Here is a 144179-nt window from a genome sequence, read left to right on the forward strand (position 1 = left end):
GGGACTCTGCAGTTGCTATGGGCATTTGGAGGTCTTCTGTCCAAAAGTATTCAGCTCTGAAAAGTCTGGAATATTTCATCAGGGAAACAGCCATAAGTATGATAGGAGCCTTCTGAAGACAAAGGGAATAACAGACTGGAGAGTGGAATAAGGGAATTATGAATATGAGTCATTTCTCCAGTTGCAGAAATGCAATTGAAATTATATAAGTATTTCCAAACTTTGGATATTAAATTTATATGTATGCTTATATACATGTGTTTATATGTTGATATATAAATATATGAATGTTTACAAGAGTATACACACACATATATATTTGTTTTCTTATGCACTATTCTCTTATGTAACACAAATTACATCAAATTTAAATGTCTTTAAATGTTACTAACTTAGGGAGTCGGTGCCAGGGCTCACTTGGTTAATCCTCCGCCTGCGGTGCTGGCATCCCATATGGGCACCAGGTTCCAGTCCTGGTTGCTCCTCTTCCAGTCCAGCTCTCTGCAGTGGCCCGGGAGGGCAGTGGAGGATGGTCCAATTCCTTGGGCTCCTGCACCTGCATGGGAGACCAAGCAGAAGCACCTGGCTCCTGGTTTCGGATCAGTGCAGCACCAGCCATAGCAGCCATTTGAGGAGTAAACCAACAGAAGGAAGACCTTTCTCTCGCTCGCTCTCTCTCTCTCTCTCTCTCTCTCTCTCTAACTCTACCTGTCAAATAATAATAAAAAAGTTACTAACTTAAAACAACTATACATATTTATATTGCACCATGTTTTTTCCTAAAGTATCAACCTCTTCAAATATTTGTGATTTCTTATGAGCAAAACATGTAGACTCTATTTTTTAAGAAAAAATAGATGGTCCATTATCATCACCATAGTCACCCTACTCTATCATTCAAAGGAACACCAGAACTTCTTCCTCTTACATATAGCTGTTTCTTAAGATGTATTTATTTATTTGAAAGGCAAAGTTACAGATATAGAGGGAGAGAAAGAGAGAGAGAGGTCTTCCATTTCCTGGTTCACTCCCCAAATGGTAGCAACAGCAGGGGGTTGGAGCTTCCTTTAGGTATCCCAAGTGGTCATCTGCTGCTGCTTTCCCAGGCACATTAGCATGTGGAGCATGCAGGACATGAACCTGCACTCATATGGGATGCTAGTGCTGCAACTGGTGGCTTTACCTGCTACCCTACAGTGCTGGCCCACCTAGTACCTGTTAAACAACTTTTCCCAAACAATTTCTCATTCCTACTCTTCCCTGTTTCTGTTAGCCACCATCATACTCTGAGCATCTATGAGAAGCACTTTGTTAGAGTCCACATATGACTGAGACTATGTCACTCATATCTTTTTGGGTTTGGCATATTTTTCATATGATAAGGAGTCTCACATCCATCCATATTGTTGTAAATGAACGTGTCCTCCATTTCCATCAAATAGCTTTCCTTTGTGTGCATGCACATTTTCTTTTTCCATTCATCATTTTGTAGACACTTAGTTTTTTTTCCATTTCTTGAATATAAAGATGGTATGCCAAATTAATTTTCTTTAGATATATATACCCAGGAGTGGGACTGCTAGATTGTATAATCTTTCTATTGCAGGGGTAGTAAGGGGTATAAAGGAGCAAAAAGAAATTATAAATTATAAAAATCAATTTCTAAGTCATAAAATATGACTATATTGGATGATTATATACAGAGATAATCAATAAAAACAAATACAACTGGTAAAAGAAATTACTATTAATACCAATCATATACATATATATATATATTCATAGTCTTAATCACTAAGTACAAGCAAGAAACAAAGAAAATATTAAAGCACAGTAGTCAGACTAGAAAAAAATTTGCAAGAGAAATGGGAAAAAAAGGATTAAATTATGTGATATCTTTATACATTCTTTAAATTCATAATAAAAAAGAACACAGAGGACTCAACATAAAAATGTGTTCCACATATGAATAAGAATGGCTCTGAGCCAATAAACAGCCATTAAATTGTAACTGACCTGAAGGAGGTTCCTGCAACACCCAATAGGGTCTTTTCCAGAAAGAGGTGGGAGGGAGTCCAGCAGTTTGCAGGACCAGGGAGGAGAAACTCCCTCCCACTACAGGGAGGCTGGAGCCAAAGAGGACGCAGTTTTGGAAATGAACCTGACTCCTCTTATTTTTTCCATCTGGCACGACCTGAACTCGTGTGTCAGCACTGTGAAGGATTCTGATTGGCTGCGTCTTTTAGACGTTGTGCACACACACGGAAATGCAAGCTGTTTAGTCAGATGCGGTGGCGTAAATGCTACGTAATCCCGCAGGATCTTGATGCCACAGTAGTCTTCCAGTTCTGAGGTGGAGGGAGGTTCTAGGAGTGGGCTTTGTTGTTGGGAATCTCTAAAGGCAGTCAGCGTTTGCTGCTCTCTCTCCGCTGTTTTCTGACCATCTTCCATTGAAGAACGCCACCCACCTCGGACACTGGAAATGGTGAGTGTGTGGGGCGGGGCTTGAGGAGAGGGGAAGGCAGACTTCGTGGAAGTTGTCAGAAAAGGCTGACAGGTTGCCGGCTTCACAGAGGTCATCTCTAGTCCGTAGGCCCCATCTCGCTGCTGGAATGACACTTCCCTTGGCCCTCTCTGGTCTGCAGTGTGGGGACTTCAGGTGTCCTGTCCGTTTCTTGCTCACAGCCTAGGGGCCATCTCTGGGCAGCTGCTGGTAGCATTCCCCTGCCTTCCCCATTTATGCAGTGGGGACGGGGTGGTCATTATGGGGAATGTGGGCTGTGTGGAGGGTTCATGCAGTGAGGAGCTGTTGTTTAAGGGGTCCTCAGTTGCTTTTTTTACTCCAGGGGTGACACGAATCCACAAGTTTTCTGAATATGTCGGAAGCAGGTCTTAATTCACGGACCCTGATCTGTCAGCATAGCCCATTCTGGAGGTCTGACCTAATTTTCTGTTGAAAATAACAGTGTCATAGACAGTAAGTTAAAAACAAAGTAGTTTTATTTCACTCAGTGTTTTGGTTCAGGTTTTAGGGGGACAGGAGCACACTGTAATTTGTACTCAGGTGTCATCTTTGCCCTTACACGTTCCCTTGATAGGCTGTTGGCTGTCTTTGACCTTTCAAAATAGAAAGTTTAGCTCATTACATTTAGAGGTGTTTTAAAAACTATTTCTGTTCCATGACAACCTTCCCAACCCCAAAAATATAAGCCTAGATTTCTAAGTTTTAATTTTTATTTTGATATAGGGTGATTTTTCAAGGTTATTGGGATAAAATTGACAAAATTTGTGTATATTCAAGGCCTGCAATCTGATGTTATTTGAGGTGTTTTTAAGTCCATGGGAAATTCACTTTATCATTTAATCTAGTTTTTCACTAAATTTTTGGAATCCCCTTTTACATATGTATTATGAGATGATTAAGACAAACTAACATATCCATATCACCTTGCATAGTCTTTAAAATAATACTTAAGATCTTAATAAGTTGTGAGTGTTGAATAGTGTATTGATATTATTTCTGTCCTGTATATTAGGTCTCAAGGAGTTAATTTATCTCCTAACATCTTCACACTTCCTCCACTCTAAGCCCCTAGAAACCACTATTCTGTTCTGTGATTAAGTTTGATTTTCTTCAATTCCACAAATTCAGGAGATTATGTGGTATTTATCTTTCTGTGTCATACTTCATGCAGCCTGATGTCCACATTAATTTATTTGGATCTATGTTGTGATAAAATGCTAGAATTTCTCTTTTATTGTTGGATGTGATTCGATTGTGTGCATGCGTATCATGTTTTTCTCTATTCATCTATTGACCATGTTATTTCCATTTCTTGTTCTTGTGAATAATGCTCATATGAACATGGATGTGCCAGTGTACCTTTGAGATAGTGATTTTATTTCCTTTGGATACACATCCAGTAGTGGGATTACTTTGTCATATGTTCCGTTTTTAATTTTATTTGGGATACTTCCATAGTGTTTTTCTTTTTTTTCTTTCTTTTTCTTTTTTTTTTTTTTTGACAGAGTGGACAGTGAGAGAGAGAGACAGAGAGAAAGGTCTTCCTTTGCCGTTGGTTCACCTTCCAATGGCCACCACAGTCAGCATGCTGCGGCCAGCGCACCATGCTGATCTGAAGGCAGGAGCCAGGTGCTTATCCTGGTCTCCCATGGGGTGCAGGGCCCAAGCACTTGGGCCATCCTCCACTGCACTCCCAGGCCACAGCAGAGAGCTGGCCTGCAAGAGGGGCAATGGGGACAGAATCCGGAGCCCCAACCGGGACTAGAACCCCATGTGCCGGCGCCGCTAGGCAGAGGATTAGCCTGTTGAGCTGCGGCGCCGGCCCCATAGTGTTTTTCATAGTGAATTTACCAATTTATATTCCCTCAGACAATTTATGTGTTATTTTTTCTAAAGATCTGATTCAGTACTTGATATATTTTTAGTTTTTGATAATAGCCATTCTACATATGTGAGGTGATAATATTGTGGTATTGGTTAGCAGTGTGGCCCCTTTTAAAATACCTGTTGGGTGCTTTCATATCTTGATTGGAAAAACTATCTGATTCTTTGTCCAATTTTATTTATAGTTATGAGTGTATTTCTTCGTATTACTCCCTTAATGATACTATGTTTGCCAACTTTTTCTCCCCTTCTTTGTTTTCTCTGTTTAGATTTCCTTTTAGTACACAGATTTTTTTTTTTTGTCTTTTAGTATTTTGCAGTCTTACTTCCTTTTGTCACCTGTGCATTTGATGTCATATCTGAATCATTGTTGAGGTACGATATATCCAAAGCTGTTTTAGGCATTTGTGATGGGAATATTCTCAGTGGAAGGGAATATTCTCTTTCCCTGTCTGTGTGTATGTGTGTTTGTCTTTTTTTCTTTCAAACTAATTAATTAAGAAGCTTGTAAAAACTTCTTGGAGTGCTTGGTACCAAATCAGAGTTAGATTATAGGATTAAGGTCTTAGTATTACATAGAATAGTGGGGTGACCATAGTTTACAGTAATACATTCATTATTTTATGAGCAAATAGAAGGAAGATATTCCAAGGCTCTGATTATGAGGTGTAATGTCATAGAAGGGAAAATGTATCTTGATTTGATCATTACACATTTTATATGTGATTAAAATTTCACACTGTTACCTGTAGATATGTATAATTATTGTCAACAAAATATGAACCCAGAACAGCATCTTACTGGGTGTATAATATTAAGGGATGTCAAAATATTTAAATTAGTGTCATAACTACTATTAGTATCTTTGGAAATATTTTATTAAGACAAAGATAATCTGAAAATAACTGAATTGGTATTTTCCCAGGAAAAGTGGAGCAATTAGGAGGCAGTATTTTAGCATAAATTTGTAATTAATAATCTTTTGAATTGTTTTGCATAAGCAAAATGAAGTGGTTCTCTAAGTGTGTATGGTATTAATTTGAATTAGGACAATATCAAACAAGAAATAATGAACTAAATAGCAGATTAATTTTGGTGAAAAATTCCTTGAAACATGCATATTATTTCATTCTAAACATTGTCTATGAATTGTAAGGCTCCTCATATTTATGGTTTTAAGTAGTTTTGAACCAAAGTGAGTATATTAATTTCATGTTCCACAAAATAGGTGAAACTCTCCCATATTTGTTGGTATTCAGTTTCTTCTGTGAAGCCCAAACTTAAGAGTTTATCTGCTCAGTCCTAACTGTCCCTTGATTTAGGTGAATGTTCTTTGCTTTTGTACTGTACTGGCAGTATACATAATCATAACCATATTATAATATTAACATGTTTTCATTAATCCCGCAATTCTTTATATTACTTACAGTAAAATTTCATTTACCATCAGCCCCAGACAGGCACTAATCTAAAATCTATCTCCAGAGATTGGCCTTTTATGGACATATCCTATAATTGAAATTGTACAATGTTGCAGTATGTGGGGTTTTGCTTCTAATTTCTTCTCTTGAGTTTTTACTTTTGTAGTCGGTAATTTGTTAATTAATTTTTATTGCCAAATAGTGTACCATTATAAAAGACATATTACACATTGTTATTCTTACATTCAGTATTTGAGTTGATTTCACATTTGGCTTTCATAAATATTGCTGCAGTGAGCAGACGTGAGCAAGTGGATATTTTATCTTTTGGCATACAGGAGAGAAACTGCTGAGTTAAGAAATAATCCTATGTAGAACTTGCTAAGAAACTGCAAATTATTTTTCACAATGGTTGCACTATTTTACTGAAAGTGTATGAGGGTTCCATGTTGTCCATCTGTCTCAGTCAGCATTTATCTATGGCTGAATCAGAATCATCCTACTGAATATTAAGTGATATCTTTAGGTTTTGTTTGCATTTACCCAATGACTAATAGTAATCATATCTTTTTGCATTATTAAATGTCTTATTGAAGTAACTGATTTTAAAAATGATATGTTCCTATATTTTTTATTTTTCCATTACAAAATTCAGTGTTTTTATTCTTAAATTTCTTAGTGGTATTTTCACTTTGATGCTATCTTGAATGTTAATTATATTTTCATAATGTTCATTGCTACTATACAGAAGTGTAATTGATATTTGTATCTTTATCCTATATTCTGCTACATTGTGAATTCTTGTTTTTTTTTTTTTTGTGAATTCCTCAGGATATGTTTCAATTACAATATTAGCTTTATTTCAAATAAAAACACTTTGTTCTTCAAAATTTAAAAAAATTAAAGACTTTTTAAAATTTATTTGAAAGGCAGAGTTACAGAGAGAGCGAGAGAGCGAGCGAGTGAGAGAGAAACTTTGCATGCATTGGTTCAATGCCCAAATGGCCTCAATGGCTGGGGCTATGCCAGGCTAAAGCCAGGAATCAGGAGCTTGGAGCTGCTTAGGTTTTTCAAGTGTATCTGTTTTTATGCTAATACTACAGTTTTTGATTACTTTTGCTTTTCAATTAAGGGAATGTGAAACATCCCACTTTGATCTTATTTTTAATAATAATTTGGATATTTGGTTCTTTGACATGCCATAGAGTTTTCTGTATATTATATTTTATTTTCTACAAAAATAACTATTGGAGTGTTATAAAGAATCATTTCAATCTCTAAATCACTTAGGATCATATTGATTTATTGTATATACTTTATAATCCATGAACACAGTATTTATTTCCATTTATTTGTATGAGCATTGATTCCTTTCAGTAATCCTTTATTGTTCTCAGATTTGAGATATTTTATTCTCTTGGTTACATTTTTTTCTAAGTGCTTTATTCTTTTTGTTTCTATTTAAAATCCAATTATTCTATAAAATTTTTCATAAGGTGAACCAATTTCATGTGTTTCATATATACAGACTTAGGGGCATGATACTTCTCACCCTACCACTCACCTATCCATAGTCCCAACATTTTACCCTCTATCCTTTTTTATGTTCCTTTTAACTTTTACAATAACATACTTTCAGTTTATGTTATAATCACAAGTTTAATCACAAGTTTCCACCAAGTAAAAATTCAACAATTGATAAATAGAAAAAAAACCATAAAAATACTATTCCTCAAGAATATAGACAAGGGCTGTAACAATAATCAAATCTCAAAATGTCTGTTTTATTCATATACATTTTATTTTTGTACTCTGTATATTAGTTACCAGAAATCAGGGAAAACAAAGGTATGTGTCTTTTTTGGGAGTAGCTTATTTCATTGAGTATAATGATTTGTAGTTCCATGCATTTTATTGCCAAAGATAGGATTTCATTTTTTTTTAAGGTCCAGTACTGTTCAACAGTGTATATATAACTTATTTTCTTTATCACATGATCAGTTGATTGACATCTAGTTTGATTCCACATATTAGCTTTTGTAAAGAGAGCTGCAATAAACATGTGGATACAGATAACACTTTCATGTGCTGATTTCGTTTTCCTTGCTTAAATTTCCAGGAGTGGATATCTGTGTCATAAGGTAGATATATTGTCAGATTGCTGAGGAATCTACATATTGTCTCCAATAATGGTTGTGCTACTTTACATTCCCATAAATAGTGTATTATTGTATATTTTCCTCTACATACTCGTCAGCACTTACCTTTTCTTGATTTTTGTATGATATAGTCTCAAACTATGATGAGGCAAATCCTCATTGTTCTTTTTTTTTAAATATTTATTTATTTGAAAGGCAGAATTACAGAGAGGCAGAGGCAGAGGCAGAGAGAGAGAGAGAGAGAGAAAGTCAGTCTTCCATTCACTAGTTCACTTTCCAGAGAGAGAGAGAAAGAAAGAAGTCTTCATCTACTAGTTCACTTTCCAGATGGCCACAATGGCCAGAGCTGCACCAATCTGAAACCATGATCCAGGAGCTTCTTCCAGGTCTCCCACATGGGTGAAGGGGCTCAAGGACTTGGGCTATCTTCTGATGCTTCCCCAGGCCATAACAGACAGCTGGATCAGAAGTGGAGCTCCTGAGACTCGAACTGGTGCCCATATAGGATGCTAGCACTGCAAGTGGCAGCTCTACCTACTATGCCACAGCACTGGCTCCCTATTGTAGTTATTTTTAAAGATTTATTTTAAAGTCAGAATTACATTGAAGGAAGAGCGGAAGCAGAGGGAGAGTCTTCCATCTATTTGTTCACTCCCCAAATAGTTCCAATGGTCAGGACTGGGACAGGTCAAAGGCAGGAGCCAGGGGCTTCATGTGGACCTTCCACATAATATAGAGGTTCAAGGACATAAGAGAGCTTCCATTGCTTTCCCAGGTACATTAGCAGGGAGCTGGATCAGAAGTGCACCAATGGGGACTCAAAGTGGTGACCATAGGGATGCTCACTTTGCAGGCAGTGGTTTTACACACTATGTTACAGTGCTACCCTTTCATTGTGGTTTTTATTTGCATTTCCCTGATGGCTAGTGATCCTGAGCATTTTTTCATCATTGGCCATTTTGTCCTTGGAAAAGTAACTGTTTATGTCCTTTGGCCATTTCTTATCTGGATTTTTTGTTTTGTTGTTGAGTTTCTTGGGTTCTTAATAAATTCTGGATATTGGTCTTTTATTGCATAATTTCAAAAATTTTTTCCCATTCTGTCAGTTGTCTTTCATGTTTTTGAGTGTTTCCTTTGCAGTGCAGAAACTTCCTAGCTTAACATAATCTCATTTTTCTATATTTTTGCTTTTACTGACTGTGCTTCTGAGGCTTTTTTCATGAAGTTTTTGCTTATGCCAATGCATTGAAGAGTTTCACCAATATTTTCCTCTAGTAATGTGGTGGTATCAGGTCCTAGATTTAGGTCTTTGGTCCATTTTGAGTTAATTTTTGTATAAGGTGTAAGGTAGGGTCTTGTTTCACACTTCTATATGTGTAGATCTAATGTTTTCAGCACCATTTGGTGAAGAGACTGTCTTTTCTCCAGGGGCTAATTTTAGCTCATTTGTGAAAGATTAGTTGGTTGTAGATGTGTGGGTTAGTTTCTTGTATTTTGATTCTTTTTCATTTGTCAACATTTCTATTTTTGTTCTAGTACCAGGCTGTTTTGGTTATAACTACCCTGTATATTCTGTATTGAAATCTGGTATTTTGATGCCACCAGTCTTGTTTTAGTTGTTTAGGCTATCCAGGTCTCTGTTGTTTAAATATGAATTTTAGCATCATTCTTCTACATATGAGAAGAATGACATTGTACTGAGCTTGTAAGTTGCAATGGATATAGTGGACATTTGATATTAATTATTCCAATCCATGAGCATGGAAGAGTGTTCCATTTTTGTGGCATCTTCTATTTCTTTCTTTATTGATTTGTAATTTTGATTGTAGAGATCTTTCCTATATTTGATTAAATTTATTCCAGAGTATTTAAGTTTGTTGGAACTACTGTGAATAGTAATGATCTTACAAGTTTTCCTCAGCCATGGCATTGTGTATACAAGGGATATTGATTTTGTGCATTGGTTTTATATTCTGCAACACTGTCAAACTCTGTGATGAGTTCCAGTAGTCTCCTGGTGGAGTCATTTGGTTTAATATATATATATATATATATATATATATAAAATTCTATATATATATATATATAAAATTCTATATATATATATAATTATGCCATCTTGCAAACAGTGACAATTTGACTTCCTCCTTTCCCTTTGATTTCTTTTTTTTTTTTTTTTGCCTTATGCCTCTGGCTAAAACATTCAGAACTATATGAAATAGCAATGGTGAGAGTGAACATCCTTGTCAGATTCTGGATCTTGGTGGAAATGCTTCCAGCTTTTCCCCATTCAGTATGAGGCTTGCTGTGTGTTTGTCATATATTGCCTTGATGGCGGTAAGAAATAAGGGTTTTTATCATGAGATGATGTTGTCTTTCATCAAATGACTTTCTACATCTATTGACATAATCATATGGTTTTATTCTACTTGTTTGTTAATGTGATGTGTCATTTATATTGATATCCATATGTTGAACCTTTTCTGTGTACTGGTGATAAATCCCACTTGTTCCAGGTGAACAATATTTCTGAAGTTTTGTTTGATTCAATTATGTGATATTTTGTTGAATATTTTTGCTCTGTTCATCATGGATAAATGTCGGTGATTATCATTCTTTGTTGTATCTTTTTCTGGCTTTTGGAATTAAGGTGATGCTGTCCTCATATAAGCAATTTGGGAGGATTTTCTCCCTGTTAATTGTTTTGAATACTTTGAGAAGAATTGAGATTAGGGAATTAGTTCCTCTTTAAAAGTGTGTTAGGATTCAGCAGTGAAGCCATCTGGTCTTGGGCTTTTCTTTGTTGGGAAGGTCTTTGTTCTGTCTTGATCGGCATCTTGGTTATTGATCTGTTTTGTTTTCTGTGGCTTGAGGAATAAATTTTAATAGATTGCATGGGTTCTTTGTTATTTATTCAAACTACATCTTGTTTATTATTCTGTTTAGGTTTTCTATGCCTTCAGGAATGAAGTATGCAAACTAGAACTCCTGTTAAAGTAGCTATTCTCAGAAAAAAATAAATGTTTGTGAGGATGTGAAGAAAAAGGAGCCCTTGTACATTGTTAGTGAGAATGAAAGTTAGTACAGCCATTTTTCAGATCAGAGTGCATGTTCCCCACAAAATTAGTAATAGATATTATCTATGACCCATTTATCCCACACCTAGTCATATGTTTCATTGAAGTGAAATAAGCAGCTGAAAGATATACCTGAGCTCCAATTTCCAACATAACTCACAATAGGTAAGGAATTAACCTAGGTGTCTATTGATGCATGAATGGTTGAAGAAAATGCAATAAATAAAATCCATTGATATCCTTTGCCCATTTCTCAATTCTTTTATTTCATTGTTGGTTTCTTGAGCTCCTTATATACTATGGATATTAATCTTTTATCAAATGCATAGTTTGCAAAGATTGTCTTCCATTCTGTCATTTCTGTCTTCACTCTGTGCTTTGTAGTGCAGAAACATCTTAAATTTGATAGAATCCCATTTCTCTTTTTAGCTTTCTTAACTGTGCTTCTGAGGCATTATACAAAGAGTCATTGCCTAAGCCAGTGTCCTGCAATATTTCTATTATGCTTTCCTTTAGTAGTTTGATAGTTTCAGATCTTAAAGTTAGATCCTTTATTCATTTCTAGTCAATATTTTGTATAGAATATAAGTATGAATCTAGTTTCAAATTTCTGCATGCAGAAATCCAATTTTCCCAGTAACTTTTCGAGGAATTTTTAGCAATTTGTCCAATATTAAATGGTTATAGATGTGCAGAGTTATTTCTGGTGTTTCTATTCTGTTCTATTGGGTTGCATGTCTATTTTTATGCCAGTGCCATGCTGTTTTGATTACAATATCCCTGTAATGTGTCTTGGAATCTGATATTGTGATGCTTTTGTCATTGTTATTATTGGTTACATTGTTATTATTGGTTAATACTACTTTTGCCATTCAGTGTCTCTTGTATTTCCATCTAAATTTTAGGATTGTTTATGTCTGTGAAGAATAGACCTAAAGTGTTGATGGGGATTGCAATGAATCTGTGAATTTTGGTGATGGTATATACATTTGGGGGTATTAATTCCTCCAGTAGTTGAAACATGGATTTTTTTTGTTTCTTTTTTTATATCTTCTGTTTCTTTCACTAATGTTTTAGAATCTTCATTGTAGAGATCTTTCACATTCCTTATTAAATTTATCACTATTTTGATAGTTTTTGTGAGTGAGTTTTTTTTTTTTTTTTTGACAGGCAGAGTGGATAGTGAGAGAGAGAGACAGAGAGAAAGGTCTTCCTTTTTGCCATTGGTTCACCCTCCAATGGCCGCCGTGGCTGGCCCATCATGCTAATCTGAAGAAGCCTGGAGCCAGGTGCTTCTCCTGGTCTCCCATGCGGGTGCAGGGCCCAAGCACTTGGGCCATCCTCCACTGCCTTCCCGGGCCACAGCAGAGAGCTGGCCTGGAAGAGGGGCAACCAGGACAGAATCTGGTGCCCTGACTGGGACTAGAACCCGGTGTGCCGGTGCCACAAGGTGGAGGATTAGCCTAGTGAGCCATGGCACTGGCCAGTGAGGTGGTTTTTGTAAGTCCTTTTCAGGTAGTTGTTGGCATGTATGAATGATATTATTTTTTGTGTTGATTTTGCATCCTGAAGCTGCTGAATTCTCTTATAATTCTGATAGTCTCTTATGGGGGATCTTTTTGTTTCCTAATATAATATTCACATGCCATGATACTTGTATTTCTGACTTTCCATTTGCATGACTTTAATTTCTTTTTCTTGCCTTAGCACTCTAAATAAAACTTTCATAACTATTGAACAAAAGTGGTAACAGTGGAAAACCTTGTCTGGTGCCAGATGTCAGTCAAAATACTTTCAGCTTTTTTATTCCATGATGCTGGCTGTGGGCTTGTCATATACTCCCTCTATTGTTTTGAGGTATGTGCCTTCTGTACCCAATTTTTATGCTTTTTTCTATCAGAAAATTACATTTTATCAACTGTTTTCTCTGTATCTATTGAGAAAATCATATGGATGTAATCATTTTACTGATGTTATGCATCACATTTATTTATCTATGTATGCCAGAACAGCCATGAAATTCCATTTGGTCTGAGTGAATGATATTTTAATGTGTTGTTGAATTCAGTTTGCTTGTATTGTGTCAAGTATTTTTGCATTGACATTCATCAGGAATAATCATTTGTAGTTCTTTTTACTGTTGTATCCTTATTTGGTTTTGTCTTAATGTAAATCCAGTCTCATAGACTAAATTTGGAATGGTTTGCTCTCTATAAATGTATGTGAGTATTTTAAGAAGAATTGATGCTAGCTCGTCCTTAAAAGATTGATAGAGGGGCTGGCACTGTGGCATAGCGGGTAAAGCTGCTGCTTGCAGTGCCAGCATCCCATATGGGCACTGGTTTAAGTCCCAGCTACTCCACTTTGGATCCAGCTCTCTGCTATAGCCTGGAAAAGCAATAGAAGATGGTTCAAATTGTTGGACCCCTGCACCCATGTGGGAGAGCTAGAGGAAACTCTTGCCTCCTGGCTGCCAATTGGTGCAGCTCTGGGCATTTTGGCCATCTGGGGAGTGAACCAGCACATGGATGACCTCTCTCTGTCTCTCTGCCTCTACCTTTCAAATAAATAAATAAACCTTTGAAAAAAAATTTGATATAACTCATTAGTGAAGCCATCAATCACTGAGATTATTTTTGTGGGAAGATTTTACTGGTGACTCCATCTCAGCCTTGTTTATTGGTCTACTTAGATTTTCAATGTGTTCATGTGTCAGTTTTGGTGTATATTTTATAAGGAACTGAAGGAGAGGAGCTACTACTGTAAGTAAAGTTGTGGGGAGGTAGAGAGGCTGATTGCTTGCTTTGATCAATTCACATTGTGTTTATGCATAGAAATATTGCACTGTATCCCATAAAGATTTGTGATTGAATAAAAAAAATGCTTTGCTAAAAAAGTTTTTTTATTGAGGTTTTAATGAGAAGCAATGAAAACACCAGGATAAATACACTATGGAGGTTTAGGAATGGCTCTTTATATTAAGTCTCATGTAAGTCTAGAATATAGAGGCTAGGTGTTCCAGATTTTCTGTCACCTGGCTTTGGAGGACTTTAGCAGAGGAATGGGGGACTGAAATTTGAAAGCCCTATATAGAAGGAAGTGGGTGCTTTGGACTCTGAATTGTTGAGTTTGCCAACAAAGCTGCACTCACAGACCAGTCCATTGCCAACTCAATGAATCAGCTAACCATGAGAACAGCTCCTTCCTGGGAAACATGGTCTCAGATATTAATTTATGTCTTAAGTTTGTCTATTTCATGTAAGTTGTCACTTTTGCAGAAAAGTGTTCATCATATTACCTTATATTATCCCTCTCCCTATCTTTAGGGGTGATATTTGTTTTACTTCCTGACACATTTGAATTATGTCAACCATGTCCTTTCTTCATGTACCGTGTCACTGTTCAGTGATCCAATCTGTTGATGTTCTTACGGGCAGATTTCCATATCTTTAGATTTCTATATCATTTTCTGTTTTCTATTTCATTACTTTCAAAAGTGATTCATATAATTTCCTTTCTCCTATTTACATTGTGTTTAATTTGTTTTCTTTTTTTATATTTTAAGGTTGATGGACACATTTTCAATTTTAAAACATTGATTTTTTTAACAGAAGATCAGTTTAGTATACATTAAGTAAAGATTTCAACAGTTTGCACCCCCATAGAAGAAATTATCAATTCCCAACTTGACTCTCACTGGGATTAAACATGACAATAGGTCTGATCTGATTTCATCATCATTTAAAAAACCATCTATTATTTTTCACTTTATGTTTCTGTGTGGGAGCAAACTGTTGAAATCTTTACTTAATGTATGCTAAACTGATCTTCTGTATATAAAGAGAATTGAAAATGAATCCTCATGTGAATGGAAGGGGAGAGGGAATGGGAAAGGGGAGGGTTGCAGGTGGGAGGGACGTTATGGGGGAGAAGCCATTGTAATCCATAAGCCATACTTTGGAAATTTATATTCATTAAATAAAAGTTAAAAAAAAACATTGATTTTTCAAATGATTGAATTGAAAATTTTATCTTTAGTCAAAGATCCCTTCAACAAAGTGACTATTTTATTGTTTTACCCAGAAACCTTTTATTTAAGGAATAAAAACTTCATTTCATAAATCCAACTTTAGGAACATAGTGATTCTTATTACCCTGCAGGCCCTCCCACCCTTTTTTTTACCTTTCTTTTTCCTCCTTCCTCTCCTATTCCCATTCTTATTGTTTTAATAACATTCATTTTCAATTAACTTAATGCACATAAGATTAACTCTATACTAAGTAAGGAGTTCAATAAATAGTATGAAGAAAAAAATCTTCCTCAACAGTTGAGACAAGGGCTCTTCAAAGTGATCACATCTTAAAGTGTAAATTTCACTTCTAAAGATTAACTTTTAGGTGCTCTACTTGTTACCACAAATCAGGCTTATTTCATTAAGTATAATGTTTTCCAATTTCATTCATTGTTGCAAATGACAGGATTTCATTTTTTTACTGCTCTGTAATACTCTGTGGTGTACATGTTGAATGGGTAAAAGTTCAAAGCATTCCCACTAAGATCTGGAACCAGACAAGGATGCTCACTCTCACCATTGCTATTCAGGATGAGGGTCAAGGTTAGTGTTAAGAGTTCATTCTGGAATTAATGTAAAGATTAGGATTAGTGCAAGGATGAAAGCTAGGAAGAGGGTAAGGATTTGTTTTAGAATAAGAGTTATAGGGGCTGGCATTGTGGCTCATTTGGCTAATCCTCTGCCTATGGTGCTGGCAGCCCATATGAGTGCCGGGTTCTAGTCCTTGTTGCTCCTCTTCCAGTCCAGCTCTCTGCTGTGGCCCAGGAAGATAGTGGAGGATGGCCCAAGTGCTTGGGTGCCTGCACCCACGTGGGAGACCAGGAGGAAGCACCTGGCTCCTGGCTTTGGATCAGCATAGCTCCTGCTGTAGCGACCATTTGGGGCTGAACCACTGGAAGGAAGACCTTTCTCTCTATCTCTCTCTCACTGTCTAACTTTGCCTGTCAAATAAAAAAAAAGAATAAGAGTTATGAATATGGTTATGGTTAGGGATAGGGACAGAGCAGGATCAGGTTAAAATTAGGTTTTGGTCTGTGGTTAAGATAGATGTTAGGCCAGCACCACAGCTCACTAGGCTAATCCTCCACGTTGCAGCACTGGCACACTGGGTTCTAGTCCCGGTTGGGACACCGGATTCTGTCCCAGTTGCCCCTCTTCCAGGCCAGCTCTCTGCTGTGGCCAGGGAGTGCAGTGGAGGATGGCCCAAGTTCTTGGGCCCTGCACCCCATGGGAGACCAGGAGAAGTACCTGGCTCCTGCCATCGGATCAGCACGGTGTGCTGGCTGCAGCATGCTGGCCACGGAGGCAATTGGAGGGTGAACCAACGGTAAAAGGAAGACCTTTCTCTCTGTCTCTCTCTCTCTCTCACTGTCCACTCTGCCTGTCAAAAAAAAGATATAGATGTTAAAGTTATTAACATTTGGATTACATTTAGGATGAGTATTAGTGCTAGGTTTTTAGTTTAGTTTTAGCATTATGGGTTGGATTTATTACTGTGGTAGCCTGGGCCAGGTTTGAATGAGATTTTGGTTTCTAGATAGATCTAGGGTAGGTGCTATGGTTTGGGTTAGGGTTAAACCTAACACTAATGCTAGGGTTTGTTTATATTTAGGGTTAGGGTTATAAGTAGGACTAGATTTATGCATAGTACTGGGGTTAGGGTTAGAGTTTGGTTTAGGTTGAATATGAGGGTTATGGCTAGAGCTAGGTTTTGTCGGAGGCTAGGGATATGACTGTCTTTAGTGTTAGGGTTAGTGTTAGTATCACATTAGGTATAAACTTAGATTTGGGCTTAATGCTATGGCTATGGCTAGACCTAGTACTAGGTTTAGAGTCATTGTGAAAGCTAGGTCTAAGGTTAGGTCTAGGCTTTAGGATGAGGATTATTACTGGAAATAGGGTAGACTTTAGAGTTGTGTATAGGGCTAGGACTGAGGTAAAGCTTAGGGATCAAGATAGGGTTAGCATTACTCCTAGGATTAAATTTACAACTATGGTTAGGACTGGTGATAGTTGTAGGCATCAAGCTAGGGTCAGAGGGCTAGGGTTAGTTTTATTAGCATTATGGGTAGAGGGAAGATAAATACTACTATTGGGTTTAGGATTTGGTTTAGTGTTGGCATTATGGCTAAGGTTAGGATTATGCCTACTATAACCCTATGAGTAGGTTTAGGAGTTGGGTTAAAGCCACTGATAAGGTTAGGTTTATGCTTTGCAACAGGTGTAGCATTGAAATTGAATCCATGATTATAATTAGGGCTAAGGCTACAGTTAGGGTTAGGGTTACTGTTCAAGCTATTGTAAATTCAAAACTAGTGATTAGAGTTAGGGTTGGGGCTAGAAATTAGCACTATGCTATGACTTTGGTGAGGTTCCGGGCTAGAGACAATGTTATGATTATGGTTAGAATTACAGTTAGGGTCATTATTTGAAATGCAATTCAGATTATGTTTTGGGTCAGTGCTAAGGCTGTGGATAGGGGGCTGGCACTATGGTGTAGCAGGTAAAGCCATCACCTGCAGTGCTGGCATCCCATATGGGCACTGGTTCTAGTCCTGGCTGCTCCATTTATGATCCAGCTCTCTGCTCTGGCCTGGGAAAGCAGTAGAAGATGGCCCAAGTACTTAGGCCCCTGCACCCATGTAGGAGAGAGACCTGAAAGAAGCTCTTGGCTCCTGGCTTCAGATTGCCAAATCTCTGGCCATTGCAGCCAATTTGGGAGTGAACCAGTGGATGGAAGACCTCTCTCTTTCTCTCTGCATCTCCTTCTCTCTCTGTGTATCTCTGACTTTCAAATAAGTAAATAAGAATCTTTTCTTTTAAAAAAGGCTGTGGTTAGGGTTTGGGTAAAGGTTAAGTATACATTTAGGGTTAGAGCTAGAGACCTGATTACAGCTAGATTGGGGTTGCAATGGAAATACAATTTGAAATACATTTAGTTTTAGAGTTAGGAATAGGTTAACACTGTGGTAAGTAATAGGATTACAATTGCAGTTAGGTTAAGGTAGGGCTAGTGTTAGATTAATGACTAGTGCTAGGGTTAGGTTAGGGAGTAGGATTAGTTTTATGGATAGTGGGTTGGATAGAGTTCTGTTATATATTATAACCTGTTATTGCTAGGATTTGGCCTACAACTAAGATTATATCTATTGCTATGGTGGTGTTAGAGTTAGTATTAGGTTTGGAGATAGGATTGGAGTTAAGGTTAGAGTTAGGTGGCAACACTGTTGTGTAGCAGGTAAAAGTTTTTGCCTGTAGTGCTGACATCTCATATAGGCACTGTTTTGCATCCCAGCTGCTCCACTTTCTGATCCAGCTCTCTGTTGTGGTCTAGGAAAGCAGTAGAAAATGGTCCAGGTCCTTTGGCCCCTGCACTCATGTCGAAGACCCGGAATTGAAGAAGCTCATACCTCCTGGCTTTAGATCAGCCCAGCTCTGACCATTGCAGCCATTCAGGGAGTGAGCCAGCATATGGAACATTTCTCTCTCTCTCTCCCTGCTCCTGCTTCCCTGTAACTCTGTCTTTCAAATAAATAGATAAAGAAAAATTAGAGTGGGGCTGGCACTATGGCTCACTTGGCTAATCCTCCGCCTGCAGCACTGGCATCCCATATGGGCACCAGGTTCTAGTCCCGGTTGCTCCTCTTCCAGTCTAGCTCTCTGCAGTGGCCTGGGAAGGCAGTGGAGGATGGCCCAAGTTCTTGGGCACCTGTACCCACATGGGAGGCCAGGGAGAAGCACCTGGCTCCTGGCTTCGAATCAGCATAGCTCTGGGCGTAGCAGCCATTTGGGGCATGAACCAATGGAAGGAAGACCTTTTTCTCTCTGTCTGTCAAATAAATTTAAAAAAATATTAGAGTAAATATTTGGGTTAAGACTAGGTTTGGGGCTAGGGATAGGCTTTGGCTTAGTGTTGTTGCTAGTGTTAAAGTTAGGGACATGATTTATGTCAAGGCTAGGCTAATGTCTAGGATAGAACTATTCTTAACAATACCAGTGAAACTTGTGTTACAATTATTTATTGTTAGGGTTTCCACTGCTTCAAACACCATAACTGTTGTGCCTTAAGTACTTTCAAAAAGTAGAGTTAGTTTCTCATTTAGATCAGCAATGCCACAATGAATTTTCTGTTGATTGATTGCTTTAGGTACTGAGGCCTTCACAGGCAACACTGTGCTTAGTATGTAGATGTTTAATGTTTCAAATGTCATGTACATGAGCCACATTACAAAACCTATTGTGCCTGATGTCACTTCAAAGAATATTATTACTCAATAAGAACATTGTTGCTATACTGAGATTTCTGTATATGTTCATGGTTGCTTTAGGTATATAGGCTGCATTTAACAATACATATATCAACAATAAGTATATGAATGTTTCTAAAAATGCTGATTTTGTTGAAGATCTCTCTAGGTCTGGAGTTTATATCTAGTTTATTACAGGATTACAATATTAGTTTTCATTTTGTCTTAACACTAGCTGCGCTGAGTAAGCAATGTGATTCCAGTGCTTCAAATAGCATAAACATAAATTGTAACAGATATAGCTATTGTGCCTGAATTTATTTCAAAGAATAGAATTAACTACTCACATAGATTTTGATTGCTCCATTGATTTCTGTCTGTATTTGCTTTAGTTACACAGACCCTCAAATGCAATAAGTTTATACACTTAACCGTAGAGGAGAATTGAATGCTAATGGAAAGGAGTGTTTTCCCTCAATTTTTTGTCAAGGAGTGGAATTTATGCCAGTGTAGTAGAAGGGTTCATTAATTTACCTTGCCAACTCATGAGAAAGCTCACCATTAAATGTCCTTAGTAAGCACTGTGCTGTCCAGTAAAGAAATGTAATGTGCATGTGTTATACCAGAAAGATATGCTAAGTTTAAAGGTACTACAAAGAATGCAGTTAAATATAATACATTATGCCAGGCTTACAATTTTTGTTTTCCTAAAAATATTAAGTGAATTCCCTACTGTAAGTACATAGGCATCAATAATAAAACACTTCCAATGTTTCAAATGCAGAGTAGTTGAATCATACTTGAAAGAGTAGTGGTACCTGAAGTTACCAGAATTTATGTCTCAATTGGAACCCACTAGCAACACTGAGGTTTCTTTGTGGGTTCTTTGATATCTCTCTCTCTCTCTCTCTCTCTCTCTCTCTCTTTCCTTTCTCTCTCTCTATATTCATAAGTAATAATTGTACAAATGTCAGAATGCAGTTCATGTTGAGTGTTGATTCAAAGGAGTGATTTGCCTGAACTACTCTCAAGAAGTGGAGTGTATACCCTGTTTACACCTTGTTTAATATAAGCTTACAAAGTTTGGTTTCAATGCCAATTTAAGGGAATGCTTGCCTTAACCATATGAACACTTCAAATATGAAAACACAGACACATGTGGAATACTTGAAAGATGTGGTGTGGATGAAATTGGCATAATGAATTTGCAGTGCACATCAGGACACACTTACAAAATCATTTTTCTTGAAAAAGATTAACTGAATTCTCTTCTTTCACTACACAATGGTTAATAAATAATACGTTTTCCATTATTCAAACATTGGTTAAATAAATCATACTTGAAAGTTCTATTGTGCCTTAAGTTATAATAACAACAGGATTAGTTTCTCAATTTGAATACAGTAGATATATTCATTATTTTTGAATATTCATTAATTGGCTTATGAATGAATATAAACTTTAATATGTGACAAGAACACAATCAAAGAATTAAGAGGAAATGAGTATTACTGGAAAACAGTGTTTTGCTTGAAGTTATCTAAAGGAATGAAGATTCTCCCCAGTGTAATACAAGCTGACACCATTATAATACACCATTAGTATTTCACGCTGAAGTAAGGGAATGCTTAACACTGCATGCACTTAGCATTGGGCTTTCCATATGAAAATACACTGTATGTAATACATTAAAGACACATTATATGAACTTGGCACTGGAAGGCAGTTGCAACACACACCCAAGAAAGTTGCCTTTCCTGGATAAGATAACTTTAATCTCTGTTATCTGCACAGGCCTTCATATTCAAAATATTTTAATATGTTTTTAATGATTGACACATAAAGTAGATGAATTGTACATAAAAGAGCTATTGTGCCTGCAGTTATAAAAGAAATAGAGTTGATTTCTCAAATAGAGCATCGTTGCTGCATTGTGTTTTCTCTGTTCCTTGTGTGCTTTACTTACAGATACCTTCATAAGCAAATACACCCACTAATATGAGAATGTAAGCAAAATGAATGTTACTGGAAAAGGCTATAATTCCTTGAATTTACCTGAAGAAAAGGGATTTGTACAGATTTTATTATATGCTTGCTTTATACTTCCAGGAAATCATAATTGAATTCCTGACTCAGCTCTAGTTTGCTTAATAACCACTGTATTTTCAAGAAAGAGAATATCATATACTTGAGCACTACCTGAAGGAACTCTTACATTTGAATCTGGGTCAAGGAATGGATTTGAGATACACATTAGTACAGAATTACAATGCTAATCTTTCTAGGAATGTTAACTACATTCCTTTAATACTATATGTTGTAATCAGCAATCCATTTTTAATTCTTCAAACATGGAAGAATTATACTTCAAAGAACAGCGGTGCTAGAAGGTATCAACAGGACAAGACTTCATGTCTAAACCAGAATATTTGAATATTCTGGTTCTCTCTCTCTCTCTCTCTATCTATCTATCTATCTAGTGTGTGTGTGTATATATGTGTGTGTATATATGTATATATACATACATCTATATATTCAGGATATACAAATTTCATGTTTTTCATATATACAGACTTAGAAACATACTACTTGTCACCCTATGATCTTCTTGCCATGCTTTCACCCTTGTTCTTCATCCCTCTCCTATTACCACTCTTAATATTTACAAAGATCTATTTTCAATTTACTTTATTCTCGTAAGATTAACCCTACACTAAGTAAAGAATTCAACAAAGTATGATGCAAAAAGCACTGTTCCTCAACAGTAGAGACAAAGGATACAAATATTCCTTAAATCTCGAAATGTGCATTTCTCTGTAATACATTACATTTCAGATAGTCAGTTACTACAGATCAGGCAAAACATATGATACCTGTCTTTTCGAGACTGGCTTATTTCACTAAGTATGATGGTTTCCAGTTGCATCCATTTTTTTTTGGTAGCAGGATTTCATTGTTTTTATGGCTGATTAGTAGTCCATAGTCTCTCATATTAATATATATGATATGTATGTATATATATGATTTATATATACATATATTTATATGGTATATATGATATATATCATATAAATTTCATAATATTTCATAATTTCTTTATCCATTCATCAACTGATCAATATCTGAGTTGATTCCATATCTTAGCTATTGTGAATTGCGCTACAATGAACATGCAGGTACAGATAATTCTTTCATATCCTGATTTCATTTTGTTTGGATAATTCCCAAGTGTGGAATTGCCAGGTCATGTGGTAGATCTATTTTCAGATTTCTGAGGTATCTCCATACTGTGTTTTACAATGGCTGCAGTAGTTTACATTCCCACCAATAAGGGATTATTGTACCTTCTCCCCACATTCTCTCCAGCATTTATTGTTAATAGATATATGAGAGTCATTCTTACTGTGGTGAGGTGGAACCTCTTGGTGGCTTTGATTTGCATTTCCTTGTTGGATAGTAATCCTGGGCATTTTTTTTTAAATATATCTGTCGGCCATTTGAATTTCATCTCTTGAAAAATGCCTGTTCAAGGCCGGCGCCGTGGCTCAATAGGCTAATCCTCCACCTTGCGGCGCCGGCACACCGGGTTCTAGTCCCGGTCAGGGCGCCGGATTCTGTCCCGGTTGCCCCTCTTCCAGGCCAGCTCTCTGCTATGGCCAGGGAGTGCAGTGGAGGATGGCCCAGGTGCTTGGGCCCTGCACCCCATGGGAGACCAGGAAAAGCACCTGGATCCTGGCTCCTGCCATCGGATCAGCGCGGTGCGCCGGCTGCAGCGGCGGCCATTGGAGGGTGAACCAACGGCAAAGGAAGACCTTTCTCTCTCTGTCTCTCTCTCACTGTCCACTCTGCCTGTCAAAAAAAAAAAAATAAATAAAAAAAAATAAAAAAAAATAAAAAAAAAAAAAGAAAAATGCCTGTTCAAGTCTTTTGCCCATTCTGTTTTTTTTTTTTAATATTTAATTATTTTTGTTTGAAAGTCATAGTTACACAGAGAGAAAAGGAGAGGCTGAGAGAGAGAGGTCCTCCATCCACTGGTTTATTCCCCAATCAGCCACAACAACTGGAGTTGCACCAATCTAAAGCCAGGAGCTTCCTCCAGGTACCTCATGTGGATTCAGGGGCCCAAGGACTTGGACCATTCTCCACTGCCATCCCAGGCCACAGCAGAGAGCTGGACCAAAAGTGGAGTGGCCAGGACCCAAACTGCACCAACATGGGGTGCTGGCACTGCAGGCAGTGGCCCCACCTGTCATGCCACAGTGCTTGCCCCTGCCCATTTCTTTACTATATAGTTTGTTTTGTTGCTGTTGAGTTTCTTGACTTCTTTATAGATTCTGGATAATAATCTTTTATTAGTTTCATAGTTTGCAATTATTTTCTTCCATTCTGTCAGCTGCATATTCACATTACTAAGTGTTTCTTCTGCAGTTCAGAAGCCTCACAACTTAATGTAATCTCATTTGTCAATATTGGTTTTGATTGTCTGTGCTTCTTGGGTCTTTTCCAAGAAGCCTTTGCTTATGCAAATATCTTGCAGCAGTTCCCCAATGTTCTCCCATAATTTGATGGTTTTGGTTCATATATTTAGGTCTTTGATCCATGTTGGGTTCATTCTGATCTAAGGTATAATGTAGTAGTCTTGTTTCATACTTCTGCATGTGGAGATACAGTTTTCCAGGCACCACTTATTGAAGATACTGTCCTTTCTCCAGGGACTGATTTTAATTCCTTTGTCAAAGGTTAGTTGGCTGTAGATCTTTTAATTGAGTTTCTATTCTGTCCTGTTGTTCTACATGTCTATTTCTTGCAAGTACCAGGCTGTCTAGATTATAAGTGTCTTGTAGTATGTCTTGAAATGTGGTATTGTGATACCTCCAGTTTTGTTTTTGTTATTTTGTGTCTAGTGTTTCCATATAAATTTCAGCTTTTTTTGTCTTAGAATAGTGTCATTGGTATTTTAATTAGGATAACATTGAATCTGCAATTTGATTTGGGTAGTATGAACATTTTGAAGATATGATATTAATTCTGCCAATTCATGAACATGGATGATTTTTTTCTATTTGTTTTGACTGCTGTATCTTTCTTTAGTGCTTTATAATTTTAATCATATAGATCTTTGAATTCCTTGGTTTAATTTATTTTGAGGTATTTAATGTTTTGCAGTTTTTGTGTGTGGAATGGATCTTAGTTCATTTTCAGCCAAAACATTGTCCATGTAAACATAGGCTATTGCTTTTTGTGTGTCAATGTTATATCCTGTCAGTTTACCAAACTCCTTTATGAAGTCCAATAGTCTCATAGTGGAGTCTTTTGGTTTCCCTTAGGTAGCATCATGTCATCTGCAAATAGGGATAGTTTGATTTCCTCCATTCCAATTTGTAACATTTGATTTCTTTTTCTTGCCTAGTGACTCTGGCTAAACTTCTTGACTATAATGAATAGCAGTGGTGAGAGTGGCCATCCTTTTCTGGCTCTGGATCTTTGTTGGAATGCCTCCAACTTTCTGCATTCAATAAGATGCTATCTGTGGGTTTGAAATAAATTGCCGAGATTGATGAGAAATGTTGATTCTATAGCCAGTTTGCTTAAGGTTTTCATCATGAAAGGATGTTTTGTTTTATCAAATGCTTTCTTGCATATATTGAAATAATCATATGATTTTTATTCAGTTTGTTAATCTGATTTATCACATTTTTGATTTTCAAATTTTGAACCATTACTGCATACAGATACTTTCTCAAGGTGAATGCTATTTCTGATGTGTTGTTCTTAGCTGGTATTTTTGCTTCTATGTTCATCAGGGATACCAGACTATAGTTCTCTTTCTCTGTTGTATCTTTTCCTGGTTTAGGAATTAGGGTGATGTTGGCTTCATAGAAATAGTTTGAGATGATTCTCTCCCTTTTAATTGTTTTGAATAACTTGAGAAACTATTGTAATTAGTTCATTAAATGTCTGGTAGAATTCAGTATGGAAGCCATTCTTGGACTTTTCTTTGTTGCGAGAGCCTTTATGACTAATTCAATCTCTGTCTGGATATTGGCTTGTTTAGGTTTCCTAATTCTTCATGACTCAGTTTATTAGATTGTGTGTGTCCAGAAATCTGTTTATCCTAGATTTTCCAATTTGTTGGCATATAGTTCTTTATAAGTGATTCCTGATTATCATTTTTATTTCTGTGATATCTCTTGTTACATTTCCTTTTTCATCTCTTAGTCCAATAGTCTCATAGTGGAGTCTTTTGGTTTCCCTTAGGTAGCATCATGTCATCTGCAAATAGGGATAATTTGATTTGGGTCTATCCCTCCCCCCCGTTTTGGTTAGTTTGCCCAATGATGCATCAACTTTATTTTTTTCAAGTAAATAACTCTTCATTTCATTGTTTTTATACTGCTTTTTGGTTTGAATTTTGATTACTTCTTCTCTAATTTTTATTTTTTCCTCCTATTAATTTTGGGTTTGGTTTGTTGTTATTTTTTTTACATCCTTAGATGCATTGATAGCTTATTTAATTAGTGCCTTCCCAATTTTGAGGTAGGCACCAATTGCTGTAATGTTTCCTCTTAACACTGCTTTTACTTTTACATATTGTTGATATGCTGTATTGCTATCCTCATTTGTTTATAGCATTTTTGTTTCTCTTTTATTTATTTTTTATTTTATATATTTTTAAAAGATTTATTTATTCACTTTTTTGAAAGGAAGAGGTACAGAGCAGCAGAGGCAGAGAGAGAGAGAGAGAGAGAGAGAGAGAGAGAGAGAAGGCTTTCATTCAATGGTTCACTCCCCCAAATGGCCACGATGGCCAGAGTTGGACTGGTGTGAAGCCAGGATCCATCCAGGAGCTTCTTCTGGGTCTTCCACATGGGTGCAGGGTCCCAAGCACTTCAACCATCCTCATTGATCTCCTTGGCTATTGTAGAGAGCTGGATCAGAAGTGGAAAAGCCAGGACTTGAACCAGCACCCACATAGGATGCTGACACTGCACACTATGCCATGGTGATGACCTGCTGTTTCTTTTTTGATTTCTTCTATGATCCACTGTTCTTTCCAGAGCATCTTGTTCAGTCTTCATGTGTTTATGTATGTTCTTGATATTCTTGAGATTTTAATTTCCAGTTTCATTCAGTTGTGGTCAGAAAAGTTTCATGATTTGTTTGATCATTTTGAATTTGCTGAGATTTACTTTATGGCCTAGCATATGATCTATCCTGGAGAAAGTTGCATGCCCTGATGAATAGAAAGTATATTCTGTACTATCTATGAAATTTTCTATAGATACCAGTTAGGTCTTTTGGTCTACAGTGTAGATTAGCTCTGTTGTTTTTGGTGATTTTCTGTCTAGTTGATCTGTACATTGAAGGAGGTGGGGTGTTGAATTTCCTCATTATTATTGTATTGGAGTCCATGTCTCCCTTTAGATCAATTAACATTTGTGGTAAATAGCCAGGTACCCTGTAATTGGGTAGATTTACATTTATTATACTCACATCTTCCTGTTGAATTGATTTCTTAATCATTACATATTGCCTTTGTCTCTTTTACCCATTTTTGTTAAGTCTATTTTAATTGATATTAAGATACCTACAGCTGTTTGTTTCTACTTTCCATTAACATGTGATATCTCTTTCCTTCCTTTCACTTTCAGTTTGCGTGTATCTTTGTGGGGCATGTTTCTTGTAGGCACAAAGCACATGGTTGTGTTAACACAATATGTACATAGTAAGCATTGTGCTTTCAAATACAAAAACACCCTGTACATGTAGAATACCTGAAAGGTATGTTATTGATGTAATTGGCAGAAAAAGAAGATATGCAGTACACAGTAGGACAGACTTAAAACCTTACTTTCCTGGGAAATATTACTTGAACTCTCTGATTTAGCTACAGAGGCCCAATTGAAAATATATTCCTGATGCTTCAAGCATCAATTGTGTATATATATATATATATATATATACACACACACACACACATACACACACACATTACTTTAAAGAGATACTGGGCTTGACATCATAATAAAAAAAGTTCTAGTGTGTCATTGAGACATGTTGCTATATACAGTTTTCCATGTATTTTCATGTGTTGGTTCATATACATAGGCCTTAGTATGCAAAAAGTATACAAACATGGTGTTGCTGCAGAAATGAACTACTGTAAAGGAGTATTTTGCATAAATTCTATATAGGAATGGAATTTCTATATAGTTTAGTATGAATTTATAAAATTAGGTTTCCTTCCAAGGAATGTTTGTATTAAAACTCTGCACTTAGTAAGCATTGTGCTTTCCAATAAAGAAACACACTCTACATATATAATGAAAAATATATTATGTTTCAAGCTGGTACAGATTAGATTAGGCTGACAGTTTTTTCCTAAGAAATATTAATTGAATTTTATACTTTAACAACCAAGGCCATAATAAACAATGCATTCTCAATGTTTCAAATATCATGTTGGTGCCTGAAGTTATTTGAAGGAATTGAACTGGCTTCTCAATTAGAACACATTGGCTGCATTGAGTTTTCTCTGTGTGTACAATTGATTGCTTGATATACATAGGACTTAATACATTATAAGTATACAATATGAGAACGTAGTGGAAGAGTACTGTTTAAAAGGGATATTTTGTTTCAATTTCCCTCAAGAAAGTGAATTTATATCCAACTCAGTATGAGCTTAAGCATTAGGTTTCCTGGAAACTTAAGATGATGTTTCTTTTACACTGTATGCACTTAGTAAGCATTACACTATACATGTGTAATATCTGAAAGATACGATACACCTGAAGTTGGTGCACAGAACACAATTGTAGTACACACTAGGACCGGCTTAAAATGTTGCTTTTCCTGAGAGGATAATAATTTAATAAATGAATTCCTGGCTTTTCCTAATTTGCATAGCAAGCATTTTTATTTCAAGCATGAGAACACACTGTGCATTAGCAACACTCAAAAGAGCTGCTAAATCTGAAGTTCAGAGAAGGAAGGGGATTCAGACTCAAATAAGTCCAGGCAGACAACATGGATTTTCCTCAGACAGTTAAGCATATTGTCTGCAATAACTACAATGCCCTTAAAAAGCAATGCAGCTTCAATGCTTCCAACATAGAAATTATTTGTACTTGAAACAGTAGGTGTGCCTGAAGTACCAGAAGAACTAGAGATAGAGTATCAAATAGAAGCCTCTTGCAGCATTTCATTTTCTAACCCTAACCATTACTCTAAACCTAACTCTAATCCTAAAGGCTATCCTCATTCCAAATTCTAACATTAACCCTAGCCTTATCCCTAACTCAAGTCTCAAAGACAGTGTTATCCATAGTCCAAGTACAAAACCTAGTGCTATCCCTAGCATAAAACTTGTCCATAGCCCTATTAATAGCTTGGAAAATAACCCTAGCCCCTCACCATCAACCTAAACTCAGCCCTAACCACAGTTGTAGCCCTAAGTCTAACCCAGTCACAAACCTAGCCCTAACCTAACTCCAACCATAACCTAGGCAAAGCCTTACTCATAAACCTAACACTAATCCCTTCCCTAACACTAATCTAATCTCTAACTCTAACCCTAACATTAATTGTAACCCTAAGCCTATCTTATCCCTAAATATAACCTAACCTGAAACTTAGGCTGGGCCCCAAACCTACTCAACATTATAACCCTAAATCTACACTCAATTTTAACCCTAGGTTTACCCAAGCCCAGGACCTAACCAAAAAATAACAAAAAACAAACACTGGCAAGAATTTTCTAATGTTTACTCTAGCCCTACCACTAATGCTACCCATTCTCATAAATATAACCATAGCCATAGCTCTACTCTAAACTTAACAATAGACTGGTGATTTCAATAGTTCTAACCATAATTAGAAACAACCCTAATCCAAGCTCTAACTCTAGCCTTGGTCATGGCTCTAATGCTAAATATAGATCTAACACTAAACCTAGTCCTATCCTCATACTAACAGTACTATAAACAAAGCCCTAGACAAAAACCTATCCATAGTTTACACCCTATCCCTAAATGTAATGCTTGCTCTACCACTGATCCTAGTCTATGTCCTCTATGTAATTTAAGCCCTAAATTTAAGCCAACCATAGCCCTAAATGTAGCTATTGACCTAGCACTCAAACTAATCCAAGCCACAATAGAATACTAACCAAATTTAACTCTAACTCTAACCCTAGCCCAGGTCTTAATGTTAACACTAAGACAAAATCCTGATTCTAATCTTTTTTTAATAAGTTGTAAGGGTCCATATTATTAGGTACAGTTATTTGTTCATCAAGGGCTTTTAAAAATTGAAATTGTTCATTTAACAAACATTTATTGAGTAGTTCATATGTTATTTTTTTTATTTTTTTTTATCTTTTATTTAATGAATATAAATTTCCAAAGTACGACTCATGGGTTACAATGGCTTCACCCCCCAAATACCGTCCCTCCCACCCACAACCCTCCCCTTTCCCACTCCCTCTCCCCTTCCATTCACATCAAGATTCATTTTCGATTATCTTAATATACAGAAGATCAGCTTAGTGTACCTTAAGTAAGGATTTCAACAGTTTGCTCCCACACAGAAACATAAAGTGAAAAATAATAGATGATTTTTTTACATGGTAATGAAATCAGATCAGACCTATTGTCATGTTTAATCCCAGTGAGAGTCAAGTTGGGAATTGATAATTTCTTTTCTTTTCTTTTTTTTTTTTACAGAAGATCAGTTTAGTGTACATTAAGTAAAGATTTCAATCGTTTGCACCCCCATAGAAACACAAAGTGAAATATACTGTTTGAGTACTCGTTATAGCATTAAGCCTCAGTGTACAGCACATTAAGGACAGAGATCCTACATGAGGAGTAAGTGCACAGTGACTCCTGTTGTTGACTTTACCAATTGACACTCCTATCTATGGCATCAGTAATCTCCCTATGCTCCAGTCATGAGTTTCCAAGGCTATGGAAGCCCCTTGAGTTCTCCGACTCTTATCTTGTTTAGACAAGGTCATAGTCAAAGTGGAGGTTCTCTCCTCCCTTCAGAGAAAGGCACCTCCCTCTTTGAAGACCTGTTCTTTCCACTGGGATCTCACTCACAGAGATCTTTTTGCCAGAGTGTCTTGGCTTTCCATGCCTGAAATACTCTCATGGGCTTTTCAGCCAGATCCGAGTGCCTTTAGGGCTGATTCTGAGGCCAGAGTGCTATTTAGGACATCTGCCATTCTATGAGTCTGCTGAGTATCTCACTTCCCATGTTGGATCACTCTCCCCTTTATTTATTCTATCAGTTAGTGTTAGCAGATACTAGACTTGTTTATGTGCTCCCTTTGACTCTTAGTCCTTTCATTATGATCAATTGTGAACTGAAATTGATCACTTGGAATAGTGAGGTGGCATTGGCACATGCCACCTTGATGGGATTGAATTGGAATCCCCTGGTATGTTTCCAACTCTACCAATTGGGGCAAGTCAGCCCGAGCATGCCCCAAATTATACATCTCTTCCCTCTCTTATTCCTACTCTTATGTTTAACAGGGATCACATTTCAGTTAAATTTCAACACTTAAGAATAACTGTGTGATAATTACAGAATTAAACCAGTCATATTAAGTAGAACAGACAAAAAAAATACTAAGAGGGATAATGTATTAAGTTGTCCATTAGCAGTCAGGGCTATGCTGATCAAGTCACCATTTCTCATAGAGTCCATTTCACTTCAGGAGGTTTCCTTTTTGGTGTTCAGTCAGTTGTCACCGATCAGGGAGAACATACGGTATTTCTTCTCAAACTATTCAGAACAATCGAAAAAGAGGGAATCCTCCCAAATTCTTTCTATGAAGCCAGCATCACCTTAATCCCTAAGCCAGAGAAAGATGCAGCACTGAAAGAAAATTACAGACCAATATCCCTGATGAACATAGACGCAAAAATCCTCAATAAAATTCTGGCCAATAGAATACAACAACCCATCAGGAAAATCATCCACCCAGACCAAGTGGGATTCATCCCTGGTATGCAGGGATGGTTCAACATTCGCAAATCAATCAATGTGATTCACCACATTAACAGACTGCAGAAGAAAAACCATATGATTATCTCAATTGATGCAGAGAAAGCATTTGATAAAATTCAACACCCTTTCATGATGAAAACTCTAAGCAAATTGGGTATAGAAGGAACATTCCTCAATATAATCAAAGCAATTTATAAAAAACCCACAGCCGACTCCCGGCAAGATGGCGGAATAGGAAGGGAGCACACTGATAGTCTGGGGAGAGATAGTTTAATAAAAGTGGAGATACTGCAGGTTCAAGGAAGAGTAGGGGAGGAAACAGCAGAAGAAACTCTTCCGGAACGCGTGACTCACAGTGGACCTGCGTGGACAGCGTGGGAGCCCACAGTTTGGGACATCAGCGGCAGACTCAACACACCAGCGCTGGAACGCGAGGTGAGCCGAACCTCAATAGCCCGAGACACCGGCAGGCAAGCGGAGAGAGGAGACTAGAGGGAACGACCCCCCGGGGGGGGGAAGTTCACAAGGCTAACTGGAAGAGAGAGAGAGAGAGAGAGAAAAAAAAAAGGGTGACTAGTACGGACACGGGTTTCTCTCTCTCCGCTCACCTCTCAAGGGCGAGCAAGACAAAGAGCAGGCGCCATCTTGGACATACGTCATAAGCAGAGCGACCTCAGGTCTGCACCGGCCCTGAGCCTAGCAGAAAAACCTGACTCTGGGCGGGGCGAATTAACAGGAGATTAGGAGCTAGTAAATTTGTGGTGCTACTGAACTGAGACTGTGAAAAAAGAGACGGTGGGGGAGAGAACTCACGGAATTCACGTGAGCACTCTCCAGAGACACTACAATTCCGTAACTTTGGCAACCCAGTGGGAGGCTGAAGGAGAATTTGAGCCCACTCTGAGGGCCGAACAGATTCCCTGTGGGGATCTTGGGAAAGAGCTTCCGATCTCTGGCTCCTGTGGGTATATCATTTGCCTGCTAACTACCTCCAACTTCATTCAGCTGTGCGGAATTACTTCCCTTTTGAATCAAAAAAAAAAAAAAAAAAAGAAAGAGAGAGAGAGAGATTTACCACGCCTAACCTGGGAGTGTCACCTTTGGCACACCAAACAGAGCTCTCAGGCCACACCCATCTCAAGCCCTAAGGCTCCATCAAAAACAGATAGTCCACTTAATCTAGAGTCATAGTATAACAAGAAAAAGCACCACAGTGAAGAAACCAAATATCTCCAATATGCCAAATAACAAACGCAAAAACCGAGGTAATAAAAACAAGGAAGTCACCATGACGCCCTCAAATGAAAAAGACACCCCAATTCAAGATTATGAAGATGATGACATAGAAGAAATGCAAGAAGCAGATCTCAAAAAATTGATAAGAACATTAAGAAGTTCTCAAAAACAAATTCTTGAACTACACAAATCCTTAATGGACAAGATAGAAAATCTCTCTCGTGAAAATGAAATATTAAGGAGGAATCAAAATGAAACGAAACAACTAGTACAACAGGAAACTGTGATAGTGACTGAAGTGAAGAATTCAATAGATCAAATGAAAAACACAATAGAGAGCCTTACAAACAGAATGGGTGAAGCAGAAGAGAGAATATCGGACTTAGAAGACAGAGAACAGGAAAGGATACAGTCAGACCAAAGAAAAGAAGAGGAAATTAGAAATCTGAAACATATTGTCGGGAATCTTCAGGATACTATTAAAAAACCCAACATTCGGGTTCTAGGAGTTCCTGAAGGCATGGAGAGGGAGAAAGGATTAGAAGGCCTTTGTAGTGAGATATTAGCAGAAAATTTCCCAGGTTTGGAGAAGGACAGAGAAATCCTAGTACAGGAAGCCCACAGAACCCCTAATAAACACGACCAAAAGAGATCCTCACCACGACACGTTGTAATTAAACTCTCCACAGTGAAACATAAAGAAAAGATCCTAAAATGTGCAAGAGAGAAACGTCAGATTACTCTCAGAGGATCTCCAATCAGACTCACAGCTGACTTCTCATCAGAAACTCTAAAAGCTAGGAGGGAATGGCGAGATATAGCCCAGGTACTAAGAGAGAACAACTGCCAGCCCAGAATATTATATCCTGCAAAGCTATAATTTGTGAATGAAGGTGAAATAAAGACTTTTCATTGCAAACAGAAATTGAAAGAATTTGTTGCCACTCGTCCAGCCCTGCAAAAGATGCTTAAAGATGTGTTACACACAGAAACACAGAAACACGGTCATCAATATGAAAGAAGGTAAAGGAAGGAAACCAAGGAAGGAAACCTCACAGCAAAAGATCACAGGGAATTCAAAGCATATATTAGAACTTATCTTTGGCAAATGGCAGGGCAAAGTTACCACTTATCATTAGTCACATTGAACGTGAATGGCCTGAACTGTCCAGTTAAAAGACACCGATTGGCTGATTGGGTTCAGGAACAAAACCCATCTATATGCTGCTTACAAGAAACACATCTTTCCAACAAAGATCCATACAGACTGAAAGTGAAAGGCTGGAAAAAGATATACCATGCCAACAGAAATGAGAAAAGAGCGGGCGTAGCCATCTTGATATCGGACAACATAAACTTTACCACAAAAACTATTAAGAGAGACAAAGAGGGACACTATATCATGATTAAGGGATCAATTCAACAGGAAGATATAACAATTATCAATGTATATGCACCTAACTACAGGGCACCAGTTTATCTAAAAGATTTATTAACGGACTTAAAGGGAGACTTAGACCCCAATACAGTAGTACTGGGGGACTTCAATACTCCACTCTCAGAAATAGACAGATCATCCGGTCAGAAGATCAACAAGGATACAGTAGATTTAAACGACACTATAGCCCAAATGGATCTAACAGATATCTACAGAACTTTCAATCCTACAGCTAAAGATTTTACATTCTTCTCAGCAGTACATGGAACCTTCTCTAGGATTGACCACATACTAGGCCATAAAGCAAGTCTCAGCAAATTCAAAAGAATTAGAATCATACCATGCAGCTTCTCAGACCATAAAGGAATGAAGTTGGAAATTAGTAACTCAGGAATCCCTAGAGCATACGCAAACACATGGAGATTGAACAACATGCTCCTGAATGAACAATGGGTCATAGAAGAAATCAAAAGAGAAATCAAAAACTTTCTGGAAGTAAATGAGGATAACAGCACAACATACCAAAACTTATGGGACACAGCAAAAGCAGTGTTAAGAGGAAAGTTTATATCAATAGGTGCCTACATCAAGAAATTGGAAAGACACCAAATAGACGAGCTTTCAATTCACCTCAAGGATCTAGAAAACCTACAGCAAATCAGACCCAAATCTAGTAGGAGAAGAGAAATCATTAAAATCAGAGAAGAAATCAACAGGATTGAATCAAGAAAAACATTACAAAAAATCAGCCAAACGAAGAGCTGGTTTTTTGAAAAAATAAACAAAATTGACACCCCATTGGCCCAACTAACTAAAAAAAGAAGAGAAAAGACCCAAATCAATAAAATTAGAGATGAAAAAGGAAATGTAACAACAGACACCACAGAAAGAAAAAGAATCATCAGAAATTACTACAAGGACTTGTATGCCAGCAAACAGGGAAACCTATCAGAAATGGATAGATTCCTGGACACATGCAACCTGCCTAAATTGAACCAGGAAGACATCGAAAACCTAAACAGACCCATAACTGAGACAGAAATTGAAACAGTAATAAAGGCCCTCCCAACAAAGAAAAGCCCAGGACCAGATGGATTCACTGCTGAATTCTACCAGACGTTTAAAGAAGAACTAACTCCAATTCTTCTCAAACTATTCAGAACAATCGAAGAAGAGGGAGTCCTCCCAAATTCTTTCTATGAAGCCAGCATCACCTTAATTCCTAAGCCAGAGAAAGATGCAGCACTGAAAGAAAATTACAGACCAATATCCCTGATGAACATAGATGCAAAAATCCTCAATAAAATTCTCGCCAATAGAATGCAACAACACATCAGAAAGATCATCCACCCAGACCAAGTGGGATTTATTCCTGGTATGCAGGGATGGTTTAATGTGCGCAAGACAATCAATGTGATACACCACATTAACAGACTGCAGAAGAAAAACCATATGATTATCTCAATAGATGCCGAGAAAGCATTCGATAAAATACAACACCCGTTCATGATGAAAACTCTAAGCAAACTGGGTTTGGAAGGAACATTCCTCAATACAATCAAAGCAATCTATGAAAAACCCACAGCCAACATCCTATTGAATGGGGAAAAGTTGGAAGCATTTCCACTGAAATCTGGAACCAGACAGGGATGCCCACTCTCACCACTGCTATTCAATATAGTTCTGGAAGTTCTAGCCAGAGCTATTAGGCAAGAAAAAGTAATTAAAGGGATACAAATTGGGAAGGAAGAACTCAAACTATCCCTCTTTGCAGATGACATGATTCTGTATTTAGGGGACCCAAAGAACTCTACTAAGAGACTATTGGAACTCATAGAAGAGTTTGGAAAAGTAGCAGGGTATAAAATCAATGCACAAAAATCAACAGCCTTTGTATACACAGACAATGCCATGGCTGAGGAAGAACTTCTAAGATCAATCCCATTCACAATAGCTACAAAAACAATCAAATACCTTGGAATAAACTTAACCAAAGACGTTAAAGATCTCTACGATGAAAATTACAAAACCTTAAAGAAAGAAATAGAAGAGGATACCAAGAAATGGAAAAATCTTCCATACTCATGGATTGGAAGAATCAATATCATCAAAATGTCCATTCTCCCAAAAGCAATTTACAGATTCAATGCAATACCAATCAAGATACCGAAGACCTTCTTCTCAGATCTGGAAAAAATGGTGCTGAAATTTATATGGAGGCACAAGAGACCTCGAATAGCTAAAGCAATCTTGTACAACAAAAACAAAGCCGGAGGCATCACAATACCAGATTTCAGGACATACTACAGGGCAGTAGTAATTAAAACAGCATGGTACTGGTACAGAAACAGATGGATAGACCAATGGAACAGAATTGAAACACCAGAAACCAACCCAAACATATACAGCCAACTTATATTTGATCAAGGATCTAAAACTAATTCCTGGAGCAAGGACAGTCTATTCAATAAATGGTGCTGGGAAAATTGGATTTCCACGTGCAGAATCATGAAGCAAGACCCCTACCTTACACCTTACACAAAAATCCACTCAACATGGATTAAAGACCTAAATCTACGACCTGACACCATCAAGTTACTAGAGAACATTGGAGAAACCCTTCAAGATATTGGCACAGGCAAAGAATTTCTGGAAAAGACCCGGGAGGCACAGGCAGTCAAAGCCAAAATCAACTATTGGGATTGCCTCAAATTGAGAAGTTTCTGTACTGCAAAAGAAACAGTCAGGAGAGTGAAGAGACAACCGACAGAATGGGAAAAAATATTTGCAAACTATGCAACAGATAAAGGGTTAATAACCAGAATCTACAAAGAGATCAAGAAACTCCACAAAAACAAAACCAACAACCCACTTAAGAGATGGGCCAAGGACCTCAATAGACATTTTTCAAAAGAGGAAATCCAAATGGCCAACAGGCACATGAAAAAATGTTCAAGGTCATTAGCAATCAGGGAAATGCAAATCAAAACCACAATGAGGTTTCACCTCACCCCGGTTAGAATGGCTCACATGCAGAAATCTACCAACAACAGATGCTGGAGAGGATGTGGGGAAAAAGGGACACTAACCCACTGTTGGTGGGAATGCAAGCTGGTCAAGCCACTATGGAAGTCAGTCTGGAGATTCCTCAGAAACCTGAAGATAACCCTACCGTTCGACCCAGCCATCCCACTCCTTGGAATTTACCCAAAGGAATTTAAATTGGCAAACAAAAAAGCGGTCTGCACCCTAATGTTTATTGCAGCTCAATTCACAATAGCTAAGACCTGGAACCAACCTAAATGCCCATCAACGGTAGACTGGATAAAGAAATTATGGGATATGTACTCTTTAGAATACTATACCGCAGTAAGAAACAACGAAATCCAGTCATTTGCAACAAAATGGAGGAATCTGGAACACATCATGCTGACTGAAGTAAGCCAGTCCCAAAGGGACAAATACCATATGTTCTCCCTGATCGGTGACGACTGACTGAACACCAAGAGGGAAACCTGTTGGAGTGAGGTGGACACTATGGGAAATGGTGGCTTGATCAGCATAGCCCTGACTGTTAATGAACAACTTAATACATTATCCCTCTTAGTAGTTTTTTTGTCTGTTCTACTTAATATGACTGGTTTAGATCTGTAATTGATGCACAGTTATTCTTAAGTGTTGAAATTTAACTGAAATGTGATCCCTGTTGAACATGGTGGTGGGAATGGGAGAGGGAAGAGATGTATAATTTGGGACATGCTCAGGCTGACTTGCCCCAAGTGGTGGAGTTGGAAGCATACCAGGGGATTCCAATTCAATCCCATCGAGGTGGCATGTACCAATGCCATCTCACTGTTCCAGGTGATCAGTTTCAGTTCACAGTTGGTCATGGTGAAGGGACTGGGAGTCAAAGGGAACACATAGACAAGTCTAGTACCTGCTAACGCTAACCGATGGAGTAAATAAAGGGGAGAGTGATCCAACATGGGAAGTGAGATACTCAGCAGACTCATAGAATGGCAGATGTCCTAAATAGCACTCTGGCCTCAGAATCAGACCTAAAGGCATTCGGAGCTGGCTGAAAAGCTCATGAGAGTATTTCAGGCATGGAAAGCCAAGACACTCTGGCAAAAGATCTCTGCGAGTGAGATCCCAGTGGAAAGAACAGGTCATCAAAGAAGGAGGTACCTTTCTCTGAAGGGAGGAGAGAACCTCCACTTTGACTATGACCTTGTCTAAACAAGATAAGAGTTGGAGAACTCAGAGGGCTTCCATAGCCTTGGAAACTCATGACTGGAGCACAGGGAGATTACTGATGCCATAGACAGGAGTGTCAATTTGTAAAGTCAACAACAGGAGTCACTGTGCACTTACTCCTCATGTAGGATCTCTATCCTTAATGTGCTGTACATTGAGATTTAATGCTATAACGAGTACTCAAACAGTATATTTCACTTTGTGTTTCTATGGGGGTGCAAACTGTTGAAATCCTTACTTAATGCATACTAAACAGATCCTCTGTAAAAAAAAAAAAAAAAAGGAAAAGAAAAAAAAAAAGAAATTATCAATTCCCAACTTGACTCTCACTGGGATTAAACATGACAATAGGTCTGCTCTGATTTCATCATCATTTAAAAAAATCATCTATTATTTTTCACTTTATGTTTCTGTGTGGGAGCAAACTGTTGAAATCCATACTTAATGTATACTAAGCTGATCTTCTGTATATTAAGATAATCGAAAATGAATCATGATGTGAATGGAAGGGGAGAGGGAGTGGGAAAGGGGAGGGTTGTGGGTGGGAGGGACGGTATGGGGGGGAAGCCATTGTAATCCATAAGTCGTACTTTGGAAAATTATATGCATTAAATAAAAGTTTAAAAAAAAAAAAAAACACAGCCAGCATCCTATTGAATGGGGAAAAGTTGGAAGCATTTCCACTGAAATCTGGCACCAGGCAGGGATGCCCACTCTCACCACTGCTATTTAACATAGTTCTGGAAGTTTTAGCCAGAGCCATCAGACAAGAAAAAGAAATCAAAGGAATACAAATCAAGAAGGAAGAAGTCAAACTATCCCTCTTTGCAGACGATATGATTCTGTACTTAGAGGATCCAAAGAACTCTACTAAGAGACTATTGGAACTCATAGAGGAGTTTGGCAAAGTGGCAGGATTCTAATCTTTAACATAACCCTAACCCTAGTCATAACACTAACCATAAGCCTAAATGTAAACCTAGTACTACCCCAACCCTTACACTAAACCTAACTATAGCCCTAGCCCTAATCCTAACTGTAGCTCTAGACATGAGTCTAGCCCCAAATATCATCAATCTAACCCCAACACAATTTTGACCATAAAACTATAACCCTAACATTAAACCTAACAGAGCTTTGAACCTATCCCTCTGCCTAATCCTAACCCTACCCAAATGCCATGCCTAGTTCAAAAACTAGACCTAACCATAACCCAACCCTAACCCTTACTCTAATCTTAGCACTTAAACCTAACCCTGGCTCTATCCCTATTCTAGCAATAAACCTAAACATAGCTTTAGCAAGAACCTTAGCAATGACAGGAAGAATACTCTTTTTTTAATTTTTTTTTTATTTTGAAAGGCAGAGTGGACAGTGAGAGAGAGAGAGACAGAGAGAAAGGTCTTCCTTTACCATTGGTTCGCCCTGCAGTCAGTGCACTGCGCTGATCCGAAGCCAGGAGCCAGGTGCTTCTCCTGGTCTCCCATGCGGGTGCAGGACCCAAGGACTTGGGCCATCCTCCACTGCACTCCTGGGCCATAGCAGGGAGCTGGCCTGGAAGAGGAGAACCGGAACAGAATCCAGCACCCCGACCGGGACTAGAACCTGGGGTGCTGGCACCGCAGGGAGAGGATTAGCCTATTGAGCCATGGCGCCAGGCAGGAAGACTACTCTTACACCTTCCCTGGCCCTAACATTAAGCTTAACCCTACATAAAATTTTGACCCTAGTACTCTTCCTAATTTTAGTAATAACCCTAACCCTAATTTAAACATTAATTCTAGCAATAACTCTATCCCTAGCACCTAAACCTAAATATAAACATAGCTCTAAACCTCACTGTAATAAACACTATAACCCAAGATCTAGTCTGAGCTTTAACACTAAGCAGAGTCCAGCTATTACTCATAGATTTAGTCATAGTCCTATCACTAACCCAAAATGTAAATGTAACCATATTTTTATGCATGATGATATCCCTAATTAAGTCCATAATAATAAACTTTTCTGTAGCTTTAAACCACATAAAAGCCCTATACTTATGGTTTTTTCTAGCAATAGCCCTAACTGGAACCTAACCTTAGACCAGAACCTTGACCTAGCTCCAAAGTTAACCTTAGCCCTAGCCATCATACAATCTCTAAGCCTAACCCTTGCTGTGTTAGAGCCCAGTCCTTAATGATAGTACCAACACTAAACCTAGAGCTAAATTTAACTATAAACCTAACCCTATTATAGTCCTAAGCATAATCTTTCAGTAATCCATAACTTAAGCCTAAGCTTAGAGCTTGTTCTAATTCTAACATTAGCCTGAATCCCAAACCCTTTAGCCAAACCATAGTCCTAGATGTAACACTAAACATAGATAAATACCTAAAATGAGCCCTGATGCAACCATAACATTATTCCTAACAATAGCTCTAACCCTACCTCTAACTCTGTCTTTATTCATAACTCTAACCCTCACTCTAGAACTAATCCTAATCCTAACCCTAAACCTGATAGTAGCTTTATCCATTCCTTTAAGCATATAAAAAAAAAAAAAAACCTGAATGCTATCCCTATACCTAAATGTTAACCTAGACCTAACTCTAGGCCTAATCCTAACCGTAGGTCAAAATTGAAACCAAAATATAGCCTTAATCAAAATATAGTCCTGGCTCTACAGCTAACATTAGACCCTATCACAGCCCTGGCCCCAACTCTTAAACTAATAATCACCCTAACCTTACACATAATGGTAAAGCTAACCCTAGATGCAGCCCTAATCCTAGTCTTAAACCTAGATTCAACAATAATCATAGCCTTCACACTAACCCTAAAAATAAATCTAGTTATAGTTCTACCCATGTCCTAACACTAATTCTAACTATAACCATAAACATATCCCTAGCCTTAAACCTCACCAAAATTCAATCCATATTGCTAACCCTAGGCCTAACTCCAAGCATAACAATAATACAACACCAGGCCATAGACATAAACCTAAACCTAACACTAGCTCTGAGCCTTGCAAAATATCTAACTTAATAAACATTTACTCTAAATTTTACATAAGTCTTGTCCCAAATGTTAACACTAATTCTAACCCTATTCCTAAGTTTGCTTCTAACTGAAACCTAACCCCAAACCTAAGAGTAATTATAACTCTAATCAGAAACCTAACTGTAAACCTAGCACTAGTTTTGACTCTAATTGTTGCCTAAATCCTGTGATAACACTAACTGTAGCTCTTGCACTACACCTAAACAGATCAAGCCCTAGCACTTGCCCTGATGCAAAGCGTAAGTCTGAACTTAACAGTAATTCAAACCCTAGCTATCTGTAGCCATAACCCTAAAACTAGCCCTAATCTTAACTCTAAACCTGGTCCTCTACTAATCCCAACACTAAACCAAACAGCAGCATTAAACCTACCCCTACATCTACACTTAGCCATTAAGATAATCTCAGCCATAACTCTAACCTAACCTGAGTATAACCCTAGCTCTAACCCAGAACTCAAATGTAGTTATAATTGTAACTCCAGCTCTACCCTTAAACCTAGTCCTAACCTGAGCCCTCTCCTACCTCTAAACACTGCTTGACCTTCAACCTATCTATAACTGTAAACAAAACTCTAGGTACAATTCTACTCCCAACCATAGCCCTAGACCAAACCCTAGCACTAACCCTACACCTTGCTATCACCCTAGCCATAAACCTAATCCTAAGCCTAGCCCCAGCCATTTCACTACACCTAAGTCTAAATATAGACCTACCCAAGATCCTAACTCTAACCCTATAATGTTATTCTAACTCTAACCCTAAACACAGGCTAAGAACAGGCCAGACCAACCTAGCCCAAAACCTCATTCCAGGCCTAGCTCTCACCCTCAATAACTGCAATTGAATCCTAACCCTAGCTCTAGGCATATCCCTATCCCTTACCAATAAATATGTAACCATAAACCTAACTAGACTAGCTTCTGGCCCTAATCTTAACACTGCTACTTCCTCAGATCAAAAAGTAATTCTCACTCTAAAGCTACTTTAGGATCTACCATTAAATGTAACCCTAATCCTAATACTAAACTCTAACACTAGAAATAACCACAACCCTAGTCTTAACTCTATTACAAACTTAAATATAACACTATACCATGCCATATTACTAATCATGGTTATAGCAGTTATTTAAAAATTAACACTAACCCAATTCCTAATGCTAATGCAAAGCATAACTCTAACACTAAGTACAACAATGCCCTACTGCAATCCCCTCCCCCCAATAATCCTAGCCTGAGTCATAATACCAGTGCTAACATTAAACATAATCCTAACCCTAATCATAACAATAACAGTAACCAAAATCCTACCCATACCAAAAAAAAAAATCTATCCCTAAACCCAATCCTATCCATAACATTTACCCTAATCCTACCTCTAGGCCTAACTACTCTAATTGCATGATAGCAGTAAACCTAATCATAAACTTAGTTCAAACATTAGCAATAACAGAAGGACTAACTTTACCCTTCCTTTAGAACTAATTCTAACCCTAATCCTAGCCCTAAATATAAAGCTCTAGCACTAACCATAACTGAAAATCCCACTCTAGGGGCCCACATTGTTGTGTAGCCTCCACCTGTGTTGCTAGTATCCCATATGGGTACCAGTTCTAGTCCTGGCTGCTACTCTTCTGATCCAGCTCTCTGGTATGGTCTGGGAAAGTAGTAAAGATGGCCCAAGTCCTTGGGCTGCTATACTCACATGGGAGACCCACAGGAAGCTCCTAGCTTCTGACTTTGGATCACCTCACCTCAAGGGTTGTGGCCATTTGGGGAATGAACCAGCAGATGGAAGACATTTGTCCCTCCATCTCTGTGTCTGTGACTCTACCTTTCAAATTAATTAATTAATTAATTAAACTTATAAAAAAATTCAACTCTATCCCCAGCAATAAACATAGTACTAAATTTAGGCCTTATCTTAAATCAAAATGTAGTAATAACACAGACCCTAATCATACTCCTAACCCTAAATTACTGACCCATGGTTTAGTCTAAAACCTAAAATAACCCTATGCCTACATCTAACACTAACCTAACCATGGTCCTAACACTAATCCTAATCATAGTTCTAAAATTTCCCCTAATTCTAGCCATAATTTTTTGAAAAAGAACCTAGCTTTAGCTTTATACCTCATCAAGGCCTAGGGTTAATTCTATAGACCTAGGGCTAATTCTACCCAAACCCTGACTCTAACAGCAATGCTAGGCAACTGCCTTGAAATTAGCCTAATCCTAACTGTAGTCCTAATCTGCACACAGTCCTTAAATCTATCATTTACTCTACACTTAACACAAGCCAGGGCCCTAATTCTAGCATTAATCCTAATCTCAGTCCTGTCCAACTGTGGCAGAAAATGTAGGCAAAACACAAACCACAGGGGCTGGCACTGTGGTGCCTCAGGTTAACATCCTGGCCTGAAATGCTGGTATCCATATGGGCACTGGTTTGGGACCCGGCTACTCCTCTTCCAATCCAGCTCTCTGCTATGGCTTGAGAAGGCAGTAGAAGATGGTTCAAGTCCTTTGGCCCCTGTACCTACATGGGACATCTGGAAGAACCTCCTGGATCCTGGCTTCAGATCAGTGCAGCTTTGGCCATTGCGGCCAATTGGGCAGTGAACCATCAGATGGAAGACCTTCTCTCTCTCTCTCTCTCTCTCTCTCTCTCTCTCTGACTCTCCTCTTTCTGTGTAACTATGACTTCCAAATAACTAAATAAATATAAAAAACCCACAAACCACAGTAGTAACCCTAACCAGAAAACTAATCCTAACCTTAGCACGAGTCATCAGCCTAACACTTAACGAAACCATAGCCCAAGCCCTAACCCTAAGTATAGCCCTAACCATAACATGGATGCAAACCGCATCCTAACATTAATAGTAGCTCTAACTCTACACCTTACCCTAAACTTAACCCTAACCCTAGCCTACACGTTAACCTAAGCTTAACCCTAAAACTAACAGTAGTTCCAATCTTTCCTCTATATCTCATCTCAACGACAAATCTAACTCTACCTCTAATTGTAATACTAATGGTAACCCAAGCTCTAGCCTGAAACTTAAAATTAGTCATAGCCCTATCACTAGCTCTAAACTTAATAGGCCTAGGGATAGAAGTAACGCTAAGCTTTACCCAATACTAGCCCAAAACATAGTGTGAATGATAACCTTAGAAGAGCCTTAATCCTATTCATAATTCTAGCTCTAGCTCTTACCCTAATCCTAGACATAGCTTTCAACCTTCTGTGGGAAAAGATACCCACAGAATCAAAGTGAAAGAATGGAAAAGATATTCCATGCTAAGGGAAATCAAAAACAGAAGATGTAACCACCTTATTATTAGAAAGAGATAGAATTTAATGAAAAAACTGCTAAAAGAAAAAAAGTATGTATTGATTAAATGATCAATTGTACAGGAAGATGTGACTATGGAAAATGTATATGCACACAATTCCAGCATGCATGCCTATTTAAAACAAATGTTAATAGTTCTAAAGAGACACATAGGCTCCAATACAATAATAACGAGGGACTTCAACATCTTATTTTCATCAATGTGCCGATCAACTAGAGATAAAATCAACAAATAGTCAACATAATTCATCTATACTATGGGTCAAATGGACATAAATGTATATACAGAATGTTTCACCCACATCTGCAGAACATGTATTCTTTTTGTCAGTGCATGAGAATTTCTTTAGGACAGAACATATACTAGGCCATAAGGCAAGTCTAAGCAAATTCAAAATAATTGAAATCATACTATTTATCTTTTTTTAACACAATGTATTGGAGCTGGAAATCAACAATATAGAAAATATGCAATCATATGGAGACTGAACAACAAGCTTATAATATACAGTGGGGCATAGAAGAAATAAGAGAAAAATATCTTGGAAATGAATGAAGATGACAACACAACATATCAAAACTTATGGGATACAGCAAAAGCCATGTTAAGAAGGATGTTTATAGCAATTATTGACAACATCAAGAAATTTTAAAGGCATCAAATAAATGGTCTAACAATACATGTCAAGGCCCTAGAGATATAATAACAAAACAAATCATAATTAGCAGGAAGAAAAGTAATTAAAATTGGAAATGAAATAAAGTAAAATAAAAAGAAATAAAATTGAAATTGCTCTATGCCAACAAATTGGAAAATCTCAAATAAATGGAAGGTATATATTTTTGGATATGCACAATCTACCAAAATTGATTAATGAAGAGATAGAAAACCTAAACAGACAAGTATCCAAGACAGATTGAATCAGTAATAAAGATTAGCGGCGGCTCACTAGGCTAATCCTCCGCCTTGTGGCGCTGGCACACCGGGTTCTAGTCCCACTCGGGGCTCCAGATTCTGTCCCGGTTGCCCCTCTTCCAGGCCAGCTCTCTGCTGTGGCCCGGGAGTGCAGTGGATGATGGCCCAAGTGCTTGGGCCCTCCACCCCATGGGAGGCCAGGATAAGTACCTGGCTCCTGCCATCGGATCAGCATGGTGCGCTGACCGCAGCGTGCCGGCAACGGCAGCCATTGGAGGGTGAACCAATGGCAAAGGAAGACCTTTCTCTCTCTCTCTCTCTCTCTCTCTCTCTCTCTCACTGTCCACTCTGCCTGTCAAAAAAAAAAGGAGATACTTCTAAGAAAGAAATGCCCAGGGGGCCAGTGCTGTGGTGCAGTGGGTTAATGCCCTGGCCTGAGGTGCCAGCATCCAATAAGGGTGCCAGTTCGAGACCCAGCTACTCCACTTCCAATCTAGCTCTCTGCTGTGGCCTGGGAAGGCAGTGGAAGATGGCCCAGGTCCTTGGGTTCATGCACCCATGTGGGAGGTCTGGAAGAGGCTCCTGGCTCCTGGCTTTGGATCAGTGCAGCACTGGCCATTGTAGCCATCTTGAGAGTAAAGCATTGGATGTAGGATCCCCCCCCCCTGCCTTTCCTCTCTCTAACTCTCAATTTCAAATAAGTAGATAAATCTTTAAAAATTTTTAAAAAAATAAAAAGAAAGAGAAGCCCAGGACTGGATGTTGTCATTGCTGAATTCTACCAAACCTTTAAATAAATGATTTATCCAATTATTCTCAAAGTATTCAAATCAATTTAAGGGGAGGGAAATCTCCCAACTCTTTCCTGGAGGCCAACATTACCTTGATTCCAAAACCATAAATAGATGCAGCGAAGAAAATTATTGACCAGTATCCCTGATGAGCATAGATGCAAACATCCACAACAAAGTACTAACTAACTGAATAAAAACAACCAGAAGATCATTCACCTTGACCAAGTGGGATTTAACCTTTATTTGCAGGGATGGTTCTACATACACTAATAAATGTGATATATCACATTAACAAATTGAAGAATAAGAATCATATGATCATCTCAATAAGGGCAGAAAAATTTTTTGAATAAATATAACATTCTTCCATGATTATAACCTGAAGCAAATTGAATACAGCAGGAACATTCCACAACACAATCAAGGCAATCCATGACAAATGTGCAGCCAGCATCTTATTGGATGAAGAAAAGTTAGAAAAATTTCCACTAACATCCAGAACCATACAACTATATTCACAGTCAATATAGTTCTTGAAGGTTTAGCCAGAGGCATTAGAGAAGAAAAAGAAATCGAGGGAATACAAAATGGAAAGAGGAATTCAAATTATCACTGTCAGTGGATGACATGATCCTATGTATAGGGGAACCAAATTCTCCATGATTCAATATAAAAAAGTCCACTAATAAAAAGAGAGCTTGGTAATGTTGCATGATATAAAATCAACACACAAAAATCAATCACATATATATAGGTTAGTAACATATATATATATATATATATATATATTTATACAAACAATGCCATGACTGAGAAAGAACTTTGTAAAATGAGTCCCAGTCACAATAACTACAAAAATTCAAATACCTTGGTGTAAATGAAACCAAGAATGTGAAAAATATCCACAATGAAAAATTAAAAAAACATTAACAAAAGAAATAACAAATAAAACAAAAGCAAAATATGCTCTATGTTCATGGATTGGGAGAATTAATATCATGAAAATATTCATAGTACTCACTATGATCCCAATCAAAATGCCAGTGACATTCTTCTCTGACCTAGGAAAAAATGTTTCTAGAATTCATATGAAACAGAGAAGACTCCAAATAGCTGAAAAAAATTTTTAAAAGATTTTATTTATTTATTTATTTGAGCAGTAGAGTTACAGACAGAAAGAGAGAGAGACAAAGAGAAAGGTCTTCTTTCATTGGTTCACACCCAAATGGCCACAACAGCCGGAGCTGTGCCAACTGAAGCCAGGAGCCAGGTGCTTCTTCCTGGTCTCCCATGTGAGTGCAGGGGCCCAAGGAGTTGAACCATCTTCTACTGCTTCCCCAGGCCACTGCAGAGAGCTGGATTGGAAGAGGAGCAGCCCGGACTAGAACCGGCACCCATATGGGATGCCAGCACTGCAAGTGGAGGATTAACCTAAAGCGCTACAGTGCCAACCCCTGAAGCAATCCTAAACAGCAAAAACAAACCCAGAGACATCACAATGTCAGAGTATTTCAAGTCATACTACAGGACAGTTATAATCAAAACAGCCTGGTACTGGCACAAAAATAGACATAGAGATCAATGGAACAGAACAGAGACCCCAGAAATCAATCCATGCATCTATAACCAATCTTTGATAAGGGAGTTAAAATCAATCTCTGGAGAAAATATATAATATATTCCCTTCAACAAATGGTGCCAGGAAAATTGGATCTCAACATGAAGAAGTATGAAACAAGACTCCTGACATACATCTTACACAAAATCAACGAAGATGGATCAAGGATCAAATCAATGACCCAATACCTTCAAATTACTAAAGGAAAGTGTTGAGAAAGCTACAAGACAATGGTACAGGCAAATCATTATTGTAAAAGACTCTAGAAGCCCAGGCAATAAACATAAATATAGAGAAAATGGGATTACATCAATCTCAGAATCTTCTGAATTTCAAAGATAACACTCAAGAAAATGAAGAGACAATCCACAGAATGTGAGAAAGTATTTGCAAGCGATGCAACTGATAAAGGAATAATATCCAGGCTATATATTTTTCAAAGATTTATTTTATTTATTTGAAATACAGAGTTACATACAGTAGTAGAGCTGGGATGGGGAGGTCGGTCTTCAATCCACTGGGTCACTCCCCAAATGACCACAATGGCCAGAGCTGAGCTGTTCTGAAGCCAGAAGCCAAGAGTTTCTTCCAGGTCTCCCATGTGGGTGCAGGGGCCCAAGGACCTGGGCCATCTTCCACTGCTTTCCCAGGCCACAGCAGAGAGCTGAATCAGAAGTGGAGCAGCCGGGACTTGAACTGGTGCCCATATGGGATGCCGGTGCTGCAGGCTGGGCTTTAGCCCACTGTGCCACAGTGCTGGCTTCAATGTCCAGGATATATTAAGAACTCAAGAAACTCAACAACCTCAAAAAAGTCAAACAATCCAGTTAATAACTGGATTGGGCAAAGGACATGAACATGAATTTTTCAAATGATGAAATTCAAGTGGCCAACCGACACCTGAAAAGAATCCCAGGGTAATTTGCCATCTTAGGAATGAAAATAAAAGCACAAAGAGATATCACCTTGTAATGGTTATCATACAGAAATAAAAAAAATAAATTCTGAAGAGGATGTGGCCAAAAATGTACCATGATTGACGGTTGCAGGGAATGCCAATTAGTTCAACCATTATGGAGCAGAGTATGTTGATTCCTCAGGAATGTGAAAATAAATCATCCATATGACCCAGCCATCCCACTCCTTGGAATTTACTCAAACAAAATGAAAATGAAAATGACATATGAAAGAATTATTTGTATCTCCATGTTTATGACAGCTCAGCTAACAATAGTTAAGACATGGAATCAATTCAAGTGATGAATGGAAAAATAAAATATGATACACACATGTTATGAAATGCTACTCAGCCATAGAAACAATGAAATCCTGGCTTTTATAACAAAATGGATGCAGATGCAACTGGAAACCACTGTGCTTAGGGAAATTAGCAATCCCAAAAAGGCAAATATCATATTTTTTCCTGATCTTTGCAACTAATATAGAATACAAAAAATATGTAGGAATGAGATGGACACTTTGTGATATAATTACCATTTTTAGGACTTGTTCATACTATTAATGTCGTTAGTCTTCTTACTTTGTATTGTTGAATATTATGGCTAGCCATAAATGAAGCCTGTGAATATAGAATGGTTTAAGATTACGTCTTTGCAAAAGCTGATGTAAGAAGACAGGGGAAGGAGGGAGGAGTTTGATGGAAAACAGAAGGGAGGGCAGTGTGGTATTCTACTTTAACTTTACTTGAACATGGTAAATGTATGACATCTGTTTTCTTAATATCCAGAGAAAACACCATTGAATTGTCACAAGGCTTCAATTTTGATGTCATAAACCAATCATTCTCTGTTCATAATCACTTGGGATATCCCCAGACACCATTGATGGCATAATACTTTGTGGTGTCAATCAATTGTCATGTCATAAAAAATATTATGATGTCATAAACCAACATTTATATATCATGAGCCTACCCTTTTGTTGTATTTTGAGAACATTTGTGTTTTCCTAAACAATTTTTAAATCAACAATCTATTGGAATGTCCTTCATTCGTGTTGTAATGATCAATAACAACATTATAAACCACCACTTTGGTGCCATCAATCATGGTGTTATTAAACTGTTGTGATTTTGTAACCAATTTTGATGTCATAAATATATATTTAGATGTCATAAACATTGTGATGTCATGAACTATCTCTGTGGTGTCATAATCAATTATGATGCCATGAACCTTTGTTGTGGCGTCATGTTCAACTGTGATGTCATAGACCACATTGCAATGACAATAAATCGTGATGATAACAAAAAACATTGTGTTGTCATTAACCACCATTGTGATCTCATAAGACAACCATTAAGATGTCATAACCAAAACATTTTATTATTAGAAGCAGCTATTGAGTCATAAATCCACATCCTGTTACTATAAATCAAATAGTGCTGACATTATCAATTGTGATGATATTAACTACCATTATTATACTAACATTTTATCACTGTGATGTCAGAAACTGACTGCTGTGTTGTCATAGTCAATTATGATGTCCTAAACCACCATTGTATCATTATCATGTCAATTTTGACATCCTAAACCTAATGTGATATTATTGACCACCATTATGATGTTGTAAAGCTACTGTCATGTTATCTCAATCAACTGTGATGTCCAAAACATCCATTGTGATATCATAATGAATTATGATTCCTTAAAAGCAATTGTGATATCATTTTCAATGTGAGTGATAAAATCCATTGTGATGTCAAAGTTTATCATTGTTATATTCTAAATCTGGCATGGTTTTGACTTAATCAATTGTGATGACATAAAACATCATTGTGATAATATAACTGTCATGAATCTTCCATCATTATGACATGAAAACAATTATGATGTCACAATTGTGATATCCGGATAACCACTGTGATGTCTTAATTCTACCGTTTAATGGGCAAAATCAATTGTTAAGTAAAATGAAACCCATTGTAATATTTATAAAGCCGGCATTCTGATATTATGATCTAGTGTTTAAACTGGCATCATGATGTCATAATAAGTGATTGTGATGCTGTAAACCAATATTGTGATGCCATAAACCTACGTTGTGATTTCATACACCAACCATTGTGTTCTCACAATAAATTGTGAATATAAACAATGATTGAGATGCCATAAACCACCATAGTGAGTTACAATTAGTGTGATGTCATATACAAACCTGTTGTTTCTCATAATAAATGTTGATGTACTAAGCCATGGTTTTGATGTCATCAACCTACATTGTACATGACAATAAATTATTATGTAGAAAACCACCTTTGTGATGTCATAATCTGAAATAGTGATGTCATAGTCACTTGTGATATCAATAAGACCATTTTAGTATTACAAACAGAAATTTTAAGATCACAAATCTAGAAATGTGATGTCAACATCAATTGTGAAGTCATAAACTGAATTGTGATGACATGAAGTAACCATTGTTGGGATAGAATCAGTTGTACAGACATATAATTCACTGTGATCTCATAAATCTACCATAGTTATATCACAATCATTTGGAATGTCATAAATAACTGTTGTGGTTTCATAATTAATTATGATGCCATAAAACTTTTTGATGTCATACATAGACCATTGCAATGTGATAAAACAATCTTTGTTTTCATAATTAATTGTGGTGTCATAAACTACAATTGTGATATTTAAGCAATTGTGAAACCTTAAAAATATCATGTCAAACCTTTTGTCATGTCAGTGAGCAATGATATGTTATAATCACCTGTGATGTCACAAAAGATTACAATGCCAAAATCTATTGTGATGCCATAAACTAACACTGTGGTGTCATAATCAATTGTGATTTCAAAAATATCCATTGTGATGTCGTAAGCAACATGAAGTCATGAAATGTTATGTCATGGGGCTGGCGCTGTGGCTCACTTGGTTAATCCTCTGCCTCCAGTGCCAGCATCCCATATGGACACCGGATTCTAGTTCCAGTTGCTCCTCTTCCAGTCCAGCTCTCTGCTGTGGCCCAGGAAGGCAGTGGAGGATGGCCCAAGTGCTTGGGCATCTGAACCCATGTGGGAGCCCAGGAAGAAGCACCTGGTTCCTGGCTTCAGATCGGTGTAGCTCCGGCCATAGCGGCCGTTTGGGGAGTGAACCAATGGAAGGAAGTCCTTTCTCTCTGTCTCTCTAAATGCCTAACTCTGTCAAATAAATAAATTTAAAAAAAAGCAATGCAAAGTCATAAAATGTTATGTCATAAACCTAATATTGTTGTATATCCACCCGTATTTTGTCATATTCAATTTTGATGCCATTAACAAAATTGTGATATTATAAACTACCATTGTGATAACAGAACTTAATTTTTAGCTCCAAAATCCATTTTGATGTCATAAACAATTGGTTTATAACATGTCACCATCATGAAAACAAAAACCTATCTCTATCATGTTATAACCAATTCTGAGGTTATTGGTCTGCATTTGTGACTTCATGATCAATCACATAAAACAGCATCATGATGTCATAATCATGTGTCATGTCATGAAACATTTCTATGACATAAATCTACCATTTGATGTCATAAATCAATCATTTTGTCATCAATTGGCTTTTCATAACTAATATTATGGTGTCAGAAGCCACTACTGTGTTATAATAAATCATGATGTCCTAAAATCACTGTGATATTTTCATGCATTGTCATGTAAAATAAAACATACTGTTGTCATAAACATCAATTATGTGGTCACAAAAACAATTTTGATGCCAGTATCAATTGTAAAATCATGATAAACCAGTGTGATATAAAGCTAATATTGTGGTGTCAAAATCTATTTTAATTTCATAAAAATGTTTAATGTCATTATCAATTTGGATGTGATAAACAACCATTGTGATATTATAAATGTACCAAGTGATATACTCACTACTGATGTCATAAAGCATTATTGTGATGTCATAATCAATTGTGATAACATTCTGATAATCATCCAATTGCAATGTAATGAAATGGTGTTATAAACCAATTTTATGCCATAAACCTTCCATCATGATGTGAAGATCAATTGTGATGAATACAAAATTCACTCTGATATCAAAATCAATTGTGATGTCATGAAAGCACTGTGATATGATAATCAATTGAGAATGCAAAAATCTATGTGACATAATATACTATCATTGTGATGACATAATCAATAGGGTATCAGTAAAAACTATTATGATGTCATAAACAACAACATTGAGAAGACATAAGCCTAAAAGTCCAATATAATAAACACCATGGTGTTTTCATAATCAATTTTGATGTTATGAAAACATTGTTATGTCATATACTAATAAGTGATCACATAAACCTATCACTGTGATATAATAAGCAAACCATGGTCATGATATATTTTTCTGTTGTAAATGTTTAGATGTCATCAAACTATTCTGATGTCATAAAACATCACTGTAATGTCACATCCAAGTGTATATCATAAACCACTATTGTGATATCATAATAAATTTTGAGGTCATAAGTCACTATTATGATGTAATAATCAACTTTGATGCCATATACTATCATTGTTATGCCATAAAACCACACCACAATTATGATGTTGTAAATCAACCATTATGTCAACATAAAGAATTTTGATATCATAAACCACCTTTGTGTGGTCATAAAACAATATGATCATTTCACCATTCTGATATCAAATAGCTACCATCCTGATATACTCCTCTGTGATGTAATAAACTAATCATTATATCATCATTAGGAATGGTAATATCATACACCAACCATTGTATTGTCACAAAAACATAGTGATGTCATAAACCTTTCTCATACTGTAAATATAACTTTATTATGTCAGTATCCCTCTGAGGTCATGAATCAAGCAATTTGCCATCAAAATCAATTTTGATGTCATATCATTATTTTGTTTTTATAATATCATTGTATTGTAGTATTGATTTTTGATAGTATTTGTGATAGTATTGATTTGTGATAAACCATCATCACCATACATTTGTGATAAATATATCATACTAAGAAGGGGCCATCAAAGAAGGAGGTACCTTTCTCTGGAGTGAGGAGAGAACTTCCACTTTGATTATGGCCCTGTCTAAATAATGTCAGTTTGTGGAATCTAAAGGCTTCCATAGCCTTAGCAGATCATGACAAAAGCCTCTGGTGATCACTGATGTCATAAATAAGTGTGTCAATTGTTAAATCAACAATAGGAATCACTGTGCACTTGTTCCCCATATAAGACCTCTGTCCTTAGTGAGTTGTACTATGAAAATTAATGGTAAAACTGGTTTTCAAACAGTACTTTATACTTTGTGTGTCTGTGTGGGTGCAAACTGTTGAAATGTTTACTAAGAGCTGATCTTCTATATATAAAGGTAATTAAAGGGGCCAGCACGGTTGCATAGTGGGTAAAGCTGCCACCTGCAATGCCAGCATCCCACATGGACACCAGTTCAAGTCCCGGCTACTCTACTTCCAATCCAGCTCTCTGGTGTAGCCTGGGAAGGCAGTTAAAGACGCCCCAAGTCCTTGGGCCCCTGCACTCATGTGGGAGACCTGGAAGAGGCTCCTGGATCCTGGATCTAGATTGGTGCAGTTCTGGCCATCATGGTCAATTAGGGAGTGAACCAGTGGGTGGAAAACCTCTATCTCTCCCCCCTTCCCCCATCTTCCTCTCCTCTCTGTGTAACTCTAACTTCCAAGTAAATAAATAAATCTTTAAAAAACAAAGATAATTAAAAATGAATCATAATGGAGAATGGGAGGTGGGAGGGAGTGTGTGGGGGGAAGAACTGCTATAATCCAAAAGCTGTACCTATTAAATTTATATTAAATAAAAGCTTTATTAAAACAAAAATATATCATACTCCCATGGTAAGCTCCTAATGATACCATTGTGCAATCATTAAAATTGTGATGTCATAATACAACCATTGTAATTTCATAATAAATTTTGATGTCATAAATCAAAATTGTAATGCCATTTAATGCATTGTGATGTTGTAACTAATAGGTTTACTTTAAATCACAATTCTGATGTCACATACTACAAATATTGTGCTGCTATAATCAATGTTGATGTCATAAATAACTTTTTTTTAAAAAAATATTTTTTTTAAAGTCAGAGTTACACAGAAAGGGAAGGAGAGGCAGAGTGAGAGAGAGAGAGAGGTCTTCCACCCGCTGATTCATTCCCTCAACTGGCTGCAACAGCCAGAGATGTGCGGATCCGAAGCCACATTGTACAACACATTAAGTACAGAGATCCTACATGAGGAGTAAGTGCACAGTGACTCCTGATGTTGATTTAGCAAATTGACACTCTTGTTTATGGCGTCAGTAATGACCAGAGGCTCTTGTCATGAGTTGCCAAGGCTATGGAAGCATTTTGAATATGCCAACTATGATCTTATTTAGGCAAGGTCATAGTCAAAGTGAAAGTTCTCTCTTCCCTTCAGAGAAAGGAACTTCCTTCTTTGATGCCCGTTCTTTCCACTGGGATCTCACTCACAGAGATTTTTTTTTTTTGCCAGAGTGTCTTGGCTTTCCATGCCTAAAATACTCTCATAGGCTCTTCAGCCAGATCTGAATGCCTTAAGGGCTAATTCTGAGGCAAGAGTCTGTTTAGGCCATCTGCCATTCTATGAGTTTGCTGTGTATCCCGCTTCCCTTGTTGGATCTAAACTCCCTTTCTGATTTAAGCTTACCATTGTGCTATCATAATTAATTGTGATATCATACATCAAAATGTGCTAAAATAATCAAAATTATATTGTCATAATACAACATTGTACTGCCATAATTACATAGTGATGACATTTTGGTATCACAACCTACTATTGTGATGTCACAGTCAAGTGTGTTGTCAAAAACCATCTATTATGCCATCCTAACCAATTGTCCTGTCATAGACCACCATAAAATATTTCAGAAGTGTGATGTCCTAATCAATATATGATATGCCACTATTGTGATATAATAAACTTACTGGTGTGCCATCACAAATAGTTATGATGACATAAAACTACTGTGTGCCATCATAATCAATTTTGATGTCATAAACTGACATTTAATATCATAACATTGAGATATCATAATCTATTTTCTGATAAACCACATTTTTATATCATAAACATACCATTGTGATGTCATTATCAATTGTGATGTCATACATAAACTATGTCATCATAACCAATTTTGATAAACAAACACAACCATTGTATTGTGATAAAAAACATAATATAATCTATGTTCTGTGATAAACTGCCATTCTGATACTATAATGCTATAACTGTGATGTCAAAACTAATTCTGATGTAATATACCAATTGTTAAGATGTCATCATAGGGACTGGCACTGTGGTGTAGCAGGTAAAGCTGCTGCCTGCAGTGCCAGCATCCCATAAGGGCACTGGTTCAAGTCCTAGCTGCTCCACTTTCCATCCAGCTCTCTGCGATGGCCTGGGAAAGCAGTGGAAGTTGCCCCAAGTCCTCAGGCTCCTGCACCCATGTGGGAGACCTGGAAAAATCTCCTAGCTCCTGGCTTCAGATCAGTGCTACTCTGGCCATTGTGGCCAATTGGGAAGTGAACCAAAAGATGGAAGACCTCCCTCTTTCTCTCTCCCTCTCTGCCTCTCCTTCTTTCTCTGTGTAACTATGACTTTCAAATAAATCTATAAATAAATAAACAACCAAACAAAAAAATCTTTAAAAAGAGATGTCATCATAAATGTTGGTGTTATAAGTCATCCAATGTGATATCATAATCAATTGTGATGTCAAAAATTAACTGTTTTGTCATAAAATTGTGATATCATAATAATTGGTATCTGACAGCCATTCTGTAATTATAAATTTACCAATGTGATATCCTATAGTTTGTGATGTCATAAACTAAACAATGTCCCATCATAATCAATTTTAATAAAATAAAACATCATATTGACCTAGAAATCTGTTGTGAAAAGCATTTTGTGGAGCTGGCACTGTGTCGTAGTGGGTAAATTTGCCTCTTGAAGTGTTGGCATTCTGTATGGGTGCCAGTTTGAGTCCTGGTTGCTCCACTTCTGATCCAGCTCTCTGTTATGGCCTGGGAAAGCAGTAAAAGGTGACCCAAGTCCTTGGGCCCTTGCACCTGCATCAGAGACCTGGAAGAAGCTCTTTGTTCCTGGCTTTGAATTGGCCCAGCTCTGGCAGTTGCAGCCATTTGGGGAGTGAACCAGTGGATGGAAGATCCCCTCTGGTAACTCTGCCTTTCAAATAATAAATAAATGAATCTTTTTTTAAAAAAATCAATTGATCAGCCCTTGTCCTGACTGTCAAGGAACAACTTAATACTTTATTCTTTTCAGTATTTTTTTTTGTTTTACTTAATACCATTGGTTGAACTCTTTAATTAACACAAAATTATTCTTAGGTATTTAAATTTAACTGAAAAGTGATTCCTGTTAAATATAAGAGTGGGAACAAGAGGAGGAGATGTACAGTTCAGCACATGCTAAATCGGACTTGCCCCTAATCCTAATGGTAGAGTTAGAAACGTGCAAGGGATTCCAATTCAATCCTATCAAGGTGGCATGTACCAATGCCATGTCACTAGTCAAAATGATCAGTTTCAGTTCATAATTGATCATAATAATAGGATTAAAAGTCAAAGGGACCACATAAACAAGGCTAGTGTCTGCTAACACTGATAGAATTTAAAAGGAGAGAACAATCCAACATGGGATGCGGGATACACAGCAGACTCATAGAATGGCAGATGTCCTAAACAGCACTCTGGCCTCAGAATCAGCCCTTAAGGCATTGAGAGCTAGCTAGAAAGCCGATGAGAGTATTTCAGACATGGAAAGCCAAGGCACTATGGCAAAAGAAATGACCTAAATGAAAGATCTCTGTGAGTGAGATCGCAGAGGAAAGAATGGGCCATCAAAGAAGGAGGTACTTTTCTCTGGAGGGAGGAGAGAACTTCCACTTTGTGCACTTGTCTAAATAAATCAGAGTTGCTGAACTCAAGAGGCTTCCCTAGCCTTGGCAGCTCATGACAAGAGCCTCGGGTGATTACTGACATCATAAATAAGTGTGTCAATTGTTAAATCAACAACAGGAGTCACTGTGCACTTACTCCTCATGTAGGATCTCTGTCCTTAATGTGTTGTACTATGTGAATTAGTGGTATAACTAGTACTCAAACAGTACTTTATACTTTGTGTTTCTGTGTGGGTGAAAATTGTTGAAATCTTTACTTATTATATACTAAGTTGATCTTCTGTATATAAAGATAATTAAAAATGAATCTTGAGGAAGAATGGGATGGGAGAGGGAGTCAGAGATGGGATGGTTTGTGGGTGGGAGGGTGGTTATGGGGGGGAAGCAGCTATAATCCAAAAGTTCACTTTGAAAATTTATATTCATTAAATAAAACTTAATAAAAAGCAATTGGTATGTGATAAATGATTCTGGTATTATAGATGAGCATTGTGCTGTCATAATCAATTGTGATATCATAGTCCTACCATTGTGCCATCATAACCCATCATCATACTCTCATAAAACACACTATGATATCATAATAAATTTTCAAATGATGAACCACCATTCTGATAACATAAGAATTCCCTTTTGCCAATATAATCAATTCTGATGTAAAAGCCTGCTGTTGCTGTAATAAAGTACCATGATGCAATCAGCCAGAGCATTATGACATCAGAATTAATTTTGATGCTGTTAATCACAATTGTTATCATAAGAAATTTTCATGTTATAATCAATTGCTATGTGGTAAACCATGATTCTGATATAAAATACCATTGTGATGTCAATTACTATGCCATTAACCTACCATTGTGCCATCATAAAAATTGTGATGTTATAAACCAATCATCTTGCTACATCTACCAATTTTGATGTCATAAACCACTGTTGTATTTTCATTTAACACATTGGAAGATTATGTTTGTTATGTTAAACCTCATTTCTGTTATCATGATCCTGTCATTGATATCATAATCAATTGTGTTATCATAATGAAAACAATATGCCATCATAAGAAATTGTGATGTCATAGATCAACATTATATTGTCATAATAACATTGTAGTATAATCAAATGATCTGAGTAAAAAACCATTCTGATATCATAAACCTACATTTGTGATATCATCATCAAAAGTGATATAATCTTTTCTGCCTTCATACCAATTTTGATGTCATGTACCACCTTTATTGTCATAAAACATCATGATATAATCTATTGGTTTGTGATAAGCTGTCATTCTGATACCATAATTTTGCATTTGTGATTGTGATGTCAACAAATCTGTTGTCATATCTCATATATTGTGATGTCATAATTAATGAATTCATAAATTTACTACTGTGATATGATACCAATTTTGATATGGTTGTTATGTCATAATAAATTTTGATATTATAAACTTACCATTTTGGTGTCCTAAATGATTGTGATTCAATAATCCACATTGTGAAATCATAGTTAATTTTGATGTTATAATTGATTGACTTCTGATAAACATTCATTCTGATATCATAAACCTACCATTGTGAAGTCCTAATAATTTGTGATGTCATAATCCAAATTTTATGACATCATAATGAATTTTGAAATCATAAACTGCCATTGTATTATCAAAAAACATTATGTTGTCATAACCAGTTGATACATGATCAATTATAGTTCTGATAGTATAAACATACCAATGTGCTATTGTAACAAATTGTGATATCATAAACCTACCATTGTTCTTTCATAAACTTTGGTGTCATCATGATATTGTCATAAGACACATTGTGAAACTGTTATCAATTTTTATGTTATTATCTACCATTCTGATATCAACCTAACATTCTATCATAATCAATTCTGATATTAAAAATGTTTCTGATGCCATAATTAGTTGTGATGTCATAAACATTATACCATATAATCAATTTGAATGTAATAAACCCCTTTATATTGCCATAATAATATAGTATCATACATTCTGATATCAGAAACATACCCTTAATATGTCATTGTCATAACATTGTTATGTCATAATCAATTTTGATGAAATAAAGCTACCATTTTTCTTTTATAAAATTTTTTGTTAAATCATCACACATTGTGTCATAATAAAATTTGATGTCAAAAATACCCTTGCTTTGTCAAAAAAAGTAATGCTGAAATAAAATGTTAAGTGATAAAACACCACTCTGGGGACTGGCGCTATGACACAGTATGTTAATCATCTTCCTGTGGTGCCGGCATCCCATATGGGTGCCCATTAGAATCCTGGCCACTCCTCTTCCAATCCAGCTCTCTGCTATGGCCTGGGAAGGCAGTGGAAGATGGCTCAAGTCCTTGGGCCCCTACACCCACATGGGAGACTGGAAGAAGCTCCTGGCTTCTGGCTTCAGATCGGCTGGAATTGCAGTCATTTGGGGAGTGAACCAGTGGATGGAAGACCTTTCTCTCTGTCTCTCCCTCTCACTGTCTATAACTCTACCTCTCAAATAATTAAAATCTTTAAAAAAGCCCACCATTCTTCTATCATAAAACTGTCTTTGTGAATCAGTTGTGATTTTATCAAGTGTTCCATAATAACTAATTTTGATGGCATATACTTTCTTTGCATTATCATAGAAAAAATTGTGGAGGCAGGCATTGTAGCATAATGGATTAAATTGCCATGTGGCAAGACAACATCTCATATGGGCACTGGTTCAAATCCTGGTTGCCCCAGTTCCAATCTGTCTCCCTGCTAATGAGCTTGGGAAGGCAGCAGAGGACAGTCCAAGTCCTCGGTCCCTGTTCCCATGTGAGAGACCTGGATAAACCTCCTGGCTCCTGTCTTCAAACTCATATAGCTTTGGCCATTTTAGCCACTTGAGGGAATGAATATCCTTCTCTACTTCTGCCTTTCAAAAAATTAAATAAATATTTTTAACTTTTATTTAATGAATATAAATTTCCAAAGTACAGCTTATGGATTACAATGGCTTCACCCCCCCTATAAATTCCCTCCTACCAGCAACCCTCCCCTTTCCCACTCCCTCTCCCCTTCCATTCACATCAAGATTCATTTTCGATTCTCTTTATATACAGAAGATCAGTTTAGCATATATTAAGTAAAGATTTCAACAGTTTGCACCCACATAGAAACACAAAGTGAAAACTACTGTTTGAGTACTAGTTATAGCATTAAATCACAATGTAATACCACACGGCATGGCTGTGCAGAATTCAACATGGGAAGTGAGATATTCAGCAGACTCATAGAATGGCAGATGTCCTAAATAGCACTCTGGCCTCAGAATCAGCCCTAAAGGCATTCGGATCTGGCTGAAAAGCCCATGAGAGTATTTCAGGCATGGAAAGCCAAGACACTCTGGCAAAAAGATCTCTGTGAGTGAGATCCCAGTGGAAAGAACAGGTCTTCAAAGAGGGAGGTGCCTTTCTCTGAAGGGAGGAGAGAACCTCCACTTTGACTATGACCTTGTCTAAACAAGATAAGAATCGGAGAACTCAGAGGGCTTCCATAGCCTTGGAAACTCATGACTGGAGCATAGGGAGATTACTGATGCCATAGACAGGAGTGTCAACTGGTAAAGTCAACAACAGGAGTCACTGTGCACTTACTCCTCATGTAGGATCTCTGTCCTTAATGTGCTGTGCATTGAGATTTAATGATATAACGAGTACTCAAACAATATATTTCACTTTGTGTTTCTATGGGGGTGCAAACTGTTGAAATCTTTACTTAATGCATACTAAACTGATCTCCTGTAAAAAAAAAAAGAAATTATCAATTCCCAACTTGACTCTCACTGGGATTAAACATGACAATAAGTCTGATCTGATTTCATCATCATTTAAAAAAATCATCTATTATTTTTCACTTTATGTTTCTGTGTGGGAGCAAACTGTTGAATTCCTTACTTAATGTATACTAAGCTGATCTTCTGTATATTAAGATATTTGAAAATGAATCTTGATGTGAATGGAAGGGGAGAGGGAGTGGGAAAGGGGAGGGTTGTGGGTGGGAGGGACGGTATGGGGGGGAAGCCATTGTAATACATAAGTCGTACTTTGGGAATTCATATTCTTTAAATAAAAGTTAAAAAAAATCACAATGTACAGCACATTAAGGACAGAGATACTACATGAGGAGTAAGTGCACAGTGACTCCTGTTGTTGACTTAACAAATTGACACTCTTGTTTATGGCATCAGTAATCACCGTAGACAAGAGTGTCAAAATAAATATTTTTTAAAATTGTTATATCAGTCTATTAGTTTGGATAAGCCTCCCTTCTAATATCATAAAGCTACCTTTTTGTTGCCATAATCAAATTGTGATGACATAAAGCTACCTCATGCCATCATAATCAATTTTGATGTCATAAATGACCATTTTATTGTCATAAAACACTGTAATGTGATTCTTCCAACCTTACCCTCCACCCTCCCTCACACCCACATTCCCACACTTCTTCCTCCTCTCTCTCCTATTCTTATTCTTATTTTTTGCAAAGATCTATTTGTTTTTTTAAAATTTTTATTTATTTGAGAGATAGAGTTACAAACAGTTTGTGGGAGAAACAGAGAGAAAGATCTTCTGTCCACTGGTTCACTCCCCAAATGGCTGCAGTGATCAGAGCTGGACCAATCCGAAGCCCCAGGCCATAGCCATAGCAGAGACACTGGATTGGAAAAAGGAGCCGCTGGGACTAGAACTGGTGCCCATAGGGGATGCTGGTGCTGCAGGAGGAGGATTAGCATACTGCACCACAGCACCAGCCCCTCAACTTTATACTCATAAGATTAACCCTACAATATATAAGAGTTCTACAAATAGTATGAAAAAATTATCTCCAAACAATTGTGACAAGAGCTGTTTAAAACCATTGCATCTAAAAGTGGCAACTTCACTTCTATAGATTACCTTTTAGGTACTCTATTAGTTTCCATAGATCAGGGAGAAAATATGGTATTTGTCCTCTTGTGGCTGGCTTATTTCATTAAGTATAATGGTTTCCAGTTTCATCCATTTTGTTGCATTATTTTAAATCACTGTGTAGTATTCCATAGTGTATATAAAAATAATTTATTTATATAGTCTTTAGTTGATGGACACCTGTGTTGATTCCATATCTTAGCTATTATGAACTGAGCTACAATGACCAAAAACTGCCATCACAATCAATGTGGTTGTCATAAACCATGATAGTCTGTGTAGCCATAATCAGTTGTTATGTGATAAAACAACATTATCATATCATAAACCATTGTGCCATCTTTGTCAATTGTGCTGCCATAAAAATAATATCATGCCCTATTGTGCCATCACAATATGTTGTGATGTCATAAACCAAGGAACCATCGTGAAATCATCAATATTGATATCATTAAACACCATTGGATTATAATAAAAATTTTGATGTGAAAATCATTTTGTGATAAACCACCATTCTGATGACATAAAACTACCTCTATGATGTCATAATGTATTGTGTTGTTATAAAAACCATTTTGGCATCATAATCAATTTTGATACCATAACCATCATTGCAATATCAGAGTCAATTGTGGTGCCATAATACCATTGTGATGCCCTATTCAATTGTGATGTCATAGTACATTGTTGTCATAAACTAATGTTGAGATGCCACAAATTATCATTGTCATAAACCAACCATTGTAATATCATAATCAAATTTGAAGTAAAAAAATGATGACATCAATTTTGATGTATTAACCATCATTGTGATACTTTAGCCAATTGTGATGATAGAAAACCATTGTGATACCATAATGTGAAGTCATAAAAACATTTTTGATGTCATAAACTAAGTTAGATGCAATATGCAAAACTTTGTCATATAATAAACCATTTATTATGAACACACAAAAGAACTGACATCATAAACTTATCATTGACATAAACTGAGCACTTTGATGACCTAAACCTTAAACGACACTACAGCCCAAATGGATCTAACAGATATCTATGGAACTTTTCATCCTACACTTAAAGAATTACATTCTTCTCAGCAGTACATGGAACCTTCTCTAGGATTGACCACATACTAGGCCATAAAGCAAGTCTCAGCAAATTCAAAAGAATTAGAATCATACCATGAAGCTTCTCAGACCATAGGGGAATGAAGTTGGAAATTAGCAACTCAGGAATCCCTAGGGCATATGCAAACACATGAAGATTTAACAACATGCTCCTGGATGAACACTGGGTCATAGAACAAATCAAAAGAGAAATCAAAAATCTTCTGGAAGTAAATGAGTATAACAGCACAACATACCAAAACTTATGGGATACAGCAAAAACAGTTAAGAGGAAAGTTTATAGCAATAGGTGCCTACATCAAGAAATTGGAAAGGCACCAAATAGATGAGCTTTCAGTTCATCTCAAGGATCTAGAAAATCTGCAGCAAACCAGACCCAAATCTAGTAGGAGAAGAGAAATAATTAAAATCAGAGAAGAAATCAACAGGATTGAATCCAAAAAACATTACAAAAAATCAGCCAAACAAGGAGCTGGTGTCTTGAAAAAATAAACAAAATTGACACCCCATTGGCCCAACTAACTAAAAAAAGAAGAGAAAAAACCCAAATCAATAAAATCAGAGATGAAAAAGGAAATGTAACAACAGACACCACAGGAATAAAAAGAATCATCAGAAATTACTACAAGGAATTGTATGCCAGCAAACAGGGAAGTCTATCAGAAATGGATAGATTCCTGGACACATGCAACCTACCTAAATTGAACCAGGAAGACATCGAAAACCTAAACAGACCCATAACTGAGACAGAAATTGAAACAGTAATAAAGGCCCTCCCAACAAAGAAACGCCCAGGACCAGATGGATTCACTGCTGAATTCTACCAGACATTTAAAGAAGAACTAACTCAAATTCTTCTCAAACTATTCAAAACAATAGAAAAAAGAGGGAATCCTCCCAAATTCTTTCTACGAAGTCAGCATCACCTTAATTCCTAAGCCTGAAAAAGATGCAGCATTGAAAGAGAATTAGAGACCAATATCCCTAATGAACATAGACGCAAAAATCCTCAATAAAATTCTGGACAATAGAATGCAGCAACACATCAGTAAGATCATCCTCCCAGAGCAATTGTGATTTATCCCTGGTATGCAGGGATGGATCAATGTTCACATTAACAGACTGAAGAAGAAAAACCATATGATTATCTCAATAGACGCCGAGAAAGCATTCGATAAAATACAACACCCTTTCATGATGAAAACTCTAAGCAAACTGGGTTTGGAAGGAACATTCCTCAATACAATCAAAGCAATCTATGAAAAACCCACAGCCAACATCCTATTGAATGGGGAAAAGCTGGAAGCATTTCCACTGAGATCTGGTACCAGACAGGGATGCCCACTCTCACCACTGCTAATCCATATAGTTCTGGAAGTTCTAGCCAGAGCTGTTAGGCAAGAAAAATAAATTAAAGGGATACAAATTGGGAAGGAAGAACTCATACTATCCCTCTTTGCAGATGCTATGATTCTTTATTTAGGGGACCCAAAGAACTCTACTAAGAGACTATTGGGACTCATAGAAGATTTTGGCAAAGTAGCAGGGTATAAAATCAATGCACAAAAATCAACAGCCTTTGTATACAAAGGCAATGCCATGGCTGAGGAAGAACTTCTAAGATCAATCCCATTTACAATAGCTACAAAAACAATCAAATACCTTGGAATAAACTTAACCAAGGATGTTCAAGATCTCTATGATGAAAATTACAAAACCTTAAAGAAAGAAATAGAAGAGGATACCAAGAAATGAAAAATCTTCCATGCTCATGGATTGGAAGATCAATATCATCAAAATGTCCATTCTCCCAAAAGCAATTTATAGATTCAATATGATACCAATCAAAATAACACAGACCTCATTCTCAGATCTGGAAAAAATGATGCTGAAATTCATATGGAGTCACAGGAGACCTAGAATAGTTAAAGCATTCTTGTACAACAAAAACAAAGCCAGAGGCATCACAATACCAGATTTGAGGATATACTACAGGGCAGTTGTTATCAAAACAGCATGGTACTGGTACAGAAACAGATGGATAGACCAATGGAACAGAATAGAAACACCAGAAATCAACCCAAACATCTACAGCCAACTCATATTTGATCAAGGATCCAAAACCAATCCCTGGAGTAAGGACAGTCTATTCAATAAATGGTGCTGGGAAAACTGGATTTCCACGTGCAGAAGCATGAAGCGAGACCCCTTCCTTTCACCTTACACAAAAATCCACTCAACATGGATTAAAGACCTAAATCTATGTCCTGACACCATTAAGTTATTAGAGAACATTTGAAAAACCCTTCAAGATATTGGCACAGGCAAAGAATTTCTGGAAAAGACCCGGGAGGCACAGGCAGTCAAAGCCAAAATCAACTATTGGGATTGCATCAAATTGAGAAGTTTCTGTACAGCAAAAGAAACAGTCAGGAAAGTGAAGAGGCAACTGACAGAATGGGAAAAAATATTTGCAAACTATGCAACAGATAAAGGGTTAATAACCAGAATCTACAAAGAGATCAAGAAACTCCACAAAAACAAAACCAACAACCCACTTAAGAGATGGGCCAAGGACCTCAATAGACATTTTTCAAAAGAGGAAATCCAAATGGCCAACAGGCACATGAAAAAATGTTCAAGATCACTAGCAATCAGGGAAATGAAAGTCAAAACCACAATGAGGTTTCACCTCACCCCGGTTAGAATGGCTCACATGCAGAAATCTACCAACAACAGATGCTGGTGAGGATGTGGGGAAAAAGGGACACTAACCCACTGTTGGTGGGAATGCAAACTGGTAAAGCCACTATGGAAGTCATTCTGGACATTCCTCAGAAATCTGAAGATAACCCTACCATACAACCCAGTAATCCCACTCCTTGGAATTTACCCACAGGAAATGAAATTGGCAAACTAAAAAGCAGTCTGCACCTTAATGTTTATTGCAGCTCAATTCACAATAGCTAAGACCTGGAATCAACCCAAATTCCCATCAACAGTAGACTGGATAAAGAAATAATGGGACATGTACTCTATAGAATACTATACAGCAGTAAAAAAAATCCAGTCGTTTGCAACAAAATGGAGGAATCTGGAAAACATTATGCTGAGTGAATAAGCCAGTCGCAAAGGGAAAAATATCATATGTTCTCCTTGATCAGTGACAACTAATCAATCACCAAAAAGGAAACCTGTTGAAGTGAAAGGGACACTATGAGAAACCGTGACTTGTTAGCCATTGTCATCACTGTTGATGTACAATTTAATACTTTATCCCTTTTAGTATTTTTTGTTCTAGGTAATACTATTGGTTAAACTCTGTAATTAACACATAATTATTCTTAGGTGTTTAAATTTAACTGAAAAGTGATCCCTGTCAAATATAAGAGTGGGAATAAGAGAGGGAGGAGATGTACAATTTGGGACATGTTCAATCAGACTTGCCCCAAATGGTGGAGTTAGAAATGTGCCAGGGGATTCCAATTCAGTCCCATCAAGGTGGCACGTACCAATGCCATCTCACTAGTCCAAGTGATCAGTTTCAGTTCATAATTGATCATAATAATAGGATTAAAAGTCAAAGGGATCACACATACTTGACTAGTGTCTGCTAATACTAGCTGATAGAATCAAAAATGGAGAGAACGATCCAACATGGGAAGTGGGATACACAGCAGACTCATAGAATGGCAGATGTCCTAAACAGCACTCTGGCCTCAGAATAAACACTTAAGGCATTCAGATCTGGCTGAAGAGCCCATGAGAGTATTTTAGGCATGGAAAGCCAAGATGCTCTGGCAAAAAAAAAAAGTTTCCCAAATGAAAGATCTCTGTGAGTGAGATCCCAGTGGAAAGAATGGGGCCATCAAAGAAGGAGATACCTTTCTCTGAAAGGAGGAGAGAATTTCCACTTTGACTATGACCTTGTCTAAATAAGATCAAAGTCAGTGAACTCAAAAGTCTTCCATAGCCTTGGAAACTCATGACAAGAGCCTAGGGAGATTTTGACGCCATAAACAAGAGTGTCAAATTATTAATTCAACAACAGGAGTCACTGTGTACTTACTCCTCAAGTAGGATCTCTGTCCTTAATGTGTTGTTCATTGTGATTTAATGCTATAACTAGTACTGAAACAGTATTTTACACTTTTTGTTTCTGTGTGGGTGCAAACTCATGAAATCTTTATGTAATATATACTAAATCAATCTGCTGTATGTAAAGATAATTGAAAATGAATCTTGCTGTGAATGGAATGGGATAGGGAGTGGGAGATGGGAGGGGTGCGGGTGGGAGGGAAGTTGTGGGGGAGAAAAAGTCATTGTAATCCATAAGCTGGATTGGAAATTTATATTCACTAAATAAAATTTATATTTACTAAATAAAAGTTTAAAAAAAGAAAAAAAATGCATTTTAAGTCCATAAGACCATTGTGATTTAACATACCATTGTGTTATCATAATCAATTGGGTGTTATTCATTGTGACATCATAAAAATCCACATTGCAGTGTTACAGTAAATCATGATGTCATATAAAGGAGTATTGTGATGCCATAATACCATGTGTTGTCATAAAGCCATTTTAATCCATAAACCTGCATTATGATATTGTGATTAACTGTGTTGTCACAAATCAGTTTTGAAGTCATAAAACACAACTGTGATTTTTTTACAGTTAATTGCGGTGTCAACACCATTGTAAAATGAACTAAAATTGTGATGTCATAAAGTATAATGTCAATAGGTCTGATCTGATTTCATCATCATTTAAAAAAAATCATCTATTATTTTTCACTTTATGTTTCTGTGTGGGAGCAAACTGTTGAAATCCTTACTTAAGGTATACTAAGCTGATCTTCTGTATATTAAGATAATCGAAAATGAATCTTGATGTGAATGGAAGGGGAGAGGGAGTGGGAAAGGGGAGGGTTGTGGGTGGGAGGGACGGTATGGGGGGGGAAGCCATTGTAACCCATGAGTCGTACTTTGGAAATTTATATTCATTAAATAAAAGATAAAAAAATTTAAAAAAAATAAAAAATAAAAAATAAAGTATAATGTCAAAGTATATACCTTTATGACATCATGTTCAACTTAGTATCTAAACCGTAATTTTCATGTCATAAACCTACTATTGTGATTTAATTATCAATTGTGATGTCATAGCAACATTTGAAATATAAATTCACCATTGTGGATGTCATAGTCTGCTGTCAAGCCATAAGTTATAATTGTGATATCACCAACTGTGATGTCAGAGACCCATATTGAAATGCATTAAATCAACCAACATTATGTCATAATTCAATGTGATGTCATAATTAAATGTGGGTTCCTAATACCATTATGAAATCATGAATCTATTGTCAAGTCTTAATAAATTATATCATAAGCTAACATTAAAATGTTATATTAAAAGATGATGTCAAAAAACTATTGTGAGCCCAAAATCTATTGTGGTGACAAAACCATTATGATTCTTTAAAGCTATGATTGCCATGGTATAAAAAGGTGTGATGTAAATATAATTATGGTATTAAAATAAACTATGATGTCATAATAATCATTGAGATGTCATATGCCAATAATGTGATGCCTTAAATATATCACCATGATGTTATAAACCAACCTCTGTTGTTGTAGTTATGTGTGAAGCCATCAAAGCATTGCAGTATCAACTATTGAGATACAATAATCAACTAATGGCATAAATCACAATTCTGATTATGTAAAACACAATTGCAGTGTCACAAATTATCCTTTTTGATGTCAGAATAAATTATAACATAATTCACCATTATGATGTCATAATCAATAATGATATTGTAAAAATCACTGATGCCTAAACCAATATTGTGAATCCATAAAACAACCACTGTAATGTCAGCAGCTGTTTCTTCTGATGTCATAATCAACGATGTAGCCAAAAACCACTGATTTCATAAAAATATAACTGTTACATCATAATTGTAATGTTTTAAACCACTATTGTTATGGCATAAGCAATTGTGATATCATGAAAGCCTTGTGATGTCATAATCAATGGAGATGTGATAAAACAAGATTGTTTTACCATAATCCTACCACTGTTACATTATCAATCTAATAACATGAGCCACTATATGTTGTCATAAAACCATTGTGATATAATAAGCAAAGGAAAAATTACAAGAACCAATGTACTATAATGAAAATACCACTGTATTCTCATAATCATTTGTGATGCCATAATGAAAATCTTGATATCATAGTCAACTGTGAAACAGAAAAGCCATTGATGTCATGGTCCAACATTTTAATTGCACAAAAAAAGTGTTGTCATTATTGATCAACTGTAAAGTCATAATGCCATTGCAATATCACAGACCTACTATTATTATGTCATATCAATTATAATGCAATAAACACTATTAGAGTATCATCAATTGTGATTTCATATACAGCATTGTGATTTCACAAGCCCACCACCATGTCATAATCAATGGTGAAGTCATAAAGCATTCTGAATTCATAAATTTATCATTGTGCAATAATCAATTCTGAAGTCATAAACCACCTTTATATTGTATAATCAATAATGTTATAATAAATTTTGATGACAGAAAAAACAATCTGTTATGATGACATAAGTTCAATTGTGATGTCATAAAGCTATGTTGTCATGTCATAATCAATTGTGATGTCATAAAGATGATTTCAGAAACAAATGTGATGCCATAAACCAAGCATGGTGATGTCATATCCAACAACTGTGATATTTTAATGAACTCTGAAATCATAAAATCATTATGACATTAAGAGGAAATACAATCATTATGAAGTTTCAATTGATGTCATGGTATCATTGTAAATTCAAATCTATTTTGATGACATAAAAACCATTATAATCTCATAAACCTATGATTTCTATTCCATAATCAATTGTATTGTAAAAATCATTGAGATATCATAATCAATTGTGAAGTCATGTTAATCATTGTGATGTCCTAATGAATTCAGATTAATAAAATACAATTTGATATAAATACTGTGGTGTTATAACATGAAAACATAAAAATTGTGACTTCATAAATCTATTATTGTAACATCAAAATGTTATTGTGAAAGCAAAATAACGTGATAACCTTAGACACGATTGTTATGTCATAAGCTACCATTGTCATAATCATTGATGTTGTCATTAAATCCCTTCTGAAATTGTAATCAATTTTGATGTAGTAAACCATAATTTTGACATTGCAGTGTTAAAACTGTGATGTCATAATTGTGAAGTTATAGAAAAATTGGAACCTTGTAATCTTTCCACTTTGATGTAATTATACATAAAAGTACCATTGGGCTATCATAATCAAATACAATGTCCTAAAACAACTGTGAATTCAAAATCATTGTGATTAAAATCAACTGTCATTGTCACAATCAATTGTGGAGTCACAGAAACTCACAACATCAAAATCAGTCTGGTTATATAAACCATATTGTGATATCATAAGCCTACCACTCTGTCATAATGAACTATGAACTCACAAAAACTATTGCAATTCAAAATCAATTGTGATTTAATACAACCACAATTGTTCTGTAATGATAAAATGTGAAGTCCTAACTGTACATGTTAAATACATGTTAAAAATCAACTTCAAAGGGATGGTGCTGTGGCATGGCAGGTAAAGCCACCACCTGCAGTGCCAGCATCCCATATGGGCGCTGGTTTGAATCTCAGCTGCTCTACTTTCAGTCCAGCTCTTTGCTATAGCCTGGGTAAGCAGTGGAAAGTGGAAAGTCCTTGGGCTCCTGCATCTGAGTGGATGACCTCAAGGAAGATCCTGGCTCCTGGCTTTGAATCAGCATAGCTCGGGCCATTGCAGCCAGATGGGGAGTGAACCAGTGAATGAAAGACCTCTCTTCTTCTTCTTCTTCTTCTTCTTCTTCTTCTTCTTCTTCTTCTTCTTCTTCTTCTTCCTCCTCCTCCTTCTCCTCCTCCTCCTCCTCCTCCTCCTCTTCTTCTTCTTCTTCTTCTCTCTCTGCCTCTCCTTCTCTGTGCAACTATGACTTTCAAATGAATACATAAATAAATCTATAAAAATCGGGGCATTAGTGGGTAAAGCCACTGCCTGCAGTGCTGGCATCCCATATGGGCACTGGTTCAAGTCCCAGCTTCTCCACTTCTGATCTGGCTTTCTGCTATGGCCTGGGAAAGCAGTAGAAGATGGCCCAAGTCCTTGGGCCCCTGCACCCTCATGAGAGACCCAGGAAAAGCTCCTGGCTCCTGGCTTCAGATCAGTGCAGCTCTGGACATTTCAGCCAATTGGGGAGTGAACCACTGGATGGAAGACCCCTCACTCTTTCTGCCTCTCCTTCTATTTCTGTGAACTCTTCCAAATGAATAAATAAATCTTGAAAAAAACTGATGTGATGTCATATACCAATATTATGGTAACATAAACCGATATTATGATATCACAAACCAACTACTGTGATGTAAAATTTTGATATATCATAAACTTTCATCATGATGTCTCATGGTAATCAATTGCAAGTCATTAAAAATCATGATGTTCATGGTGATGTTAAAATATATTTTGATGTAATAAATAAACCTAACATTCTTTCTATGAAGTCAGCATCACCTTAATTCCTAAGCCAACAAAAGAAGCAGCATTGAAAGAGAACTACAGACCAACATCCCTGATGAACATAGACGCAAAAATCCTCAATAAAATTCTGAACAATAGAATGCAACAACACATCAGAAAGATCATCCACCCAGACCAAGTGGGATTTATCCCTAGTATGCAGGGATGGTTTAATGTGCGCAAGACAATCAATGTGATACACCACATTAACAGACTGCAGAAGAAAAACCATATGATTATCTCAATAGACACCGAGAAAGCATTTGATAAAATGCAACACCCGTTCATGATGAAAACTCTAAGCAAACTGGGTTTGGAAGGAACATTCCTCAATACAATCAAAGCAATCTATGAAAAACCCACAGCCAACATCCTATTGAATGGGGAAAAGCTGGAAGCATTTCCACTGAGATCTGGTACCAGACAGGCATGCCCACTCTCACTACTGCTATTCCATATAGTTCTGGAAGTTCTAGCCAGAGCTGTTAGGCAAGAAAAAGAAATTAAAGGGATACAAATTGGGAAGGAAGAACTCATACTATCCCTCTTTGCAGATGCTATGATTCTTTATTTAGGGGACCCAAAGAACTCTACTAAGAGACTATTGGAACTCATAGAAGATTTTGGCAAAGTAGCAGGGTATAAAATCAATGCACAAAAATCAACAGCCTTTGTATACACAGACAATGCCATGGCTGAGGAAGAACTTCTAAGATCAATACCATTTACAATAGCTACAAAAACAATCAAATACCTTGGAATAAACTTAACCAAGGACGTTAAAGATCTCTACGATGAAAATTACAAAACCTTAAAGAAAGAAATAGAAGAGGATACCAAGAAATGAAAAATCTTCCATGCTCATGGATTGGAAGATCAATATCATCAAAATGTCCATTCTCCCAAAAGCAATTTATAGATTCAATGCAATACCAATCAAGATACCAAAGACCTTCTTCTCAGATCTGGAAAAAATGATGCTGAAATTCACATGGAGACACAGGAGACCTCGAATAGCTAAAGCAATCTTGTACAACAAAAACAAAGCCAGAGGCATCACAATACCAGATTTGAGGACATACTACAGGGCAGTTGTTATCAAAACAGCATGGTACTGGTACAGAAACAGATGGATAGACCAATGGAACAGAATAGAAACACCAGAAATCAACCCAAACAGCTACAGCCAACTCATATTTGATCAAGGATCCAAAACCAATCCCTGGAGTAAGGACAGTCTATTCAATAAATGGTGCTGGGAAAACTGGATTTCCACGTGCAGAATCATGAAGCAAGATCCCTACCTTTCACCTTACACAAAAATTCAATCAACCTGGATTAAAGACTTAAATCTATGACCTGACACCATCAAATTATTAGAGAAAATTGGAAAAACCCTGCAAGATATAGGTACCGGCAATGACTTCTTGGAAAACACCCCAGAAGCACAGGCAGTCAAAGCCAAAATCAACTATTGGGATTGCATCAAATTGAGAAGTTTCTGTACAGCAAAAGAAACAGTCAGGAAAGTGAAGAGGCAACTGACAGAATGGGAAAAAATATTTGCAAACTATGCAACAGATAAAGGGTTAATAACCAGAATCTACAAAGAGATCAAGAAACTCCACAAAAACAAAACCAACAACCCACTTAAGAGATGGGCCAAGGACCTCAATAGACATTTTTCAAAAGAGGAAATCCAAATGGCCAACAGGCACATGAAAAAATGTTCAAGATCACTAGCAATCAGGGAAATGAAAGTCAAAACCACAATGAGGATTCACCTCACCCCGGTTAGAATGGCTCACATGCAGAAATCTACCAACAACAGATGCTGGTGAGGATGTGGGGAAAAAGGGACACTAACCCACTGTTGGTGGGAATGCAAACTGGTAAAGCCACTATGGAAGTCATTCTGGACATTCCTCAGAAATCTGAAGATAACCCTACCGTTCAACCCAGCCATCCCACTCCTTGGAATTTACCCAAAGGAAATGAAATTGGCAAACTAAAAAGCAGTCTGCACCTTAATGTTTATTGCAGCTCAATTCACAATAGCTAAGACCTGGAACCACCCCAAATTCCCATCAACAGTAGACTGGATAAAGAAATAATGGGACATGTACTCCATAGAATACTGTACAGCAGTCAAAAACAATGAAACCCTGTCATTTTCAACAAGATGGAGGAATTTGGAAAACATCATGCTGAGTGAATTGAGCCAGTCCCAAAGGAACAAATATCATATGTTCTCCCTGATCGGCGACTACTAACTGAGCACCAAGGGGGAAACTTGTTGAAATGAAATGGACACTATGAGAAACAGTGACTTGATCAGCTCTTGTCCTGACTGTTGATGTACAATGTAATACTTTATCCATTTTAGTATTTGTTTTGTTCTAGTACCATTGGTTGAACTCTGTAATTAACACACAATTATTTTAGGTGTTTAAATTTTAACTGAAAAGTGGTCCCTGTTAGGAATTTGGAAAACATTATGCTGAGTGTAAGAAGCCAATCCCAAAGGGACAAATACCACTTGTTCTCCTTGATAGGTGACAACTAACTGAGCACCAAAAAGGAAACCTGTTAAAGTGAAATGAACACTAGGAGAAATGGTGACTTGATCAGCCCTCACCCTGACTGTTGATGAGCAACTTGATATGTTATCCCTCTTAGTATTTTTTTTTGTTTCTTCTACTTAATACTTTTGGTTGAATACTGTAATCAATACACAATCCTTCTTAAGTGCTGAAACTTAACTGAAAAGCGATCACTGTTAAATATAAGAGTGGGAATAAGAGAGGGAAGAGATGTGCAATTCGGGACATGCTCAAGCTGACTTACCTCAAACGGTAGAGTTAGAAACATACCAGGGGATTCCAATTCAGTCCCATCAAGGTGGCATGTACCAATGCCATCTCACTAGTCCCAGTGATCAAGTTCTGTTCACAATTGATCATAATGATAGGACTAAGAACCAAAGGGATCACATAAACAAGAATAGTGTCTGCAAATACTAGCTGATAGAATAAAAAAGGGAGAGAATGGTCCAACATGGGAAGTGAGATACACAGCAGACCCATAGAATGGCAAATGTCCTAAACAACACTCTGGCCTCAGAATCAGCCCTTAAGGCATGCGGATCCGGCTGAAATGCCCATGAGAGTATTTCAGGCATGGAAAGCCAAGACACTCTGGGGAAAAAAAAGAAGACCTAAATGAAAGATCTCTGTGAGATCCCAGTGGAAAGAATGGGTCATCAAAGAAGGAGGTACCTTTCTCTGAAGGGAGGAGAGAACTTCCACTTTGACCATGGCCTTGTCTAAATATGATGAGAGTCAGTGAACTCAGGGGGCTTCCATAGCCTTGGCAGCTCGTGACAAGAGCCTAGGGTGATTACTGAGGCCATAAACAAGAGTGTCAATTTGTTAAGTCAACAACAGGAGTCACTGTGCACTTACTCCTCATGTAGGATCTTTGTCCTTAGTGTGCTGTACATTGAGATTTAATGCTCTAACTAGTACTCAAACAGTATTTTTCACTTTATGTTTCTGTGTGGGAGCAAACTGTTGAAATCTTTACTTAATGTATGCTAAACTGATCTGTATATAAAGAGAAATGAAAATGAATCTTGATGTGAATGGAAGGGGAGAGGGAGTGGGAAAGGGGAGGGTTGCGGGTAGAAGGGACGTTATGGGGGGGAAGCCATTGTAATCCATAAGCTGTACTTTGGAAATTTATATTCATTAAATAAAAGTTTGAAAGTAAAATATATATATATATATATATATATATATTCTGATGTAATAAATAAACCTAACATTGTGATGTCATATTCAGTTGTAATGTAATAAAATAATTGTGGTGTCATAAGCTTTCCATTGTTTATTCATAATTATGGTGTCCTAAACCATGATAGTGATGTATAAAACCACTATTGTGATATCATATCAATTCTGATATCATGAACCATCATTGAATTATAATCAAAAAATCTCTGTGGTCATAATATATTGTGATAAACTTTCATTGCAGTGTCATAATACAAACCATGGTAATGTTAAAATCAATTGTGATATTATAAATCTACAGGAAAAATGGTGCTTGAATTCATGTAAACATGAGACCCCAAATATATGAAACAATTTTAAACAACAAGGATAATACCATATTTCAAGACATACCACAGGGTGGTTATATATTATATATAAAAAGCCTGGTACTGGCACAATAAACATATCCTGACTGGCTTTGAGGAGCTTGGACTGGAAGAGCTTCCCATCAAAATACATCCGTGGACAATAGTGCTCCCAGGGGATGGGCTGTCCACACACGTCATTTATGAATAGCGCCATGTCCACCCCACTCACGAAGAGAGCTGACAGTTGAATCCCTTGGGGGTCAAGGTTCCCAATCTTGAGCTCCTGTAGCTGATCTGGCTCATAGAGCTTGGGGAACAGCGACTGGGCCAGGAAGGCGTTTAGTTCCTGATGCTGCAGTATTCAAGCTCCTGGCCACTGCACCATATACTGTAAGACACAGCAGAGCACCATGAGGTGGGTGGGCACTTTGGCAGGGTTCAGCATGGCAGGAGTGTTTGACCGCATGCAGGCAGGAAGGCCCTCATCCTGCAGTTCTTGTCCTCCACTGCCTTGCCCAGCCAAAGCCTCTTCAAGTAGGGCAGGTACATTCCCTGAAGGCCAGGGCTTCCATCAGTTCTGGAGTTTGAGGAGACTTCCCTTTCTAAGCTGCCCATCCCTTAATGATCACCGGCGAGAATTCTGATGGAAGTCTGTTCTTTCTAAAAGCAAGTCTCTCAGTTTTTTTCTGCTTTCTGCCAAGCTTAACAGGACTCTGTAAACATACTGATGAACTGGCCTATAGAGAAGGGTGGCCAGAGGCAGGTCTTTGTTGGCTTCATTTTCAATAGAAACAGCAATTTTGATTTCACCCTTGGTCATGACATGGAAGATGCAGGGGTACATCAGCCCCTTCTTGTGCCTGTGCTCAGCCACTCTTAGCACCTCAGGTGCAATAGGGGCAGGGGAGGGGTAGTGATGTCCATGTGGTTCCTGGTGGGCATCAACAGGAGCCACAGGTTCAGCTGGACTGTGCCCATCTGACTCCCTTTGCATTACACTGTCTGGCTTCCTGAAGAGGCACTGGGTGAACTTTCTGCCTTTGGTCTCCTGCATCCCCCCATGCCTGAGGCTCTGCATGGTTTCCTGTCTTCTCCCAGCCAATCTTATTCCCGCTGATGTGGTTTGTTGCCCCTGCACTGCCCTCATCACTGTCTGAAGACGATGAAGTGGAAGAACTAGGGAAGTAGGTAGAATCCACATGGTTGGAGCTGCCACCCTGGGCTGGATTAATGGGTGAGGAGCGCTCGTACAGCAGCATATGCTTCCCCTCATGCAGAATGTTGCTGTAGCTGTTCTGTTCCACCAGGGCCTTCCCGCTCCTGTCCAGACCATAGGGGTATGATCCCTGGCCCGGGGTGCCCCCTGGGCCAGGCACCTGTGGGGCCATGGGCTTCACTTGCATAGAGGTCTGTGGAATGTTGAGCATCTGAGGGGAACATAGGGCAGCAGCATCACAAGAAATTTTGGATTTGGTCCGTCTAAGTAATGTGGTGGGTGAAATGACACAGGCTTAGTAGTTGCTGAGTAATATCTAATTGCTCTCTTAAATCAAGTAACTTTGTCACCTGCTCTAGACTATTAGTGCTGGAAAACATCTTTAGCTATGGCATCCAGGTCAGAGCTGTCCTGAATGTTGTGGATGTAGTCGGAGACAGCTGTGTTCACTACGTCACAGGGTGGCAAGACCAGCTGCTGGGCCTGGACCTTTAGTGAGGCTAGTGGATGTTCAGGACCTAGCAGATTCCAATGAAATGATGCCAGATCCTCATCAGGTAGAATGTGATTTCCTAGCAGAGAAGCAAAAACACGAAACGGTTTGGATTCAGGTCTAGCTGCTTGGCAATCTCGTACATCAGGTACTGGCTCATGGTAAGGCTCTTTCCCTTGCAGCTCAGTTTGAGAGCATGGGCGCTGAAGTAACAAGGGATGTTGCACAGGGCATAGTGAGAGTCCTATGCCACCAGGCCATGGAAGCCATTCTCTCTGCAGAAGCCAATCACCTCCTGATGGTTATCCTCAATGCTCTGTGCGACCTTGACATGGAAGCGGATGAGCACCAGGCAGATGCAGTGGGCCATGCAGAGGGGCAGCAGGAACCAGACCTTGGGTGGCAGCTTATGATCTGCTGCACCATCTGGCACTCATTGCCCTGCCACTTGACCCACTCCTGCAGCTGCATCTTCTCCAGCATGCCATTGAAGAACACCAGCAGCTCGATGTTGCCCCTAGAGTAGGCCTTGGCCAGCACCTCTAGGTAGCTGAGCATGTGGCTCCACTGGCTGCCGCTAACCCAGTCAGTGTAGAAGCGCTGTATAGGCAATGCAGGCAGTCATTCGCATTCACAGGCAAGCAAAGCAGGGTCTGTGGGGGCTGCTGCCACCCACTGCCCACCAAGCTGCCCTGGGCCAGCTTCTGCAGCTCCACTGGCACCACAGCACTCTGGCAGTGCTTGTCGATGTAGTCCTGGAAGCCCTGAATGCCCATGGCAGCAGGGCCCTGGCACAGTGGTGGCAGCCTCTAGGCCGGGCTGGGGTAGGTTGGGGTGTGCTCATGGCTGCCATGGCAGCCATGTGTTACCGCCTCCCTGGGCCAAGTCTGGGAGGGACCTGTTGCTACCGCTGCTGCCACACTGATAGGCCAGGCAGGCAGGCAGGAGGGGACTATTATAGACTTGATTTTCTGTGCATAAAGGTAATTGAAAGTAGATCTTTGGATAAAATAAAATGGGAGTGAGGGAGAGGGGAAAGGTAGAATGGTAAATATCACTATAGTCTTAAAGCTGAATATATGAAGTACATGAAATCTGTGCCTTTTAGTTTTTTAAAAAGTAAAAAAGTAGAATAAATCAAGCAATCTCAACAATCAGTCTCCAGTTCAAATCATTGGACGAGTGAATTTAATTATAACTCATAGACTCTCAATAAAGCTTTGTTTATTCTTTCTAATTGAGACTGACAGGGGGCAAATTGCTGGAATAATCAAATTAGGATACAAGAGATATTTGTGTCTCTAGAACGACAATGCAATATAAAAGTCATGTTAACATTTCTTTTTTTTTTAAAGAAATTTTTTTATTTTTTATTTTTTTATTTTTTTATTTTTTTATTTTTATTTATTTATTTTTTTGACAGGCAGAGTGGACAGTGAGAGAGAGAGACAGAGAGAAAGGTCTTCCTTTGCCGTTGGTTCACCCTCCAATGGCCGCCGCGGCCAATGTGCTGCGGCCGGCGCACCGCGCTGATCCGATGGCAGGAGCCAGGTACTTCTGGTCTCCCATGGGGTGCAGGGCCCAAGCACTTGGGCCATCCCCCACTACACTCCCTGGCCACAGCAGAGAGCTGGCCTGGAAGAGGAGCAACCGGGACAGAATCTGGCGCCCCGACCGGGACTAGAACCCAGTGTGCCGGCGCCGCAAGGCAGAGGATTAGCCTAGTGAGCCGCGGCGCCGGCCTAAAAGTCATGTTAACATTTCACCATGGATGGACTTACAGTCAAATCACATGCTTTTCTTGCATGAAACAAGAAGGGTTTTGCTGATCATTTATTATTCATTGTGGATACAAATTTAAGGCTGATAATGTGGGACCAACATTGTAGTGCAGTAGATAAAGCCACCACCTGCAATGCCAGCATAAAATATGAGCACCAGTTTGAGTACTGGATGCTTCACTTCTGATCCAGCTCCCTGCAAATGTACCCAGGAAATCAGTGGAAGATAGGCTCCTGCACCCAAGTGAGAGAATCAGAAGAATCCCCTGGCTCTTGGCCTTGGTCTGCCCCAGCCCTGGCTGTTACAGCCATTTGGGGAGTGAACCAGTAGATGGAAGATATTCTCTCTCTCTCTCTCTCTCTCTCTCTCTCTCTCACACACACACACGCACTGCCTTTAAAATAAATAAAAATAGCTTAAAACACTTATGATGCAGAACATTAACTGGGGGGAAATAAGCAAAAATGCACCTAAGTGGTTCCCAGATTATAACTGTAAAATAGACTCATAAAAATCATATGAAAGTACCCTCAAAAATTTGTTGAAAATGGAATTCAAAGATAAGTTCATTTTGGTAAAAATATTTTTAAATATATACATAGTTTTTTTTAAATAATATGCACTTCCATAAACTTTTTACAGACCCTTCATACATAAGAAAAAGAAAAGGAAACAAATATTTATGTAGAATAGTGGGCCTAAAAAACTTGAGTGTAGAGCTGAGGTTTCAACTTCTTTACAGAGGTTTTCAACACTGACAGGAGAAGCCCAAATGGACAATTTTCCTTATTATCTCCTTTCAGTGTCAGGTGAAATTTCCTCATACACACTTTCACTGAGGATGTAGCCATTTGATGGTGTTGGCTTTAGCAGCTGTCTCATTTCCCATTAAAGCCCAGAAGCTACAGGGATGTATTTTACCTCCACATGGCTGGTAAAATCCAGTCCTCTGAGTAATGGAAGACAACAAAGAAAAAGAAGACTGTCTCTCCCTGCAGCTTCCTGTTCTTATTTTTATTTAAAATTTTTATTTATTTATTTTCATTGTATTTGAAAAGCAGATTGACTGAGAGATGAGGGGAGGAGATCATCCATATGCTGGTTCACTTCCCAGGTGCCTGCAACAGCTGGGACTAGACCAGGCTAAAGCCAGGAGCCCCGAACTCAACCCAAGTCACCAAATGGGTGACAGGGACCCAGGTAGTTGAGGCATCAGCTGTTGCTTCCCTGGGTGTGCATTAGCAAGAAGCTAGAATCAGAACCAGAGCTAGTACTCAAAGTCAGGCACTCAGATATAGGATGCAGGTGCCCCAAGTAGCAGCTTACCTGCTTTTCCAAATGCCCTCATTCCTCTTCTCTGACTCCAGAGAAACCCTTTAAACTCAGCAATGCTTTTAAAAGGATATTTAATATACTTAACTCCAATGCACTAAATGAATTGTAATTGAAACTTTTTCAGATTATCTAAATTATTAAATTGCTAGAAAGGTAAGTACTCCCCCCAAAATATTAAATATAAGATTACTTAATAAATATACATGTTAGCTCTTCATTTAAAATAACAGAAATGAATCTGTATAGTTTTATTTGTTCATGTGATGAATATAAATATATCTAAATATCTGTGTGTCAGGGGCTGATGCTATGGTGTAGTAGGCTGGGCCTCAGCCTGCAATACCTGCATCCCATTTGTGCACTGGTTTTTGTCCTGGCCACTCTTCCAATTTAGCTCTTTGCTATGGCCTGGAAAGGCAGCTGAAGATGGTCCAGGTGCTTGGCCCTCTGCACCTGTGTGGGGGACCCGAAAGAAGCCCCCTGGCTCCTGGCTTTAGATCGATCCAGTTCTGACTGTTGCAGCCATTCAGGAAGTGAGCCAGTGGATGCAGTATATCTCTGTCTCTCCATCTCTTTCAAATATATAAATCTTAAAAAAACTTAGAAGTGTGAATACTCAAGCCAAAGCCCAGGATTCTCACTGTAATGTGCGTATGTTTGGTTCTGTATGTGTGCATGTGTCTTTGTAAATGTTTGTGTATGTGTCTGTGCATGTTTATGCATGTGTGTTTGTGTGTATGTTTATTACATATCCACATATAGTTATTGCAATAAAATTTACTGCATAATTCAAAAAATAAATAAATAAAATAGTTGGAAATGGAGGCATTTCCAATGATAGCTTTTCATTCTTCTAAGTATGCAAGATAATATCCTTTTCTAATAATTCATGAATGTATAGACCTGTTCCAAATTAAGAAAGTTAGTACAGTTATACCTCACATATCAACTAAAAGTGCTATACATTATTTTTCTATTTGAATTGATTTTGAAAATGACATTTAAGAGTTTGGTAGAAATAAGAGATCCACAGATGGCATTTAACAACCAGCATTAAACTTACTTATTCACTAACTCCTGCTTTACACAAGTGCAGATCAGATAGTACCAGATAAACAGTAAGTATTTGATACTAGGCATGGTGCTGGTCATGAGTGAGGAGTAAGACTGCTGTTGTTATGCCTTCCAGATGGGCAGTCGATATCAATAAGCACATGAGGGTGTGAGCACAAGTGATAGCTGGTTTGAAAGGTAGAGTTCATATGCAAGGGCACTGAATAATGCGAGAAGCTGTCCTGTATCAAGAGGGTAAAAAAAGACTACAGAAAAGAGTTATGCTCCACTTCAAAATGAATAAGAGTTATTACAGGAAGAAAGGGGTGTAAGTGTGTTCTTCTAAAGGAAACAGAATGGGCAAAAGCTCTGAGGTAGAAGAAATCCATGGTATCATCCTATCAGATATTGTCAGCCAGACTCTAGAGGTTGTTAGGATTTAAATTTTAACTGAAAAGTGATCCCTGTTAGGAATTTGGAAAACATTATGCTGAGTGAAATAAGCCAATCCCAAAGGGACAAATACCACTTGTTCTGCTTGATAGGTGACAACTAACTGAGCACCAAAAAGGAAACCTGTTAAAGTGAAATGAACACTAGGAGAAACGGTGACTTGATCAGCCCTCACCCTGACTGTTGAAGAGCAACTTGATATGTTATCCCTCTTAGTATTTTTTTTGTTTGTTCTACTTAATACTTTTGGTTGAATACTGTAATCAATACACAATTCTTCTTAAGTGCTGAAACTTAACTGAAAAGTGATCACTGTTAAATATAAGAGTGGGAATAAGAGGGAAGAGATGTGCAATTCGGGACATGCTCAAGCTGACTTACCTCAAACGGTAGAGTTAGAAACATACCAGGGGATTCCAATTCAGTCCCATCAAGGTGGCATGTACCAATGCCATCTCACTAGTCCCAGTGATCAAGTTCTGTTCACAATTGATCATAATGATAGGACTAAGAACCAAAGGGATCACATAAACAAGAATAGTGTCTGCAAATACTAGCTGATAGAATAAAAAAGGGAGAGAATGGTCCAACATGGGAAGTGAGATACACAGCAGACCCATAGAATGGCAAATGTCCTAAACAACACTCTGGCCTCAGAATCAGCCCTTAAGGCATGCGGATCCGGCTGAAATGCCCATGAGAGTATTTCAGGCATGGAAAGCCAAGACACTCTGGGGAAAAAAAACCTAAATGAAAGATCTCCACGAGTAAGATCCTAGTGGAAAGAATGGGTCATCAAAGAAGGAGGTACCTTTCTCTGAAGGGAGGAGAGTACTTCCACTTTGACCATGGCCTTGTCTAAAAATGATGAGAGTCAGTGAACCCAGGGGGCTTCCATAGCCTTGGCAGCTCGTGACAAGAGCCTAGGGTGATTACTGATGCCATAAACAAGAGTGTCAATTTCTTAAGTCAACAACAGGAGTCACTGTGCACTTACTCCTCATGTAGGATCTTTGTCCTTAGTGTGCTGTACATTGAGATTTAATGCTCTAACTAGTACTCAAGCAGTATTTTTCACTTTATGTTTCTGTGTGGGAGCAAACTGTTGAAATCTTTACTTAATGTATGCTAAACTGATCTTCTGTATATAAAGAGAATCGAAAATGAATCTTGACATGAATGGAAGGGGAGAGGGAGTGGATAAGGGGAAGGTTGCGGGTTGGAGGGATGTTATGGGGGGGAAGTCATTGTAATCAATATTCTGTACTTTGGAAATTTATATTCATTAAATAAAAGTTAAAAAAAAAAAACAATAAATTGGCGTTTCATGCTTAGAAATCTACAGGCAAAAAAAAAAAAAAAAGGATTCAAATTCTACCTCTACCGGCTGACACTGTGGCTCAATTGGCTAATCCTCTGCCTGCAGTGCTGGCATCCCAGGTTCTAGTCCGGTTGGGGTGCCAGCTACTAGCCCCAGATGCTCCTCTTCCATTCCAGCTCTCTGCTGTGGCCTGGGAGGGCACTGGAGGATGGCCCAAGTGCTTGGGTCCCTGCACCTGCATGGGAGACCAGGAAGAAGCACCCAGCTCCTGGCTTTGGATCGGCACAGCACCGGCAATAGTGGCCATTTGGGGAGTGAACCAATGGAAGGAAGACCTTTCTCTCTGTCTCTCTCTCTCTCACTGTCTAACACTGCCTGTCAAAAAAATGAAATTGTACCTCTACCAACTACAATTTGTGTTACCTTAGGCAAAATATAAAACCATGATAACTGTCCTTCTTCTGTAAAATGAAGACGATTATTGTACTTCATAGGCAGGTTGGATCAAGCAAATTAACATATAGACAGCACATATCTAGTAGTAGTGTTAGTATTATTGTCAGATATTATTTATATATATTATATAATATGATTTGATATTTTATATTACTTGTCTAGATAGAATTAAAACATTGATTATTCTTTCTTCTGTTAAAGGTAAAAAGACTGTGCATTCATTTGTTTTAATTTTTAGATTGAAATTAAAGTTTGTGTATATCATATACATCAACTAATCATACATTCTAACAATACTGTTCAATGACTTTTGGTACATGTATACAGGTGGGTAACCATTGCCACAATCCAGCTTTAGGAAAGTCCCATCACTCCAAAAGTTCTTACAAGCTTTTTTGAAGTCTTTCTCTAATTTTACCAATTTTACCCAGCAGACCCATGTAAGTCATAAACTGCTATCTCTCCATATATATTTGCCTTTTCTATACAAATGGAATTATAGAATATGTAAAAAAAAAGACTTTGGTAGAATGAGGTGTGTGGTTGAAGAAGGCTTGGAGGGGCAATGGTTTTATGCTGTGCAGTGCTCCAATGAAGAGAAAAATCAGTAGAAATTCAATTTATTCTTTCCTCCATTTTGGAATCTCCCAAACCCACATTCAATAAAACCATGAGATTGCAACCATTCTATTATTTTCACAGCAACATGTTGTAAGCAATGACCAGAATCACAAAACCATCTTTGAGAATTGTGGTGTTTACTTTGAAATATGAAAGGAAAATATTCCATAATGCAGTTCCAAGGATACAAAATAACAGTTAATGTCAATTAACTGACATGAAAAACCTAGAACATATTTTAAGTGCAAAAGCCATCATACATTTTAAATAGAAATCTATTATGCTCCTTGCTTCATTCAATAATCCTATAAACTCCTAAAGTACAGGACTGAATTCATAGACTACACTTGTTACACTACAGGCATGGACAGACACACATATTTTCTTTTTTTTTCTTTTTTTTTCTTTTTTTTTATCTTTTATTTAATGAATATAAATTTCCAAAGTACGACTCATGTGTTACAATGGCTTCCCCCCCATACCGTCCCTCCCACCCACAACCCTCCCCTTTCCCACTCCCTCTCCCCTTCCATTCACATCAAGATTCATTTTCGATTATCTTAATATACAGAAGATCAGCTTAGTATACCTTAAGTAAGTATTTCAACAGTTTGCTCCCACACAGAAATATAAAGTGAAAAATAATAGATGATTTTTTTTAAATGATGATGAAATCAGATCAGACCTATTGTCATGTTTAATCCCAGTGAGAGTCAAGTTGGGAATTGATAATTTCTTTCCTTTTTTTTTTTTTTTACAGAAGATCAGTTTAGTGTACATTAAGTAAAGATTTCAGTCGTTTGCACCCCCATAGAAACACAAAGTGAAATATACTGTTTGAGTACTCGTTATAGCATTAAGCCTCAGTGTACAGCACGTTAAGGACAGAGATCCTACATGAGGAGTAAGTGCACAGTGACTCCTGTTGTTGACTTTACCAATTGACACTCCTGTTTATGGCATCAGTAATCTCCCTATGCACCAGTTATGAGTTTCCAAGGCTATGGAAGCCCCTTGAGTTCTCCGACTCTTATCTTGTTTAGACACGGTCATAGTCAAAGTGGAGGTTCTCTCCTCCCTTCAGAGAAAGGCACCTCCCTCTTTGAAGACCTGTTCTTTCCACTGGGATCTCACTCACAGAGATCTTTTTGCCAGAGTGTCTTGGCTTTCCATGCCTGAAATACTCTCATGGGCTTTTCAGCCAGATCCGAGTGCCTTTAGGGCTGATTCTGAGGCCAGAGTGCTATTTAGGACATCCGCCATTCTATGAGTCTGCTGAGTATCTCACTTCCCATGTTGGATCACTCTCCCCTTTATTTATTCTATCGGTTGGAGACACACATATTTTCAATAAATTCTTTCTGAGTTTATGAATGAACTTTACCAAGAAGCTAAGAAAACACAGTTTTCTGATTATATCAAGCATTGAGAAATCTGATTGGGATGATTTGAGTGATGCACCTGGCCTTACATGTCAGTATTACTCTTTCTTGAGAGGTATAGAAATTTTCCATAGCAGCTCTCTAATGAAAATTGCAAGTGAGGTGGAATCCAGTGTTAATTCTAAGAAACAGTAAAACAGCTTTGTAGGATCAACATTAGAATAGAGTCCTATTGCCACAACACGTGTGTCACATTATATTGTGATTACCAAGAAAAACATAGAGAGTATACTCATTCTAAAACTAGTAAGAAAATATGTAAATGAGCTATTTAGCCAGCAAACTTTCCAATAATTCATTTTGCAAAAGTTTCTCCATTCCTTCTGGTTCCCCTCTGCCTCTGGGTTTCTGTTGCCCCATATTCAGTCCATCCCTATCTTGCTTTACATGTGAAAATAGAATGAGGATCTTTCTAATGTAATTGGACCTAGATATTTACATATTAAAATATATTATTCATTAAACAGTTACTGTTTACCTATTTTAAATCATCATTTGAGATATGTGGGATAGATGAATAAAACTGACACAAATCAGTGGATTTGTAAACCTTACATTGTATGAGAACCACAGTTTGTCAGACACTGAATTGTATGAGAACCACAGTTTGTCAGACACTGAACCATTTTGTTTTTATTTATTTAAAAGGCAAAGTAAAAGATAAAGAAGGCGGTAAAGAGAGATGGGGAAGAGTGTGAAGAGGGAGAATAGAGGGAGAAAGCATCCAACCACTGGATCAATCATCAGGTGCCCATCTTTAAGACTGAATCAGTCCAAAGTCAAGAGCCAGGAACTACATCCAAGCCTCCCAGAGGTGTGGCAGGACACAAGCCCTTGGACCATCCTCTACCGCTTTCCCAAGTACATCAATAGCTAGCTGAATGGTGGTTGCTAGCATTCAATGCAGCACTCCAATATGAGATGTGAGCATTCCAAGCTGTAGCTTAACCTGCTGAGATGCAATGCCTACCACACACTGAATTATTTTACACAAGTTACACATCCCTCACAACAAGGAGGCAGGTGCCTTTATCATCCACACTTTATATGAAGTGATAATAAATGTTTAAATGCATGGCTACATGTCCAGTTTTACACACACAGGAATGATTCTAATCCATGCATCTAACTCCAGAGCATACAGACTTAATCATGACAAAACCCCACACTTTATGAAATGCTGGTAGCACACAAATATGTAGAAAGAGAGGCATACTATACAATTATTCCCTAGCATGCTAATTTGTAATTGTCCCAATTATGTTTACTTCCCACAAGAAAGGATGCTTTATGAGCCAAGCAGGCCTTAGAATACAAGAGTTAAGGGAACACCTTACTGTTTGTTGTCCAGCTACTTGGCCTCTTTTGGCCTCAGTTTCCTTATGGATAAAAAAACCCACAATGTCCAACTCACAGAGTAGCAGAGAGAATGAAAAACAAATGTGTGCAGAATGCTTGGCTCACAAGAAGCACAATAAATTGCTGCTGCTATCAGTATTCCTAGACACAGCACTGGCTCCCACAGCATGAAGCCAAAGCTGGGTATTCAGTAAATCACTGAAAAAATATAGGTTTTTGGGTTTTTCTCATATCTTCCAGGTTCCTTGGATATTTCTACTCACTCAACAAACATTTGAGCAGTTTCTATTCCATGTTAGGCTGTTCAAAGGGTTAAACCAAACAGAAAAGTTGTCTACTACTCACTACATAATGCTATGGTTGTCACCCCCTAACTTGCCTTCCTTCCTAATACAAAATTAGAAGGCAGGCACTCTCTCTAGGCAAATTTACCAACATATTAAACATCTAACCTTAATGTCACTACAATTATTTTATCACGTTTTTGCAAATCAATGCAGTCTGAAAATGATTTCTTTTTTTAACCTGCAAAAATAGGCTGGTTGGAATTATGATTGTGAGGCAGGATGTTAAGCTTCCACCTGCGATAAGTTACAAATACAAATTTCAAACCACATGCTTTCACTATGTGATTAACTGAGGCAAATTCTACTACGGCCTTGCTTGAGTGTTGATGGTGCAGAGGGACTTGAGGAAATGCACAGGCTCTTCGTCAGAATACCCCATCTGTACAAAGCATTAGGCTTGGTGGAGAAGATATTCCAGACTGTCCATGCCAACCAAGGATGAGAAAAGGTAAATGAGAAGTGGGGAGAAACAATACCAGGGTTCATGGTAAAAGGAAGAGTCCCGCCTTAATATGTTGACCATGCAGGTATACTAAGGACTTGTCCTCCTTTTCGCCAATGACCCAGCAGGCTGGTTCACCACACTGATGAAGTAATACCTGATTCAGTGTCCAAGAGGTCACAATTATCTAGGCTATGAGCCCAGTAAACAGATGACTGTCACCCACAAAGGTGCCTGTGTGGTGCATGAACTACTGTGCCAAGGGACCTACTATGGAGACTATCTGGGGGGATGAGCCATATCAGTGCCAAGGAGTGTCTGAAGCAACACATGAAGTTTATCTGAAATGAGACAACTTGGGATCCCCCTTCAACACAGCATCTAATAGTGACCACTTTGATGTGGATGGCCAGATGTGGTATCAGCTTGTGGAAAGTGGATGAAGAGGTGTCAGGCAGAACAGCACCTGACGGCACACCTTTAGCTTCATAGTTCTGAGTGACAAGCACAGCAGGAATGTGCTGCTGTGAACACTCCATTGCGTGGATGTACTTGGGTTTTTCTAGAGTGTTGAGGGTCTGCACAGCTTAACTTCAGGGACTATGACCATCAGGGCCAGGAGAGTTGGTTTGGACTGTTGTAGGAGTCCTCAAAATAACAGAGGGGTGAGCATTGGGGAACAGCATGTAAGATGGCTCTTTCGAGACCCACATCCTATATTAGAGTGTGTGGGTTTGAGTCCCACTCCACTTCCAATCCAGCTTCCTACTAAAGTGCATCCTAGGAGGCAGCATATAATAGCTCAGGTACTTGGGTCTGTGCCACCCACACTGAGTTCTGGGATTTTCACTTCATAAAACCTGATGTTTTCACATCACAACCTGGCTGAATTCCAGCTATTGTGAATATCTGGAGAGAACAGTGGATGAGAGATCGCTGTGCCTTTAATGTGAATAAAATTAATTTTCAAAATTTAAATAAACCTCCTGCATCCATGTGGCCAGACTGGGACTATTCCAGTTGGGCCCCTTCCCTGTGGGGATGGCAGCTTCATAGACTAATTGAAAAAAATGCCTGAATACCTCAGTGGGCTCCTTTTCTCAGTTGTGCATCATTGTTTGACATACAAAGTTCATGATGGAGTGTTATTTTCCAGATCACCAACACACATTGCAGCAAAGGAATACCTTATGTTCATCCACTCTGCATGGAGGACCCCATCAGCTCTGCTTCCCAGATTATATGAGTCTCTCATGTGGGTTACAGGAACCCACATACTTCAGCCATCACTCCCTCCAAAAGTGCATATTAGCATAAAGCTGGAATTGAGAGTTGTGACTGTAACCTAGGCATGCCAATATAGGATGTGGACATACTAAGCAGGGTTGTAACACATGCCAAATGTCAATCCCTCAGGGAATTTTTGAAGTGCCTTTGTATATCCAAGGCTTTCAGAGAAAGGAGACAGAGCCTTCTGGGCCCTGCCCCTTTACTACATAGTTTCTGCTTCTCCCCAACATTGCACACTGCTTCATGTGTCTCTCTCTGTGCATGCTCACTTCTGAGGTCTATTCATGCAGACAGGGAATAGCAGCAGAGCACAGAAGAGTGGGTCTGGGAGACAAGGCAGATTAGGGAAAAACTGGACTGTGACAGTTTCTGCCTGGATCCTGCCACTTAGTGTTTAGTGACCACATCTGAAGCAGAGGAAAATTGGACATCTACATGCCAAAAACTGAAATATAATATCTTTATATTACCCAGGCATGAAAGTCAAATCAAAATGAATTGAAGGCTTACATAAAAGGTCTGAGAATATAAAACCCCTTACAAATGGAAGCAAATTCATTGATATTAGTCTCAACAATGATTGTTTGATATGACACTAAGTGCATAGGTGACAAAAGCAAAGACTGAAAAAAATCTAAGAAATATTCTGCATATGATAGGAAAAACAGAACAGATAAAGCAAGGAATGAAGAAAACATTGGACAACCTGAGTTTGAACACAAACAACTCAAAAACAAATATTGTAATAAAAATTGCACAAAGGATTGATCAGTTTTCCATTGAATATATACAAGTAGCCAACAGGTAACTTAAAAGGGGCTCAGAAACAGCTAATGAAGACTACAATGCTAATTAAGACCACAGTGATTATCATCTCATATATGTTAAAATAATTATCCAAAAGTAAAAAGATAACATTGTCCCAGGGTGGAAAAAAGGAATATAAAAATTGTTGCTGAGAAAGTAAATTGTTACATCCAATACAGAAAACATTATGTAGGTCTTCAATCAAAATTAAACAAAGAACATGACAAAGCAATCTCACAACTGTGTGTATATCCAAAGGAAATCAAATCAGTATCTCAAATAGATACCTTTATCTACACATTACTGGCAGCATTACCTACAAGAACAAGATATGGAAACAACCCCACTGTCAACATATGAATAAAGAAAATGTGATAAACACACATACACAGGAATCGCAGACAACCTTAATAAGGAAATTCTTCCATTTTGTCAGGATGTGGATCCAAAAATATGAATGTGGACATTAGGCTATTTGAAATAAGGCACAGAAAGATAAATGCCACACAATATCACTCATATGTGTAATCTAAGAAAGTCGCACTTAATCACAGAATAGAATGGTGGTTGTCATGGGCTGAGAGTGAAGGACATGGGAAAATGTTAGCTGAACACACATTTGCAGCTATGAGATAAATTAACAAAATTAACACCTCAAGACCTTAATATTCAACACAGTAAACAGTTGGTTATGATATCACATACTCACAACTTGCTAATATCTTACATATTCTTTAATAACATAGGGATGTAATGTGATGGATATGTTAGATTGTCTTAATCATTTCATAATGTATATGTACAAGAGGATTCCAGAAAGTTTATGAAAAAATGTAATCAAAAGATAATGTGAATTGTCCATACTTTTTAACGTCCCTCACATAGCAAAATATCAGTTTTCATACCTTGATGATACACAAATTGTGTCAGTCATACTCTGACAATCTTGAAAAAATTAAAACAAGCAAAACTAAACAGGCTCCTATATTAAAATATAAATCCAAAATAACTTGGTAAACTAGACATATCTACAGGATTTGGAAGACTTTCATGCAAGAAAAATCATTTTTAAAACACATAAATTTGAGTGGTCAAAATTTCTATTTTGAAAGTGCACATAGAGTTGGCACCCTGTACAGAGAAAGTGTAAGTGCTAAGACGATGCCCAAATACCAAATTACAGGGTCTTTCTGCTTCTCTAAAACCTGGGTGAAAACCCCAAGCCAAATAAAACTTCTGTCTCTACCTTACTCAGTCTATGTTACTGTGATATTGGAAACATATGAAGGAGTGAGACATCCTAGAAATAGCTGTGTAAAGAGGTCAATGCCCTGGAAAGTACCCTGCAGGCCACATATTGAGAAAACTCGGGGGAACCAGGTGCCTGTGGGGAGGGAAGGAGGAACCGACAGCGCCTGTCCTGCATGAACCGCATACACACAGCCCACATTCTCCCTAGAGACCACCCAGTCCCCACTGCACAATCGGGGGAGACGTGGAGCTACTGCCACACAGCTGGCCTGCTATGACTCTGGGCTGAGGCTGAGAAGTCTCACTCAAGCAGGGAAGGGGCAGGACCTCGGGGGTCCTGGGTGCCGGTAAAGCCCCCAACCCACGGGTCTGAGGGGACCGAGGGGAAGCCCTGTGCCAGCGCCAATATGGAGCCCACAGATGCCGGAGGCCTGTGTCCTCCTGGCCTTCGGCTCCGTTTTCCCCTCTCGGTACAACCAGGTCCACACACTCACCATGTCGCGGTTGTCAGCTTCCTAGGTGCCCAGTGTCCCCGGAGAGTGAAGGTGGAGAGCTGCAGAGGTCGACCTCGCTTGGGAGCCTCCTGGCGGCGGAGCTGTCTCCCAGGAGTTCACTCTGCAGGCAAAACTCTGAGAAGATTGTGACGTCCAGGCCCCGCGTGCTGATGCACTGTGGACGTCACCTTGCCTGATTGGACAGTTTGGCAGCCTTGAGTGCACGGAACGTCACAAAGCACGGAGCCAATCAGCGTCCCCCATAGCAAGGACCCCTAACTTCAAGTTGTCCTGGATGGGAACAGCGAGAGACAGACCTGGGTTCAGGTCTGAAATGGCCGCCCCTGGGCTCTGCCTCCCCGCGGCTGGAGGGCTCTCACCTCCGAGCTCCTGCTACCCACTGGCCTCGCCCTGGGTCCCCGTCCTTCTCCCTGTGGATGCTGCCTGGAGTTGGATGTAACCTGTTGCAGTGAGTTACAGTTCTGTTTATCCACTTTCGGCGCTTTCGTTTTCCTTGTATTTCTGCTCATTCTGTTGGGTCGTTTCTATTACTTTTTAATATTGATTTGAATAACACTTAGATATAACATAATTTAATTTTTTTTATTTTCTTCTATTTTCCACTCTGCCTATTGATCTTTTATATTTTCTAGTTATTTCTTGCTGGCACTTGGTAAGCTAATGGATTTTTAAAACATTGATCTTTCCCACAACATTAAATTCATTTATCAGTTTATTTGTTTTTAGATTTTATGGATTCTCCCTAAATAAATATCTCCAATATATTGGCAATTTATTGTTAGGAAATTGATCTTTACATCTTATTTTATTTCTTTTTGCTCTCCCCCTCGCCCCCAACTACTCCTCCAATAAGAAGTTGGCACTAGTGGAGACTTCCTGGTCTAGGTTTACTTCCAGGGTAAAAGCTGTCAATGATTCTGTATTAATCATGGTTTTCGTTGTAGGATCCTTTTAAAAAATTTTGATCTGAATAAGAAAGCCATTGCTCTTTTTTACTATACTGCAAGCAGTTTTTAAAAATTACATGCTGATTTCTAAATGTTTTTGAACATTAAATTGTCATGTGATTTTCTCCTTGAATTTGTCACCTACCTGGAAAATTTACATGCCTTGTTAAGAAATGTTAACCACCTCTTGTATTTTTTATTATATGTGACTTGTTATTCATTATATTTTCATATGTGCTTTCATTTATTATAAAAATACTAAGGATTTATACATCTGTATATGAAAGAGAGGTTTATACTTAATTTATATTGAAAGTTCTAGTCAACCTGGCATCATTATAAATGTAATGCTGGCTTTCTAAAAGAAATCTGAAAATATGCTTTGCTTATTTATACTTTGGTACATCTGAGAAATATAGGTGTTTTATTTCTTAAATGTTTGAAATATTTTGTGTTTCTATAACTGAAGTTTTGCTTCTCTGTTTTATTGGTTGGTGGCCTTCAAATTGAGATTCAACTTGCTTGTTTTAATTTGGAGTTTTCCTATTTTATACTTCTTATATTGGGTTTTAGGAATTTATATTTGTGTTTGGGAATTTGATTTTCAAAGTATAGTGGATTTTTATCTCTAGTCAAGTTTTTACCCTAAGAGTTTTTTGTTTTTTTTTTTTTGTTTTTTTTTTATCTTTTATTTAATGAATATAAATTTCCAAAGTACGACTCATGTGTTACAATGGCTTCCCCCCCCGTACCGTCCCTCCCACCCACAACCCCCCCCTTCCCACTCCCTCTCCCCCTCCATTCACGTCAAGATTCATTTTCGATTATCTTAATATACAGAAGATCAGCTTAGTATACCTTAAGTAAGTATTTCAACAGTTTGCTCCCACACAGAAACATAAAGTGAAAAATAATAGATGATTTTTTTTAAATGATGATGAAATCAGATCAGACCTATTGTCATGTTTAATCCCAGTGAGAGTCAAGTTGGGAATTGATAATTTTTTTTTTTTTACAGAAGATCAGTTTAGTGTACATTAAGTAAAGATTTCAATCGTTTGCACCCCCATAGAAACACAAAGTGAAATATACTGTTTGAGTACTCGTTATAGCATTAAGCCTCAGTGTACAGCACGTTAAGGACAGAGATCCTACATGAGGAGTAAGTGCACAGTGACTCCTGCCATTGACTTCACAAATTGACACTCCTGTTTATGGCATCAGTAATCTCCCTATGCACCAGTTATGAGTTTCCAAGGCTATGGAAGCCCCCTGAGTTCTCCGACTCTTATCTTGTTTAGACACGGTCATAGTCAAAGTGGAGGTTCTCTCCTCCCTTCAGAGAAAGGCACCTCCCTCTTTGAAGACCTGTTCTTTGCACTGGGATCTCACTCACAGAGATCTTTTTGCCAGAGTGTCTTGGCTTTCCATGCCTGAAATACTCTCATGGGCTTTTCAGCCAGATCCGAGTGCCTTCAGGGCTGATTCTGAGGCCAGAGTGCTATTTAGGACATCTGCCATTCTATGAGTCTGCTGAGCATCTCACTTCCCATGCTGGACCACTCTCCCCTTTATCCATTCTATCGGTTGGTGTCAGCAGATACTAGACTTGCCCATGTGCTCCCCTTGACTCTAAGTCCTTTCATTATGATCAATTGTGAACCGAAATTGATCACCTGGAATAGCGAGATGGCATTGGCACATGCCACCTTGAGGGGATTGAATTGGAATCCCCTGGTATGTTTCCAACTCTACCAATTGGGGCAAGTCAGCCCGAGCATGCCCCAAATTATACATCTCTTCCCTCTCTTATTCCCACTCTTATGTTTAACAGGGATCACATTTCAGTTAAATTTCAACACTTAAGAATAACTGTGTGATAATTACAGAATTAAACCAGTCATATTAAGTAGAACAGACAAAAAAAATACTAAGAGGGATAATGTATTAAGTTGTCCATTAGCAGTCAGGGCTATGCTGATCAAGTCATCATTTCTCATAGAGTCCATTTCACTTCAGGAGGTTTCCTTTTTGGTGTTCAGTCAGTTGTCACCGATCAGGGAGAACATACGGTATTTCTTCTCAAACTATTCAGAACAATCGAAAAAGAGGGAATCCTCCCAAATTCTTTCTATGAAGCCAGCATCACCTTAATCCCTAAGCCAGAGAAAGATGCAGCACTGAAAGAAAATTACAGACCAATATCCCTGATGAACATAGACGCAAAAATCCTCAATAAAATTCTGGCCAATAGAATACAACAACCCATCAGGAAAATCATCCACCCAGACCAAGTGGGATTCATCCCTGGTATGCAGGGATGGTCAACATTCGCAAATCAATCAATGTGATTCACCACATTAACAGACTGCAGAAGAAAAACCATATGATTATCTCAATTGATGCAGAGAAAGCATTTGATAAAATTCAACACCCTTTCATGATGAAAACTCTAAGCAAATTGGGTATAGAAGGAACATTCCTCAATATAATCAAAGCAATTTATAAAAAACCCACAGCCAGCATCCTATTGAATGGGGAAAAGTTGGAAGCATTTCCACTGAAATCTGGCACCAGGCAGGGATGCCCACTCTCACCACTGCTATTTAACATAGTTCTGGAAGTTTTAGCCAGAGCCATCAGACAAGAAAAAGAAATCAAAGGAATACAAATCAAGAAGGAAGAAGTCAAACTATCCCTCTTTGCAGACGATATGATTCTGTACTTAGAGGATCCAAAGAACTCTACTAAGAAACTATTGGAACTCATAGAGAGGTTTGGCAAAGTGGCAGGATATAAAATCAATGCACAAAAATCAACAGCCTTTGTATACACAAGCAATTCCGCGGCTGAGAAAGAACTGCTAAGATCAATCCCATTCACAATAGCTACAAAAACAATCAAATACCTTGGAATAAACTTAACCAAGGACGTTAAAGATCTCTACGATGAAAATTACAAAACCTTAAAGAAAGAAATAGAAGAGGATACCAAAAAATGGAAAAATCTTCCATGCTCATGGATTGGAAGAATCAACATCATCAAAATGTCCATTCTCCCAAAAGCAATTTATAGATTCAATGCAATCCCAATCAAGATACCAAAGACATTCTTCGCAGATCTAGAAAAAATGATGCTGAAATTCATATGGAGGCACAGGAGACCTCGAATAGCTAAAGCAATCTTGTACAACAAAAACAAAGCCGGAGGCATCACAATACCAGACTTCAGGACATACTACAGGGCAGTTGTAATCAAAACAGCATGGTACTGGTACAGAAACAGATGGATAGACCAATGGAACAGAATTGAAACACCAGAAATCAACCCAAACATCTACAGCCAACTTATATTTGATCAAGGATCTAAAACTAATTCCTGGAGCAAGGACAGTCTATTCAATAACTGGTGCTGGGAAAACTGGATTTCCACATGCAGAATCATGAAGCAAGACCCCTACCTTACACCTTACACAAAAATCCACTCAACATGGATTAAAGACCTAAATCTACAACCTGACACCATCAAGTTACTAGAGAACATTGGAGAAACCCTTCAAGATATTGGCACAGGCAAAGAATTTCTGGAAAAGACCCGGGAGGCACAGGCAGTCAAAGCCAAAATCAACTATTGGGATTGCATCAAATTGAGAAGGTTCTGTACTGCAAAAGAAACAGTCAGGAGAGTGAAGAGACAACCGACAGAATGGGAAAAAATATTTGCAAACTATGCAACAGATAAAGGGTTAATAACCAGAATCTACAAAGAGATCAAGAAACTCCACAAAAACAAAACCAACAACCCACTTAAGAGATGGGCCAAGGACTTCAATAGACATTTTTCAAAAGAGGAAATCCAAATGGCCAACAGGCACATGGAAAAATGTTCAAGGTCACTAGCAATCAGGGAAATGCAAATCAAAAGCACAATGAGGTTTCACCTCACCCCAGTTAGAATGGCTCACATACAGAAATCTACCAACAACAGATGCTGGCGAGGATGTGGGGAAAAAGGGACACTAACCCACTGTTGGTGGGAATGCAAACTGGTCAAGCCACTATGGAAATCAGTCTGGAGATTCCTCAGAAACCTGAATATAACCCTACCGTTCGACCCAGCCATCCCACTCCTTGGAATTTACCCAAAGGAGTTTAAATTGATAAACAAAAAAGCGGTCTGCAGCCTAATGTTTATTGCAGCACAATTCACAATAGCCAAGACCTGGAACCAACCTAAATGCCCATCAACGGTAGACTGGATAAAGAAATTATGGGATATGTATTCTTTAGAGTACTATACCGCAGTAAGAAACAATGAAATCCAGTCATTTGCAACAAAATGGAGGAATCTGGAACACATCATGCTGAGTGAAGTAAGCCAGTCCCAAAGGGACAAATATCATATGTTCTCCCTGATCGGTGACAACTGACGGAACACCAAATTGGAAACCTCCTGAAGTGAAGTGGACACTATGAGAAATGGTGACTTGATCAGCATAGCCCTGACTGCTGATGGACAACTTAATACATTATCCCTCATAGTATTTTTTTTTTTTTTGACATGCAGTGTTAGGTGGTGAGAGAGACAGAGAGAAAGGTCTTCCTTCCATTGGTTCAACCCCCAAATGGCCGCTATGGCCAGAGATACACAGTTCCAAAGCCAGGAGCCAGGTGCTTCCTCCTGTTCTTCCTTACGGGTGCAGGACCCCAGGACTTGGGCCATCCTCCCCTGCCTTCCCAGGCTACAGCAGAAAGCTGGACTGGAAGAGGAGCAACCGGGACAGAATCCGGTGCCCCAACCAGGATTAGAACTCTGGGTACTGGCACCACAGGTGGAGGATTAGCCTAGTGAGCTGCGGCACCGGCCTTACCCCTAAAAGTTTTACAATATTTTTTTCTGATCTTGACAAGGCTCTTCTCTCTGTAAACAATTGTTTTAATACATGAAAATGGACACTATTGTTACTTTCCCCTGTGTTTCCTCAATTACTTTTATTCATAGTTTATTAATTTTGTTAAAATTAAAAGGTATATCCTGGGGCTGATGCTATGGCATAGTGGGTAAAGCCACCAATTGCAGTGCTGGCATCCCATATGGGCCACAGTTCAAGTCCCAGGTGCTCCCCTTCATATCTAGCTCTTTGCTATGGCCTGGGAAAGCAGTAGAAGATTGCCCAAGTCCTTGGGCCCCTGCACCCATGTGAGAGACTTAGAAGAAGCTCCTGAATTCAGATAAGGGCAGCTCTTGCTGTTGCAGCCATCTGGAGAGTGAACCAGTAGATGGAAGACCTTTTTCTCTCTCTGCCTCTGCCTCCCTGTAACTCTGCCTTTCAAATATATAAATAAATCTTAAAAAATATTTCCAGAAATGAATGATAAGATCCTCTAGGCACACCAGGGTTAGAACAAAGCATGTGTGAAGCATCCCAGATTGCAGAGATGCATACAAATTGAACTTGGTGAGTCATAACATCGATTGTGTTCACCTTTGAATAAAGGCATCTGTGAATGAAGGTTCACTACAACAATCATACCCAAGACCAAACATTCTCAGCTTTGGTGACTATTAGAATCATCTAGGCAGCTTTTAAAACACATTGATCTCCAGGGTAAACCTGGGACCAATATAATCATAGTCCCTGGAGGTGGGAAACTAGGCATAGTATTTTTAAAATCTGTCCTGTGTGATTCCAATATGTAGTCAGGGTTGAGAGCAGCTGCTGAGGACAGTCACACTGCCTCCTTTCCAGATGCATTTTAGATTTCCTATTATGGACATTCCAGATTTCCAAGATGATATACATTCTCAGATTTAAATCCCTGTGAAGGTCTCACATGTGTCAGTGGAATATCGCTGCTTAAGAGAAATGACAATTCCTTATTCATATTGGTCAGAGTTGGGGGAGAGATGAGGGAGAACAGAAGAGATTGAACAATGAGAAGCAGAACTGAAATGCATTTTTGGCAGCGCATGGTTTGCCACCCTGAGGTTGAGCAGCTTTCCTGCCAGCCTCACTGATGCCCATGAGAATGTGGTGCCAAGGAACTGAATCTCTGTATTTCCAGAGCTGCACATTTCTCTCACCTGCAGATGGCTTGATTGTCCTCTATATTTGAGGGAAAGAGTGAATTACAGAAAATTCAATTGAAACAAGGACTTTTAATTCTTGCAAATCAGAATTCAGGTTGTAAGAACTTGGCCACACAGTTACAGAGCTCAGTAAATAGGCCCATTCAGAGCCAATGTTGGGTGGTAAAATGGAACATGTACTCAACCAGCTGGTATTTCATTCTGTCTCTGTCAGTTTCTTATTCCTTAGCCAGATTATTTAATGAATCCCAGTTTTATTCTGTGAAAAATGGGAGTAACAAAAGCTGTGATTCTTCGGATTTATGTGAGAAATAAAGAAGTTAATCTTTCTAAAGTGCTTGAAAAGAGGCTAGCATGCACTTAGTTCTCAATAAGCTTTAAGAACACATTTAATTCAACTTATGTGGAACATATTATTGAACGTATATATTGAACTACCACCATTGGTGTTGGAATGGAGTGAGGGATGCTGCAAGATAAGAAAGGGTGCAAGTGGCTTCTTCTCTTACATAACTGGAAGTTATCTGGGGGAAGTCAATGCTTAAAAAATAACCAACACTGCTAGTAGATAAGTGGCATTTTAAGGAATGACAGTTTTAACAATTTTTTAAAAAACCCGCTGTACATTGTTTTTTTAAAATAATTTTTAAATTTATTAAATGTGAATAAATTTCATGTATTTCATATATATGTAGATTTAGTTGTATTCTCATCATACCCACACTACCTTTCCTCATCATTCCTTACTTATTCTTTTAATTTTTACAATGATATATACTTCAGTTTATTTTATAATCATAAACTTAACCCTCTACTAAGAAAACAATTCAACAAGTAATAATAAGGAGAAAAAAAACACAAAAACACTGTTCTTCAACAGCAGAGACTTGTGTTGTAAACAATAATCAAATCACAAAATGTCAATTTCACTCATACATTAAATTTCGGTACTCTATTAGTTATTACAAATCAGGAAAAATATTTTTCTTACTGGAACTTGTTTATTTCACTAGGTATAATGTTTTCCAATTTTATCCATTTTGCAGCAAACAGCAGACTTTCAATGTTTTTATAGCTGAATAGTATTCCATAGTGTGCATATGCCACATTTTTTTAACTATTGGTCAATGGACATTTGCCTGGATTTCATTCTTAGCTACAGTGAATTGAACTGGAGTAAACATAGAGGTACCAATAAGTCTTCCATATGCTGATTTCACTTTGTTTGAGTATATTCTAAGAAGTAGGATGGCTGGGTCATATGGTAGACATATTTCCAGATTCCTGAGCTATCTTTCACAGTTGCTGGACCAGTTTACATTTCAAGCAACAATGGATTGGGGAACCTTTTCCCTCACAACCTCACCAACATTTATTGTTTTTTGATATCTTATGAAAGCTGTTCTAATTGGGGTGAGGTGAAATCTCATTGTGCTTGTTGTTTGCGTTTACTTGATGGATAGTTATCTTGAGAATTTTTTCATGTGTCTATTGGTTATTTAGATTTCATCATTTGAAAAATGCCTCATCAAGTCCTTTACTCATTTCTTAACTGGGTTGTTTGTTTTCTTGTTGTTGAGTTCCTTGAGCTCTTTATAGATTCTGGATATTAATCCCTTTTAAGTTGCATAGTTTGCTAATAATTTCTTCCATTCTCTCAGTTGCTTCTTCACATTGCTGAGCATTCCCTTTGCGGTGCAGAAGATTCTTAGCGTGAGGTAATCCCATGTTTCTATTTTTTGCTTTTATTGCCTGTGATTCTGGGGTCTTTTCAAAGAAGTCTTTGCCTATGCCAGTGTGTTGCAGTTTCCCCATTTCCCCTAGTAATCTGATTATATCAGTTTGTATATTTAGATCCATGATCTATTTTGAGCTGATTTTTGTATAAGTTGTTATATAGCCATTTTGTTTCATACTTCTGCATTTGGAGATACAATAATCTTACAACCCTTTGTTGAAGAGACTGTCCTTTCTCCAAGGATTAATGTTAGCTCCTTTGTCAAATATTAGTTGGTTTTAGAAGTGTGGATTTATTTATTGGGTTTCTATTCTGTTCCCTTCATCTTCATGTGTAGTTTTGTGCCCATACCAGGTGGTTTGATTGTAACTGCCCTGTAGGATGTTTTCAAATCTGGTATTGTGCTGGAACTAGCTTTGATTTTCTTGTGTAAAATTGCTGTAGCTATTCAGGGTCTCTTGTCTTCTCTAATAATTTTAGCATTGTTTCTTATTATTTGCATCATTTTGAATATGTAAATTGATATGCATAGTATGAGTACTTTGATTAAATTAATTATTCCTATCCATGAAAATAGAAGATTTTTTTGTGTATTCTTTGATTTCTTGCTTTAATATGTTGTAATTTTCGTTGCAAAGATTTTTGACATCCTTGGTTAAATTTATTCCAAGGTACTTAAATATTTTGTTGCTATTGTGAATGGTACTGACCTTACAAGTCCTTACTTAGCCATGGCATTTTCTGTGAATACAAAGGTATTGATTTTTTGCATGATGATTTTATATCTCAGTATAGAAATAAAGAGCTAAGTTCAAGAGTGCAAAGCCAAAGTGAGTTTATTGTGTAGAAAGCTGTACAGAGTCCTACAAGACAGGAGAGGCCCAGAGTTTGGAGACTATTATCAGTGAGGTGAACCTGTTGTTTATGTCTTCAGTTTTAGTCTTTAATATTCTCCCATGGGACATGTTTTGTTGGGACATGCAGAGATTCCTGTTTTAGAATGATTCTTGGAAAATCTCTATGCCTTCCTCTTAATTTTAATAGGAACTTAAGATATCTCTAAAAATAAAAAGATCCATACAAAATTTTGATGGCATAATCCAAAAATGTAGTGAAGCAATAAATGAGTTCAGTGAAGTTAGAAAATACAAAATCTCAAAAGTACATGCATGGGGGAGCCAGAGCAGAGGGGGGTAGTCTTTGCCTCTGCCTATGGCGCTGCCATCCCATATGGGCACCAGCTTCTGTCTTGCTCCTCTTCCTATGCAAATCTCTGTTATGGCCTGGGAAAGCAGTAGAAGAAGGCCCAAGTGCTTATGCCCCTGCACTCATGTGGGAGACCCAAAATAAGATCCTGACCTCTGGTTTTGGATTACCCCAGATGAGGCTGTTGCTGCCATTTGGGGAGTGAACCAACTGATGGAAACTCTTTCTCCCTGTATCTCCCTTTGTGACTCTGCCTTTCAAAAAATAAAATATTAACAAAAAGTGCATGCAGGTACCCCTAAGTGATGCACAGCAACCCATTAGGTTGTGGAGAGAATTAAATAGAATTTGTGATTTTTTTTTACCTTTAAAGGTACAAGTACAACCTGCTATATATGCTTTTAAGTTAAATGTGTCTGTCTTTTATGTAAGTATGAAAATACTATACACATCTATAGAGCTTTGCATGCATGACAGAGCAAGGCCTTATTGACAAGGGTGTTTAATCTCCACCTGGTATTGGGACAACATCCTCAACCCTGATAATATCCTGGCCTATTTAGCCCTAACATGGTTTGCCTTTATTAATTTTTAAAAATATTTTTATTAATTTGTTAGAGCAGGAGAGAGGAAGGAAGAAAGGAAGCCAGCAAGGGAATTGGGAGACAAACGAAAGAGAAAAGAGAGTGCTCCCACCTATTGGTTCACTTTCAAAATGCCTGCAACAGCCGGGAATGGACCAGGACAAAGCTAGGAGCCTGGAATTCCTTCTGGTTCTCTCAAAAATCTCAATTTGATGGGAGAAGTCTTCATTCATGTCATTCATGGATTTCTTCAATTTTTGAACTTTTTTTCTTATTGCTTCTGAATAATCCTTTAATTAATTTTTTGAGTTCCATTTCAGGCACTTCATAAATCTCTTCATCTTCAAAGTCTAATATTGGAATGTTTTTGTATTCCTTTGGGGAACTCGTGTTGTCTTCCTTATTCTTGTTTCTTGAATTTCTGAGTTTATTTTTAGGCATTTGTGGAGACACTTGTTGGATCTTTCCTCTGATGGCTTTTATTTTTCTGCTATGCCTGTGTGGCTTCTGCTATATTAGTGAATACCCAGATGCTTGAGCTGGCTGTGGCCTGAGGGCTCTAGTCTGTGCTCCAGAGTGGGGTGAGTATCCAGGGTGACACCCATGTTGGATGTGGTATGTTTTCCTTATTGTCAGCAATGGGGAGTGGATGATCACCTATGCTGGCATCATCACACACCTCCCCCTCTTCTAAGGTGATCAGTGCCTGAGTATTAGGCCTCAGTGGATGCATCCTTCCACCATGCTGATTCATGAGCTGCACAAAGGATCTGTGCAGTCCTCAGGATGAGCACGGATCCTCTGGGATATCCCACCCCAATCAGGGAGCTCAGAATGTGTGGATCTGTAAACAATGATTGCCCAGAAACCCAGAAACACCTTGCACCCACTCAGTCACAGAGTTCACACAGTGTCAGCCCATGGGGCAGGCACAGTCATGTTGTGCAGAGGATCCACTCTGCCCCACTAGCCTGGTCCTATTCATGGAGAGGTAGAGATGTTCCCAGAGCCAACTGCATGTGAATATTCTGCCTAGGCAATTTGAGCTTCAGAGCCAGTGATGTGCTGAGAGGCTAGGGGCACCTTGCACTTGTACATGGGAGCCTAGCCCCCTGTCAATCATCCCAACAGACTCAAAGTCTATTGAGAACATGTATTTTTCCCTCCAGTAAAATACTGGATCCCAAACATGCACAATGCATGCTGGACACAGCCTTACTTGTTTCAAAATGATGACTTCTGCCCACCAGATGCTGGGCACATGCAAGAGATTCTGCATCCAGTACTGATGTCAGAATGTCACTGTATCTGCACCCATTGCTGGGAGCTGGCAAAATGACATCTGTCCTTGCCAGTTGCTGGGCAAGTACAGACGAGCTGCTGTAGCTGATATGTACTTATGTACAAAATGACACCCACCCTCTTTCACCTGGTTGCCAGGCACTGTTGTGGGGAGGAAGCAGAGATGAATAGAAAGAATAATGCCCCCTTTTTTTCCTGGGTGAGTGTGCATCCTGTTCCCCTCAGGGCTCCAGGCCAGACACAAAGTGTAGGCCTCTAGGCTCTCACTCTGGCTTTATCACCAGTAGCATGGGGTGCTGCAGTCTGATCTAACCTCACTCTCCAAAGCTGATTCTTTCTCCAACTCTCGGCTTCTGGGGTTGTGTGTTATGTCTGTGATCATTGCTGCACATCTGCACCTTCCACACACAGATCCACAATATCTCCTCCTTCTGCAGAATCTCCACTGCAGTTTTCCCTCCAAATCACCCCTAACAAGGCACATTCTCCCCTTTTTTATTATTTTCTTCTTGCTTAGAGTAGTCTGCCCTTTCTCTATTCTGCCACCTTGGAATCCTTGTCAAAGTAAATTTTGATTTGAGGTGTAAAACTGTTTTAGCTGTTTGTCATGACTATTTTTTGAAATAAAATTTAAAACTTACAAAATTAAATTCTTACAAATAGATGTTGGTAAATATTCTTCCAGGATGAGAAAAAGTGAAATCATGAGATGTAGTTGTTGGAGAGCAGAATAAAAACATATAATAAAGCTCTTTTTGTAAGAAAAAAAGGTATTGATCAAGATATGCAGCATGATGCTAAGAATGGAAAGGTGAATCATGACATGGATATGGTATTATATGCTTTTACAAAATCAAATTTGAAAATCAATTCTCCAAGTTATTAACATTATTTCAGTGTGTATTCCATATTTCAGACTAAAATGCTAATGTGTGTTTGATCACTACAGGTATTCAAAACACTTTCCTTCAATGCACTATATGTATCCAATTAGAACAAACATTCAGCAGCTTTTATTTGATAATGGTGGCAACCCTAATTGCTTGAAATGGCAGCACTTTGGTGCCATGAAATTTAAAAAAAAACATATTTTAGATGTGAATTTTGATACTGGAGATCTGGTGGACAGTGCTGCTGATCTATGCCAGCCTTGCCTAATCTTGCCTGATCTTCTGCAACATCTCAGTCTACTATTATAGGATGGCCTCATGTTTGTATGTCTAGTTGCTCGCCATTGAGTAGGTATTTGGAATGCATGTTAAGTCACCGCTTGGTGTTGCTTCACCTCATACATGAATGCCTGGGTTTACATCCTGATTCTGCTTTTGATTTCTGCTGTTGTACACTCTGGGATGCAGCAATATTGAATTATCATTCAAGCGATTGGATGCCTGCTCCTTTTGTGAGATGCACTGATTGAGTTCCTCTGTGACTTTGATCTGACTTAGCATTTGTTGTGAATATTTGGAGAAATGAACCAGAGGATGGAATATTTCTCTGTATCTGTCTGTTCCTTTCAATCAAATACAAGTTTCAAACAAATGAATTCAAGTTTGTTTGATATTTGTGTATTTGAGGCAATTTGATCATGCTACCCACTGTGAGGCTTGAGAACAAATGGGAAAAATTACTTCAGATTGGAAATTAGCACACATTTATTAGCATTTTATTGAATTCATAACATGTTCTATGTTTAATGGAACCATTAGTTCAAGTGATAAAAACTTATATACCTAAAGTCGTGTCAACACATGTAGTCATTAAACTAGAAAGAATCATAGGTTATTGTGCATCTTATATCTGCTAAAATATAGCTTTTCTTATTTTTTATGATCTTTGAACCATCACTTGTCAAGAACATGACCCTAATTGCTAGGATTTAGCTCCTGTTGATGGTTACCTCTGCTCTATCTTAGTTTCCAGCAATCTTTCTGATTCTTTTCTTTCCTCATTTACAATATTGAGTGGGGACACAGAATCTTAAGACATTGCAAACTTAATGCTCACAGTTTCCCCCATGAGTATACAGTTGTCCTTCAAACTGTCCTAGATGGTTTTAAGGGTTACCACAGTTTGTCCCAAGTAGGAAGTTGCACTGCTCTCCCAGTCAGCTAAACAACTGTAGCTGACATTCTAACTTCCCACAAAACACCTCAGAGCAGGCCTTCCAATTACCAATAGCGTACTGAAGGTTTCAGGATAAGTAGGAACAAGAAACATAACACAGGCAAACACCCATGTACATCCATAAGGAAAACAACCTAAAGCTGCCCCATAAGCCTACATCAAATTAGAAGACACCTCCATCTTATATTGTAATGATTCCATCATACTACACCAGGAAAACACCAGGCTTTGGAAACCTGCATAATTTGACTGTAGTCTCAGATAGGAAGAACAGTTACATGTTTCTTTCTTTTTTTTTTTTTGTATCTCCATGTTTGTTTATTTTTTTTAACTTTTATTTAATGAATATAAATTTCCAAAGTACGATTTATGGATTACAATGGTTTCCCCCACATACCGTCCCTCCCACCCACTACCCTCCCCTTTCCCACTCCCTCTCCCCTCCATTCACATCAAGATTCATTTTCGATTATCTTAATATACAGAAGATCAGCTTAGTATACATTAAGTAAGGATTTCAACAGTTTGCTCTCACACAGAAACATAAAGTGAAAAATAATAGATGATTTTTTTAAATGATGATGAAATCAGATCAGACCTATTGTCATGTTTAATCCCAGTGAGAGTCAAGTTGGGAGTTGATCATTTCTTTTCTTTTCTTTTCTTTTTTTTTTTTTTACAGAGGATCAGTTTAGTATACATTAAGTAAAAATTTCAACAGTTTGTACCCCAGTGTTCGCAGGTACTAGGCTTGTTTATGTGCTCCCTTTGACTCTTAGTCCTTTCATTATGATCAACTGTGAACTGAAATTGATCACTTGGAATAGTGAGATGGCATTGGTACATGCCACCTTGATGGGATTGAATTGGAATCCCCTGGTATGTTTTTAACTCTACCATTTGGGGCAAGTCAGCTTGAGCATGTCCCAAATTGTACATCTCTTCCCTCTCTTATTCCCACTCTTATGCTTAACAGGGATCACATTTCAGTTAATTTTTAACACTTAAGAATAACTGTGTATTAATTACAGAATTAAACCAGTCGTATTAAGTAGAACAGACAAAAAAACTACTAAGAGGGATAATGTATTAAGTTGTTCATTAACAGTCAGGGCTATGCTGATCAAGTCACCGTTTCCCATAGTGTCCATTTCATTTCAGGAGGTTTCCTTTTTGGTGTTCAGTCAGTTGTCACCGATCAGGGAGAACATATGGTATTTGTCCCTTTGGGACTGGCTTATTTCACTCAGCATGATGTGTTCCAGATTCCTCCATTTTGTTGCAAATGACTGGATTTCGTTGTTTCTTACTGCGGTATAGTATTCTAAAGAGTACATATCCCATAATTTCTTTATCCAGTCTACCGTTGATGGGCATTTAGGTCGGTTCCAGGTCTTAGCTATTGTGAATTGAGCTGCAATAAACATTAGGCTGCAGACCGCTTTTTTGTTTGCCAATTTAAATTCCTTTGGGTAAATTCCAAGGAGTGGGATGGCTGGGTCGAACGGTAGGGTTATCTTCAGGTTTCTGAGGAATCTCCAGACTGACTTCCATAGTGGCTTGACCAGTTTGCATTCCCACCAACAGTGGGTTAGTGTCCCTTTTTCCCCACATCCTCGCCAGCATCTGTTGTTGGTAGATTTCTGAATGTGAGCCATTCTAACCGGGGTGAGGTGAAACCTCATTGTGGTTTTGATTTGCATTTCCCTGATTACTAATGACCTTGAACATTTTTTCATGTGCCTGTTGGCCATTTGGATTTCCTCTTTTGAAAAATGTCTATTGAGGTCCTTGGCCCATCTCATAATTGAGTTGTTGGTTTTGTTTTTGTGGAGTTTCTTGATATCTTTGTAGATTCTGGTTATTAACCCTTTATCTGTTACATAGTTTGCAAATATTTTTTCCCATTCTGTCGGTTGTCTCTTCACTCTCCTGACTGTTTCTTTTGCAGTACAGAAACTTCTCAATTTGATGCAATCCCAATAGTTGATTTTGGCTTTGACTGCCTGTGCCTCCCGGGTCTTTTCCAGAAACTCTTTGCCTGTGCCAATATCTTGAAGGGTTTCTCCAATGTTCTCTAGTAACTTGATGGTGTCAGGTCATAGATTTAGGTCTTTAATCCATGTTGAGTGGATTTTTGTGTAAGGCGTAATGTAGGGGTCTTGCTTCATGCTTCTGCACGTGGAAATCCAGTTTTCCCAGCACCATTTATTGAATTGACTGTCCTTGCTCCAGGAATTGGTATTAGATCCTTGATCAAATATAAGTTGGCTGTAGATGTTTGGGTTGATTTCTGGTGTTTCAATTCTGTTCCATTGGTCTATCCATCTGTTTCTGTACCAGTACCATGCTGTTTTGATTACAACTGCCCTGTAGTATGTCCTGAAATCTGGTATTGTGATGCCTCCGGCTTTGTTTTTGTTGTACAAGATTGCCTTAGCTATTCGAGGTCTCTTGTGCCTCCATATAAATTTCAGCACCATTTTTTCCAGATCTGAGAAGAAGGTCTTCGGTATCTTGATTGGTATTGCATTGAATTTATAAATTGCTTTTGGGAGAATGGACATTTTGATGATATTGATTCTTCCAATCCATGAGCATGGAAGATTTTTCCATTTCTTGGTATCCTCTTCTATTTCTTTCTTTAAGGTTTTGTAATTTTCATCGTAGAGATCTTTAACGTCCTTGGTTAAGTTTATTCCAAGGTATTTGATTGTTTTTGTAGCTATTGTGAATGGGATTGATCTTAGAAGTTCTTCCTCAGCCATGGCATTGTCTGTGTATACAAAGGCTGTTGATTTTTGTGCATTGATTTTATACCCTGCTACTTTGCCAAACTCTTCTATGAGTTCCAATAGTCTCTTAGTAGAGTTCTTTGGGTCCCCTAAATAAAGAATCATGTCATCTGCAAAGAGGGATAGTTTGAGTTCTTCCTTCCCAATTTGTATCCCTTTAATTTCTTTTTCTTGCCTAATAGCTCTGGCTAGAACCTCCAGAACTATCTTGAATAGCAGTGGTGAGAGTGGATATCCCTGTCTGGTACCAGATCTCAGTGGAAATACTTCCAACTTTTCCCCATTCAATAGGATGTTGGCTGTGGGTTTTTCATAGATTGCTTTGATTGTATTGAGGAATGTTCCTTCCAAACCCAGTTTGCTTAGAGTTTTCATCATGAACGGGTGTTGTATTTTATCAAATGCTTTCTCGGCGTCTATTGAGATAATCATATGGTTTTTCTTCTGCAGTCTGTTAATGTGGTGTATCACATTGATTGTCTTGTGCACATTAAACCATCCCTGCATACCAGGGATAAATCCCACTTGGTCTGGGTGGATGATCTTTCTGATGTGTTGTTGCATTCTATTGGCGAGAATTTTATTGAGAATTTTTGCATCTATGTTCATCAGGGATATTGGTCTGTAATTCTCTTTCAGTGCTGCATCTTTTTCCGGCTTAGGAATTAAGGTGATGCTGGCTTCATAGAAAGAATTTGGGAGGATTCCCTCTTCTTCGATTGTTCTGAATAGTTTGAGAAGAATTGGAGTTAGTTCTTCTTTAAATGTCTGGTAGAATTCAGCAGGGAATCCATCTGGTCCTGGGCTTTTCTTTGTTGGGAGGGCCTTTATTACTGTTTCAATTTCTGTCTCAGTTATGGGTCTGTTTAGGTTTTCGATGTCTTCCTGGTTCAATTTAGGTAGGTTGCATGTGTCCAGGAATCTATCCATTTCTGATAGGTTTCCCTGTTTGCTGGCATACAAGTCCTTGTAGTAATTTCTGATGATTCTTTTTATATCTGTGGTGTCTGTTGTTACGTTTCCTTTTTCATCTCTGATTTTATTGATTTGGGTCTTTTCTCTTCTTTTTTTAGTTAGTTGGGCCAATGGGGTGTCAATTTTGTTTATTTTTTCAAAAAACCAGCTCCTCGTTTGGCTGATTTTTTGTAATGTTTTTTTTTTTTTGGATTCAATCCTGTTGATTTCTTCTCTGGTTTTAATTATTTCTCTTCTCCTACTAGATTTGGGTCTGGTTTGCTATAGGTTTTCTAGATCCTTGAGGTGAATTGAAAGCTCATCTATTTGGTGCCTTTCCAATTTCTTGATGTAGGCACCTATTGCTATAAACTTTCCTCTTAACTGTTTTTGCTGTATCCCATAAGTTTTGGTATGTTGTACTGTTATACTCATTTACTTCCAGAAAGTTTTTGATTTCTCTTTTGATTTCTTCTATGACCCATTGTTCATTCAGGAGCATGTTGTTCAATCTCCATGTGTTTGCGTATGCTCTAGGGATTCCTGAGTTGCTAATTTCCAACTTCATTCCTTTATGGTCTGAGAAGCTGCATGGTATGATTCTAATTCTTTTGAATTTGCTGAGACTTGCTTTATGGCCTAGTATGTGGTCAATCCTAGAGAAGGTTCCATGTACTGCTGAGAAGAATGTAAAATCTTTAGCTGTAGGATTGAAAGTTCTGTATATATCTGTTAGATCCATTTGGGCTATAGTGTCGTTTAAATCTACTGTATCCTTGTTGATCTTCTGTCCTATTGATCTGTCTATTTCTGAGAGTGGAGTATTGAAGTTCCCCAGTACTATTGTATTGGGGTCTAAGTCTCCCTTTAAGTCCATTAACAAATCTTTTAGATAAACCGGTGCCCTGTAGTTAGGTGCATATACATTGATAATTGTTATATCTTCATGTTGAATTGATCCCTTAATCATTATGTAGTGTCCCTCTTTGTCTCTCTTAACGGTTTTTGTGGTAAAGTTTATGTTGTCTGAAATTAAGATGGCTACGCCTGCTCTTTTTTCATTTCTGTTGGCATGGTATATCTTTTTCCAGCCTTTCACTTTCAGTCTGTATGGATCTTTGTTGGAAAGATGTGTTTCTTGTAAGCAGCAAATAGATGGGTTTTGTTCCTTAACGCAATCAGCCAATCGGTGTCTTTTAACTGGACAGTTCAGGCCATTCACGTTCAATGTGACTAATGATAAGTGGTAACTTTGCCCTGCCATTTGCCAAAGATAAATTCTAATATATGCTTTGAATTTCCTGTGATCTTTTGCTGTGAGCTTTCCTTCCTTGGTTTCCTTCCTTTACCTTCTTTCATATTGATGACCGTGTTTCTGTGTTTCTGTGTGTAACACATCTTTAAGCATCTTTTGCAGGGCTGGACGAGTGGCGACAAATTCTTTCAATTTCTGTTTGCTATGAAAAGTCTTTATTTCACCTTCATTCACAAATGATAGCTTTGCAGGATATAATATTCTGGGCTGGCAGTTGTTCTCTCTTAGTACCTGGGCTATATCTCGCCATTCCCTCCTAGCTTGTAGAGTTTCTGATGAGAAGTCAGCTGTGAGTCTGATTGGAGATCCTCTGAGAGTAATCTGACGTTTCTCTCTTGCACATTTTAGGATCTTTTCTTTATGTTTCACTGTGGAGAGTTTAATTACAACGTGTCGTGGTGAGGATCTCTTTTGGTCGTGTTTATTAGGGGTTCTGTGGGCTTCCTGTACTAGGATTTCTCTGTCCTTCTCCAAACCTGGGAGATTTTCTGCTAATATCTCACTAAAAAGGCCTTCTAATCCTTTCTCCCTCTCCATGCCTTCAGGAACTCCTAGAACCCGAATGTTGGGTTTTTTAATAGTATCCTGAAGATTCCTGACAATATGTTTTAGATTCCTAATTTCCTCTTCTTTTCTTTGGTCTGACTGTATCCTTTCCTGTTCTCTGTCTTCTAAGTCCGATATTCTCTCTTCTGCTTCACCCATTCTGTTTGTAAGGCTCTCTATTGTGTTTTTCATTTGATCTATTGAATTCTTCACTTCAGTCACTATCCCAGTTTCCTGTTGTACTAGTTGTTTCGTTTCATTTTGATTCCTCCTTAATATTTCATTTTCACGAGAGAGATTTTGTATCTTGTCCACTAAGGATTTCTGTAGTTCAAGAATTTGTTTTTGAGAACTTCTTAATGTTCTTATCAATTTTTTGAGATCTGCTTCTTGCATTTCTTCTATATCATCATCCTCATAATCTTGAATTGGGGTGTCTTTTTCATTTGAGGGCTTCATGGTGACTTCCTTGTTTTTATTACCTTGGTTTTTGCGTTTGTTATTTGGCATATTGGAGATATTTGGTTTCTTCACTTTGGTGCTTTTTTTTGTTATACTATGACTCTAGATTAAGTGGACTATCTGTTTTTGATGGAGCCTTAGGGATTGAGATGGGTGTGGCCTGAGAGCTCTGTTTGGTGTGCCAAAGGTGACACTCCCAGGTTAGGCGTGGTAAACCTCTCTCTCTCTCTCTTTCTTCTTTTTTTTGATTCAAAAGGGAAGTTATTCTGCACAGCTGAACGAAGTTGGAGGTAGTTAGCAGGCAAATGATATACCCACAGGACCCAGAGATCAGAAGCTCTTTCCCAAGGACCACACAGGGAATCTGTTCGGCCCTCAGAGTGGGCTCAAATTCTCCTTCAGTCTCCCACTGGGTTGCCAAAGTTACGGAATTGTAGCGTCTCTGGAGAGTGCTCACGTGAATTCCGTGAGTTCTCTCCCCCACCGTCTCTTTTTTCACAGTCTCAGTTCAGTAGCACCACAAATTTACTAGCTCCTAATCTCCTGTTAATTCGCCCCGCCCAGAGTCAGGTTTTTCTGCTAGGCTCAGGGCCGGTGCAGACCTGAGGTCGCTCTGCTTATGACATATGTCCAAGATGGCGCCTGCTCTTTGTCTTGCTCACCCTTGAGAGGTGAGCGGAGAGAGAGAAACCCGTGTCCGTACCAGTCACCTTTTTTTTTTCCTCTCTCCCCCACCCCCGGGGGTCGTTCCCTCTAGTCTCCTCTCTCCGCTTGCCTGCCGGTGTCTCGGGCTATTGAGGTTCGGCTCACCTCGTGTTCCAGCGCTGGTGTGTTGAGTCTGCCGCTGGTGTCCCGAACTGTGGGCTCCCACGCTCTCCACGCAGGTCCGCTCCCCTTCCAGCACCGATGTGTGGACTCGGAGCCCTGGACGTCCCAAGTCTCCCCACTGTTGTCTGTGTGGCACGCACTCCCCTTCGAGCACTGGCACACAGAGCCTGCAGCTTGCACAGCTCGGTCCCGCGGCTCGGCTTCCGCATGGTGAGCGACCTTGTTCTCCCAGTAGGTCCTCTGATTCACGACCACTCAATCCAGAAGGGTTTCCTCTGCAATATTTTCCTGGTTCTTTTTTCTGAGGTTACCGTAACTCCCCTTTTATTAAACTAAATTTTCCCGGACTATCGGTGCGCGCCCTCACTATTCCGCCATCCATGTTTGTTTCTTAAGCACAGTTTCAAGGCCTGCTCTGAAATTCTTGTTCTCTGGATCATATTTTTCCCAAGATGGTGACTCCCTTTGGGCCCTTCCTTAAGAGACTTAGCCTGACCCCTGAGACTCAGGAACCCACTGGACCCCTTCTGACCACTGGCCATGATTAAGAAATAGATGCCATTAACCCTGTGACACACCCTCTATAATGGTGCTGAAAAGAGCAGGCTATTTCAGACACAGGTGAGACCCTCAGAATGACCACCCCCACTTGCAGAAGAGGCCTCAACACTGCATAAACCACAAATACCTCACATCTGGCTCCACCCCTGCAAGTCATCATGGGTCACTCACTGGGTCAGTCAGATCTAATCTGATGTACACCAGGATGAGCACTGTGATGGCAGCCAGAAGGAGGTTTCCAACCTTGTGGAGACCTGTCTTATCTCAAGGCAGGTGTTTCTACACATAGTCTCACAACTTTGATTAGATGCAACTTGGATGGGACTTGCTCACTGCAGGACCCCTAACCTGTCTATGACTAGGCAGCTGCTCATATCCTTCTCCTCCCTAGGCTCCACCTGCTTCCCTCCTTTGCAGTGCTGCAACCAATAGGGGGAATCAGGTGAATGACCAGAGGCACTTGGAGTCTTGGGGAAGCAGGGTGGCCTGTCTGTCCTGAGGGATCCCAGAGCCCTGTGATCATGGGCACAGTACAATGTTCAGTTCTCCCTCCTTCAGGCAGTATACAGTTCTGTAATTGCTCATTCTTGGCTATGATGTCTGCTCACCCCTTTGCCTACCATACCTTCAGGGCCCACATCTGCTAAAAGCTGCAAGACAGAAATATGTGCATAAAACAGTACTGGATAACTGCAGGTAACTATTCCTCACAGAGCTCTTGTACATTTCATCAAAGGAAGATTCAGATCCACAGACAGGTGTATGGCACCTGGATTCTAGTTCCCAGAAAAGTGACTTCTGCAAAGGACAGAGACAGAGGGAGTATCAGAGTCCTTGTCCAACTTCCTTGACACATGAGAAGACCACTCCTCACACAGATTGGGATTCTGAGTATCCTCCAGTGGCTACAATTTTCCACTGTGAAGGGTCATCCCCATTCCATTATAGTTCATGAAGCCTGTGAGTCTGGTGCACCCACAGCTCTGAGATCAGTGCTGACTGTAATGCCTCCCTAGGGACTCATGTACCTCCACAGGCCCATATAAAAGGGAAATTTGCACCCACCCCATAGAGTCAGAAACCGCTGTATTCATACTCAGCATACAAGGTGCACCACTGAGGGTACAGCAAATAATACCTTCCACAGCAACCAAGAAAAATCAGGGCCACCCACCTTGGATTGACTGTCCCCAACTCTGCAGGAAATGAAGAAAGAGGGTCCTAATCACAGAGGTCCTGAAATTATCCTCCTGTGCTGAATGAACTTCCTATAACAAAATTAAGCCCCAAATCGGTAATTCATCAACAAACCAGTCTCCTCTAACTGCAGGAGAACATAGAGGGGGCACTGGACAACTGTGACATCATGGAACCAGTCCTGTCACCATGGTACACTCCTCAGATACTAGGGCCTATGTCAGTCTCCTCAACCCACACAATAAGCAAAAGCTCTGCCTCTTTGCTTCTGTCTGTCTGTAAATATGCCTTTCAAATAAATAAATACACCTTTAAAAAAGAAAGAAAAGAAATGATATGTTTGAAGACTTAGATTTGTTTTCCCTGATTTGAATGTTATGCAATGTATGCATGTCTCAAAATAGCACATGGTATCCCATAAATAGAAATATAATTTTAGTTTGATTCATAAAAATTATACTTTTTAGGCTGGTGCTGCAGCTCACTAGGCTAATTCTCTGCCTTGCGGCGCCGGCACACCGTGTTCTAGTCCCGGTCGGGGCGCCAGATTCTGTCCCGGTTGCCCCTCTTCCAGGCCAGCTCTCTGCTGTGGCCAGGGAGTGCAGTGGAGGATGGCCCAAGTGCTTGGGCCCTGCACTCCATGGGAGACCAGGAGAAGCACCTGGCTCCTGCCATTGGATCAGCACGGTGCGCCAGCCGCGGCGGCCATTGGAGGGTGAACCAACGGCAAAGGAAGACCTTTCTCTCTGTCTCTCTCTCTCACTGTCCACTCTGCCTGTCAAAAAAAAATATACTTTTTATCACAGTTAAAATTTAAAAATATATAATTTTAAAAACTGGAAAGTAACACCATATTAAGCACAACCAAATTCATAGAGAACACAACAGGATATAAATAAAATGTAAAACAGCTTACAATAGAAAAAATTAAAATTAAAAAATAAGGACACATTAATATCAGAATTTAAATGTTATTTTTTTCTCAAAAGATTTTAGGATCACAATAAGAATATTTGGAAAATATCAAATAAATTTAATGTATTAGCAAAAACCTCAGGAAGGAAGGTGAGCATGCAAAATTCAACGAAATTTGTTATAGGAACAAATTCAATGAAATAAAACTATTTACAAAAGCTATGGCCTGGGAAGGCAGTACAAGATGGCCCAACTCCTTGGGCCCCTGCACCAATGTGGGAGACCCAGAAGAAGCTCCTGGCTCCTGGCTTTGGATCAGCGCAGCTCCAGCTGTTGCAGCCAACTGGGGAATGAACCAACAGATGGAAGACCTCTTTCTCGCTCTTTCTCTCTCTGCCTTTCCTTCTCTCTTTGTGTAACTCTTTCAAATAAATAAATAAATCTTTTTAAAAAGCATTAAAATATAAAATACTTGGGAAAAAATAACATGTTATGTAATACCCCATATTATGAAAAACAAAATATTACTGGTTGTATGTAAAGAAGATTCAAGTGAAGTGGAAAGTTGGAATATGTGCATTGGCTATAAAACTCAGTGTTGGGGTGGTCATTGTCATGCAGTGGGTTAAGTTGCCATTTAGGGTGCTAATTTCCCGTATTAGACTACTTGGGATCAAATCCCACCTCCACATCTGATATAGCTCTCTACTTATCTGTCTAGGGGGCAGAGATTATACACTGAAAGCTTGGGGTCCTGCCACTCATGTGGGAGAGCTAGATGAATTTGTGTGTGTGTGTGTGTGTGTGTGCCCTTGTGAAAAATCACCTAGTTGAAAAATGTACTTTAAAATGGAAAGGACATAAAATAGTCAAGCTTATTTTAAGAAAGATCAAATATTGTGATTTTCAACTACCTGATACCAAGAGTTAAAAAGGGGGTATGGCATTTCGGCATAGAGCATAAAGCTACTGCCTGTGATGCTGACATCCCATAAAGGTGCTGGTTCATGTTCTGGCTGCTTCACTTCCATCCAGCTCACTGCTAATGTGCTTAGGAAAGCAGTGGAATGTGACCCAAGTGCTTGGGCCTCCACATCCATATGGGAGACCCAGAAGAAGCTCCTGACCCCTGGCTTTAGCCTGGTTCAGCCCTGGCTGTTGTGGTTATTTGGGGAGTGAATCAGCATGTGGAAGATCTCATTCTCTCTCTCTCTCTCTCTCTCTCTCTCTCTCTCTGTGTGTGTGTGTGTGTGTGTGTTCTTCTATCTCTGGAACTCTGCTTTTTCAAATATATAATTAAGAGTCAAGAAACATCGAGCCGGCGCCGTGGCTCAATAGGCTAATCCTCCACCTTGCGGCGCCGGCACACCGGGTTCTAGTCCCGGTTGGGGCGCCGGATTCTGTCCCGGTTGCCCCTCTTCCAGGCCAGCTCTCTGCTATGGCCAGGGAGTGCAGTGGAGGATGGCCCAGGTGCTTGGGCCCTGCACCCCATGGGAGACCAGGAAAAGCACCTGGATCCTGGCTCCTGCCATCGGATCAGCGCGGTGCGCCGGCTGCAGCGGCGGCCATTGGAGGGTGAACCAACGGCAAAGGAAGACCTTTCTCTCTGTCTCTCTCTCTCTCACTGTCCACTCTGCCTGTCAAAAAAAAAAAAAAAAAAAAGAAACAAACCTGAACATTTCAGTTGACGATATTCAACTAATGAACCTCATGTAATCAAAGGGTTAAAAGTTAGACTTTTCTATAAATGGTCTCTGTGGAATGAAATTTACCTTGATCCCTGCATGGAAACACGCATATACACATTTAGAAAACTATAGAGTTCCTGGCAAAAACAAACACAACAAAATTTCAAAAACAAATTATAGAAGAAAACCATGCTGACTATAATTGAACAGTATTTCTTAGATATCAAATAAGCACACACATCACAATGGAAAATTGTTCTAAAATAAACTTTTAATATTTAATTCTTCAAAAAACATGACATTCTGTCATTTACTTAATAAAAAAGTTCAGTGATTGATGGACCCCATAGAACCATAGTCATCACATCAGATTATATTGACTAGTAATGGTGTACATCCTAGCTTGTGTGGTTATATTTTGTGATGTCCATCAGTGACAAACTTGCCTAATGATGCATTTCCCAAAATGTAGTCTCACTGTGATATAATACATGAGCATTTTATGGAAGCCATTTACTTGGGAAATAAATTCACCAAAATTTGAATTATGTATTTATATTCATTTGATTTGAAAGGCAGAGAGAGAGAGATACAGAAAGATACAAGGAGAAAAATAGAAGGGCCATCGCTGTGGTGTAGTAGGTAAAGCCACTACCTGCAGTGCTGGCATCACATACAGGCACTGGTTTGTGACCTGGCTGCTTTATTTCCAATCCAGCTCTCTGCTAAGGCCTGGGAAATCAGTGGAAGATAGTCCAAGTCCTTGGGCCCCTGCCCCCTATTGGGAGACCCAGAAGAATCTCCTGGCTCCTGGCTTCAGATCTTCCCAGTTCTGGCCACTGAGACCATTTGGGGAGTGAACCAAAAGATGGAAGATTCTCTCTCTCTCTCTCTCTCTCTCTCTCTCTCTCTCTCTCTCTTTCTCTGCATCTCTGTAACTCTGCCTTCCAAATAAATAAAGAAATTTTGTGACCTTTCACACTAGCAAAAGTCCCCAAACTTGGAAAATGTTTTTATGGGGAGGAAGTTCCCTCCCTGATTGCTGTGTGGAATGCAAATTGTTACAGCTTCTGTGGATGTGGATATGAGGATGTTTAGCAAAGTGTATGTTCTTTTATGCGTTGATGCCATGATTCCACATACAGAAAATCTGTCCCATAATTATGTAAATTGACAAAAAAAGGATGATTTCACTCTCTCTCCATCTCTCCTGTGTCACACTATCCTTCAAGTAAATAAATAAACTAATAAAATTTTAAAAAATAAAATGGAAAGGGAATGTAGCAAAATTGCACATCATGTGTTAATGTGAGATATATAAATTTATAAGAAATTAACAGTCACATGAAGAAGAGAATACATATATGGACAAAAACAGATAAAAGCATTATTTTTTTCTATGTCAAAGTCCTATGGCTACTTTTTGTATGTCAAATTCCTAATGAACTTAATATCTTTTGCATTTCCAAAGATTTTAAATTAATTATGAGAGAAAGAGAGAGAGAATAAATATTCCATCTGCTGTTCCACTTCTTAAATGCTCACAACACTTGGGGTGAGATGGACTGAAGCCATGGTTCTAGAATTGAATTTAGTTTTCCCATGTGGGTGCAGGGACCACATACCTGCTGCCTCCCAGGGTATGCATTGGTAGAAAGCAGAATTGGAAACAGAGCCTGGACTCAAGCCCAGGTTCTGTGATATAGGATGTGGTCAACCCAAGCAGTTGTGGGATGTAACATAGCGGCAGGAGTGACAGGGTTGGTGGCAGAATGTCATATGTGGCAAAGGCGGGTGGTGGGGAAGGCTGTGACAGGATTTCAGATGCCAGCAGGGACATCTTAGATGCCAAAGAGAGAGATTTGCACAGAATATAGCTAATTCAAACTCCACATGCTGTATTCAGGGACGGTCCATGGTCTGGCCTTCTGGTTTGGTGTTGCTCTTACTGGCTCCATAATGATCAAGTGGCTGTGCATGGCCATGACAAGTCCCAGCCACAATGCTACCAGATGTTGTGCCTGCTCCAGGCACCACAGTTTGCCAAGGCTAGGGGAATGCTTTCAGGAACATAACTGCTTTGTGAACTTGGTACTTTCTATACTATATGGACAGCTGTTGCTGCTCATGTCCTGGAGATCACCACATATCATTGTCATATCTTATATAAGATCACATCAGGAAAGCCATCATTACCAACCCCCATGCTGCCCTCTGCAACGTGACCTTGATTTGACATCTGCTGTCCCAGGCCTGTTGGGCCTGACAGCTGTACCTGGGTGGGGTGGGAGGAGAGGAATGGCTGCTAATGGGCCCAGCTGGCTGGAAACCCCATTTCAGCTACCAGGCCTTTATCACCATGGTTTGGCAAGATGCTTTTTAGTAAATTATTTATTTTTGGAAAGGAACCAGTGTCAGTTGACAGACCCTCTAAGAAACCTAGCCAGGTGGGCTCAGCCAGCAACCCCTTCTCCCCTCAGACTCAGAGGCTCAGTGGTGAGGGGTGGCCCTGATGAGTATTGAGGGAAGATTGAGGGCAAGCCTGGGGGACCCCTCTCAACCAGACATTCCCTCACATTTGAGTGTACAACCCACCCCATCAGTCCGACAACCTCCATCCTCAGGCCCTGCTTTTGCTGCTTTGCTGTCTCTGAGTCCTTCAGATCCCTCTCTCACTCCACACCAAGAGCTGGAACAGGGGCCTGGAGGGAAGGACACTATGGGACACTTGGAGTAGACATAGAAGCATCAGCATCTGTCATAGAAAGGCCTCATCCTCTTTTTTTTCACCATTTATATATTTATTTGAAAGGCAGAGTTACATCAAGGCAGAGGCAGAGAGGTCTTCCATCCACTGGTTCACTCCTCAAAGGGCCTCAACCAGTGGAGCTGGGCCAATCTGAAGCCAGGAGCCAGGATATTCTTCCAGGCCTCCCACATGGGCACAGGGGCCCAAAGACTTGGGCCATCTTCCACTGCCTTTCCAGGCCATAGCAGAGAGCTGGATTGGAAGTGGAGCAGCATGGAATCCAACCTGTGCCCATATGGGATGCTGGCACTGCAGGTGGCATCTTCACCTGCTACACCACAGCACTAGCCCCATCCCATCCACTTTACTCACAGCTAATGTTAGGCCCATGTTTCCCTCTGTACACATGGCTGCTACAGTCTCTACTGCCATGATGGCATTTTGTTCCCTACCATCCTTGGAAGAGACCAGGCAGAGACCCCATTCTCCAAGTCCAGGAAAAATAGATAAAATGAGGGGAGAACGGCAGAAAGCAGCTATCCCTTTACACTGCTTTGCTCTAGCAGCCATCTTAACAATCGCAAGTGCGGCGGACATCAAGCAGGAGAATGGGATTGAAAGTGCCTCAGAAGGGCAGGAGGCACACTGAGAAGCGGCGGGGGGGGGTGCGGCGGCGGGGCTCCCACACCCCCCAACCTAGGCTCCAGCCCCTTTCCCTCTGGAGCCAGGGGACGTTGCTCCCGCTGCCACCAAGGTGAGCAGAGTGGAAGGGGCAGTGGTGGCGGAAGCGACGTGGCGATGAGCAGAGCGGTGCCCAATTAGGTACAACTCCACTTGGAACTTCTGGGCCAACACCAAGCCGCCGCCGCTGTCTTCGCCACTGCTGTGGATGCGGAGACCTCTCTCGCCTTCTCGCTAGACCATGTTCCCTACGTGAGGCGCTGCAGCAGGGGGCAACCTGGACCACCTGGCCAGGTTCCTGTGGTCAATGCCCCAGAGCAACCTGCTACATGGCAACAAGAGCCTGCTGAAGGGGCAGGTGCTCCTGGCCTTCCACTAGGGCATCTTCCCAGATGCCTGGATAAGAAACAGCATCCTGGAGAGCCCCAACCACCTGCTGCTGCAGCAGCTCTGGTACAAGGTGCGCTACACCGGGAAGGTGCACCGAGAAGGCGGCCTAGGCCGAGGGACCCTGCGGCTGTGTGCCATAGACAACTACCAGCTGCACAGGACATTGCCCCTGACCTGCACCATCTGGACTGGGAGGAGATGGTGTATTGTTTCAAGGAAAAGTTGCACAACACGCTCAAGGAGCTCTACAAGCAGAATCACTACCCCTAGCCCTCCAAGAAGCTGCACCTGGCCAAGATCACCATCCTCTCCCTCACCCAGGTCAGCAACTGATTCAAGAACCAACAGCACCGTGCCTGGAACCCATTGGAGAGCCAGTCCAAAAGTGAGTCAGATGGAAATTCCAGCAATGAAGGTGAGTCCAGCAAAGGACAGGAGGATCTGTCTCCTTACCCTCTCCAGAGTTCCTCTTATGGTGTCACCAACCTCAGCTTGTCCAGTCACATGGAGCCCACAAATTGGAAATAATGAGATATCCTTAAGTGGCTGGTGCTGTGGGCTCAGCAGGTTAACGCCCTTGCCTGAAGCACTGGTATCCCATATGGGCATCAGTTCAAGACCTGGCTGTTCCACTTTTGATCCAGCTCTCTGCTATGACCTGGGCAAGGAGTAGAAGATGGCCCATGTCCTTGGGCCCCTGCACCCATGTGGGAGACCCAGAAGAAGCTCCTGGCTTTGGATTGGTGCAGCTCCAGCTGTTTTGGCCAATTGGGGAGTGAACCATCCATTGGATAGAAGACCTCTCTCTCTCTCTCTCTCTCTCTCTCTCTCTCTCTCTCTGTCTCTATCTCTATTCCTGTCTCTACCTCTCTGCCTCTCCTCTCTCTGTGTAACTCTGACTTGCAATAAAGAAATAAATCTTTAAAAAAAGATATCCTTAAGCTATTCTGGAGTTTTGTTGAATGGAAGCTTAGTACCTGCAATTACTTCGCCTGTTTTCCTTAATGGTAACTATTTCATTCAGGGACCCAGTGGAGTCATCCTAAATGGATTAAATGTGAGAAATACACAGTGTCCTTAGCCCACCAAAAATGTCAACCAACATTGTGAACAATGGTATCTCCATGATGGACATCCTGGGGCCCACATCCTGGGATGTGAAGGAATTCAATGTGCTGCAGTGTTCTGCAGCCAACTCGGCATCCACCACCTCCTACAGCCCCAGTGTCCAAGTGTCATTCCCAGGGCTCATCCCCAGTGCTGAGATGAAAAGAGAAGGCATTCAAACAGTGGCTTCCCTGGAGGGAAGCTCTGTGGTGACTTTCACTACCCCAGTGCAAATCAACCAGTACGGCATTGTCCAGATCCCCAATTCCAGAGCCAAGGGCCAGTTTCTTAATTGGAGCATTGGATTCTCTCCACTGCAGTTGCTGCCTGTCTCAGTGGCAGCTTCACCAAGTAACAGTTCCATAAATTCAAGCACTTCAGACTAGAGCACATTCACCAGCGAGTCCACCCCAGTGCAGCAAGGCAAGGTTTTCTTAAGCTGTCTCACTCCAAGTGCAGTGGTATACACTGTTGGTATTTCTGGCCAGACTTTGGGATCTGTGAAACAGGAAGGCTTGGAAAGGAGCCTGGTGTTTTCTCAGTTGATGGCCATCAATCAGAATGCTCAGGAAATACAAACCTGTCATCTGAAAAATCCCTCAAGGAGTGGCCTTCACCCTCTGGCCTCTTTGTTGGTGAATGTGTCCCTAACTCAGTTTTTCCCTGACTCCACCTGCGCTGCTAACTTCCACTGAGCTCAACCCTGACATCACTGATAACCAGCCAATGCCTGCACCTGTGGCAGGCAAATCCGCAGGGGTGGCGGTCAGCAATGCTAACTATGCAACTCTTCAGAACTGCTCCCTCATTACTGGCCAGGACCTGTTGTCCATGCCCTGGGGGAAATTGTTCCTACCTCTGAAGACCAGATGGGCCATGCCTCCATAGCAGTGCACCAGAATTTTGTCAGAGAACACCATTTGGTTCTGCAATGAGTAGCTAACCTAAAAGAGAACCTCTTATCAGATTCTGAGAACAAAGCAACAAGCAGCCTAATTATGCTGGACACCAAATCTAAATATGTGCTAGAAGGCATGATTGAGACTGTGTGTGAAGACCTGGAAACAGACAAAATAGAGCTTGCTATGCTCCAAACTGTCCAGTTGGATGAAGATATACAAGGCTTATAAACTTCGTGTGCCCCTCCTCTCCCTTTTTGGCATCAGAGGCAGATGTTGTCCTGAAGCCCTGAGAACACAAAGAATTTCCCCATTCAAAGGAAAACTCTACTTTTACAAGCATATGCATTCAAGAGACTTTAGATCTGCACAAAGATCACAGTTAATTATATAGAGTACAACTGCATTACTGCAGCCTTTTTGTTCACATACAATGATCTCTTTTAAATTGATGGAGACAAAAGAATCAGATGAAATGTCTCAAGGCAAAGTTTTACCCTTTATTGACAATATCATTCTAAAGTGAAAATGGAACTTAATAATTTTTAAATTAAAAATGTTTACATGTAACACAGAAAACTAAATACAGCTGCAGACCATTAGAAACAATGCAATTATTTTTGTTTACCTTTATACCATGGCCATTGATAAAGTTAAGCATAAATTGTACTCCAAACTGTTCTAAGGGTGTCTTTTTAAAGTTCAGTGGCTTAATTATATATTTGTGTGTAGGTAGAGAGAGACACACTTCTCTTTTTCAGCATCTTTGGCTTAGGTCTCTGCACATTTGCAAATGTGATTGCTTATAGCTCAGTGTAGCTGAGCAAGTTGGAAACTCCAAGAAAAACTCTGAAAAAACTTCACTGTGAATGTAAATATATGAGTTCTACATGCAGGCTTTGAGTAATTGCAGTGAATTTTATTTATATTATATATTTTCCTCTTACACTTCAGGCACTATGAATTGAAAAGAGAAATGTTTTCTTACTGTTTATTTTTATTGTTTGAACAGGAAGTGAACATAGTTGCTTCCAACAAAGTTTTACTTTTGATAGGATTTTAAAAGCAATGACTTTTTTATCAGGAGTCTCTTTAGGTCAATATTAATAACATTGAAATCAGAAATCTAACACCTAATGTTGGAATTTGGTAATTTTTTCAAATCTTTGTTCTTTAGTTAGCAACTCTGATTCATTTAAATATGTTTTCTATAGAATTCTGCATGCCTTGTTACTTTGTGGCCTTTTAATTAGTAGTAACATATGGAACTGTCCATGGAAGCACTGATGGTTCTTTTCTACTATCTAACAGGGTTAATTTCATCACAGAATTTTTCACTAAATTTTAAGTATAAAGTTTATAATGCAAATTGATGAACAGCTAATTATTGTTGCTATTTTCTACTCCACTGAAAATAAGAACAGCATTATAGATACCACATAAAAGCAATTCTTCAGGCTATGAAAACACCATTATAGAGTTAAGAAAGAATTTGTAAATTCTCTTGAGCAAAATCCTGTTGAAACTTCATTCTAAATGTTTTTGAAACAGTTGTTAAGCAATGATACATGACTCTTGTTTGCACTATATTATCATGTCTTCTTTAAAAGTAAATATTTTTTGTTTCTGTAAAAAATGAATAGAGGAAATCTGTGTTTCAAACAATAAATATGGTATATAAAATGTAAAATCATGTGACATTTAAACAGGTACAAAAGCACTTTATAGAATTATAATTCTCTCTCTCTCTCTCTCTCTCTATATATATATATCAATTGGATACAGTAACAAAATGGAGACAAGTAACTATTATTCTGTTGTTGGTTCTGAAACAATGAAGTATAAACTCATTTATTTGATGTGTGGAATATCTCTGAAAGAGTGGAGATTGAAGTGTTATGCACTGCCTTTAAGGGTGAAGACATACATAATTGAACAGCAAGGAATACTGTTTTTTTTTTTTTGAGAGAGTGAGTGAGAGAGAGAGAGAGAGAGAGAAAGGTCTTCCTTCTGTTGGTTCACCTCCCAAATGACCGCTACAGCTGGCACTGCGCTGATCTGAAGCCAGGAACCAGGTGCTTCCTCCTGGTCTCCCTCATGGGTGCAGGGGCCCAAGCACTTGGGCCATCCTCCACTATCTTCCCAGGCCACAGCAGAGAACTGGACTGGAAAAGGAGCAGCTGGGACTAGAACCTGGTGCCCATATGGGATGCCTGTGCCGCAGGTGGAGGATTAACCAAGTGAGCCACGGCACCAGCCCCAGGAATACTGTTTTTCATTATGTTGATATCTTACAAAATAAATAAAAATATTTAAATCATTAGAGCATCTTATCAACACCATCACACCACACTCCTTATCAATCTCCCAAATTCATCATCTGTATATAGGAAAATGATTTTTACCTAAAATCATGCACACTATAGGTAATCTTCTTTATTTTTAACATCTATTTTGATCTTCTGCTTTGTTTCATATTGTCTGTTTTCAAATACACTTATTTTTCATTTAGAGTCATATTTTTGGCCCTATGCTTTAATGTTAATTTTCCATGTTATATCTTAAATGTATTAATATTTGATTATCATTTTCAATTCATATTTGCCTTTTTAATTTTATTTTTAAATAGAGAACAGAGTGAACTTTGAACATTTTGCTATATTTTTTCATGTGTATCAACGTGACATGTAAAATCTGTTAGCATATCTTGCTTAATAACTTACAATTCATATGAAAAAATATCTATTGTGATGTATTCTCTTGAAAAATAAGATGAAATAATTGAGATAATTTTGTTGGAATGCTCATTATAAAGGAAAAACCTTTGGCTGCAAAATCATTTTCCTTATTCCTTCCTGAAACACAGTATGCTAGTCATACAGCAGCTATTATGTAGCCATGAGGTAAGATTATGGAGACTATAAGCCACATTGTCAGGATCATGTCAATGTTACATTCTCAGACTACTATATTAGTCCCAAATCATATAATTTGGGGAGCTTGTTACACAGAAAAATAAAATGATTTAGATAAGCCTATGACTTCAATTATCTATTATGTTCAATCAAGTTTATTATTATTATTTTTTTGACAGGCAGAGTGGACAGTGAGAGAGAGAGACAGAGAGAAAGGTCTTCCTTTGCCATTGGTTCACCCTCCAATGGCCACCGCGGCTGGCACGCTGCGGCTGGCACACCGCGCTGATCCGATGGCAGGAGCCAGGTGCTTATCCTGGTCTCCCATGGGGTGCAGGGCCCAAGTACTTGGGCCATCCTCCACTGCACTCCCTGGCCACAGCAGAGAGCTGGCCTGGAAGAGGGGCAACCGGGAAAGAATCCAGCACCCCGACCGGGACTAGAACCCGGTGTGCCGGCACTGCAAGGCAGAGGATTAGCCTAGTGAGCCGTGGCCCCGGCCAAGTTTATTCTTAACTGAATGGAAACAGTATTATTTTATTTTATTTATTATTTAATTATAATTATTATAAATCATCCTCCTTATCTCTTACCCAGGTTGTCCCTTATGATACTTTAGTCTCCAACAAATGAAGCATTAAGTCCCTCTGGTAATGAGGAAAAGATTTCCCAGTAGCTGTCTCCTCTCAGTTTCAACATAATCCTAGTATTACTTCAGGAGTAAAACTTTGAGAAAGATCTACCAAGTCATACAGATATCTTGCAGACTATAATATCTTTTAAAATCTAAAATGGCACTTGTTCCTCTTATCTGTTCTATTAAAAGACACTATTGGTTATAATTAATCTAAACCAAAAACAGCAGTATTATTTTTGCTTCAGTATCAGTTCACTTATGTGCTTTTTTTTTCTTTTTCTACAATAAAGACAAGTATAGAGAAAGCAATTTTCAAGACATGTCTTACAATTTTCCCTTTAGATTAATTAACAGATGGCAGTGAGAGAGCAGGAGAAATTAAGAAAAGATATTATAATTTAAATAAGTATCTATGAAGGGCATGCTAACACTTGCCTGTTAGTTACACATGTTCAATTCCTGCTAGTAATGCCTAGCTCATTTTTATCACTTATTTACCCACAAAATAATTATCTTAGGGTAACTGCTGTAGCGCATCAGGTTAGGCTGACACTTAGAATGTACACGTCAATCCACCGTCCTGATATTTATTTGTAAGGAAGCAGATATTGGCTCAACTAGATGGGTTCCTGTCACAGATATAGGAAACCTGGGTGGAGTTTATGCCTCCTGGCTTTGACCTAGCCCAGCTGAAGCTACTGAGGGAATTTGGGGAGTAGAACTGAAAATAAGATTCATTCTCAATCTCATTCTCATTCTCATTCCCATTCATTTCTCTCTCTCTCTTTCTCTCTCCCCCCCATCTCTACCATTCTGCTCTTCCAAAAAATAAATGCATTTTTTAAAGATTTGTTTATTTTCTTTGAAAGGCAGAGTTACAGAGAGGCAGTGGCAGAGAGAGAAAAGTCTTCCATCTGCTGGTTCACTCTGCAAATGTCTGCAAGGGCTGGAGCTGGGCTGATCTAAAGCCAGTAGCAAGGAGCTCCTTCCAGGTCCCCTATGTGGCTGCAGAGGCCCATGGACTTGGATCATCTTCCACTCCTTTCCCAGGCCAGAGCAGAGAGCTGGGCTGTAAGTGGAGCATCCTGGACTCAAACTGGTGCCCATATGGAATGTGGGCACTGCAGGCCACAGCTTTACCCACTATGCCACAGAGCCAGCCCCAATGAATACATTTTTAAAAGAATACTTTTTTTTTTTTTTGAGCACTGAGACTTTAATACACAGCACGACACTGGTGACGGCAGGGGCGGGCGCAGCGCGGCCACGTTCCACGGTCCAGGACCGGTGCTGGGAAAGCCGCCTGCGCAGCTGTCAGTAGTACGGCCGCCTCGGGTTGTTCAGGGGGTTGGGCCGGAAGCGGTAGGCCAGCATCATCCTCTTGCGGAAAGCCTCGTACTCGTCGTCCTCCTTGGAGAGCTCAGCCGGCCGGTCGATGCCGAAGCCGGCGCCGTCCACGGTGGTGGTGCCCTTGCTGACCGGATTCTTGATGCCCTGGCCCTCGGAGCCCAGCCCCTCGCCCTCCTTCCAGCCCATCTTCATGAGCATCTGGTAGCCGATGTTCTCCACGGTCAGCTTGAACTCCTTGTACTCCGAGTAGTCGGGCTCGCAGCCCTCCTTCAGCGCCTTGAAGGTCTCCATGAACTTGTCCAGCTCGTCGGGTAGCAGGAAGTCTCCGATGAAGTGCTTGCCCCGGCCCATCTTGGTCAACTGCTCGGCCCACTCCCGCGTCTTGTCCATCTCCATGCGGCGCAGCCGGTGCTCCCAGGTGCCCAGCTCGCTGTCCACCTCCTCCTCGCTGTCGTAGCCGTGCTGGTGCTGCTGCAGCGCCTTCTCCCACAGCAGCTGCATGTCCTGCATGGCCTGCTTGTGCTGCATGATCATGTCGTACATCTGCTGCATCTCCTGCTGCTCCTTCAGCTGCTTCTTCTGGGCGTCTGACAGCTCCGTGACGCCCACCAGACCCACGGGCTTCCCCTTCTCGTAGCCGAGCCCCTTGAGGTCCTGAACTGAGAGAGGCGAGGGCGAGGCGTCCACCTCTCCCTGCACCAGCTCCGCAGTGGGGAGCTCCACCTTGTCCTCCTCGGGCCCCCAGCTGCTCTTCCACTTTCTTTTCACGGCGGCCATGGCGGAGGCCGGCTTCCCGGGGGCGGCCGGCGCGGGGGCAGCGGCAGGCGCGGGGGCCGATGAGGTGGGGCAGGTGGCGGCAGGGGGCGAGGCCCCCGACGGGGCGTCAGGAGGGGACGTGTGCTTCGGGCTGGGCTCAGGTGCTGGGGGGGTGCCTGTGGAGCCGGCCTCGGCGCTCCGGAACTCCTCTAGCTTCTGCCGGAAGTACTTGTACCCCTGGCTGTTGGGTTCGTACAGAAAGCTGAATGCCTGGTTCTCGCGGTTGTTCTGGAGGGCGATGGTTTCCACCTCGGGACCCCCGTCCGCTATGAACCTGGCCAGCTTTTCTGCGAGGCTCTTGGCCTCCTGGTCCTCTGGGGGTGAAACTTTCTGAGAGGCTCCCTGGGACTTCTGCGCCTCCTTCCTCATCTCAGCCACCTTCTTTCTGTAGTAGAGGAATTCCCTGCTATTCTTATCGTGTAAAAACGCAAACGCTGGGTTATCCTTGTAGTCCTCCATAGCTACTTTTTCTAACTCGGGGTCTCCTTCTGCCACAAAGCGGGCCAATTTCTCTATCACTTTCCGAGTCTCGGCTCCCTCTGGGGGTGAAACTTTGATCTCCAGCCACTGCTCCTAGTCCTCCTCCTCGTCCTCATCGGGGGACTGGAAGACGCTGGGCCGCTGGGCCACGGGCAGCTGCTTGGCGTGCGAGTAGTTCCTCACCTGGCCCGGGGCGCTGCCCAGCCCCAGGCCCGCTCGCTTGCCGAGCAGCAGGGGCCTCTTGCCGGCGCTGGGCGGGGGTGTGCTGGGCGGGGCGCCGGCTGTGCTGGCGGTGGCATCTGTGGTGGTCTGTGCCTTCTGCAACTTCAGGAACTGCTGCAAGAAGCTGCGGTCATTGGCGAATTTGTTAGAGACGCAGGAAGAGTTGTGTGTGTTCGCGACTTCTCCGGGATGCGGGGGCTGAGGGCTGGCCATCTGGCTCTGCTTAGCTTTCTGCTCCATTCTGGCCTCGATTTCCCGCTTCTTCTGCGCGATGAGCTCTTCTTGGTGCAGGGTGTTCATGTTCATCTTTGCAGACTTGGGGGGAGCGACCCCAAACCACCGGTTAGCCTTCCCTGCAACATCCCGGTTGTCCATCTTGAGACTCCAAGAATACATTTTTAAAAGGCAGCGGTGTTGTGGTGGTAGTGGCAGCCAGCTGCCAGGGTCTCAGGAGCCTGGCCCTGCACATTGCTGCTGTGGGCTGGACCGACAGCCATGCCACAGGTCTTTTGGAACAAATCATGGGATGCAGCTTCATTCAGATGTGGTAGAATATGCCAAGGAAAAATTTGAGTGCTTTATAAAAATAGTGATAGCTTTGATAAATTTGAGTTCTGTGAACCTTCATTGGTGGTTGGTAATTGCCTCCAGAGATCATCTGACAGACATCAGTATGATCAGATTTATTGTGATTCTAGAGTCCAGAAAAAACTACATGAACATTTTACTGAATGTGGGAGGCATACTTGTCATGCTTACAGAAAATCAGTTAACACAGATTATGCTAACTGGAGAAACCACTTGGGAAAGTAAAAATAACCTTGCTATTTCATTTGCTCCACTTGTGCACCAAAGTGAGAATGATTATGGCAAGCTTGCCATTGTTGGACTGCCTCCCTGACCTGTCAGAAAACTGCAGGACTTGTCCAGTATTTACATTTGCTGCAAACTTAGAACTTTCATAAATGATAAGATGCAGGCCAAAGGGATTTCCCAAAAGGAAAAGAAAGAGAGTGAAACAGAATTAATAGGCAAGTCATTGTAGGTAATAAGCTTATTCCTCAACCTCTAGACAGTGAGGAGGATGAGAAAATGGAAGATTAGATAAAAGAGAAAGACTACAGTGAAGCCGTGAAGCCAGAAGAGCCTCCTCAGAATTCACTGAGACAGCAAACATGAAGCTGCCCCTCGTTGAGTCTTTAAAAATTTACTTGACATATTTTAGAAATAAATTACAGATTGATAAGAAAGAACGACTCCTGATAATTCCTGTAGTCTCAAACCTGTAACATTTGCTAGAAGTTAAGAGAATTATTTCTTTCATAAGAGTGAATTATAGTGGGGCAAAAAGTATAACCTGTTTCTCTCAGTAGCAAAAATGATGTATTCAGTCATTAAAAAGAATCTCTTTTATAAAATCTATTTTTTTAAATCTTGGAAAAATGCTATTTATCTCAGACTGATTTGAAAGTAGAATACAACCATAGTCAAGACCTTGTGACCTATAAATCCTTTTTCTGACTCCTTATGGATTCATAATAGTGAAGCTTAGATGTAATTTTATGTAAGGTTTAAATCATTGTTAAGCATATAAATCTGGTTTGAACAGTAGTTATTTTATTTCCTCTACAAAAACTTTCTTATAAGGAAAACAAATGCTTTATAGACCTATTTGCCTTACTTTGTTGCATCATTATTTCTGTGTTGCTGTAGATATATTGCAAGCAATATATGTGTGCACCAATAATGCAACATCACACTAGGACCACAAGGAGTCATAACTTTATGTAATTTTTAGAACTTTCACATGAGTAACATACCTGTATAGACACAATTAAAATTAGGCAACCTGTGCAAACCCAGCAATGCATTCTACACAATCCAAACAACCTAAATAACTATTGCATCTCCAAGATGAGGCTTATATCCTTTGACAGCTCCAGGAATCCAACTGGAAACATCAAAGTCAAAAGAATTAATTTACAACTCTGAATCTAAAAACAAGTCTATCAAAGATGTCAGAGGTTTAAAACACTTGGTCAAAACAGGAACTCAGACCATTCTGAAAAATAACAATCATCTATCCAGACAAGGTGTTTCAGCCAGAGCTATATATAAACTAGATTTAACCAGTCACAAAGTGATCAATCAAATATTTCAGAATGAGTAGATACTCCAGAAAAATCTTAACTCTTTTAAGACTCAGGTATTTTAATTTTAGATTATTTGTTTTTATTGTCACACAATAGTTGTACATTTTATAGGGTACAATGTAACATTTTGATATATGCAAACATTGTATTGATCAAATTAGAATAATTAGCATCTATTGCTTCATATATTCAAGATTTCTTTGAAGTAACAACATTCAAATGTCTTTCTTCTAGCTATTTAGAAATATACAATATGTTATTGTTAACTATTTTTACCCTACTCTGTGCAAGAGAACACCAAGTTTTTTTTTTACAATAAGAAAAAATAACTTTAATTAAATAAATTACATCTGAGGTTTTTTTTTTTTACCTTTTTTGAGAAACTTAACTTACTTTAAAGGAGAACCCAAGAATAATACATCTGTTGCAAGTACTTAGATATAACTATAGTTTATGAGACATAAGAATAAATTCCACTTAATACACTTAAAAAAAGTAAATCTTTGAGAACAAGTTTTACTACTAACTCTCATAATACAACTCTCGGAGGACAGAAGTCCTCCATGGGAAGTTAGTGCACAGTGACACTTGTTAATTTAACTATTAACACTCTTATATATGATGTCAGTGATCACATGAGGCCCTTGACATGGTCTGCCTAGGCTATGGGAGCCCTTCAAATCCACAAACTACTTCAGTATTAGACAAGGCTATAAGCAAAGTGGAAGTTCTCTCCTTCCATCAGAGAAAAGCACATCCTTCTTTGGCGGCCATGTTTTTCCATTGGGATCTCACCCATAGAAGTCCTTCATGTAGGACAGTTTTTGCCACAGTATCTTGGCTTTCCATGACTAAAATGCTCTCATGGGCTTTTCAGCCACACCAGAAAGCCATAAGGGCTTATTCTGAGAACAGAGTGCTACTTCAAGCAATTGTCATTCTATTAGTAAGACTTAGGTATTTTCAAGCAATGAGAGCTTAACAACAATAGCAGAAAATCCAAGACTCAATACACATGAAATCCTCATTTCCTAGCTCAGTTACTAAAACAGCAAAGAAAAAAACCCTTGAATAGGAGAATTAGCACACATACTCACCCTACTACTTGGAGCAGTTTAAATGTATTGAGAAAAGTAAAGGTCAAGAATCAAATCTCTAAACTTTTTTGGGGGGAGATTTTTTTTCATTTTTTTTAAGCTTTGATTTAGTAAATATAAATTTTCAAAGTACAGTTTATGGATTACAATGGCTTTCCCCACCCCCCATAACTTCCCTGCCATCCACAACCCTCCCATCTCCTGCTCCCTCTCCCATTCCATTCACATCAAGATTCATTTTCAATTATCTTTATATACGGAAGATTGATTTAGTATATATTAAGTAAAGATTTCATCAGTTTGCACCCACACAGAACATAAAGTGTAAAATACTGTTTGAGTACTAGTTATAGCATTAATTCACATTGGACAACACATTAAGGACAGAGATCCCACATGAGGAGTAAGTACACAGTGACTCCTGTTGTTGACTTAACAATTTGACACTCTTGTTTGTGGCGTCAGTAATCTCCCTAGGCTCTAGTCATGAGTTTCCAAGGCTATGGAAGCCTTTTGAGTTCACTGACTTCAATCTTATTTAGACAAGGTCATAGTCAAAGTGGAAGTTCTCTCCTCCCTTCAGAGAAAGGTACCTCCTTCATTGAAAAACTGAGGAAATCTCCAACTAAATGCAAACTGTAAAAATAGAAAAGTTGAAACAAGGAAAATTACAATCAAAGATGGGTTAAGAATGTCAAAGATCAGATTTCAAAATTCAAAGATAAAAATTTCTTGTGAGTCTTTTCCTATCAGAAAACCTGGTTGTTTTGATATTAACATTTAACATTAACAAATTCTAACTTCATAACAATATGCCTTTGACATTAATACTTAATTTATAGAAACTCATATGGCCAATTCCATGGTAACATCAGCCAATGTTATTTCACACAGGATCCATCTTTCACAAAACTAGAACATTTTATATTTCTCTCAGCTCATTGTCCTGTTCTGTTACTTTTTCCTTGCCAACACCATTTTACTTTAGGACAAATATTACTCACTTTTCCCCTTAATCAAAACACATCATTTATATTCCATAACTTCATGCATGTCTGTCTATGACAAAGAGATTTTTAAACTTTTCTCTTAATATTGAGTATCATATATTTGTTAGAATTATGCCTTAATCTTAGTTACTCAATATCTAGTGAAAGATTAGTAGACAATGTTAAATTGACATATTTTAATAATTTATGATAGCAGCTACTTATCATCCCAGTGCTTTTTATAGAATTTAAGATGTCAACTTTACATTTAGAAACATTTTCCTTCTTCATATTTACCTAAGTTTTAACAATTATACTTAGATTTAAGAAACCAAACTATTAGACAATCATGGTTGGGCCATTTTCTTGACAAAAAAAAAAAAAAAACTCTAAAAACTGAATTTTACTTCATATATATGAAGCAGTGCACACTGTTTGGTTTTAGGTCAAAATTATACCTTTATTATTTTAAATGTCTACCAAAAATAAGTAACATTTGCTTGACTAGCATACCTAGGCACAGACATATGTTAATAACTCTGAAAACATTTTTATTTTGTTTTTACAAAAAAATTATTTGAAAGGCAGAGTTATGGGGTGGTATGAAAGAAAAGAGTACAAGGATGGGCCAGGGCTGGGCCACACAAAAGCTATTAGCTGGAAAATCTTGGTCTCCCACTTGGTTGGCACCCAACTAGTTGGGACATACCCATTGCCTTCTCAGGCCCATTAGCAAGAACCCAGATCAGTAGTACATAGTTGCTGGGAATTCATCTGGCACTCAAATATGGCTGCAGGCATTGCAAGTGAAGGCTTTATCCATCACACTATGCCTACTCCTTTACCAACAAATTTCAGACAACCTAGTGTACCACAGATTTATTTAAGGCATGGGCCCCAAGAGTACTTAGATTAGTTTCTTTGTGTGAGTACACATTTGTCCATGTGCCAAATTATCAGAAATAGTAAGGGGATTTTACATTACAGACACAACTAGTACCATGTACAAACGTGTAACACACATCACAGTTTTCACCCTACAAAATCACATACACAACATGGACAATCACTTACAACGAATCAATTGATGTGGCCCATGGGACACACATTCCCCTCCTCTGCTGTAGATGGGTTCCTCTACGTGCTGGTGCAGCTTCTCAATTTCACCAAGATGCTCTTCCTACAGGTCAGCCCCTGCAACCATCCCACCAGGACAGAGAAGTGGGAGAGAGAAAATGCTGGTTACTACTTTGCCAGAAGAATGGACTTTGCCAGCAGCCCCTCAGCAAGATCACCATCCTTCTGCCAATCCCTTTGTCTCCTCATACAGGCACCCAGAGGACACTGGTTAACTTTGGCCCAAGAGTAAATGAGCTTTCAAAACCAGAGAGCCTCCTACTAAGAAAATCCCATGGACCTCCTCTCACACAGTTGTCTGCTATGTGAGAGTTTCATGTTTTAGAAAAATAACAGAAGGATTCAAGATAGGACCTACCTAGCATCTGGAAAGCTATGGCCACCTCCTGTATGTGACTTTAAGGATAACAGAGACGGCCTCACTTGACCTGTCTTCTAATATTACCTTTCATTTTACTGATACACAACTGAACATCTTTAGAAAGGACAAATCCTTTTGTACAACCCTTGGAGAGAAGGCTTAATGTAAAAGCACATTATCTTCAACACATCCTACATGGTTAGTTGCTGAAACTGGATGCATCAGACAGCCAGCATTGGTCCATGGGTCTGCAGGTGGGTTACAGGAGGAAGGAGAACCTCCAAGGAAAGAAAAGGATTCAGAAAAACAGGAGGAAGGCTAATGAAAGGTTACATTACCTGCGCATTTCTTTTCTGAAAACTGCAATTGTCTTTCTCTTGGAACTGAGCTGCATCACAGTATTTGCCTGCCTAGAGATACCTGCCCACTTGGTATAACTGCCTTTCATGCATTGGGTATATGTGCAGGATGGGGAACTGCTTGCCTCTCTATAACAACATCTTGCAGCTAGAAGCCAGTACTTGTTAGTGCTTGTGCCTAGAAAACTGTAAGAGTGGCCATGGGGACAAGAGATCCTTAATTTTCCCCTTCCCTTGCAGAGCACTGAGGCCTCAGGCATGGAGAATTAAAGGATGTACTTAGAAAGTACCAAGTGTGTGTGCAGCCCTTTCACTTCATACCCACTCTGTGAGAAGGCACCAGAAAGGGAATGGAAAACAAAGCCCGCCAAGAAAGGAAAATAAGTCAAGTTTTTGGTATTCTTCAATTTCTCTCCTTACTTTCACTTAGTTTAGAGATTCTCCCCCTTTAGTTATGTATATATTTTATCCACTACTTCATTTTTAAAGAGGTTAGAAGGTATTTGTATAGTTCAAAGATGCATTTGGCAGCAAGTAGTAGAAAATGCAATTATGGCAGCTTGAAATGAGGGACATTTTTCTTTCTGACTTCATAAGGAGTCCACAACTGGGTGGCTGCTGGCTTTGGTTCAGTCTCAGACAATTATTGCCAATTTTTCTATGCTTCTATTAGATTTTTATGACACAATTCTCATGTTAATATGATATTAATACAAAAATGAAGACGTATTCCATGTAGTTCATAGATACAATTTGGATGTAGCTTTTATTGAAAATACTCCTAATGTGGTTGGCCACAACTGACAAAATAAAATTATACTTCTATTATTAGCCTTGTGTAAGATTTATATATTCTGTGTAGTTTGGAGTTTGGGAGTCACAACTAAAGAAAGACTTTCTACAGTAATATTTTATGTCTTTTACTCTTTTTAGCCCTCCTAATGATCTTGGAACCATCTTGGAAATAGTACAAAGAAGACAAAACTGAAGCTACACCAAAGTCAAATTTAAGGTGGGTTTAAACCTCACTAAAAAGAAGAGAATGTGTTGTGTCATAATTTTGCTCAAATAAATGGATAGACATAATGGATTTCTCCTATTATTTTTTCACACTTGATGTTATAGTTAGTTCTAAGTCCATTTCTAAGTAATTTAGCCTTTATTTGTTAAGTATAAGTTAACTATTCAGTTGAGATGATAAAGCAGATTTTGTGGAATATAGTATTATATGCCAGAAACTTATATCTAAAATGACTATTATAGGCTATTTCTGAAGGAAAGTCAGATTTACACCTTGTGGTGCAATCCCCGTAGAAAAGTAATATACATAGGAGAGCGCATATCAAGCTATTACTTTAGCCCTGATAGTATAAGCCCATATTATCACTCATGAAACTTGTGACCATTTTGTTTCAATGATAGCAAAATCACACCAAATAAAAAGCATTATTTTTTTGAAATTTTATAGAAGTTACACAAATTTCATGCATTTCATATGTACAGATTTAGGAACATAGATATACGTCCCATGCAAACCTCCTAATACCCAAGACCAACCCTTCTTCTTCCTCCCTCTTCCATCCCCATTCTTAATTTTTACAAACATCTACTTTCAGTTTACTTAGTTATCATAAGTTCCAGCCTTCATTAAGTATAAATTAATGATAATCAGTTTAATTTCTTTTTTTTTTTGATAGGCAGAGTGGACAGTGAGAGAGAGAGACAGAGAGAGAAAGGTCTTCCTTTGCCGTTGGTTCACCCTCCAATGGCCGCCGCTGCAGCCGGCGCACCGCGCTGATCCGATGGCAGGAGCCAGGATCCAGGTGCTTTTCCTGGTCTCCCATGGGGTGCAGGGCCCAAGCACCTGGGCCATCCTCCACTGCACTCCCTGGCCATAGCAGAGAGCTGGCCTGGAAGAGGGGCAACCGGGACAGAATCCGACGCCCCGACTGGGACTAGAACCCGGTATGCCGGCGCCGCAAGGTGGAGGATTAGCCTATTGAGCCACGGCGCCGGCTCAATCAGTTTAATTTCTAATAAGTTTGCATCTTTTAACTGCACAGTTGAGGTCATTTACATTCAAGGTGAGTGATGATAAATAATGACTTGCCCTTCCATTTTTTGATAAATATTCCTATTGTTAAATTTGGATTTCTTTTGTACTTCTACTAGGGGATTTTCTGCCATCTCATTCTTTCACAATTATGGATATCATTCTGTGTTTCTGTGTGTAGCACATCCTGAAGCATCTTTTGAAAGGCTAGATGAGTGGCAACAACTTCTTTCAATTTCTGTTTGTTGTAGAAAGTCTTTATTTCACCTTCATTCATAAGTGAAAGCTTTGCAAGGGTACAGTATTCAGAATTGAAATCTTTTTTTTCTTTAAAGACTTGGACTATATCTCTCCCTTCCCTCCTAGCCTGTAGGGTTTCTGATGAGAAGTCAGCTGTGAGTCCTATTGGAGATCCTCTAGAAGTAATCTGGCATTTCTCTCTTGAATATTTGAGAATCTTTCCTTTATGTTTTATTGTGAAAAGTTAGACTACAATGTGTCAAAGTGAAATCTTTTTCTGGTCATGTCTGTTAGGGGCTCAGTGTGCTTCCTGTACTTGGACATCCCTCTCTTTCCCCAAATTGGTGAAGTTTTTGTAAACATTTTACTAAATAAGCCATCTAGTCCATTCTCTCTTTACACACCTTCAGGAAATCCTAAGACCTGGATGTTGGGTCCTTTGATAATATCCCATAGGTCTCCAAAGCTATTTTTACATTTTCTATTTTTATCTTGTTTTGCTTTTATTTTTTTTGGTCTAACTGCAATATTTCCAAATATTTCTCTTCTAGTTTGGAAATTCTTTCTTCTTCCTCACCATGTCTGCTGTTATGGCTGTCCATTACATTTTTATTTGATCTGTTGAATTCTTCATTCCTAATATTTCATTGCAATTTCTCTTCTTCCTCCTCCCTCTCCCATTCCCATTCTTACTTTTACAAAGATTTATTTTCAGTTAATTTTATACTCATGGGTTTAACCCTACACTCAATGAGTAGAGAGTCCACTGACTAGCATGAGAAAAAAAGAACATAAACAAATAAACAAACAAAAAACATTGTTCTTCAACAGTCAAGACAAGGGCTGTTCAAAATCTCGGCATATCAAGAAGTGTTCCACTCCTATAGATTAACTTTTAGATATCCCTTTAGTAACCACAGATCAGAGAGACCATATAATATTTGTCATTTTGTGACTGGCTTATTTCAGTAAGTATAATGGTTTCAAGTTGCATCAATTTTGTTGCAAATGACAGGATATCATTTTACCACTGTGTACTATTCCATAGTGTATATATACCATAGTTTCATATCCAATCTTCTGTTAATGGATGTCTAGGTTGATTAAATATCTTCATTTTTAAAGATTTTTTTAATTTATTTTAGAGGTAGAGTTACAGGCAGAGAGAGACAGAGACAGAGACAAAGGTCTTCCATCCACTGACTCACTCCTCACAATGGCTGGAACAGAGCCAATCTGAAGCCAGGAGCCAGGAGTTTCTTCCAGGTCTCTCACACAGGTTCAGGGGCCCAAATACCTGGGCAATCTTCTGCTTCTTTCCCAGAACATAAGCAGAGAGCTGAATTGGAAGAGGAACAGTTAGGGCATGAACTGGCACCCATACAGAATGTGGGCATCACAGGCAGAGGCTTATCCCACTATAGCACAATGCTGGCACCCCCATATCTTAGCTATTGTAAACTGAGCTGAAATGAACATGGGGGTACATATTACTCTTTCATATACCAATTTCATTTCCTTTGGAAAAATTCCAAAGTGGGATCTCTAGATCATATGGCAGATCTATATTCAGATTTCTGAAGTATCTCCATACTGTCTCCCACAGTTGCTGTATCAGTTAACCTTCTCACTAAGAGTGCAAGAGGATTCACTTTTCCCCACACCCTTACCAGCATTACTTGTTTGTTGATTTCTATGGGAAAGACATTCAAACAGGTGTAAGGTAAAACTTCATTGTGATTTTGATTTGCACTTCCCTGATGGCTATCCATTCTGAGCATTTTTTCATGTGTCTGTTGGTCATTCGAATTTATGCTCATCAAAAATATTTGTTCTTTTGCCCAATTTTTAACTGGGTTTTTTGTTTTGTAGTTGTTGAGTTTCTAGAACTCTTTTTTATTTTTTTTTATTTTTTAATTTTTTTTTTGACAGGCAGAGTGGACAGTGAGAGAGAGAGACAGAGAGAAAGGTCTTCCTTTGCCATTGGTTCACCCTCCAATGGCCGCTGCGGCCGGCGCACCGCGCTGATCCGATGGCAGGAGCCAGGAGCCAGGTGCTTTTCCTGGTCTCCCATGGGGTGCAGGGCCCAAGGACTTGGGCCATCCTCCACTGCACTCCCTGGCCACAGCAGAGAGCTGGCCTGGAAGAGGGGCAACCGGGACAGAATCCGGCACCCCAACCGGGACTAGAACCTGGTGTGCCGGCGCCGCTAGGCGGAGGATTAGCCTAGTGAGCTGCGGCGCCGGCTGAGTTTCTAGAACTCTATACATTCTGTAAATTAACCCTTTATCAGTTGTATAGTTTGCAACTACTTGCACCTACTTGTCTGGGTATACAAAGCTAATTGATTTTTTTGTACTGATGTTATATCCTGATGCTTTACAAAACTCTTTTATGAGTTCCAATATTCTCTTTGTGGAGTCTTTTGGGTCCCTTATGTATAGAATCATATCACCTGAAAATAGGAATAATTTGTTTACCTCCTTCTCAGTTTGTATCCCTTTAATTTCTTTCCTTCCTAATGGCTCTTTCTAAATCTTCCAGGACTATATGAAGCAGCAAGGGTGAGAGTGGGCATCCTTGTTTGGTTCTTCATCTGAATGGGAATACCTCCAATATTTTCCTATTCAGTAGGATGCTGGTTGTGTGTTTGTCATAAACTGCCTTGATTATGTTGAGAAATGATCCTTATATACCCAATTTGCTTAATATCTTCAACATAAAAAGGTATTGAATTTAATCAAATGCTTTCTCTGCATCTATTGAGATAAGCATATGATTTTGTTCTTCAGTTTGTTAATGTGATGTATCACATTTATTGATTTTGGGGTGTTGAAGCATCATTGCATACAAATAGATTGCATACAAATCCCACCTGGTTCAGGTGAATGATATTTCTGATGTACTGTTGGATTAGAATGGCTAGTATTTGTTGATGATTTCTGCATCTATATTCATCTGGGAAATTTGTCTCCAATTCTCTTTTTCTGCTGTTTCTTTTCTGGTTTAGGAATTAAGGTAATGCTGGTCCCATGGAAGGGGTTTTGAAGGATACTCTACCTTTCAATTGTTTTGAAAAGCTTTACAAGAATTGGAACTATTTCTTCTTTAAGTGTCTGCTAGAATTCAGCAGTGAAACCACCTGGACATGGGATTTTCTTTGTTGGGAGGGTCTTTATTACTGATTCAAATTCCGTATTGGTTATTGGTATGTTTAGATGTTCAATGTCTTCATGACTCAATTTTGGTAGATTGTCTGAGTCCAGGAATCTATCCATTTCTTCTGGGATTCCCAATTTGTTGGCATACAGCTCTTTGTAGTAATTCATGATGATTATTTTTATTTCTGTGGTATCTTTCATTATGTTTCTTTTTTTATCTCTGATTTTATTGATTTGGGTCTTCACTCTCTTTTTTGGTTAGTTGGGCAAACGGTGTATCAATTTTGTTTATTTGTTCAAAAAATCAGCTCTTTCATTTCACTGAATATTTTTTATTTTTTCTTGGTTTCTATTTTGTTTACTTCTCTAGTTTTAAGTATTTCCTCTACTAATTTGAGGCTTGGTTTTCTGTAGTTTTTCTAGTTCCTTGAGATGCATTCATATCTCACTTATTTTGGCCTTTCCAATTTCTTGATGCAGGCACCAATTGTTATAAACTCCCCTCTTAATATTGATTTTGCTGTATCCCATTAAACTTATATGTTGTAATTTATTCTTTTTTTTTTTGACAGGCAGAGTGGATAGTGAGAGAGAGAGACAGAGAGAAAGGTCTTCCTTTGCCGTTGGTTCACCCTCCAATGGCCGCCGCTGCAGCCGGCACACCGTGCTGATCCGATGGCAGGAGCCAGGAGCCAGGTGCTTCTCCTGGTCTCCCATGGGGTGCAGGGCCCAAGCACCTGGGCCATCCTCCACTGCACTCCCTGGCCACAGCAGAGGGCTGGCCTGGAAGAGGGGCAACCGGGACAGAATCCGGAGCCCCGACCGGGACTAGAACCCGGTGTGCCGGCGCCGCTAGGCGGAGGATTAGCCTAGTGAGCCGCGGCGCCGGCCCTGTAATTTATTCTTAATTTAATTCTAGAGTTTTTACTTCTCTTTTGAATTCTTCTGAGATCCACTGTTCATTTACAAGCATGTTGTACTGTCTCAATGTGTTTGCATATGTTCTAGAGATTCCTTAGCTGTTATTATTTTTTGACAGGCAGAGTGGACAGTGAGAGAGAGAGACAGAGAGAAAGGTCTTCCTTTGCCATTGATTCACCCTCCAATGGCTGCCGCAGCTGGCTGGAGCGCTGTGGCTGGTGCACCGCACTGATCCGAAGGCAGGAGCCAGTTGCTTATCTTGGTCTCCCATGGGGTGTAGGGCCCAAGCACTTGGGCCATCCTCCACTGCACTCCCTGGCCACAGCAGAGAGCTGGCCTGGAAGAGGGGCAACCGGGACAGAATCTGGCACCTGACAGGGACTAGAACCCAGTGTGCCAGTGCCACTAGGCAGAGGATTAACCTATTGAGCCATGGCACCGGGTTGTTTTTTTTTTTAATGTTAAAGTCTATTTTGTCTGATATTAGGATGGTTACACTTACTTTTTTGCCTTCAGTTAGCATGGAATATCTATTTCCATTCTTTAATTTTCAAACTATGTGTATATTCATTGGTGAAGTGTTTCTTGTAGACAGCAATTAGATCTTATTTTTTAATTCCTTCAGCCAGTCTATATCTTTGAATTGGAGATGATTTTAGGCCATTTAAATTTAAGGTTACTATTGATAAGTGACAATGTGGCCCTGCAATTATTTTCATAAATATTCCTATTGTTTACTTTCTATATTTTGACCTTTTACTAGGAGAATTTTTACCTTCACATTGCATCATAATGATGCATATCATGTTGTGTTTCTGTGTGTAGCACATACTTAATCATGTTTTGTAAGGTTGGATGAGTGTTAACAAATTTCTTCAAGTTCTGTTTGTTATGGAAGGTTGTCATTTCACCTTCAATCATACATGTGAGCTTTGCAATGTACAGTTTTCTGGGTTGACAGTTTCTTTATCTTAAGACTTGTACTATGTCTCTCTAATCTCTTATATCCTATAGAATCTGATGAGAATTCATCTATGTGTCTAATTAGAGATCCTCTGAAACTAATCCATTTTTCTCTCATTCACA

At 39.0% G+C, this 144179-nt stretch overlaps 3 pseudogenes; 1 reads left to right on the forward strand and 2 right to left on the reverse strand.

Moving 5' to 3' along the window:
• Positions 1–3060: 3060 nt before the first annotated feature.
• LOC149120389 (constitutive coactivator of PPAR-gamma-like protein 1 pseudogene) lies at positions 3061–79423 on the reverse strand (annotated as a pseudogene).
• Positions 79424–121531: 42108 nt separating this feature from the next.
• On the forward strand, positions 121532–124433 carry LOC138846923 (homeobox protein SIX4 pseudogene; annotated as a pseudogene).
• Positions 124434–128933: 4500 nt separating this feature from the next.
• On the reverse strand, positions 128934–131157 carry LOC149120390 (SURP and G-patch domain-containing protein 1 pseudogene; annotated as a pseudogene).
• Positions 131158–144179: the final 13022 nt, after the last annotated feature.

Source organism: Oryctolagus cuniculus, chromosome 19 (assembly GCF_051225735.1).
Source record: "Oryctolagus cuniculus isolate XC-2025 breed Fujian yellow rabbit chromosome 19, ASM5122573v1, whole genome shotgun sequence".
Lineage (NCBI taxonomy): Eukaryota > Metazoa > Chordata > Mammalia > Lagomorpha > Leporidae > Oryctolagus > Oryctolagus cuniculus.